This window comes from Simochromis diagramma, unplaced genomic scaffold (genome assembly GCF_900408965.1).
Source record: "Simochromis diagramma unplaced genomic scaffold, fSimDia1.1 OVJJ01000510.1, whole genome shotgun sequence".
NCBI classification, from domain to species: Eukaryota; Metazoa; Chordata; class Actinopteri; order Cichliformes; family Cichlidae; genus Simochromis; species Simochromis diagramma.
In genome coordinates, this window is record NW_024387326.1 from 2,243,775 (window position 1) to 2,365,670 (window position 121,896).

Here is a 121,896-nt window from a genome sequence, read left to right on the forward strand (position 1 = left end):
CGGACTTGCACCGGACCGCTCGGGACCCTGACCCAGTTGTGGGATGCTCACCCAGTCGCGCGACAAAACCCAATGAAGGGACGCTCGGGACACACACCCAGGGCGATTTCAAAACCCAATGAAGGGACGCTTGGGACACACACCCAGGGCGATTTCAAAACCCAATGAAGGGACGCTCGGGACACACACCCAGGGCGATTTCAAAACCCAATGAAGGGACGCTTGGGACACACACCCAATTCCGCGGTTATAAAATCACTCTCCAACTTACTTGGTGTTGCTTATTGCGAGTAGCGTCAGTCCCGAATCCCGTCAATCGTCATCCAACGAGGAGAAAAAACAGACGGCTAATCCACCGGCCCGATGACGAATTCTCACGCCTCGGGACTTTGTTGCAGGACCTCTATAAGTCCTGGCTGACGTCAGTCTTTCGGTGTGTCTCTTTTCCCCTCGGTGAACGTCGACTCTAGGGATCCGGCTCTCGAAGGACCAATTAATGATAGGTTTGTAGCATAAACCTATTCGCTGGAACGTTAAGGACAATCTGCTACGCAGCAAAAAGCAAGACACAAGGCACCAAAGTTCTCTGGTTTACTCATGCATGAGGGAGACCTGGCTGGGGCCGAGTGTCGTTCCACCACTTGACCACCGTCAGACTCTCAGCCAGGTTCCCCATAGCACTCCTTTTATTGTGGTTACATGAATATGCATAGGGTCATTAACATATAACATCTTACATAGGTATACATGTGAACAAAGAATAGTGTGTGTGTGTGTGTGTGTGTGTGTGTGTGTGTGTGTGTGTGTGTGTGTGAGGTCAAGGTGTGACCCTGTGAAGACTCCCCAAAGCTGGTGCCAGGACTTCTGAACAAAAGGCTCTTATACTTAAAGAAATATACGTGTGTTTGCTAAACGATATATCAGCAAGAGAAGATACGACCTCTCCTAGGAGGTGTGATCTACGCCGGAACACTCTGTAGAGGGAGTGAACGCACTCCCCTTTCATGCTACACAGAGCTGTTACAGACCTCCTAGGATGAGACATTCTTTCAATCTACAAATGATTATACACCTCTAAGCATATATGGTTAAATATTTCTAAATACAAATGACAATAACAAAATCTAAACCCATCAGGCTCCTCCTGGGTTCTCACCCTCTCCTATCTGGCTCACATGACTCTCATCTTCTGAAAAATCTATGTTTGAATCTCGCTCAATTATTCTGTTAAGAATTCTCTCTGCCTTCGTTAAAGTGTTGTCTACTAGGAAAAAGTGAAATAAATATAAGTACAAAGTCCCGACGTGCACTAGAGTACACATTAATAAATTAGTCATGTTCTCTGTGAAACTCAATAAGCCTAATTCTTAAAGACCCCTCAAATTATTTACTAGATGTTTATTTTTGAATAAAATAAAAATCTGAGTTTAACAAAACATTTTAAATGTAAATATCATGCTTACCTTTCTTTCTTCCATAAAATGTGCTGGTGGGCACGCCAGCCATTTTGAAAAGGTGGGAATTGGCAAGGCCACACCCCCACACATTTGATATAAGGTTAAAGGTACTGTTGTCCTCTCTAAGAAACATCAGGACTTAGAGGAGTGGCAAGTAGAGGATGAGAGCTATAAGCAGAAACTAAATGTGTACTGCAGTGCACAAAAATGAATTACTGGGTCATCAGGGGGTTATGAGGGACATTTATAAAACTAAAAATTCCCACAAACCTTAAAGTGCACTTGAAAAGCTCACACAAGAAGGCTAACCTAGCTTATCTTGAAGAGCTCATTAGGGGGAGCACACTCCCCCTCCTTGAAGAGCTCCCCCACTCAACCCGCATCCCCAGAAAACAGCTAACCCCAGATAAGGCAGCGTGATGCATCCCGAGACAACAGGACTGGGATATCTAAATAAATGTGTGAAACAATCGCCTTCAAAAGGTCTATCAATTCACTTGAACCAAAATTAGGAACACCTGGTGCAGCAAGAGTTAATAATCTTAATACCCAAGGATAAGCAGAAGAGCATGATTGATATGATGGAACTGGGATTTGGTGACACTTAATTTTTGCAAAACAAAACTAAAACTATAACTGGCACTAAACAAAACTAAACTGAAACTACGGATTTTCAGAAAATAAAAACTAGACTAAACTAGCAAAGAATTGGTAAAACTGATTACAACTGGTAAAAAATTGAAAATCTGGAGGCAAAACTAGAAAAAACATAGAAACTAATGAAAATTGCAAAATGGTTAAAACCTTGGGGCTGAGATTGGCAGATCTGACCAGGGAATGTTATAAAATGGATTGTCAGGACAGTCAGCGTTAAAGCCACTTTCAGTCCATACTAGGATGGCATTGGACATCTTCGGGGCGGAAAAGGGTTGGTGTGACCAAGGTGTGGTTTGGCTTGTTGTATGTATATATTTTGAGATCATATGGCTCTGGATGGACCAGTTACCAGGGCATGGAAGGAGGACAGACTCACTAAATGAGGAGAAGGAATTTCCTGGGATTGGAGATCCTCTGGGTGAGTGGTTGACTGAAAGCATTCATAAAATAAAAGCTATCTGTTGATATTGATTGGTAATAGATTGATAATTGGCCACATTTACAGCTGTATTGACTTGTTGTGGACGTAGTCGACTTCAGGTTTAAGCACTCTAATCAACAGGTTGAAAATAGTGACATTAAAGGAAGAGTATGCAGCGCCACCCTGTCAGACGCCAGTGACGGTGGAGCTCACTGATGAATCAGGTGAGCTGGATTCATGGCTGATTCAAAACTAAGATCCCCCTGCTGTGGTCAGTAAGGGGAGAACAGGGGCAAATAAAATTTAAAAGAGGCAATTATAAACGTTTATGTGCCAAGTGAAACGGGATAAAAGGGGGTGTTTTACTGTTATTTTAATATCAGCATTATTATTGTATGAGAATCATGCATCAAGCATTGCATCGATGATCATTTATTGAAGCTTTTTGACCTTATACTAACATCTGTGTTCCTGTGATTGTTATAACCTCTGATTAATCTTCTATTTACAGGTGTTAGGGTAATGATATAATCTTTCTTTGCAATTGTAACCATGATCATTTTTATACATATTGCAACTTGTTGCTCATTGTAGAGTTGTGCTCAAGTTAATAAGGGTTAAAAGCTACAGTCAGCGCGAATGTCTGACTGATCTATTGAGGGAAAAGGCTTCGAGCATAGAGGTCCGCACGCGCTTACATAACATTGATATCATGTTATTCTTTGTGATTTTTATTCAATTATGTCTTTAAGCTAAGTTCTAAATAGTGGCAGTTGATTAAACAACATTTATTAAAATATTAAATACCTGAGTCAGAACATCACACGCAGATCAACTTATCAATCTGGGAAACCTTGTAGCTGCCTAACCTTTTCTTTTAATGTTCTAGCTCTGTTGATTTGACACATGGGAATGTGTCAAAAAAGGGGGGGAAGTTGAGCTTTAACATCAAACAAGGATTATTTGAACATTTTTATAACTTCATTTGTGTCGTTAATAACTTAGGAATGGTAAAGCTTAAGCTAATAGTGGCCCGAGAAGTTTCCGGACTTTTGTAGAGAATCAGTGAGAAGCATAGATCATTATTTCCATGTTTAAGCATTAATCATTGAAATGAACTGAATTAATTAGACAAAATTAATAAGTTTCAGATACATCTTGCAATTGTGCTTATGATGAGTTGGCACTTGGTCTTTTGAAGGTCATAAGCTTCATTCGGCGTGATGGTCCGGACTGATATATTGCAGGTATTGACTTTGAGTGCAGAGGGCTAAATGCATACACGCTTACACACACATAGGATATGATTAGAATAAGTCCCTGGGACATTCTGAATATTCTAAACCAATTCTGAATCACTAGAAGGTCAGTGGATAACAACATTAGATTATTAGGGTTAGGAGGAGAGGTGTTTTGGTTTTCTGTCTCTTACAGAGATAGGAACAGACACCAGACGAGGTCACAGATATGCGAGGATCCTTGGCAGCAGAGATAGATACGGTGACTGCCGAGACACCAACTGGGTCCAAGGGTGATGGCGTTTGGGCTCCGGGTAGTCACCTCAAAAGGATGGATCCCATAAACACAGCAATAACCATGAAGGGGTTGGCGGAAATCCAGGAACACCAGACCAACGAGGCTCTTGGGCAAAAGGGGGACGCCTTCCTGATCTTTTTCTGGAGGACACACAGGACCCGAGGAAACACAGATCTTTGTTTGAAATCGGGGCAGAATAATCCCCTGATCTGTGCCACGACTGAAGGGTTGTCTAACCCCTGAGGTTGAAGAAAGAAGAGCAGAGGATCACCCAACTGGACGACACTGGTAGCTGCAGCAATAAAATAAAGGCTAAAAGCTCCTTGGACAGAGGTTCTAGTCTGAGTACGTCTGAAGGGTATAAGGTAGCACCAAATAAAGCTGTGGGAGAACTGGGGAGTGTCATCTGTACCTGCTATTGTTGGAATAATAGTTTTTCTTGCATCTGAACTGCGCAAACACAGAGGTCATCTCACATATGGTTCGCCCGTCAGGGGGACAAAGGACGTGAGGAGTGAGAAGAGATGAACCCGGCCACACTGGATTATAGGGTGTTGGTGAGCTCATTATTCTAATGAGCTCATCAGGGGGAATTGTTAGATTATAATATTATTTTATGCCATGTTATACCCCTAACTAAAGATTGTGAATTATTATGTAGTTTTAGTTTGCATTATTCTCTTGAATTAGAAGAAGCTGATAACTATTGCATTCGTTAAACTGATTTGCATTACATTAGACTGCTGATTTATTGTGGATGAATGATATTGTTTTATGATGTTATAAGAAATACTGTTTGCAGAAAGTCATCACCTTATTTGTCTGATTAGAAGAGAACAGAATATACTGGAGTTTTCTGCCCCAACTCAGCAGGAGCAGATAAACGGGGAGCCAAGGTCGTAGCTTAGGCGCCGTGTGAGAGAAAAGCATGTGAATGTTTAGGCTTTTATGATAAGGTGGGAGAACCAGAGGCTATAAGAGTTTGAGCAATGCTCCACCATTTTGAGATCTGAGGCTGTCTGCATACAGTTTCCATCTCCCACGCGTGTGTTCATTAAAATCATCATTTGACTTAACCCGGCCGGACCAGTGTTGTTATTGTGGTTTTTTCTCTTGTCTCCATCCCCAATATTTTGAACCATAACACTTCACATATCTCACGCCAAAACTGCTGAACTGGTGGACAGAACCAAAGAGCGTGGATGTAATTGTCCGGTGTATTTGCTAGACAGTGTGAGCAGTTGTTGGAAGGCGTATAGCCCATCTTGAACATCCTATGACCAGTATAGTGCACTCTATGTAATATTTTGTATTGTATTAATTGCAAACTGGGATTTCTGATCCATTGAAAGGTTTTTAAGCATATCTGAGACCAAAGGTTTTGGCCTAAGCTGATCGATAAATCTGCTTCCCATTTTGCAATAGGAAGGGATATTGATTCATCTATTTTAGAAAGTGTTCTGTATATTTTAGACAATAATTTGGGGGGGTTTAGATGTACCACATGTAAAATGTGCCACACTTGGTGGTGTTTGTAATTCAGCTTCACTGGGATTAGATTTCTTTTTTACTATGGATTTAATTTGTTGATATTCCAAAAATCGTTTCTTGTTGATCCCATATTGTGTAACTAGTCTGTCAAACGAAATAAAGTCTGTTCCTTCCAACATATGTTCCAAGTATTTAATTCCTTTGCAACTCTAATCTGGATCAAGGCTATCTTCAATTGATAAACTGGTACACACCTCCTGGGCTTTGCCGACCAGTTTGCATTGCAATAACAGTGGCCAAAACTCCTTCGGCCAGCTTAATGTGGCCGCTATACGTTCAAAAGTGTTAAAATAGAAGTCCACTTTGGCCTCACGAAATGGGGGGGACCAGTTTAACATGCTTAGTGATGTCAAAACCCATTGAGACAGCGGTGGATGTGCTAGGATAACTAGAGGCAGATGTGGAGACAGAGATGGAGGGCTTTCGCTCCAGCTCCAAAGCTCTGACACGGAGGTGTATTGCTTGCACCTCAAGCTCTTTAGCACGGGTTTCCACCTCCTATTGAACCCAGTTCCTTTATTATTCTACTGGACAGAGAATATGCAGACTCAGAGTGGTCAAAGTATTTATAATCATTTTATTCAATTATCTTCCGGAAGAGAGATCCGCACGGTGGTAATCATTTTGCAGATCTGAAGCATTGAGCCAGAGGTGTATAATATAGTCTGCTCCCTCCTCCTCATGTTATTTTGGTACTTCATTTTACAAGTCATACACAGTTTCAATCAAAACAACTTCTTTACCTCTGGCCTTACTTGAAGTGTGTGTGTGTGTGTTGCCTAGTTCCGCTTTTCTGTCTGCATCTGTTTCCTGTTCTTAATGTACTGCCTCTGCAGATCTGCACAAGACTTCCTGTTCTGCACAGTTCCAGTCTGGCTGAGCAATTGGTTTGCGAGTCAAAGCTGGCCTGTTATTAAAATACATAAACAAAATACAGAAAATAAGCACTAAGAAAATATATATATATTCCTTAACACTCCCTTATACGGAGGGTCAAACGGAGATCTTCCGTGGACCGCCCTGCCGGGGACTCAGCCACTTCACTTTTGTTTGTTTGTTTTTTGGAAAAACAGTCCATCCACCCACTTTTGGCTAGTTAAAAAAATTAAGAAAATTCAAACAATCCAACGAAGTCACATACTTGAGTACACGCAAATATAAATTGCACAGAACACATTTATTTTCATAATTTAGTATAATAATTATAATTTTTGATTATGTCCAACTTTAAACTATAATCTTTTTGCAAATTGCAGAGGATTTAAAAGAAAATTGGATGATTTGAGAAGGACTGAGCCAGGTCTTAAAACAAAAGCTCATAGTTAACAAAATTATTTTCTGACTTATAGTTAGAGTACAATCTAGAAAGCAATAACATACCATAACATCTTGTGCAAATTTGAGCAAAAAGTGCACTAATAACTTGATTATTTGACATGAAATAAAACTGTTATTTTTTTTCTATGATAGCTGCTGTTTTTAGTTAAAACAAGGGGCACTGCAATCATGTATGAGGTGAGTATAAAGTGCATGAATACTAGAATCATACAGGACTTTTCAAATGTTACTGTCATGGCTACTGAACGGACTCACGCGCAGACAGTTCTTTTCAAGGAAACAAAAGGGGATTTATTTACAATAGGGATCACCTTAGTGCAAAATATATGTACAGTGAGTTGGGAGGGGGGTCCAGGGCTCCAGGGAGAGAAAGGAGGGGGGGAATCCACACACACGCTTCCTCTTCCACTCAGTCACCGCCACCGCTCCTCCACACACACACACACTCCTCTTCAGCCGCACTCGCTCCAACACTCCACACACTGCCCCACTTGGACAGGTCCGGTGATTCGGTCCAGAAGAGGGATATTCAGGTGGTTCAATGTTCCAGCGGTGAGCTGCTCTGTGCCACTGCCTTAAATAGCAGCTGGGGAAATCAGCCAGATCAGCCGCAGGTGGACACCATCACACGGGTGCGTGGGCCAAGAGCGAGAGCCCGTAACGAGCTCCACCCAGGCAGAGAGGAGGAGGAGAGACAAAGAAAACCAAAACGAACAATAACAAAACCTGTAGCCAGCGTGGGCCAACCAGAGAGACACGGGGACCATGACAGTTACAAAGCACATTACAAAAGAAAAAACTGAAAGTATTTAATTTTACAGTTTAATAAAGTTCGGAAACTAAAGGTGCAGAAATGTAAAGTACAGTAAAGTAGTATATCAATCGAATGAACACATAAAAAATTGAGGTATAAGAAACAGCATTTTTACATTTTACGCAATGTGTGCCTGCATGCTAAGGCCAGGAACAGCTGGAAACAAAGGAAGCCCACACACATGCACGTGCAGCATTGACTTAAGTGTAAAGCACTACACTTAAGTCAATGCTGACAATACTTACAGTGGGGCAAAAAAGTATTTAGTCAGCCACCGATTGTGCAAGTTCCCCCACTTAAAATGATGACAGAGGTCAGTAATATGCACCAGAGGTACACTTCAACTGTGAGAGACAGAATGTGAAAAAAAAAAATCCATGAATTCACATGGTAGGATTTGTAAAGAATTTATTCGTAAATTAGGGTGGAAAATAAGTATTTGGTCACCACAACCAAGGAACATCTCTGGCTCTCACAGACCTGTAACGTCTTCTGTAAGAAGCTTTTCTGTCCCCCACTCGTTACCTGTATGAATGGCACCTGTTTGAACTCATCATCTGTATAAAAGACACCTGTCCACAGCCTCAAACAGTCAGACTCCAAACTCCGCCATGGCCAAGACCAAAGAGCTTTCGAAGGACACCAGGAAAAGTATTGTAGACCTGCACCAGACTGGGAAGAGTGAATCTACAATAGGCAAGCAGCTTGGTGTGAAAAAATCAACTGTGGGAGCAATCATCAGAAAATGGAAGACATACAAGACCACTGATAATCTCCCTCGATCTGGGGCTCCACGCAAGATCTCATCCCGTGGGGTCAAAATGATCATGAGAACGGTGAGCAAAGATCCCAGAACCACACGGGGGGACCTGGTGAATGACCTGCAGAGAGCTGGGACCAAAGTAACAAAGGTCACCATCAGTAACACACTACAACGGCAGGGAATCAAATCCCGCAGTGCCAGACGTGTTCCGCTGCTGAAGCCAGTGCATGTCCAGGCCCGTCTGAAGTTTGCCAGAGAGCACATGGATGATACAGCAGAGGATTGGGAGAATGTCATGTGGTCAGATGAAACCAAAGTAGAACGTTTTGGTATAAACTCAACTCGTCGTGTTTGGAGGAAGAAGAATACTGAGTTGCATCCCAAGAACACCATACCAACTGTGAAGCATGGGGGTGGAAACATCATGCTATGGGGCCGTTTTTCTGCCAAGGGGACAGGACGACTGATCCGTGTTAAGGACAGAATGAATGGGGCCATGTATCGTGAGACTTTGAGCCAAAACCTCCTTCCATCAGTGAGAACTTTGAAGATGAAACGAGGCTGGGTCTTCCAACATGACAATGATCCAAAACACACCGCCCGGGCAACAACGGAGTGGCTCCGTAAGAAGCATTTGAAAGTCCTGGAGTGGCCTAGCCAGTCTCCAGACCTCAACCCCATAGAAAATCTGTGGCGGGAGTTGAAAGTCCGTGTTGCTCGGCGACAGCCCCAAAACATCACTGCTCTCGAGAAGATCTGTATGGAGGAATGGGCCAAAATACCAGCTACTGTGTGTGCAAACCTGGTAAAGACCTATAGTAAACGTTCGACCTCTGTTATTGCCAACAAAGGTTATGTTACAAAGCATTGAGTTGTATTTTTGTTATTGACCAAATACTTATTTTCCACCCTGATTTACGAATAAATTCTTTACAAATCCTACCATGTGGATTCATGGATTTTTTTTTCACATTCTGTCTCTCACAGTTGAAGTGTACCTCTGGTGCAAATTACTGACCTCTGTCATCATTTTAGGTGGGGGAACTTGCACAATCGGTGGTTGACTAAATACTTTTTTGCCCCACTGTACTGCCACAAATGCAACATGTCTTTTTTGCAAATGTAAAGCATGAGATATGTCCTGATCTTTAAAGCACCAAGACTTTTCATTGTCACCAAAACCATAGTCAGAAGAAGAATAAGAGGAAAGGTCGGGCACCCTGTTGATAGTTTTATATGCCCCTGCAATATCTGCAAAAAAATACTCAACCTCCCAATAATGGCGACCTGTCAGACCTTCTTCACACAAAACCTGATCTTCATGAAATCTTTCCAGGATATGGTTGGTTCTCTGGAACAGCCTCTGCCTTTCCGTTCTCCTCGGTTAAATGAATGCTCACAGATGCTGTGTTTCGGTCAAGTGTCAGGTCACAGGCATCTGTAATCAGTGCAGGAAAAACAGGGAATCATTTGTAACAGTATTATCATGTCAGTGTGGTTTCTGTCTGAGTTTATATTAGCTAAGTTCTGTTCTGTTTCATCATCATTACTGAGTTATTATGAGGCTCATCTCTAAATATTCAGGGTTTTCTGCAGGTCTTCTCTCCTGCAGTATTTCTTTGTCTTGCCATCCCTTCACCTTGCTTGTGGAACACACCTGATGAACCACACAGCACTCCTTTGGTTTTTGATCTTACTTTCCATGCTGCAATTTTATCTCTTAGGTTCAGCAGAAGACTCTCTTTGTCTGTGCTGTACTTAGTTTGTTGACAGAAGGACTGGACAGCTACTCTGTCACCATATGTCCTTATGTATTTTGCCATTTGTCCATCAGTCATGACGGACAGCACTGTCTTATCCACCTGCAGACATAAAACATTAGAGAAATGCTATTAATATACTTTTATTCTAGGAAGCCACACTAGCACACATGGAATACTAACTGTATTAGAAATAGAGTTCTTAATCACTGTTCATGATCATTATCAAAAGTTACTCTGTCAACTTGTGTCTTATTACTTTACTGTTGCTGTGTTAGTATTAGTATAGTAATAGTAGTAGATATTTATATACTATGTTACTAAAAAATATTTTGCTAGTAAGGTATAAGTAAGGTAAGTTCCACCAAGTATTTTGTGCCATGGTGTCCATGTTACCATGGTAATGGCACAGCCGGATAACAACATCCAAATTCATGGGCTGCAACCTCCTGAGGACGCTTTTGTAGACCGATTACGTCACAGTGATGCGCCGAAGGCTATCCAAATTCGTAGACTCCTTTTTTTTTTTTTTTTGCACAGAAATGTACAACAATTATGGCAATCTCTACAAAGATTCTGTTTTAAATTCGTAGACTCCTCCGAATGCAGCGGACAAATGCGTCCTCCTTTTCACCGAATTTTTTTTTTTTTTTAATTATTAAACTTTATTAAGAAACAGTATACAGAACATGTATACAACCAGAACAAAATTAACATATACCAGGGGCTGTAATACAAAGAATTACATACATTCACTTTTCACCGAATTTGAAGGATGGGTCGGGTGTGTCCACCATATCCCAGAATTTATAGCGCGGCCCAGCCAAACTCCAGTTTCCGGTAATGGCGGCCGCTAATAAGTTTTAAAATGACTGTTATTAATCTTTCTGGGTCACAAAATAAACTTTTAACATATTTCAGGTGAGAACGTGGGTGTGTAAACTTGAAATATCTGCTCAGTTTATCAAGATATCGCATATTTGCAAGTGCTTCGACGTTTTCGTTGATGTCTGTTACCCACCAGCTCGATAGCTAGCCGAGAGCTCGACGGTCACTGAAGCCGCCGAGAACGGCACAACTCCCAGCACATCATTTTCAGATCACCGCGGACTTTTGCTACTTAGGCTAAACGTAATATATAAAACACTTAGACAACCTAAAAATGTTAATGTTTGGCTTTTTTCAGTGTTTTATTTGTTCGTGAGTAAACCGGTTTGACTGAGATTAAAGTTATTAGATTAAATTCGATAAAATAAAACTTTATTAATCCCCCGGGTGGGTTCCTCCTTGGTTTTTACACCACTTAATCAACGTCAAACAGAAAACTGATTAAACAGAAGTGTGAGATGGTCGAGAATTTACTCCAGTGTCGTGTTATATTTTAGATAGAAAGAAGCAGACGGCCGAGTTTATTAAACTCCACCGAGACAGCGGTGACACTAATCAGAAGGCTAGACCGTCCAATTTCCCCAGCCATTTACTTCCGGCCTACCCGACCTTCTGAGGACCTTCACGTAGACCACGAAGCCCGAGTCCTCGGGAGGATGCAGCCCATGAATTTGGACACGATTTGAAATTTCAAAACATATGTGCACTTAACGAGTTATGTTTAATGAACCTGAACATATTTGCAAGAGTTAACATTAAAGGCCTGCATATACGACCTCGGTTTTTCAACAAGTTACTCGCCTTTTGAACCGCGGTGTTTCATGCTTTGTTGTTTATACGTACTTTGTCTTGTTGCATGTGCATGATGTCGTCGTGTGGGACCTCTCTTGACTGCAAGAAATGTTCTAAATCCTCCTCCATGTCTGCACCCTTCAACTGAACCGCTATCAAAAAGGAGCGAGATCAAAAAAGTTTTGCGAGATCTCGCAAAAGTTCGTCTTAATTTTTTTTTCTCCCATGTCCCCTGCGGGGCTCCGTAAATATGTGATTAATACATGAGAAAAGAAATCTGCCACCACAGGTATCAAGTCAGTCATGTCTTGTCAACTCTTGTCAGCTTTTAGCAGTCCAGCACATGTTCTTCATCTCAGGAGGGTAAATCATACCAAACTTAATTGGCAGGCTCAACTTTGTAACAAAAGACAAATCATCAGCCAGATTGATATCAAACATTCATCCAATCAGCCACACAACACAACATCACACAACATAACCCTGTTGTCTTATCATATAATGAATTTCTTCTCCTGTAATCAAATGTGTGTCATGTTAAAACTTCTTCACACACCAGAAACTCAACAATCTGCTCACTCAGCTCACTCATTCAAGACCCCTGTTACAACCCATCTAGGGTCAGGCAATAACATGAGTGAGGCACTCGCTTCCCCCCCAAGACCCAAGCAGCCACAGGAAACAAATCCGTTCGTTATAATGTGATTTATTTATTTATTTACGTGGAAAAAAGGAACAACAAAACGGGAGTGTCAACACTTCAGGGTGAGCCAAGGCCAAAACAATAAACAAAAACAAATCTACACAAATCCCGCACCCCTGACCTTACCAAAACAAAGTCAAAAATAAAGACAGAGTCTGAGCCAGCAGCTGCCACAGGAACAGTGCTGGGTCATGAGGAGAAACGCGAGGACCTGTTAGGGTTTCCGAAAGAGACTCAGGCGCAGGCCAGGGTATTCCTTTAAGCGAAGCGAGGGAACAATGCGTTTATTTACAGTGAACACATGCACCAAGTGGCTATATACAATGTGCAGGGGGAAACGGGTCTGGGTCGCCAGGGTCCGTGGGGAAACAGGGTTGGGGAAAGGGTGTTCCACACTCTCTGTACAAAATGTTCCTCTCCAATCACTCCTCTCAGCATCGGGTTCCAAAAAACGATCTACACACAAAAATGACGGGTTAGCGGGATAACTACAAGGGATTCTCAGAATACAGGTTAGCAGGTACACAAGTCAAACTGACACTGATAGCTCAACGATCCAGCGAAGACTAGTGCAGACTCGCCATCTAAGTAGTGCAGTAATCAGCTGGGATCAGCGGCCGGTGTGGTGATGAGCAGGTGTGTGGGCCAGCAGCGGGAGCCCGCAGTGAGCATCGCCGTGGCGAGAGAGAGAGTGAGAGAGAGCGAGAGAGAGAGCAAACAAACCACAAACATATTGCCCAATAGAGGATTGACCAGCGGGGCACAGGGACCATGACAGTACCCCCCCCCTCAACGGGAGCACCCCGGCGACCCACCAGGCTTACCAGGATGAGACTGATGGAAGGCCCACAGCATACGCTTGTCCAGGACAGCGGCCCGCGGAGCCCAGGACCGCTCCTCAATGCCATAGCCCTCCCAGTCCACAAGGTACTGGAAGCCACGCCCGCGGCGGCGAGAGTCCATAATCCGCGTGATGGAATAGGCGGGCAAGCCGTCCACAAGCCGGGCGGGTGGAGGGGGCCTGGAAGGAGGGCACAGAGGGCTATTCCGGACAGGTTTGATTTGGGAGACGTGGAACACATTGTGAATCCTCATGTTGCGCGGCAGCAGGAGTTTCACAGAGACGGGGTTGATCAGTGCCGAAACCTCAAACGGACCAATGAAGTTTGGGTTGAGCTTCTTGGACTCAGTCCTGAGAGGAACAAAGCGTGTGGACAGCCATACCTTTTGTCCCACGCTGTATGCTGGAGCTGGTGTGCGGTGGCGATCTGCGGTCCGTTTGGTTCGGTCCTTGGTGCGCAGCAACGCCGTCCGTGCGGCCCGCCAGGCTCGTCGGCACCTACGTAGATGGGCCTGGACAGACGGTACAGAATGCTCACCCTCGACAGAGGGGAAGAGAGGTGGCTGGAAACCCAGTGAGACCTCGAAGGGAGACAGACCAGTGGCGGAGGAAGTCAGACTGTTATGGGCGTACTCAATCCAGGGTAGTTCATCACTCCACATGGACTGGTTAGAGGACGCTATGCACCGCAACATTGCCTCGAGCTCTTGGTTAGCTCGCTCACACTGACCGTTGCTTTGGGGATGGTAACCGGAGGTCAGACTGAGCTTTGCTCCTAATGAGGAGCAGAATTCCTTCCAGACGCCAGAGGTGAACTGGGGGCCTCTGTCAGAAACTATTTCCTCCGGGATCCCGTGCAGGCGAAACACATGGAGGGTAAGCAGTCGTGCGGTCTCCATGGTCGTGGGAAGCTTGGGTAGAGCTAAGAAGTGGGCAGCTTTAGAAAAACGGTCTACGATGGTAAGTATGACAGTGTTACCTGCTGATGGCGGCAGTCCGGTCACAAAGTCCAAAGCTATGTGGGACCACGGCCTGGACGGAGTCGGCAGGGGATTGAGCTGTCCAGCGGGCGGCTGATGAGACTGTTTATTCCGGGCACAGGTTGCGCAGGCGCTGACGTACTCCCGAGCGTCTTTAGTCAAAGAGGGCCACCAGAAGTAGCGCTGGAGGAAGGTGATAGTGCGGTGGATCCCTGGGTGGCACGTGAAGCGGGCAGTGTGGGCCCATTGAAGTATTTGGGAACGTACAGATTGAGGGACGTAGAGCCGTTGGGCTGGCCCACCGCCCGGATCCGGTTCCGCCACCTGAGCCTCCCGAATGGCTGCTTCGATCCCCCAGGAGATGGCGCCCACGACACAGGTGGCGGGGAGCACGGGAGCAGGCTCAGTGGGGTCCTCCGAGGCTGAGAACTGCCGGGACAGGGCGTCAGGTTTGACATTCCGGGAACTGAGTCTGTAAGAGATGGAGAAGTGGAAACGGGTGAAAAACAGGGCCCACCTGGCCTGTCGGGCGTTGAGCCTCTTAGCTGATTGCAGGTATGCCAGGTTCTTGTGGTCAGTCCAGACGAGGAAAGGCTGAGCCGTGCCCTCCAACCAGTGCCGCCACTCCTCCAGGGCTAGTTTTATCGCCAGCAGCTCCCGATCCCCGACGTCGTAGTTTCTCTCCGCAGGGGTCAGACGGCGGGAGAAGAAGGCACAAGGATGGAGCTTACCGTCCTTCCGTTGCGACAAAACCGCTCCAACCCCTGAGTCGGAGGCGTCAACCTCGACCACAAATGGCTGCGTGAGGTCGGGTTGGATCAGGATGGGGGCTGAGGCGAACCGTTTCTTCAGTTCTTGGAAAGCTGCCTGAGCCTCTTTGTTCAACTGAAAAGGAAGCTTGGGAGAGGTTAGCTGGGTCAACGGCAAGGCAACTCGGCTGAAGTCCCGAATGAACCGCCGGTAGAAGTTTGCAAACCCAAGGAAACGTTGCAGTTGGCGCCGATTAGGAGGTTCCGGCCACTCAACAACGGCTTTTACCTTCACAGGGTCCGGGCGGTGGTTTCCTTGGTCGATTATGTACCCCAGGAATGCAACGGTGGAGACGTGGAACTCACACTTTTCTCCTTTGACGAACAATCGGTTCTCGAGGAGTCATTGCAGGACCTGTCTGACATGGGTCTCGTGCTCGGACTGGTCTCTGGAAAAGATCAGGATGTCGTCTAGATAGACAAAATCAAAACGGTTAATGAAGTCTCTGAGCATGTCATTCACCAGGGCTTGGAACACCGCAGGGGCGTTAGTGAGACCAAAGGGCATGACAAGGTACTCGAAGTGACCGAGGTGGGTGTTGAAGGCGGTCTTCCACTCATCGCCCTCACGGATGTGAACCAAATGGTATGCGTTTCGCAAATCCAGTTTGGTGAAAACAGTAGCCCCTTGGAGGAGTTCGAAGGCCGAAGTGAGGAGAGGCAGAGGGTATTTATTTTTGACTGTGATGTTGTTTAATCCGCGATAGTCGATGCATGGCCGGAGGGTTTTATCCTTCTTTTCGACAAAGAAGAAGCCTGCCGCGACTGGAGAAGTGGAGGCCCGAATGAGGCCGGCAGCCAGGGATTCCGTAATGTACTTCTCCATAGCTTCTCGTTCTGGAAGTGAGATGCTATAGAGCCGACTGGTGGGTAAAGGAGCTCCCGGGAGCAGGTCGATAGCACAGTCATAGGGCCTATGAGGAGGAAGCGACTGGGCGCGAGCCTTTTGAAACACCTCGGCTAGGTCGTGATAAACAGAGGGCACATTAGTTAAATCAGCCGATTTCAATTCCCCAGGAGAGGGCGTTTCAGTGCTTGGAGGCGAGGCAGCTTTAAGGCAGGTCATGTGGCAGTCCTCCCCCCACCCAGTGATACGCCCCTTTAGCCAATCGATGTGAGGGTTGTGCTGTTGTAGCCAAGGGTGGCCGAGAACCAGCGGAGTGCAAGCTGCTCTAAACACCAAAAAACAGATTTCTTCAGAATGGTTGCCAGAGAGGGTGAGCTCGACAGGCTCCGTCACCAGAGTGATGTCTGGAAGGCGTTGGCCTGACAACGCTGTAACCTGTAATGCATGAGGCAGGGGCTCCAATAGTAACCCAAGTTGCCGGGCTAACTGACAGTCAATAAAGTTTTGTTCCGCCCCAGAGTCGATCAACACCGATAGGGAGCGACTCTTTGAGTGAATGGAAAGTGTGGCCGGTAGTGTTAAACGGGGAGGAGCTTCTTCCTGGCTCAGCTCGCCCACCAGTACTCCTACCATCACTGGCGGGCGCTCCCTTTTGCCCGCGAAGGGCAGGTAGCCACAACATGTCCCCTGTGACCACAATAGAGGCACTCACCGAGGCACTCATCGCTTTTACTCTCAACAAGCAGCGGGTGCTGTAACGCAGTCAGTTCTTTTTTTTACTCTTTTACTCTTATGTTGTTTTGTGGATCACAAGGTTTAAAACTACTTATAAACACACACACACACACACACACACACACACACACACACACACACACACACACACACAAAGTAACTCCACCAGAGTGCCTATTTCGGGTCACTTTTGCCGGTCCAAGCCCGGGTAAAGGAGCAGGGTTGGAATTGTGACATTGAAAAAACAAAATTTGCTAAAAGAAATTTAATTTGTAGTTCTAAATAAACTCTAAATGCATTTAGGACGTTTTTTACTCACTTTATGTCTCTTCCACGATGTTATTTCTCTCTCCAACAACATAGGTTACAATTAGATTAGCATGACCAATTATGCAAATTAGGCGATGACGTCATTTAGCGACTTCTAGCAACTTTTACGACAACCAATAGCGATTTTCCTTACTGAGGAGTTGGCAACACTGCTCCCGCCGTAGCACTCCAGCCTCCTTTTAATGGGTGGGTCCTCCAGCTGGAACCAGTCACATCGGGGCGGTGTATCCACGCACCAATCGGAGCAAGGATATATCACCTGCACAAATCAAACACATGAACATGCAAGTTCATAACACCCCACATCAGCATTCTGTTTTCTCCCAGGCTATGATGCAATCATCTCTCCTCTAATATTAGTCCACTAGTCTATGTATCAATTTTCAACCTACTAAGTGACTTGGACAAGTTGACAAACAGAATCACATGTTTAGACGCTGTCTGGTCTTCATGAGTTTCATTGTATGTGTATGCATTTTCTGTTTGTGTGTGTTTTTGTGTACCTTTCTCATTTTGTGGTCAAGACTCCTTCTCAATTTTACCCCCTAAAGCAGTCAGTTTCATTTTTTCTCCAGGATTGCTAACCCAAATTTGATTTCCCACACTAAACAACAGAATTCCTCTGTGTTCTCAAACACATCTCCATCCATCCATGATGATGGATTATTTTTCTCTCTGATGCCGTTTGCACACACTGCTGCTGGACCTCTCTGCTCAGGACTCAGCTGTCTCTTGGCCTGCTGTCAACTATTGATGTTCATGCCTGTGCTTCTGGAACTGCACTCCCTGTCTCCAGGCAGAGGTTAGCTTCCGTGGAGCTTGCTTTCTCAGGGTGAGGAACACATAGGAGTTAAGCTGTAAACACCACTCAGCCAAAAGCTCGGCCTGGGTGTTTCCAATGATGTTAAACCTATAATTTTCTTCCAACTGCTGTATGTGGAAAATTGATCCAGGTCTGCTCTTCACCTGAAGTGACAAACTAAGACATTTTCATTATTCTCATCACTGCTTAAAACAACACACATCTCTCTCTCTGATTTTTGAACTCTCCATCCTTAAAAACAGAAAGTGAGATTGTAGTTGTTTCAGGCTGAGAAAGACCAAACACTCTTCATTTATCTTTTTTTTTTTCATCAACAAAACTATTTTATTTCTTTTGTGTCCATGGGGGCAGAAGGTGACCTGCAGAATCATCTGTGCCCCAGCTGGAGACCTCTTCACACACACACCGTGTCGTCAGACACATTCACACTTACTTTTTCATCTGCTTTGTGTACAAATTCATTTCTTTCTTCAATGATCTACATACTACGTGCTGCCCAGGGAATACTTTGCAATGTATTTCATCCCCTTTCAAGGCAGACTTATTCAGTTTATTCCCCATTACAAAACAACAATCAGCCACACTCACACAGACCACGTCTGGCCAGCAAAAACTCACATGCGCATTCACACACAAAATAGGCACCAACGAGAGCTCTATCCTCCTTACATATTGGTGGAGAAACCAGACACTCAACGCCCTCAGCAGCGGACAAAAAACCTGCTTTTGGTTGAGAAACCTTCTTAACCCTCCTTGAAAACCTCCTTAAAAATTTTTTTTAAAACTGGTGGAGAAACCAGGTAGCTTGCGTCTACACGCACAGCTAGCGCACTCCCGTACCTGCGTTTAACCGCACGGTCACGTAGCCGTGGAGTCCCAGACGTCCTGGCTGCTAGCAGACTTCAGTGTCTCGTCTCCCCCTCCTCGGTGGACGCGATGTGTTTGGATCCGGCTCGACGGACCAAGGACCAAATAAATGTTGTTCAGCTCTTTAATGGCAGATTTAGTGTGGGTGTGGGTATGTGTGTGGTTCTACAAACAGAACACAAATTACAATCAAATTATAGACAACAATAATCACCATATAACATATTACAGCCACATACTTGTCTTATAGGCCCTACTACTAAGCTGGCGACTTTTACTTATAGTCTGAACCACATTTGACAACAAAGAAAATAAACATCTTTCCATCACTTAACTCTTGTGCCCCACTCACTTATGATGCCAACTAAAGAAGGCAAATACACATAACAAATCACCAACTCAAACTGAACTCAGTTTGGCCTAGGCGAACTTAGCTTAGCCCGCTTAGCTTAGCGATAACTTAGCTTATAGAAAATGTACAAACAGAGGATGTCCAGAGCGATAAACCATACAGACTATCCTTCTTACACAAGAAATATCCTGTAACTCACCAGTCTTATGGACGCACACTCTCAATGAACCCACGTAAACTGCTCCCGAGCATAAGTTGTGATTCACACTGCCTCCATGAACACCATTTTTCATCCCAGTCAAAACATTAGTGATGGGTCGGTCGCGAACGAAACAAATCGCGCCGCGACAACCAATCAGGAGCCTGGTGACGTGGCTGTGACCTAGGTCAAAGGGGCAGATCCAGCCAAAGCCCTTCATACTTCAATGGTGGGAAGGCTAATCAATGCCGTAGCAAACAACCCGGAGCTGTACAACACCAGCTGCTTTCTGTACCGAGACAGGAATAAAAAGGACCGAGCTTGGAGGAAGATATGTGAAGAGATCGGGCAACCTGGTAAGTTCATTCATTTCTCTTAAGTTTTCTCTAGAGTTTTCGCTGACCCGGGGAAGCCGCACAAAAGCTAGCAAGCCACCGCTATTTTCCCACTGACGTACAAATACCGTTCTGCTTTTATGCATGTTGTCATTTAGGAATATATTTTATTGTTTATTAATAAACAGCACACAGTGGTCCCGCTCATCCGTCACTGCTTCGCTTTTTCGCTGATTTTCTTTTTCTTTTCTTTTTTTTGCACCGTACAGCATTGCATTCTGCAGCCTGATTGACAAATCTCCTCCGTGTCGTGTCTCCTGCGCTTGCCAAATTTATCACGTTTGGTTTTGATAACCATCACGTCCAATAGAAAAAAAACAGCACAAAAACACCCATAACTATGACCCTCATTCGGAAATAGACACCTGCACCGCGAGGGAAAAAGGCACACGATTAAATTCGGGATAAAATAAATTGCGGCACTAATAGTGGTTTAATGATTTGAGAAATCCTGAACATGATACTTGTCTGTTATGCTGAATACTTTATCGCTTTCATGATTTATAGTTGGTTGTAAATAAGATGTTTGATTTAACAGATTTGTTTTCCAGGATACAGGTTCCAGGTGGAGCTGGGAGTTAGATGAGCTTAACATGTAACTGATGTTTTTACACAAGCTTACAGGTTGGCAGGAGATTGTTTTAGGGAGAATGTGTGACGTTCTTGTACAGATCTCAGTGGGGAGTTGACACATGGCGGAAGCCAGGTGCAAGAGGAGGGTCATTTTAATTTGTAGGTGTCGTGAGGTGCCAGGACGAGAAGTGAGTGAGGAAGGGCGCCTACAGGATGGAAGCGGAGGCCAGGATAGAGGCTTGAGGAGGATCAGTGATCATCTTGAGGAACAGCAGACATAGTACAGAAGTGTTGGAACAGGAGAACCTGAGGGATGAAGGGAGCGTGCCAAGCTCCAGAAGTGACGGCTCGTATCACAACAGCGGCCCAGTTGAAGGGGACAGGCGAGACCTAGTTCCATTGGTCTCAATGTGCAGTAGCAGATGAGGGCTTGGTGGAGACAAGCTCATCTCCAATTAACACGGGTGGCAAAACAGAGGCAGAATAAACCCTCTGACCCGTGCGACGACTAACCAGTAGTCTACCTGGGAAGTTGAAGAAAGAAGAGAAGGATCGCAGAGCATCATTTCACTCAAAGAGGAGGTGGCTGAGTGGCCCGAGGAGTGAGACAATAAGAGGAGTGTTGGCCTTTTTTGAGGCCAAAGAGGAGTGTCGAGATGAAATATTATTTTACTGTCACTATTCATAATCCTTATTATTATTGTTGCATCATTTATGATTTATCATTGTTATCATTTTATTGACACATTTATTGAAACTGGTGAGGTTACAGTAAAGTCTGTATTTCAGGTGTTAGCATAAGCACATAATCTTTCATTGCAGGTGCAACTGTAATCATGTTATACACATATTGCATAATTAAAAGGTTGAAGCTCGGTTAAGTTAATTAATGGTTTGAAGCTACGGGCAGCGCGATGTCTGGCCGATCAATGGAGCAAAGTTCAGCTATTGAAAGGTTGCCTACATGTTTATAGTATAATTTACTACATGTTGCCTGTGTGCATTCAGCAGGCTGGGGGGCGTCATGCACTTAGATTAACGACACAGACACATAGCCTGTCTGGGTAAACTGACTGCAAGTGTTGTTTAAGTCTGGACAAGTAGAATAACAGGATGCATCTGGAGGAACTGAAAGAGGAACTGTTCTGTTTTAGTGACGCGAGGTACTGGTAATCATAAGTATAAATATTACACCCACCTATTGTAAGGGGGAAGATGGAGCTTGATGTTTTGTAGAGCCTATCTTCACCATATATATATGTGTTTTAATAAAATAATTTGTGTTGACCCACTATGGACTTTCAGTCGTATGTCTCTTCCTCAAAATTCGAACCGCGACACCCGGGGAAGCCGCACAAAAGCTAGCAAGCCACCGCTATTTTCCCACTGACGTACAAATACCGTTCTGCTTTTATGCATGTTGTCATTTAGGAATATATTTTATTGTTTATTAATAAACAGCACACAGTGGTCCCGCTCATCCGTCACTGCTTCGCTTTTTCGCTGATTTTCTTTTTCTTTTCTTTTTTTTGCACCGTACAGCATTGCATTCTGCAGCCTGATTGACAAATCTCCTCTGTGTCGTGTCTCCTGCGCTTGCCAAATTTATCACGTTTGGTTTTGATAACCATCACGTCCAATAGAAAAAAAACAGCACAAAAACACCCATAACTATGACCCTCATTCGGAAATAGACACCTGCACCGTGAGGGGAAAAAGGCACACGAAAGTGGCAGGCAGATGAAGACAAAACGCGGCATAATAATACTTTTACGTTTTGCAATCTACAAAGGTTTGCACTTTGAGAATCAATTGTGAGAACTGTGACCAATGTTCATGTGTGTGGGGAAAACAGTGTATAAAGTGCGTGACCAGGGGCTAGTTATTCTGAGAACCCCTGCTGCAATAAATGAGGGACCACTGTCTACTCTGATTATTATATTCAACCTGTTAACATGTAATACTGTATTGATAGAACCAACTGATTCTGCAGCAGAGCATCCCCAGTCCCTGAGCTCCTGCTGCTGCTGCACCCACAGGTATGTACAGCAAGCACTGATACCTTTTTAGTCGGTGGGATTGCCTTGTGATCACCTTTACTAAATATCTACAACCAATCTGATTATATCCTGTTTTTGGGTTGTTGTTTTTTTTCAATGTTGAAATTAAAATCTAGTAGCAGCCTTCTCATTTCTTTGTTTTGTGCTGTTTTACAGGCCCACAGGGGAGGACGGCTCTGAGGCAGATGAGGGACGGGTCCCAGGACAGTCCATCGGCGGTGGAGCTGGCCATCCTGGTATCTATCTTAGAGCCGGATCTTTGACGTGAACGATGCAAGCCGGCTCCTTATCGCGAGCCGTGGTTTTTTTTTTTTTTCTTTCTCTCACCCTCTCTCTCGCACTTTTTTCTCGCTCCACTCAGCATGCGAGCCTTGTGCTTTACGCTGGGAAGAGGGGGGGAGGGGCGGTAGTTACACTCAGTAGCACAGGAACAGAGCAGGAGGGAGAGACAGAGAAAGAGAGCCAGGGCCAACAACATCACATTAGAAAGGTATAGTAATCATCCACAACTATTTTCAGTTGCAGATGATAAAGGATTCAGAAAGTTTATTCATGCAGGTCCATATGACAGAGAATATGCATGTTCTTTTTGTTTTCATATTATAATTTATATTTAATTGTGTTGTGGTTTGCAGTGTTTTGTGTTGTTTCACTTTAAATTTGTAAAAGGAAAAAGCTGAAAATTTAAATAGTTAAAAGTTGTATTTGTATTTGTATTGTATCTTTATTTCAGACATATACAGAAAAAAACAATATATACACAAGTACACATACTTGCATTTACAAATACGAATATATATGTAAATACACACACGTATGTGCTTAGAGAAAACAAAAATAAATAAATAAATAAAATAAAACAGAGTCTAAATGACATGAAATGACAATTATCAGGTCTGAAATGGAGTAGGAAGAAGTATAACATACTTATTAATCCCTACCCCATGCTCAACATTCTATTGAATCCCACTATTCACCTAATTCCCATCATCACTTACCCCACACAATAAACAAGGAGAACATGTATAAACATAGCTACAGTGATAGATATAATTTAGATACAATTTAGCATAGTTATATATACAATGGGTGATCAACTTTATCAGTTTCATATTCTTCCAAAAGCAGTTTTTGAAACATCTTTATAAACTGACTAATGCTTGAACATTGCTGTAGGTCCACAGTAAAACTGTTCCCCATAAATAGTAACACAAAAGGTTTTAACCTTTGTCCGTGCTTTAAGAGTCTTCAGATTTAATTTTCCCCCCCAAGTCATAGTCCCCTTCTCAGTCAAAAAACATCCTCTGTACATTTCCTGGTAACATATTGTATCTGGCTTTGTACATAATTTTTGCAGTTTTATATTTTATAAAAAACATTATAAAAATTGAAATGTGAATAGTTGATTTTTGTATTATATGATTTATTTATCACATTTTATGTGGAGTGAATAAATAAAAGTATATTTACGGTGGCCCCTACAGACAAAGCACGTACAAACTCAAAAACACGTAAAAACTCAAAAACACGTACAAATTCCAAAACACGTACAAACTCCAAAAAAACGTAAAAACTCAGAAGCACATAAAAACTCAAAACACGTACAAAAGACAACAGAAGTGCTCCAGGATGCTAGGGGCAGTGTTGAGCTTTTGTTACCTAGTGGCTACACAAGCCAGCAAGTACCAACGGCCGGATTTGGTGTGTGGTAGTAACAGGTAAATGAACATTTTTTTATTTTTATTTTTTATTTGACTATATATGAATGCTTGTGTAGAAATACACAAACAATACACATATGCTTTCATGCTTTCAATTGTGTAATTTAAGTGATCTAGGTAGCTCTGTTTTGGAAGTTCAGTTCATGCTAGAAATGTGTTTTGGAGTTTGTACGTGCTTTGTCTCTAGGGGCCACCGCATATATTTATATATAAACATATATAAAACCACTTTTTTTTTACATTAGTAATTCCTTTTGTGCATGATTTTATATTATTGATAATAATAAATGAATTAAAGCAACAAAGCAACCTGAAGATCCGGTTCGGAGCCGAAAGAGCCGGCTCTTTTTAGTGAGCCGAACTGAAAGAGCCGGTTCTCTAAAAAGAGCTGGAAATCCCATCACTACAAAACATTACTCACAAAACGGCCGCGCCCTCTAGAATAGAATAGAATAGAATTCAACTTTATTGTCATTGCACATGCACAGGTACAGGGCAACGAAATGCAGTTTACGTCCATCCAGAAGTGCTTTAGTGATATAGATATATTACAATATATATTAACAATAATATAGATATGTAAGTATATTACAGAAATGGGTCTATTATGGTATGTTATAATGTACACGGTATGAAGTATGTTGTGAATATTCTATAACTATAAGTATGTACAGGCTGTAGTGAATACAAGCTATGTACAGGCTATGAACAGGATATAAATATGAAATAAAAAAAACTATACAGAAATCTGAGATATACAGTTATACAGAAATGTGAACTATGCAAGTTATAAACAGTTGTAGGATTAAAAATTATCATATGTACAGAATGATTATTTACACAGAACTATACAGTAGTGCAGTTAAGATAAGTGAGATATGTGGATAATTTCTACAGAGGCTATATAAAGTGCTAGTGGTTGTGAGTGGTGGTTCAGTCCATGTTATTATTGTGTGTTTGAGGGTACGGTTGTCCATTGTGTGTGTGTGTAGGTGGTTGTGGTGTGTGTATGTCCAGTCCATGAGTTTAGTGTGGGTCAGATGTCAGGAGGCAGAGTTCAGGAGTCTGACAGCTGTGGGGAAGAAGCTGTTCCAGTACCTGGTGGTCTTAGTCCGGGGGCTCCTGTAGCGCCTCCCAGAGGGCAGGAGGGTGAAGAGTCCATGTGATGGGTGACTGGGGTCTTTGATGATTTTCCCAGCCCTTTTCAGACACCGCTTCCTGTAGATGTCTTTTATGGCAGGAAGTGGTGCTCCGGCGATGCGCTGGGCAGTTTTCACGACCCTCTGCAACGCCTTCCGGTCCGAGGCAGAGCAGTTCCCGTACCAGACTGTTATACAGTTGGTCAGGATGCTCTCGATGGTGCAGCGATAGAAGGTCACCAGGATGTCTGAGGACAGGTGGTTCTTCCTCAGAGTCCTCAGGAAGAGGAGCCGCTGGTGAGCCTTCTTGACCAGCTTGGAGCAGTTGGTCATCCAGATGAGATCCTCGGAGATGTGGACTCCCAGGAACTTGAAGCTGCTCACACGCTCCATAGCCGTCCCCTTAATGTGGATGGGTGGATGTGGGTCAGCATTCCTTCTGTAGTCCACGATGAGCTCCTTGGTCTTCTCGGTGTTAAACAGCAGGTTGTTTGTGTTGCACCACTCAGCCAGACGATCCACCTCCTCCCTGTAGGTGGCCTCATCGTTGTCACTGATGAGGCCAATCACCGTGGTGTCATCGGCAAACTTAATGATGGTGTTGGAACCATCAGCAGGTCTGCAGTCGTGGGTGAAGAGGGAGTAGAGGAAAGGGCTCATCACACAGCCTTGTGGTACAGTGGGGCAAAAAAGTATTTAGTCAGCCACCGATTGTGCAAGTTCCCCCACTTAAAATGATGACAGAGGTCAGTAATTTGCACCAGAGGTACACTTCAACTGTGAGAGACAGAATGTGAAAAAAAAATCCATGAATCCACATGGTAGGATTTGTAAAGAATTTATTCGTTAATCAGGGTGGAAAATAAGTATTTGGTCAATAACAAAAATACAACTCAATACTTTGTAACATAACCTTTGTTGGCAATAACAGAGGTCAAACGTTTACTATAGGTCTTTTCCAGGTTTGCACACACAGTAGCTGGTATTTTGGCCCATTCCTCCATGCAGATCTTCTCGAGAGCAGTGATGTTTTGGGGCTGTTGCTGAGCAACACGGACTTTCAACTCCCGCCACAGATTTTCTATGGGGTTGAGGTCTGGAGACTGGCTAGGCCACTCCAGGACTTTCAAATGCTTCTTACGGAGCCACTCCTTTGTTGCCCGGGCGGTGTGTTTTGGATCATTGTCATGTTGGAAGACCCAGCCTCGTTTCATCTTCAAAGTTCTCACTGATGGAAGGAGGTTTTGGCTCAAAATCTCACGATACATGGCCCCATTCATTCTGTCCTTAACACGGATCAGTCGTCCTGTCCCCTTGGCAGAAAAACAGCCCCATAGCATGATGTTTCCACCCCCATGCTTCACAGTAGGTATGGTGTTCTTGGGATGCAACTCAGTATTCTTCTTCCTCCAAACACGACGAGTTGAGTTTATACCAAAAAGTTCTACTTTGGTTTCATCTGACCACATGACATCCTCCCAATCCTCTGCTGTATCATCCATGTGCTCTCTGGCAAACTTCAGACGGGCCTGGACATGCACTGGCTTCAGCAGCGGAACACGTCTGGCACTGCGGGATTTGATTCCCTGCCGTTGTAGTGTGTTACTGATGGTGACCTTTGTTACTTTGGTCCCAGCTCTCTGCAGGTCATTCACCAGGTCCCCCCGTGTGGTTCTGGGATCTTTGCTCACCGTTCTCATGATCATTTTGACCCCACGGGATGAGATCTTGCGTGGAGCCCCAGATCGAGGGAGATTATCAGTGGTCTTGTACGTCTTCCATTTTCTGATGATTGCTCCCACAGTTGATTTTTTCACACCAAGCTGCTTGCCTATTGTAGATTCACTCTTCCCAGTCTGGTGCAGGTCTACAATACTTTTCCTGGTGTCCTTCGAAAGCTCTTTGGTCTTGGCCATGGCGGAGTTTGGAGTCTGACTGTTTGAGGCTGTGGACAGGTGTCTTTTATACAGATGATGAGTTCAAACAGGTGCCATTCATACAGGTAACGAGTGGGGGACAGAAAAGCTTCTTACAGAAGACGTTACAGGTCTGTGAGAGCCAGAGATTTTCCTTGTTTGAGGTGACCAAATACTTATTTTCCACCCTAATTTACGAATAAATTCTTTACAAATCCTACCATGTGAATTCATGGATTTTTTTTTCACATTCTGTCTCTCACAATTGAAGTGTACCTCTGGTACAAATTACTGACCTCTGTCATCATTTTAAGTGGGGGAACTTGCACAATCGGTGGCTGACTAAATACTTTTTTGCCCCACTGTATTAGCATTCCTTCTGTTTTCAGAAAAAATAAACCAGGTATTCCACTTGTGGATATTTGACAAGAGAAAAAGAAATAAGGAAACCCTGTAAGACCTGGTGTAATAAATCTTTAAGGGGGACAGCCACCCACTCCAGAGTGGGCCCCTGATTGGAAGACCTTGTGCAATTCTCCCACACTGCGCATGAGCCAGTACTCCCAGCATCTTAATTACGACAAGGTGATAGCTCTAAATATTGTGCCTAAATTTATTTCCCCTTGTGGGACATATTGTGTCTTTCTCTTCACTTGTCATTATATTTTCTATTTTTTCCAGAAATCAGAAGAGTTTACAAAAGGAATAATGAAAATAAATAAATAAATAAAAAAAAAAAATAAGTAAAAAGCAGGCAGTTCAAAAAGGATAGGTTATATTACCTGTAGCTGGTTAATATACCTCGATATCTTGTAATGCTGATGCATTTATTGCGGGTCCCTTCTATACTGTTGCAGTCTTTCTCTGAGTGAAACAGGGCTCATTTGACTCTAGTGTGCATCTCATCGTTTCCTTTCATTGTCCATGTTAGTTTCTTGATCTGTGCCAACGGCGACCCTGGGGGTTTGCAGATAGATACTGGGAGGCCCCTGTCAAACATGTCCTTTGTCACCTCTTCAGCAGTATCGTAGAATGTTGTTCCATTTGGGTAGAATGAAGTTTAGCTGGAAAAGGTGTCTGGAAGCATATCCCTTGTGTTTTAGGAATATCTTAGCTTCTGTGTATGCCTTTCTCTGTTTGAGGACGTCAGATGCGTAGTCATGTTCCATATTAATCTGCTTACCTTTGAGGTGTGACGGATTTGAGAGTGAGGATCGTGCTTTAACCAAGACATCAGAACAATTCAAAGTTTCTGACGAGACTTTTTTAACCCTTTAAAATAATGTTTTACTTTATGTATATGTGTAGCATTAATTTTATTGTTTACTAAAGCCATTTAAATGTTTAGTAATAAATATCAAGTGACAAAAGCCAAAATAAAGTAATGTGATTTTTAGAATCCCCATAGGCTTTCAAACTCATTTAAAGTGGACTGAAGCAATGCAGAAACCTGTCGAGAATTTTTCAAATTCTTTCTGGAAAACGTCCTCTCTGCCTTTATTCTTTTTTTTTGTGAGGTGCTTCATGGACCACACACACGATGACAGCACAATCAGTGCACCTCACCACAATATTGTTTTTTTTCTTAGTCATCAAATGTAAGAATTATTTTTTAAAAAAGACCTCTGTGAACATGCAATATTTATATATTGTGGCTCAGTGGATGTAGTGAGGTAAGGAAATGGTCAGGAAAGTTCATCTGAAAGCTAATCTTCATACCTCTCTGACCTTTTGCGCCTCTATATTCCATCCCATGCGCTCCGATCTCAGGATACTGGCCTTCTAAACATTCCTAATGCCAGAAAAAAGACAATTGGGAGCGTGCTTTTTCTTTTCATGACCCATTTTGTTTGGAACAACCTCCCTCAAGATATTAGGCAGGCATGCTCTGTTCAGGTTTTTAAAGCTAAGTTAAAGAGCCACTTGTTCACCCTATACTACATGTCTTAATTCTGTGCCGATTACTTTTTAAATTCTTATCAGTTTTTAACTTGTATTGGGGTTTTTTCTGTATTGCTTTTATTTATTATAGCTGTTCAGCACTTTGTTTGAAAGTCATGATTATTATGATTATTATTAATTATGGCTCTGGCATTGGCATCTTCCACTTATTGTATTTTTAAATAAAGTGAGAAGTTTCTTGTCATCTGTCCATCTCTATGTGCATGCCAGCATAGACGTGTGGATTCAACAATGAGCACTGTGTGTATGATTTGGTGGTAACAATGGGAATACTTTAGTGTCTTAAACAAAATTTGACAAAATTGTCCCAAGCCCACAGCATCAGTAACTGCATCCCACACTCTGACAAAGTCATCCACTCTTAGATGCACCTACAGGGAGCAGAAATCTTGATGAGCAGAAGACTGCCATGATTCAAAACTCCATTCAGAAAAACCAGACCTGAAGGAAATTCAAACTCATTTATAAAAATCTTTTTTTTTTCTTTTTTTTTTTAATAATTGTGTAAATTTCTCTTTAGACCTAAATGATGGCTCGGAGAAATTTACATTTAAAAAAAAAAGTTGACTTCACGGTGTAAATACATAATAACGATGCAATACCAATACCAAATTTCCCCTTGTGGGACAATTAAAGGATTATTCTATTCTATTCAATAACAAATCAAGGTGCAACAGCATGAACTCTGCACTATATGTGAACTTAATTGGTTACAAGGAAGAGGATTTTGTATCATGCTAGCCTGCTATACAAGGTAGCAGACTAGCATGACACATATATACAGTACATAATGATGATACATGATACATACTCCTGAGGATGCAAACTACTCACAATAATATAGGGTGCATTAAAGTTTGCTTCATTCACAGCTGGCATGTCTTAAAACAGTGGTCTCAAAATTAAATGAGCTGTGGGCCACTGCTGGCACTGTTCTGCTACTTGGAAACTTAATTTTCCAGACGTACCCACCTGAGGGATTAATAAAGTTCTATCTAATCTAATCTAATCTAATCTAATCTATCTAGAACAAAAAAAAAACTAACAAGAAAACACCCACTAATATTTCAGAAAATGTAGAGTTTTTTTTTTTCATTGTATAACAAGAATGTATGATGGTGCAGACATTAATTAATATTAATTAATAATTCAGTATCCTACCTAACAACCCTCAGGTCAGCGGCCCATGTCCATTTAAGCTTTTATACAGCTTAAATGGACCTACAACTAGGAATGTTTGTAGCTAATTATTCTAATGGAAAGTCAAGTTGAATAAGAGAAAACCAAGTAACAATATTAACATTTGTCATATATAAACCTTTTTATTAAAAAATATTTGACTTTCACAAAGTTAGCAGTGATCATGTGATGTGGGGGTTTTGAAATATAACTTCAGAGCAGTGTTTCAAAACAGGAGCACACGGCTGCACATGTTTTCATGGAGTCATGACCAAGATCTACGAAACTGATCGTGTTGCAGCTAACACTGTAATGAGTTTCCTGCTGGCTTTTACAGTTCACATTTAGTAGAAAGGCGTGTTTTGGGGGCGGACTAACTCTTTTTTTTTTTTTTTTTTTAGATCCACCTGCTACATCTAGTTTGCAGAAAGAAGAAGAAGAGCAATATAACTTGATCAAAACAATAACGTGGTAAATTAACATACATGTCATGTGCCACAGGCCTGAGTAACACCGCCGTAGGTCACAAGCTTAAATAGATCCATGGTTTCTGTCCATGGAGGTGCAGTGATGCTTTTGTTGATTATTGCTATATGATATTGTGTGTGTGTGTGTGTGACAGAGAGAGAGAGAGACCTAAACATACAATTTATAAAGTGAAACATTTCCAATGAAGTATTTGTTTTCTGGGTGTGTAAGAGTGAACTGTTTACACACTAGTTCCACCTGTTTTTCCAGATTCAACCTTTCGTTTTCATTCTTGATCGCAGCAGGAGTCTTACCAGGTGAGTGAACAAAACATGGCAATAGTTAAACTAAGTAATTAATATATAAACGGATTTTAATCTCTCATCGATAGATAAGAGATTAAAATATAGCTGTGTGGTATATTACAACCTTATTAACTGAAGGGAAAGTAAAGAAGAATAAATATCACTGATAATCGTCTCCTTCCAGTTAAGTTTTATGTTAGTTACTAGCTGAACTTCAAACGAAGTTTAAATAGTCGATTATTACTCTAATACAATAAGCGTGCTTGATAAATCAAGTCAAAATGTATTTTTTTCTGTATTCGTATTTATTCTTCAGTCCACAAGAAAACAGCTGATTTTATGTATGTTTTGCCTTTACGGAGAGGCCCCGATGATGTAGTAAGTGTTAAATCGTCTTGATGCATGCTCAATCATCCAGGTAAGTAAATCCCAAAAGGCTGATTCTGTTCATCTGGACATTGCGTTTTTAGTTGGTGAATGAACTGACCTCCCAGTCCACTGTTCCTTCACTGGGTTGGTTTCAGTCATTATGCAAATGTTCTGTTTATAAGACTGGGGAAACCTGCAGTCAGCTGAGACTGAAGAAGTCACTTGGATGAGTGAAGAAACGTTTCTCCCACTGAAAACGTTACGCCCAGATGAACTTCTGAGATAAGTGGTAAATCATTAAAACTCACCAGAAGAAAGGTGAAAAACTGCGTCGTCAAACATTTGGGCTGTTTAAAGGCATTTGAAGACATTTCAGCTTCAGTGAGGAGGAGTCACGACTCTCTAATTTCGATATCTCACAGTGCTCCACACAAACTGGACTGGTCATGCAAAACGCAGCACCTGTATAAAAAAGGCCAAAGCAGACTGTACTTCCTCAGGAGGCTGAAGTCTTTTAACATCTGCAGGAAGCTCCAGAGGATGTTTTACCAGTCGGTGGTTGCAGGAGTACTTTTCTATGCTGTGGTGTGCTGGGGGAGCAGCACAGCAAAGAAGGACTCATCCAGGCTAGAAAAACTAATCAGGAAGGCTGGCTCTGTGGTCGGCATGAAGCTGGACACTATGGTGACAGTGGCAGAGAAAAGGACATTAAAGAAACTGCTGGACATTATGGACAATGCTGGGCATCCTCTGCACACTGTCATAAATAATCAGAGGAGCCTATTCAGCGATATATTGTTAGGTAAAGCAGTTTCACCCCGGTTCTTTTTTATTCCTTGGGCATCCAGAGACGGCACCGGACTCAGTAGTCATTTCACAAAACCTTTATTCATCTTCAGTTACGCATGCATCTTCTAGAAGGGGAGATGTGCAAGGCCGGTGTCCCTCTGCAGATCTGCACTTCTTTGTTTGTTTCCACCAGTTTTATAGAAGCGACCCCATCGAAAACCCACATGGTGTGCGCATACATACACAAACGCAGGGTTTGTGTATGTATGCGCGAGCACGTGAGTGCCTGTGTGTGCGCGCGTACCTGTATGTGTATGTGTGTGCACGTGAGTGAGTGTGCGTGTGGGTGTGTGTGCTTTGTAACAGTTAAAGCACTGTGTGTGTGTCTCTGTGTACGTGACTTCCTGTTAGTCATAAAGGTCCGTCTCCCCTGACCCAAGCTACACCAAATTCCTCTACAAAACATAAAAAACACAGTTAACAGATTACAAGCACTGAGACCCCCACTCTGCATCCACCAAGCCATTGGCCTCTTGTTGTCTTACTTTTACAGCTAAGCATGTGGAGAGTCTCCTGCAAACCTACTTCTAAGTAATGACAGTTATGAGCTTATATTACATTCAGGTACAAGCATCAGCATCCCCCAACTGTAGCTTCCTGTCTCCTTTTATGACAGGATGACCCCCAGTGTCCATAAATTCCTCTCCCTCTACACAATTACACACACTCTCAGGCCTATAGCTAAACCAAACTGAAACACACAGACAAATCCTTCCCTATTCCTCTGATCTACTGCTGGATGCTCTCATCTAAGCAAATTTAACACATTATATTCTAATAATTGTTTTCTTGTACTCACAATATATATATATATATATATATATATATATAAAAACACCCAGCACGCCCCTGCGGGCGGTTTATCCTTCAAGCTCGGGTCCTCTACCAGAGGCCTGGGAGCTTGAGGGTCCTGCGCAGTATCTTAGCTGTTCCCAGGACTGCGCTCTTCTGGACAGAGATCTCCGATGTTATTCCCGGGATCTGCTGGAGCCACTCGCCTAGCTTGGGAGTCACCGCACCTAGTGCTCCGATTACCACGGGGACCACCGTTACCTTCACCCTCCACATCCTCTCGAGCTCTTCTCTGAGCCCTTGGTATTTCTCCAGCTTCTCGTGTTCCTTCTTCCTGATATTGCTGTCATTCGGAACCGCTACATCGATCACTACGGCCGTCTTCTTCTGTTTGTCTACCACCACTATGTCCGGTTGGTTAGCCACCACCATTTTGTCCGTCTGTATCTGGAAGTCCCACAGGATCTTAGCTCGGTCATTCTCCACCACCCTTGGGGGCATCTCCCATTTTGACCTCGGGACTTCCAGGTTATACTCGGCACAGATGTTCCTGTACACTATGCCGGCCACTTGGTTATGGCGTTCCATGTATGCCTTGCCTGCTAGCATCTTGCACCCTGCTGTTATGTGCTGGATTGTCTCTGGGGCATCTTTACACAGCCTGCACCTGGGGTCTTGCCTGGTGTGATAGACCCCAGCCTCTATGGATCTTGTGCTCAGAGCTTGTTCTTGTGCTGCCATGATTAGTGCCTCTGTGCTGTCTTTCAGTCCAGCTTTGTCCAGCCACTGGTAGGATTTCTGGATATCAGCCACCTCCTCTATCTGCCGGTGGTACATACCGTGCAGGGGCCTGTCCTTCCATAATGGTTCCTCGTCTCCCTCCTCTTTCTTGGGTTTCTGCTGCCTGAGGTATTCACTGAGCACTCGGTCAGTTGGGGCCATCTTCCCAATGTATTCTTGGATGTTCGTTGTCTCATCCTGGACTGTGGTGCTGACACTCACCAGTCCCCGGCCCCCTTCCTTCCGCTTAGCGTACAGCCTCAGGGTGCTGGACTTGGGGTGAAACCCTCCATGCATGGTGAGGAGCTTTCTTGTCTTTATGTCAGTGGCTTCTATCTCCTCCTTTGGCCAGCCTATTACCCCAGCAGGGTACCTGATCACGGGCAGGGCGTACGTGTTGATGGCCCGGATCTTGTTCTTACCATTCAGCTGACTCCTCAGGACTTGCCTGACCCTCTGCAGGTACTTGGTGGTTGCAGCTTTTCTAGCGGCCTCTTCATGGTTCCCATTCGCCTGCGGGATCCCCAAGTACTTGTAACTGTCCTCTATGTCTGCAATGTTGCCTTCTGGTAGTTCAATCCCCTCAGTTCTGACTACCTTCCCTCTCTTTGTTACCATCCGGCTACACTTCTCCAGTCCGAACGACATTCCAATGTCATTGCTGTATAGCCTGGTAGTGTGGATCAGTGAATCGATGTCTCGTTCACTCTTGGCATACAGCTTGATGTCATCCATGTACAGGAGGTGGCTGACAACTGCTCCGTTCCGTAGTCGGTATCCGTAGCCAGTCTTGTTAATGATCTCACTGAGGGGGTTCAGGCCTATGCAGAACAGCAGTGGGGACAGAGCATCTCCTTGGTAGATCCCGCACTTGATGGTGACTTGTGCTATGGGCTTGGAGTTGGCCTCTAGTGTTGTACGCCACATCCCCATTGAGTTCCTGATGAAGGCTCTTAGGGTCCCATTGATCTTGTACAATTCTAGGCATTCCAGTATCCAGCTGTGGGGCATTGAGTCATAGGCCTTCTTGTAATCAATCCAGGCAGTGCACAGGTTGGTCAGTCTGGTCTTGCAGTCTCGGCTGATTGTTCTGTCTACCAGTAGCTGGTGTTTTGCGCCTCTGGTATTCTTGCCAATTCCTTTCTGTGTCCCGCTCATGTATTGACCCATGTGCCTGTTCATCTTAGCCGATATGATGCCTGACAGGAGCTTCCATGTAGTACTGAGGCAGGTTATTGGTCGGTAGTTGGAGGGGACCGGTCCCTTCTTGGGGTCCTTGGGGATCAGGACCGTCCGGCCTTCAGTTAGCCATTCCGGGTGTCTCTCGTTAACTAGCAGCTGGTTCATTTGTGCTGCCAGACGCTCATGGAGTGCAGTCAGCTTCTTCAGCCAGTAGGCGTGAACCATGTCGGGCCCTGGTGCTGTCCAACTCTTCATACTGGAGACCCTTTCTTGGATATCTGCCACTGTGATGGTTACTGGACCCTGTTCAGGGAGGTCGCTGTGGTCTGCCCTCAGATCCTCTAGCCACTGAGCATTGCCGTTATGGGTTGCATCCTTCTCCCATATGCCCTTCCAGTATTGCTCCGTCTCCAGCCTTGGTGGTGCTGTTCTCTTATTGTTCCCTTGCCACTGAGAGTACACCTTTGCTGGTTCTGTGGAGAACAGCTGGTTTATTCTCCTGCCTTCTATCTCTCTGGTGTACCTCCTCAAGCGGCTGGCCAAGGCTGTGAGTCTTTGCTTGGCAGTTTCCAAGGCCTCAGGTATGGACAGCTTGCTGTATTTCTTAGGCACCTTCTTTGTCGCACCTTTCTGCAACTCCGTTAGTTGGCTAACCTCCCTCCGTGCTACTTTGATCTTGCCCTCTAGCCTCCTTCTCCATGGAGGGTACTGCCCCTTGTCGCTGTTCAACTTGTAGCCAAGCATCTCACTGATCACTGCTGCCGTATTGTAGATCAGCTTGTTAGTGTTGGTAATCGTGGTTGTAGGTATTGCCCGTAGTGCTGCATTGACATCATCTAGCAGACCTTCTGAAGGTACTTCACGCAATCTTGGTAACCGGCTACGGGGGATCCAGGTTTCAAGCTTAGCCATGATCCTATTTTTCAAGTCAGTTCCTCTCGCACTCAACGATCCTTCTCCTATCGCACTTGGGGCTATGTACCCAATCTCGGGTGGGGGTGATGATATCGCCCCCCTGACCTGGCGTCCTGACTCCTCCTTGCCGTAGCATTTGTGTTGTACCTCGTCAATCTCTAGCTGTGAGAGCAGTCCCTTCTTTCGAATGTTGGAACACTGAGCTACTAGTTGTTTCGCCGTCATTGTGGATGTTGGGTATCGAAGAATCCATAGGTCCCTCATCCTATTCATGTAGCCCCTTCCGCCAGGGTTACTTGCGTAGTAGCATTCCAACAACGCCCTGTTTTCATCTCTTGCCCACCGATGCCTTCTTGTTCCAGTAGCCCACTTTTCGTCAGGGTGCCCTGGTTCCTCAACACCTGACGCGGACCTTGTTGATCCGGGCGACGTCCGAGCCGGCATGCCTTCATATTTATCTGTCTCGCTCATGTCTGCGGTAGGCTTGCTTAGCATAGGGGGTCTAGCCTTAGGACCCTTACTGGATACAGACGCCCCAGGCAGGAATTGAACTTGCGATCCCCTGTTCCAAAGGCATAAGTCCCGAACCTGGAAGTCCCGAGGTCAAAATGGGAGATGCCCCCAAGGGTGGTGGAGAATGACTGAGCTAAGATCCTGTGGGACTTCCAGATACAGACGGACAAAATGGTGGTGGCTAACCAACCGGACATAGTGGTGGTAGACAAACAGAAGAAGACGGCCGTAGTGATCGATGTAGCGGTTCCGAATGACAGCAATATCAGGAAGAAGGAACACGAGAAGCTGGAGAAATACCAAGGGCTCAGAGAAGAGCTCGAGAGGATGTGGAGGGTGAAGGTAACGGTGGTCCCCGTGGTAATCGGAGCACTAGGTGCGGTGACTCCCAAGCTAGGCGAGTGGCTCCAGCAGATCCCGGGAATAACATCGGAGATCTCTGTCCAGAAGAGCGCAGTCCTGGGAACAGCTAAGATACTGCGCAGGACCCTCAAGCTCCCAGGCCTCTGGTAGAGGACCCGAGCTTGAAGGATAAACCGCCCGCAGGGGCGTGCTGGGTGTTTTTTATATATATATATGGTGTATTTATGCCCATATCCTTACTCTCATTCGCCTTTATTGTATCTGTAACAACAACTTCTGTCGTGCTGTGCTACTGGAAACTGAGTTTCCCAGAGGAACCCACCCAAGAGATTATTACAGTTTCATCTAATATAATATAATCTTTAAGAAAAGTGCTGCTAGTTGCTCAAAAAATGTTTATTATACTAAAAAAAATATCAGATATCAAAAATATATACATTGGAATTTAGCAAATAAATGGAAAGATATTTTGAATCAGTTTCACTGTGTAAAAGAGTGGCTGGACCTCAGTGTCTCTTACTAATACACAACGTGCTCATATTAGTTATCGAGGAGATCAAAAATAGATATCTGTAACCAATAATAACATCTGGCTTCAATCCTCTGTCTTATATTTAACAAAAAATATTACTTTTAATACAATTACTGTTATATTTAATAATACAAACAAGAAAGTCTAGGCAAAATATGTGTGAAATTAAGACCATTATAAAACTGTTATTTATATTCCGTGATAATCAATTCATGTCTACAATGGTGCTGAAATGTCATTTATGACCAGGATATGTCCTTCAATTCACATGGTACTGAAAAGTGGTTATTTCACTTTTCTATAATTTATTCAAATGTTTTTTATTATAAATGTTATTTTTTACATTTTTATTAATTTCTTTTTCCAAGTTATCATTTTAAGATTACAGAAAAAAATAAATGCCGTGCCATACAGTTTGGTCCATGAAGTCTGCACTTCAGCTACTTGTTTATAGTTTAATTTAAAACAAATGATTTTGGAGCACAAAGGCAAGAACATTAAAACTGTCAAAAAATATATGATTTAAAGTGTATGTAACATGTGAACTGCTTTAACTTTTGTTAATTGTTTAAGAGAGTGAGATAAATCTGAAGTTGTTTTTTGTGCTTTGTAGATGGATGTGCTTATGGACTGAATTCCTTCACAAACACATATTCAGGTATTTGTATGCTTTGTTTTCACTGCTTATGTGTGTTGTTTACTATATGCAGAAATTTGTGCCATCAGAAACTGAATTTGAATAAGTTAAATTTGAATTTGAATTGCTCGGATTGAATCTGAATTGTAACTTGAATAAATGCTTTTAAAAACTGAATTTTTAAAAGCTAAATCAGCGTTTTTAGCTAACAGCTACAATAAGCATAAAAGTTACTATACGGCTATCATTTGTTAACATGACGCTTGTTCTTATACATTTAATACATTTATTACCAACCTGAGAGTTTATCCGCTGGTTATTCGACGTGACGAATGACTTCTGAAGTTCTTAATTCAGCTCAAGATGCTGTAGATTCCCGTCAGTAACACTTTCAGTCTGCTAGTAAAACGTAGTTCTATTAATCTGCGCTCATTACTCTTGAACCGGAACCAGATGTAAGTCCCAAAAAACTGAATATTGGAACTGAAATTGAATTGTAGAACTGAAACTGAATGGTGAGAAGTGAATCTGAAATTATTTGAGAGCTAAATTTTTAAAGGATAAAATACAGTTTCAAAGCAAATGACTTCATTTTCAAAACATAAAATTCAATTTCAATTTAGTGATGATCATTTTCAAACCAATAAATTGAATTTCAAATTAGGCTAATTCATATTCAGTTTGTAAAAGCATTTATTCAAGTTACAATTCAGATTCAATCCTAGCAATTCAAATTCAAATTTAACTTATTCAAATTCAATTTCTGATGGCACAGATTTCTGCCCATAGTTTACCTTCATCAATGGGTAACTGAAATTTTTGGCTTCGAGACTGGATTTGCCTCTCCATTTCTATACAATTTTAGGCCTTTATGAATCGATTCCATATTTTATAAGTAAACATTTTGAAACAAATTTAGATTAACAGAGGTAATAATCTAGTTTATTAAAGTCTAGCACTCTATAGTTGTTAGCAATCTTCCATTGATCTGTATTTTGGAAACCCACTTCTTAACCCAGAATTAATTTTTCTGGATTAGGTATTACTGCTGTTTTTTTTTCCCCAAAAAAAGACATTTTACTATCACTCTCAGAGCATTCTTTGGGGAGGGGGATGTGCTTCAGGGGTATCAAATCTGTTGATTCACTCCATAATACAGCCCATGCCCTGAAAACGACAACGTACTTACAATGCAAGATGGGCAAATATTGTTTGCTTTCCAGAAGATTACCATGAAATTACACATAACTTAAAGTTGTTTATGTTGTACATTATTTATTTACAGTACAATTTTATTTCTTTTTGTGCAGAATACCTGAAGATATGCAATATGTAACAGTGGTGAATCATATCTATCTAATAGACTCCAATTTGTTAAATGGAGAGTCCTCTTCACACACTGGGGTTAATTATGGAGTTCAACAGGGTTCAGTGCTAGGACCAATTCTGTTTACATTATACATGCTTCACTTAGACAGTATCATCAGAAGACATAGTATACATTTTCACTGCTATGCAGATGACACCCAACTTATTACCAAGCATTACCTTGGCCTCCAGTAGCACTGTGAGGAACCTTGGAGTCATTTTTGACCAGGCTATGTCCTTCAATTCACATATTAAACAAATATGTAGGACGCCTTTTTTCTCTTTGTCTTTTTGTATTAGCAATATCACAATTTGAATTAGGAAACAGGCTCTACATTACTTTAACTTTAATTTGTTCTTTTTCCACCTGTTTACCCAAATAATAAAAGTGTGATAAAAAATTAAACAGCTTAAATCATGTTTTTCGTTTTTTCTCTTGCAGTTCCAGAAGACTAATTAATCATGAAACGTAGGAACAGCATTTCCCCACCACCCAACAGTGAGTTTTGAAAAACACTCCAAGATATTTCTTGAAGAAAAAAATACAACTAAGTAGTGCTATATTAATTCAAAAGGAATAAATTAGTTATTGGTTAAAAATACCTGCTCAGAATAGAAGGTACCACAGCAAAGTTGGACACATTAAATTGAATATCCAGCTCTGGGAGTTTGTTGACAGTGACATTTATATTGATACATATTCCATACCTCTGTAGGACATTACAAAAGATTAGAAATTAAACTCTGCAGATGCAATTAAAGTACATACTTTAACCTTTATTTTAATGATGTCAAAAAAAATAGTTCAACACGTTCAAGTTGTTATTCGTCATATACAGGTAACAATGGCATATTACTATTAGCAATGAAATTATTAGGCTCAGATCATCCTCAATATTTTCACACAGAAAGTAAAAATGCACAGACGTAACATAAATAAGACATAAATAAGATACATTATATAAATAAAGAAGACATATATTAATAAAAAATATATGTCACATACGTAATGTGACCAGCTCAGATCCTCACTGATGTTAATCAACAGGAACCTGAAGTATCTGAACCTCTCCACCTCTGTCCCCTTGAGGTAAATAAGGTAAATGGTCCTCCACCATGCAGTCTACTGTAGTCCACGATGAGCTTTGGTCTTACTGACGCTGAGGAGCAGGTTGTCAGGGCTCTCACCTCTGCCCTGTAGGCAGGCTCGTCTCCATTTGAATTGCAGCTGATGATGGTGGTGTTGTCTGCAAATTTAATGATGGTGTTGGATCTGTGTGTGGCCCCACAGTCGTGGGTGAACGGAGTTTACAGCAGGGGCTGACTCACACATCCCTGGGGTACTGATCGTCAGTGTAGATGATGTGACACTGCTGATCCGTACCACCTTTGATGATGATGATTTTGGATGATAGTGTTCCTCTTAAGGCATGAGGGGACTACAGACAAAAACAGTGAGAGGCTAAAGTTGTCTGCCAAGACAGCTGCCAGTTTGTGAGTGCATGCTTTGAGCACATGACATGGGAAGCTATCTGGTCCGGGCCTGATGTTTCAGCTGCTGTAACAGACTTCATGTTTTCCCTGTACCGTCCCTTAGCAATATTATTGCTCATTTGGTTGTTTAGGAAGAGGGGGAAGTTTTAGGAGTGACAGCGAGAGAGAGAGAGAGAGAGAGAGAGTTTTGAGATGTGAGAGATTTGTGACGTTTAGCATGTTTGGAGTGTGTAGTTAAAGTGTTGTCTTGTGTAGTTAGTGTGTAGTGTTGTGGATAGTTTTGTGTTGTGTGTCAGAACAATGAGGCGACTGCTGTCTCCAGGTAAAAAAACAGGAGGAGTGATACACCTGCTGCTGTCAGACCATCTGTGATGTTTATAGTGGACAGAAATTATTTTTTACACTGGCACAAATAACTTATGTGGCAGAACACCTGATTGTTATGTAAATAGTTTGAAATGGTTATAAAAAAGGGTCAAAGGTAAATGGCTGCAAATAACTTGTGTATAGGATTTTAAAATTGACAATTTATATTTGCATTTAAAGTTATGAAATATGATTCATTTAAACATGCGTATAGGAATTTCTTTTACTTATGTATTATTCACATTATTTTATTGTATAATGCTTTGGTGCCACTGGATTTTAACATGTCTCACACTCATACAGTTAGACAGATGGTGGGAGTCTGGTAAGGAAGTTGGGGGAAGCAGACAACTCCACAGGAAAAATCTTTTGTCTCTTCGATGACTCTGGGAGGTAGCAAGGGAGTGTGAACCTTAAGGTGTGATACAGCTGTGTACTGCCTTTTGTTCCTGAAGAAGGTATTTAACTGAGAGCCATGCTAGGCTCAGAGAGAGACTCTGCTGACTGCCTGCCCCCCGATCATGCAGGCTCTCCACCAAGCTTGGTTTTCTGTTCTTTGTTTTGATTAAAGAATGTTAGCTACCGCTCACCGCTTGTCTGCAGGCTTTATTTAATGGAAAACTTCCACAACATATGTTTGTGGTTGTTACAGTAAAAACTATAATTTTTTGTACTTGAATGTTAAGCTTTTTGTCTGATTTTAGATCAATTGTGTTAATACAGTATGTCAAAATGAAAACATAACCGTAAATACAGACACATGAGGTTGTGCTGAAAAGAAACAAGGCAAAGTAAATAGTTTTTAAGGTAAAATGTAGAGGTAGTAGTAGTTAAAAATGGCCAATTATACCCTGGGCACCAGAGGGTTAAACATTTCTTTTTTAAAGTAACGCAATAGTTAATTTTCCTAGTAATTAATTACTTTTAGAATCTTGTAACTCAGTTACTAACTCAGTTACTTTTTTGAAGAAGTAACTAGTAACTATAATCAATTACTTTTTCAAAGGAACTTGCCCAACACTGTTTATTAAATGTGGAACCTGCATTTTATCTGCATCTTAATTTTTTCATTTCTAAATCTGGAAATTGTCATGATGTACTACACAATCTATGATTAAAAATGTTCAGACCCAACTGTATGTCTTCAACATTATTAAAGCTAAAACAGTACATGTGAAAACAAAGATGAAACATGTAAGTCATGGAGTTACATTTTAAATAAAACATTTTATATTATATGAATCTATAGTAATTCAAATGTATTATTTAGAACACATGTTGCATTAAAAGATTACATTTGTGCTAACCTTTAACATTTTTGTTACCATTTCAGTGTCTGAGATGAGGATTGTTCTGCTGGGGAACAGCTGGTCTGAGAGGAGTTCAGTGGGAAACTTCTTACTGGGAGAGAATAAATTTAACACAGTGGAAGAAGTTGACTGTTGTGTGAGCATTCAAAGCAAAGAAATTGTTCTTATCAACACACCAGATCTGCTTCATTCCAGCATCTCTGAAGACAAACTAAGAGGACATGTAGAAAAGTGTGTGAGGCTCTCTGATCCTGGCCCTCATGTGTTCCTACTGGTCATACAGCCTGAGGACTTCACAGAGGAACACAAACTGAGGCTCTGTGAAATCCTGAACATCTTCAGTGATTATTCTTTTGACCATTCACTGGTTCTGAAATCAACGCCCAGAGCAAAGTCTCGCATGTACAGTCAACCTTTAGAGGACTTGATCAGAAAGTGCAGACTTCAATCTCTGAGACGGAAATTCCTTGAAGTTCGTGAGTTGCAGTCAAAAATTAAGGAAATTATAGCGCATAATGATGGAAATCATCTGATTTGTCATCCAAGCACAGCTGGAGCCCCTGTTCGTAAGTCTATAAAAATATTTTGTAATAATGTTAAAAGTTTAAATCAAATTGGTCACAAGTTTTTAATTTTAATGAATTTGCAAGAATTTCAAGCTTTCATGTTGTCCTTATGGAGCATTGTGTGTTGAATTTTGATTATAAAAATGATTTTAACCCATTTTAAACCAAAAGTGTTCAACATCTGCTTCATCAGTTCATCTCTTTCCTGAAGTAAAGTTATGATATTGTCTGGTTTAATTAATGGAACTAAAACTGAAAGAACATTTCACCATTATATGTATACAGTTATAATTTAGTGGAAGTCCACTAAGTAAACCTTTAAAATCTTCTGTCCCAGAACATGTAAAACAAAATAAAAACCTCTTCTAAAACATAATCAGTCTTTGCATTGTACACTGTCCAGTCTGTTCTTGTTTTTCCACCTCATAGATTAGAAAAGCCACATGAAGCAGAGGCTGATTTAATGCTGTAATAGAAAGACATAAAAACATAAAAGAGAGTGAAGCATGAAATTATATACAAACTCTCAGACACACGTTTCATATGGAGTTCTTGTAAAATATATTTGACTGAAGTATTTAGTGCAATCAGTCCACTTTTCTTAACCTTTGAAAGTAATTCTTGTTTTTTTCTTCATAGAAAATGGACTCAGGATTATGCTCTTTGGAATGAGCCACAAAAAGAAAACATCACTCTTTAATTTTATCAGAAATGTTAAAGAATCAGGCTTTCCAAGAATTCTTCGAACCAGTCAAGTTTCCCATCATGGAGAGTGGAGAGGAAAACCATTAATAGTGGTGAAAACTCCCGACATATTCACTCTGCCTGTGGAGAGGGTAAGAGAGGAGATTAGGAGCTGTGTGAGTCTCTGTCCTCCTGGACCAAATGTTCTGCTGCTGTTAGTGAAACCTTCTGATTTCACTGAGGAGAACAGAAAAACTCTGAAGTTCATCCTGAGTTTGTTTGGTGAAGATATCTTTAAACACTCCATGGTCATCATCACACATGAGGAAGAGACAAGTGTGTCTGTGAAATTACTCCTCAGCGATTGTGAAGGTCGGCACTACAACATGTTTGAAAATGATCATAAACAGCTGATGGAGAAGATTGAAGACATTGTACATGAGAACAAAGGAAAATTCCTCAGAGTCACTGAAGAGACCATCAGACCACAGCCTGAATTCCTCAAACCATCTTTAAACCTGGTTCTGTGTGGGAGGAGAGGAGCAGGGAAGACTTCAGCAGCCAAGGCCATTTTAGGTCAGACAGAGCTTCATTCAGTCTCGAACTCATCAGAGTGTGTTAAACATCAGGGAGAGGTGTGTGGACGTTGGGTTTCCCTGGTGGAGCTGCCTGCCTTGTATGGAAAACCTCAGGAGGCAGTGATGGAGGAATCACTCAAGTGTATCTCCCTCTGTGATCCTGAGGGTGTCCATGCCTTCATCCTGGTCCTACCTGTGGCTCCCCTCACTGATGAAGACAAAGGAGAGTTAGAGACCATCCAGAACACATTCAGCTCTCGAGTCAATGACTTCACCATGATTCTGTTCACTGTGGACTCAGATCCTACAGATCCAGTTGTTGTTAACTCTCTAAAGGAAAACAAAGACATGCATGAGCTCTTTGAAAGGTGGGGAGGAAATTCAGTTGTTCTTAATATCAAGGAAACAAAACCAATTGTTGAGCTCATAGATAGAGTGGAAAAGATGAGACCTGAAGGACCCAAGTGCTTCACAACTGAGATGTTATGCAAAGCTCAGATTGAGAGGGTAACAAGACTTGATGCTGAACTGGAGGAAGTTAAACACAAGAGGGAGGCTGGACCTGATAATGGAAGTGATACTAAACAGTCCATCCGGATGGTGCTGATTGGGAAAACTGGCAGCGGGAAAAGTGCAACTGCAAACACCATTTTAAACAAAATAAATTTTTTATCCAAAGCCAGTCAGATTTCTGTGACCAGAGAATGTCAGAAAGCAGCAGGAGAAATTGATGGATGTCCTGTTGTTGTGGTCGACACCCCCGGCTTGTTTGACACGACTCTGTCCCATTATGAAGTTCGACAGGAGCTTCTGAAATGTATCAGCTTGCTGTCTCCTGGACCTCATGTGTTCTTACTGGTGGTGCCGATCGGTCGATTTACAGATGAGGAAAAAGAAGCCGTGAAAAAGATCAAAGAGATTTTTGGAAAGAAGTCAGGAAACTTCATCATTGTTACTTTCACCAGAGGAGATGAGCTTGAAGACACATCCATTGAAAGTTACATAAAAGAAGATTGTGCCGATTTCGTAAAAACTCTGATTAATGACTGTGGAGGCAGATACCACGTCTTCAACAACAAAGATCAAACAAACCGTAGACAAGTGACAGACCTGCTGATCAAAACTGAAGCCATGTTGAAAGAAAATGATGGCAGACACTACACCACTGAGATGTTCCAAGAGGCCGAGGCAGCGATACAGAAGAAAGTAGAGACGCTGCTGAAAGAGAAAGATGAAGACATGAAGAGAGAGAGGGAGGAGCTTAAAAGGAAGCATGAAGAAGAAATGCAAAAAATAAAAAAAGAAATAGAAGAACAGATCTCTAAAATTGAATCTGAGAAAGAGCAGAGTATGATTCAGCTGAAGCAGATGGAGGACTGCATTATCAAGGAGCGAGAGAACAGAGAGATAGAAAAGAAAATCAGAGAAGATGAAGACAGAAAGAAGACAGAACAGGAAGAAACTCAACGACAACAATGGAAACAAAGACTGGAAACTTTGGAGAAGCAAATAGAATCTGAATCAAAGGAAGAGCTCATCAGAGAGCTGGAGCACACCAGAGAAGAAACAAGAAAAGAGAGAGAGGCCTGGGAGATGGAAAGAAATGAATGGTGGGAAAAAAGGTATCAAGAAAATATACAGAGACGAGAAGCAGAAGCTATGAAAATTAAAAATCTCAAAGAAAAATATGACTTGGAAAGAGAAGTATATGAAAGGAAAATAAAAGAACATTGCATTAGATTAGAGGAGGAGGAAAGGAAGAGAAGAGCATTAGAGAAAGACTATAAAACTAAAATGGAGGAAATGAAGCAGAAATATGAAGATGATGCCAGAAATCAAGCTGAACTGTTCAATGATTTCAGAGAGAAATACACCAGGGACTTTGAATCACTGATAGATAAATATAACGAGGAGATAAGGGATCTGAAGGAAACATATGGAATATTAATGCAAAAGCAACAGGAACACAAGAATGAGTTTACTCTTTTGCACAAAGTCGCAGACCACAAAGAAGAAATGCTTAAGAAAGAAAGGGAGGAAATGCAGAAAAAGCACGAAGACAAATTAAAACAATTAAAACAGAAAAGCTGGTGCACCATTGCCTGATGAATTTAAACAACCTAGGACAACACATGAGGAGTGATCCGGATATCCATACCATTGAATAAATTTCAAATAAAAACAAAACACAACAGCTCCAGTTGCTTAAAAAGGACTGTGACTGCAGAAACAGCACTTCCATGATTTCTTGATGAAAAACAGAAATGTAGTCAGTTCTTTTTATATATTAAATATCATGGTTGGCTTTATAAAAAAATAATTTTAAAAAGATGATAAAAGAGGAAGAGACATGTAACGAGTAAGAGACCAACAGAGACTATCGTTGTTTTTTCATTTTGCAAATTAATACAGCTCATTGGCTCTGCAATGACAAATATAGGAGTTTGTTTTTTGTTTTTTTAAATCCTGTTCTGTCTGTCAGCTTTTTTGCAATTATAACTATGATCTGAATGTACTGTTGTGCCAAACATATTTTGATTTTCTAACATCAGCTTTATAGGTTCTCAGTAGCCTCGTCTTTTTCAGGTGTTTCTTTTATCTGTTTAGTTTTTTTTTTTATTTCAATTCGTGTTATTGTGTTATATGCATTTAGATATGTAACCACTCCCTCCATGACCATGTTCTACAGGGGCAAAGGCACATCAAGCCCCAAACCCTGGCCCAGGCATGCACACACACAGAGGCTCACTCACTCACTCAAACATACATAATGACATACAGAGACGCACAAAGAAACACATGTGATTTTTGACCATGTCCTTCAATGCACATATTAAACAAATATGTAAGACTGCTTTCCTCTGTACTGGAAATTTCTTTATTTTATGTATTAATGACATATTTTAATCATATCACATTGGTAATAGTAACATCACTTTCTCACTTTGGTATAGCAAGCTCACTCCTGACACCAATTGTATGCAATTGCATTGTAGACTTGAAGATCTCCAGACATCCTCCTTCTCGGGAGGTGACGGGTGGTCGTAACTTTTTTAGAGTGGGAGAGGGGCAAAGATGAGCTGGATTGAAGGTATAGAGATATATGATGTGCTGTGGAATGTTGTTTGCTTGAAAGTGTTCTGGAAAGGTATAAAATGGTTCAGGGCAGTGTCCTTCCTCAGAAAATTGTTTGATGTTTGATCTGAACATTTTCTTTTTTCTTCATTCTTGTCTTTTTCTGAAGGAAAAATAATATTTCTTCTGCTATTCTGATGAAGTGTGTAAAAGATTTTGGAATGGACATTTCACAGCCATTCTATTAGAGAGGTTCACCTCACCCTGCTCAGGTCAGAGGGGCTGCAGAAGTTTATCTCTTTGAGGTCAGAGAATCAAGTGACATTGGGAAGTCTCTGTCGGAATTAGAGACTAGTGTTACTGAGATTTCCAAAACCAATGTCCTAATGTCTTAAATAAGAAAACAAGATTTTGTCGGTGGAGTGAGGCTGCATATCTGTTGTGATTTTATTAATCTTTTAAATCAGTTAAATCAATGTGTGTGTGTGTGTGTGTGTGTGTGTGTGTGTGTGTGTATTTACTTGTTTTTAAAAATTGAGTGTATTGATTTGTTTTACTTCAATAAAAACATGTTTTGAAATTTTAACAAGAGTTTGTTTTCTTGAATAAACCATTGGTTTGATTATGATTTGACGACAATTAAGCTTAACTTTGAGGATCACGCATGGCCGAGTATAACTTTGATTGCAAAAAGCTTATTATGACCGTTGGCATCCAGGTAGTTTTTTAGGGGTGGAAAAAGTGCTTAAAGGTGTACAAGATGACATCAGCAGTAAGATTAACTTGCAAACTGTCACGGTCCTGGGTCTGTGACCCAGTGTTTTGCGTATGATTATTATTATTATTGTTATTATTATTATTATTATTGTAATTTGTTATTTCTGGTGTTTAATATAGGTTTGGTTGGGTGCTGCTGAGTTTTGTCTATGGATTTCCTGTTTTACTTTGAAGGTCTGTGTCGTACCACCGTTCCTGCCTGTGTGTTTCGTCCATATGCAATTTTGAGTTTTGTACTTTGGAAGCTGTGGTTCTTTTGAGTTCACTTCTGCCTCCGCGAGTCCTGCACTTGGGTCTTTTTCCCTGCCTGCCTACACACAGACCATGACAGAACGACGTGAACACTCTGCTCTGTAGAAAGATTTTGGCCGCATTACACAGCTAATTAAATAGACAATTCATGCTTCGGATACCCGGTGTTCTGACAAACCATCCTACTTTGGCAAAACGTCCTACTGTAAGTAGTTTATGCACATTTCTGCTGTCACAGAGTAATTCCAGCACAAATTTCAGTAGGTATGATTGTTTGCCACTTAACTTTGCCCATCAGAGTATGCTTGTAGCTCATATTCATAAAGCCAGGACAGTTTGCCACTTAATTTTACCCGTTAAAGTATGCTTGTAGGTAACATTGGCACTTAATTTTACCCGTCAGAGTATCTTTCTAGCTCATATTCACAAAGGTAGGACGATTCCCCACTGATATTTTAGCTGTTAAAGTATGCTTCTAGCTCAGATAAACAAAGGTAGGACGATTTGCCACTTTATTTCAGCTGTTAAAGTATGCTTGTAGGTCACATTCACAAAGGTAGGATGGTTTGGCACTTAATTTTACCCGCCCGAGTCTTTTTCTAGGTAATATTCACAAAGGTAGGACAGTTTGCCACTTGATTTTGTGCTGTGTGCATGCGCAGAAACAATGGGTAGGATGGTTTGTCACGCTGGTTCTTACACAGCTTGCCGCAGTTACATGTCTTACTCGTAGTCCTTTCCATTGCGTTGGTCGTTAACCTTGAGTCCGTCCGATTGGAGACCTCATCCTCCCCCCCTCTCGGGATCTCCTGGGGGTATCTTTCTTTAGGGCTTTCCGTAGCTTTTTGGGGTGCTTTCTCACGAAAACTGCAGACCGGGATGCTAGCCCACCCTGCCCCTGGAGCCGTCTTTCCGAGCTGTCATCTGTCTCTCCAATAGTCACCAAACTTTCTTGGTTGTCACCTAGTCTCTTCCTAGGCGTCACTGGCTCAGCCAGAGTTTAACTATAAAGACACATCTCCTGGATGCACTGGTACGGATCTTCAGTGATGTATCCTAGGGTCATCAGGTGTTTCGGGTCTCACAACATCATACACCCTCGCCCAGGCGACCCAGCCGGGGGTGATCAGGCCCCGACTTGCGTACCATTAGCTACCCGCGGATCAGCCCTCTTGATCCACAGCCACCTTGTGGCTTTCTCTGCCGCTTCACTCACAGCCTGGATGGCCCTCTTCTTGGGTGCCCCCGCCACGCCCAGCCGGCCTAGGACTTTGCAGAGTGATCGTCCTGCAAAGCCCCTACAACCCACTTCTATGGGCTCATAGCCAGCCCCTTCCCCTGCACTCCTGCACTAGTTCCTGGTACTTTCCTCGTTTCCTTTCATTGGCCTCCTCAATCCGGTCTTCCCAGGGCACTGTAAGTTCCAGCATGATCAGCTGTTTTGAGGCCTCGGAAATAATTATCATGTCTGGCCAGAGTGATGTTTTTGCAATGTTCTGAGGGAACTTTAGTTGTTTACCCAGGTCAGCCTGTAGCTGCCAATCAGAGGCTGTGTTGAGGAGGCCAGTTGTCAAATGTGGGCGCACCTGGGGTTTCTCTCCAGCCTTAATAAAAGAGATTGCCTTCCTCGGAACCTGAAGATGCTTGCTGGTGCTGATTGCTGAGGCAATCTTTTCAGCAACTACTCTGAGCACCTGGTCGTGCCGCCAACGATACCGACCATCGGCCAGGGCCCTTGGGCAGCTGCTAAGGAGGTGTTCTAGGGTCCCTCTTCCAGAGCACAGGGGACAGGCAGGTGTCTCGCTCTTTCCCCACAATGGAGGTTTGCTGGGCTTGGCAGAGTGTCGTATACTGCCTGCACTAGGAATCGGATCCGGTGGAAGTCTGCCTGCATTAAGTTTGCCCAGGTGACCTTGCGCTGCAAGGTGCTCTCCCACCTTGTCCATGCTCCCTGCCGCTTAAGGCCTACAGCTCTACTTACTCGCTCCTCCTCCACACCTGCTCGGACCTCTTCCTGGAGTAGCTGTTGTCTCTCCTTTCCCTGTGCCCTGCTGACCTGGGCCTTTGGGAAGTACCCCAAGCCTGCTCCCCCTGTTGCTAAGACCCCCATCAGTGTTTTCTGCCTTAGGCGTGACTCCGCCACCTCAACTGCCTTCTCAGCCTTCCACTTTCTTCCTGTCCTTACCTCAATACCTGCTGATGCCACCTTGCAGTCTTTAGAATCTCTGTATTGTAGGGCTTCTCGTGTGCGAGCCACCTTGAACTCTTCTGTGAGACCACTGAAGGGTAACTGCACGCTGTTGCTTGCCCCATACAAGGCAGCGCTGGTGAGTCTGCGGGGAAGTCCCAGCCACTGTGATATTATTCTGTTATCATATGTTACCTTATATATGTAATCAAAGTAGTTGAATTAGAATACTGCTGTAGATCATATTATACCCTTTAATATAGAGTGTGTGATCTGTATGTAGTTTAGTTCTCATTATACTTTTGAGTTAACAGAACATATTCACATATTAGTTCATTAGATAAATGTGCATCACTCTGTATCCTTGATCTGCTGGGAATGTGTTACACTGTTTTCTTGACATGTTCTATTGTTGAATCATAAAGAGAAGGTTGTAAGCAGGAGACTCTGTGTCTAAGACAGGGGAGATAGACAGACCACATTCCACACCCCCACCTTACAGAAAGCAGAGAAACAACTGCCGAGGTCATAACTTAGGCGCCGTAAGAGAGAAAGAATGTTAATGTTTGGTCTTTTACGACTAGGTGGGGGCCGCTAGGAGCTATAAAAGGCTGTGTAACCCGTCACCATTTTGAGACTGCTGTGACCCTCTTCAGGCATGTCTCCCCATCATGATGGTCCTTATGCTCTTAAGTGTTGAATTGTATGGAAATAAATGATTGTTGATTGAGCATTTATACACCGAGTATTGTCCTTCCTTCAGCCCAAAGATTCAAAGAATTGGGAGATTTCAACACCACTTACGAAGAAAGCCACTGATCTTTCTTTCAAGGGATTCCACAGTAGTTATTGGAACTGTATAGACAAGCAAGGGCCACAGGATTCGGGGCAGGATGGAATGCTGGTAGATCCAGGCTTTAAATCTTCCAGGCAGGCCGGACTTATCCACCTTAATGAGCCACGCTCCCAGCTCCTCATTTGCCTTCTGAATAGTAGTAGAGTCTTTCAGGCTGGAGTCAAAGAGTTTCCCCAAGCTCTTAACTGGTTGTTCCGTTATGGATGGAATAATGGTTCCTGAAATTGAGAACCGGAACTTGTCCGTCACCTTGCCCTTCTTCAGTACCATCGATCCATAATTATTATAATGGATATAATTAAAGAATACTTACACTATAATGTTAATTAGAAGTGTAATGCAAACAAATGGATTTTTACGCTTCACTCAAATACAAATACAAATACTTTTCCCCCCTGAACAAATACAGATACAAATACTGGCTGCTTTGCACATCTCTAACATGTATGTGTATATATATAAAACACCCAGAACGCCCCTGCGGGCGGTTTATCCTTCAAGCTCGGGTCCTCTACCAGAGGCCTGGGAGCTTGAGGGTCCTGCGCAGTATCTTAGCTGTTCCCAGGACTGCGCTCTTCTGGACAGAGATCTCCGATGTTGTTCCCGGGATCTGCTGGAGCCACTCGCCTAGCTTGGGAGTCACCGCACCTAGTGCTTCGATTACCATGGGGACCACCATTACCTCTACCCTCCACATCCTCTCGAGCTCTTCTCTGAGCCCTTGGTATTTCTCCAGCTTCTCGTGTTCCTTCTTCCTGATATTGCTGTCATTCGGGACCGCTACATCGATCACTACGGCCGTCTTCTTCTGTTTGTCTACCACCACTATGTCTGGTTGGTTAGCCACCACCATTTTGTCCGTCTGTATCTGGAAGTCCCACAGGGTCTTGGCTCGGTCATTCTCCACCACCCTTGGGGGCATCTCCCATTTTGACCTCGGGACTTCCAGGTTATACTCGGCACAGATGTTTCTGTATACTATGCCAGGCCACTTGGTTATGGCGTTCCATGTATGCCCTGCCTGCTAGCATCTTGCACCCTGCTGTTATGTGCTGGACTGTTTCTGGAGCATCTTTACACAGCCTGCACCTGGGGTCTTGCCTGGTGTGATAGACCCCAGCCTCAATTGATCTTGTGCTCAGTGCTTGTTCCTGTGCTGCCATGATTAGTGCTTCCGTGCTGTCTTTCAGTCCAGCTTTGTCCAGCCACTGGTAGGATTTCTGGATATCAGCCACCTCCTCTATCTGCCGGTGGTACATACCGTGCAGGGGCCTGTCCTTCCATGATGGTTCCTCGCCTTCCTCCCTTAATAGACAATTGTGAACTCATTAAACCCCTTTTCCATCTGCACCCTGACACTGTGCAATATTACGGGATTTCCATGGGGGAGAGGATTTAGTTTTCCCTAATTGAACGTTAAAAAAAAATATCAATTAGATTTTTCAATTTCATTTTACTTATATAGAGCCAGTTCACAAACACATGCCAAATCAAAATAAGCATTAGGTGTTTAAAATATTCCCTTTGTGGCACACAAAATGGTAAAGGCACTGATGTTACACTAACTGTAACATCTCCTGCAGCATGAACAGAACAATTTTTTTAAACAGCTGATTCATGTCAAAATGGCAGATAAATCAGTTAACATGAATGAATGGATTAAAAGGTGCGGTCCTAGGTAAAATTACATGGGAAAAGGTATTCAAGAACTGAGCGTGAAAGTCACATAGTTGGTATCTGGTTCTGTTCAATAACAATAATTGTAAAAAACAAAACAACAACATAAAATTATAGATAAAGTGCTGTAAACTGCTTCTTGTATAAAGAACCAACTCACCTTGCTTTTTTGCAGTTTCTCTCAGCTGGAAGAAGTCTAAAGATACATTTTCCTGATGGTCTGTATTTCTTGAGATTGAATTCATCCAGAGGTGTGTTTGACATCAGAATCAGGTCAACCAGAGCTGAACACTCAACAAGAGAGAGTGGGAATTCAGGAAAAAAATTTGGTTTCAGATACTTTCGTACTGAATCATGTAGGGAACTGTCTTTCAACTCAGTCAGGCGTGGACAAGGTTTAGACATCTTTCAGCTGAGCAATCCAATAAATCTATATCTAATAGACTTGACCAAATTTCCTCAATATTTGTTGAATGTTCTTCACTCTGTTTAATCAGACCTTGAAGCAGGTCTTGTGTTGATTGCAGAGACAAGCCAATAAGGAACCTGAGGAACATGTCCAGTTCTCCGGTCGTCCTCAGAGTTGAATTAGCTATTGCAATTTCAATCAGTTCGTTCAAAGGTAGATCCACTGGAACTGTTTCCAAGATAGACTTAATCTCTTCATCAGACCCTTAAATTATAAAATCCTTGAGACTTTCAGAATCGATTTTTTTGTTTACAAAGCTGTGATATACAAAGAGAGCAGCAAAATACTCTTGAACTGTCAGATGCACAAAGCAGTAAAGTTTCTTTGTTAGGAACACACTCTCTTCTTTGAATATTGCTGTACACAACCCACAGTAAACTCCAGCTTTCGTTATATCTATGTCATACTTCTTCAGGTCTTCAGTAGTGAATATGATCCGGCCTTTTTCCAGTTGTTCAAAAGCCAGCCTGCCTAATTTCAAAATGAACTCTTCATTTGACTTAAAAAGCTCTGCTGTATCAGGCTCTTCCTGGTCTTTCTGGTCGCCATATTTTTCATTAGCTATCGTCATCTGAATAAGAAGGAAGTGTGTGTACATCCCAGTAAGAGTTGTGGGTATTTTTTGGTTTTCATCTTTTGTGTTTCCCATTTTACGCATCAAATACTCAAAAACATCTACAGCAATCCAACAGAAGGACTGTACATTATGTGACACATAATGTACAGGCTCCGTGACATTGTCATGTGTTCAATTATTTTTTCAGCAACTGCTTTGTCCTCAACTCTCTTTCTGAAGTACTCTATTTTTTGTGGATCATCAAATCCTCTGACCTCGGTCCACTGGTCGACATACTTAATAGGGATGCGTCGAACTGCTCCTGGCCTTGAGGTAATCCAAACAAGTGCAGAGGGAAGAAGATGTTTCCTGATAAGGTTGGTCACCGGAGTGTCCACTGAGGACACCTTCGTAGCATCATCCAGTATTGTGGTCGTTTTGAATTTCAGCTGAAGTTGACTTTCATCGAGACCATCAAAGATGAACAAAACTTCACGATCAGCCAAAGCTTTCGCAACTGCTATGGTTTTAAGTTCTGGATGGAATGTTTTCACAAGGTTCTCAAAGCTAATCTGATCATCTTGGACCAAATTTAGCTCCCTAAATGGAAACATAAGGATGAAGTCCAAGTCCTGATTGGCTTTTCCATTTGCCCAGTCAAGGATAAACTTCTTCACAGAGACAGTTTTTCCAATGCCAGCGATTCCCTTTGTCATCTGTTACGAAATCAGTTTTACCCCGGTTCTTTTATTCCTCGAGCATCCAGAGACGGCACCGGAACTCAGTAGTCATTTCACAAAACCTTTATTCATCTTTATTCATCTTCATTTAAGCATGCACTTCTAGAAGGGAAGACGAGGCCGGTGTCCCTCTGCAAAAAATCTTCACCCCTTTGTTCGTTATAGCCAGCTTTATAGAGGCTGTCCCCATCATAAAACCCCCCACGGTGTGCTGCAAACTCTATCTGTGTTTATGTGCACGAGCACATGAATGCCTGCATGTGCGCGTTCCCACGTGTCTATGTGAGTGCTCGTGTGTGACTGTGTACGCATACCTGTGTGTATGTGTGAGTGCACATGAGTGAGTGTGCGTGTGGATGTGTGTGCGTGACAGTTAAAACACTGTGGGTGTAGGTGACTCCCTAGGTCATAAAACCCATCTCCCTTCCAGACCACAGTTATCCAGTTACAAATGTTGAGACCCCCACCCAAACATTCTCTGGGAAATTTCCACTCAGCATTAACTCCTCTCTGTTTTACTTTCACAGTTCAAGTGGGAGAGGGGTCTCCTACAATCTACTCCTAAGTTCACGACACAGTGAGACCTTTATTATATTAAGGGCAGTGTCTCTACAATAGTTCTACATTCTATGTCAACACATTTCTAAACTCTAAAATAAGCTAAACACTCCTACAAATCCCCCTTTTTATCTGCCCTATGGCAGATAAAACTAAACTAAATATCTCACCATAATGTTTTCATACTGTGACTCCCCATTTCCCAAAAGTGGCATCATGGTGTCTGCCTTTGTATCGGATTCTCCCACAGCACGATTGATGAGTCTTACAAGCAAAGCTCTGATACAAGGCACACAACAACACCCACATGTCACTAATACTGCAATAAAAACAGACAAAGAAACCATAAATGACATAATGAAACCTTTCCATTGCCCAAAGACAGAGGTCATCCACGCTTCCAGCGGGTCATCTAATCCCGAATGCTCATACATTGTGGTGGACAACGTCTTTAGGCCTTCCAGAACTCGGGTCACAGAGCCGTCGGGAACTGTGTTATTTGGAATGAAAGTACAATACATATCCCCAAACATCGCGCAAACGCCCCCTTTTTCTCCCAACAACATATCTAACGCCATCCGATTTTGTACTGCCATTAAAGATGTTGGACTCAACTGTTCAGCAAGCACTTGCATTTAATGACAGCACAAAGATCAAATGTATACGAAATTGTGGACCCTTTAACGTAGTCCAACTCTATACCGCCATAATAATCAAAACACTCAACTGATTTACCTGTTTCACTACGTTTGGTTCGCTTCACCGTGGCCTGTGATGGTGGAGTCGCTGGAATGGATTCAAGTCTGTCTCTGGGCAATTCACTTATAAAAAAATCACAGTTACAATAACCACAGTCACACCTAACACTACGGTTTCTCTCCAATTCCCCCTCAACCAGCCTAGAGAAGTTGACATAAGTTAAATGTAGATAGAAGGCTCGTCTGTTTACATCTCTCCCTCACAGAAGGCTTCTCTGCAGAGCATCAAATCTGCATGGCAAAGTGACACACTTTAGGTGATCTTCCTCCTTGGGAAAAGTGGTGTCAACTATTTCCCAGTCTCCTAGTATTTGTGCCTCACACAGAATCACAATTCCATCGCTGGACTTCCTCTGCGCTGTCACTTTTGGAGCTTGGCACGCTCTCTCCATCCCTCAGGTTCTCATGTTCCAACGCTGCTGAAGATTTAAGGCAGAGCACGTCGTACACCTTAGTTGTCTTCCTCAGCGTCAACATTGAATCTCTCATTTTATTTAAGATTTTGCTGTGGGAAGTCTCCTCTTGATCTCCTGGAAGCTCAGTAGCACAGCTCTCTGTGTGATGTCTGCTGTGCTGAAGATGATCTCTGATCCTCCTGAAGCCTCTCTCCTGGCCTCAGCTCCCATCTTGTGGACGATCCTCTCAGCCACTCCTTCTCGTCATGGCGCCTCACGACATCTACAGATTAAAAAATAACACTCCCCTTGCCACATGGCTTTCACCATGTGTCAACTCCCCAATGAGACATGCACAAGAATGTTGCACATTCTCTCTAAAACAATCTCCAGGGTTTCCCACTTGGAGCAGCCATACTCCAACCTGTAACCCTGTGTAAAAACATTAATCAGCAGTCACATGTTAAGCTTGTTTAACTCCCAGCTCCACCTGGAGCCTGTAACCTGGAAGACAAATCTGTTAAATCAAACTTCACATTTGCAACCAACTATAGATCATGAGAGTGATAAAGTACTCAGCATAACAGACAAGTATCATGTGCAGGTTTTCTCCAATCATTAAATCACTATTATTACCATAATTTGTCCCAAATCATGAATCATCCCAATTTATTCCACAATTTAATCTGTGACTTTCCTTAAACAATGTCACTCCACCCGTTTTATCACCATGAGCTCAATAGCCCATCTTCAACTATTCCATAAACACTGCATCCCTTATTTGTTTTTCTCATGTCACTTGTCCACTTCTGCTGAATCCTCCACATGCACTCTTAAAGAAAACAAACATTAGCAACACACATGGATCGTGTGGTGGGCAGGCGTCGGCCATCCACATTCCAGAGGTGCCATAAAAGGCCATAAAATTAAGCCTGCTGTAAAAAGAATGACACTGGTTTCAACACAGGAAATTTCTCACGTTATTCACTTCGTCAAAGTAGCCTTCAACATTTTCCCAACAACACAGTGTAACAGCATCACCAACTCATAACCTGTAGTAGAGAAACAAACATCCACCAATTGTTCTGTTAGAAATCACATCATCAAATCACATGAAGAACTGTAATGCTGTAGAAAAGAGAATGCAAATGTTAGCGCTGCGCAGGTGTGTACACACTTTCTCACAGTAACTTCTGTGAGCAACACAAGCCCATGAATAACATACCCCTGGTAGATTCACAAACACAGAAAATGGCATTTAAAAGGTTAAACCATCACGCAACCTCGAATGTTGCTGTCATCTTTCTGCTCCTGTAAAAGGAAACACATAAATTCCTCCACCCTTTTGTCCTGTCTAGGTGGAGGTTAACCTTGAGTCGTGGTCAAGTCTTGTCAGCTTTTGTCAGCTTTTATCAATCAGTTTTTTCTCTTTCACTCATTCATTCATTCATCCATTCTTTCTTTCTTTGCTGATAGTGGAACCCATCGTCGCATTTAGTTTCCACTCTCAGCAAAATGACGTCATTTCAAAAAGAAAAAGAAGAACTTTAGATCGGATTACCTCACTGAATCCTTTTTAGGCAGGGACTCTCATTTTCTAATTGTCCCAAATAAGCGGCTTTCTCCAGAGCCCATTTTAATGTGGAGAAACTCACTTGCAACAATTTTCTTGACGACGTGTAGCACTTTTAATTCCCGACGTGCAGATCTGCTTAAAGAAAAGAAATTCACAAACAGAAATCAGTGCACTGTTCAAAAAATAAAAATAAAATAAAAAATGACAAATAAAACTGAAAAACAAAAGAAAAAGAAAAAATACAGAAGCCCAGTCTTAGGACTTGTCACAGAATATTCTTTCTCTTATAGGTGAGAAAACACCCATACTTCACAAAAAAATCAAAAAAACCAAAACAAAACAAAACAAAAATCTGCTAGTTTCACTCATTTAAACTCTGGCTGCAGGATTCTGTTCACCCCTGCTATCATGTTCCCCAAAATAATACTAATTCAGTCGTCTATGTATCAGTTCTCAACCCACTCAATAAACCAGACAGGATGATGGTAACAGTATTACCTACTTAAAATTGTGTTTGATCTTCATTACGTGTGTGTGTGTGTGTGTGTGTGTGTGTGTGTGTGTGTGTGTGTGTGTGTGTGTGTGTGTTAGTCGGGTTAATACATTTTCTGTTTTTATGTATCCTTTCATGTACCTTCCCCCTTTTTTCTGAAACAAAACTCCGTTCACTCCAAATTTTGTTTCAGAAACATCTAAATGAAAAACTCTGTCATAGTCAGGCACAGCTAAACCCCAAATGCTTGCAGGTTACCATCGGCAACCACACTGTGTGTTGTTAACCCCTTCTACAAATACTCTCTTTTAATGTGTAACACTTTGTGTATGATTTTTGTTATCTCTGGTGCATATTATCTGCATGTGTGGTGTCATCTTTCCATTTTTCTAACAGTACACTTGCATACCTCAGTGCTTGTCTTCCTCCCCCTTTTGTGGTGGTCTGGACACTGTGTCAATCCTCCACTTCAAAGCAGTCGCTTGTCTCCCCGGATGCTTTAACCTAATTTGATTCCCCACACTAAAACAGCCGCCTCAGTCCTCTTCTGCTCCTTTTCTTCTCTCCCACTTTTCAGTCCAATGGCAGTCAGTGTTCTTCAGCTTTGTCCCGTGTCTCTTTCATTGCCATCTCACTCCAAACATGGCAAATGTCAAACTCAGACAGTCTTCTCAAAAGTCCTTCACACACAGTGAGGTTGCAGCTTGCTGGAAACGCATCTCCATCCATCCAATCTAGATGGTGGATCTTCTCTTTCTGATGCCGTTTGCCCACAGCGCTGCTGGACCTCTCTGCTCAGAACTCTGGTATTGTCTCTTGGACTTCTGTCCACTGTTGATGTTCATGCTCGTGCTTCTGAAACTGCACTCTGTGTCTTCAGGGAGAGATCAGCTTCCTTGGAGCTTGCTTGTTCAGGATGAGAACGGGAAGCTGCAAAACAATTCAGCCAAAAATTCTGGCTTGGTGTTTCAATTTTTTTCTAATGATTTTAACCTATAATTTTCTTCCGACTGCTGCCCGTGGAGAATTGATCCAGGTCCGTTCCCCACCTGTAATCGACAGACTGAGAGACTTTCATTAGTCACTGTGACTGCATATGTTTTCATCACTCCTAAAGCAGCACATCTCTACTTATTTTGTTTTGAACTCTACTGACTTTAAACCCCAAAAATGAAATTTTTATTTGGTCTTAACCGCAAATACAAAAATCTGCTTGATGTTGTTGTTAATTATTTTCATCCACCACACTCCAAATTATGTTTTCTTTTGTGTCCAGCAGCGGAAGAAGGTGACCTGTAGCGTCACTGCTTCCCCCAGTTGGAGACAATTTCCCACTCACACTTCCACACTTTTTATTTTCTTTGTTTTCATGATTTTCTTTTCTCTTTTTTTTTATTACCCCATTGTTTTACACCCACACATTAACCTGTTAACTCACTCCTCCAACCTCATTTTCCTTTCACCCCAACAGCTCTCATACAGTCAGCAATCAAATTCTCCATTCATCCTTGAGTACTTGATCACCTTTAAATGTCACTGTTAATTTTATCAATTTATCTATCATTAGTTTAACACTAATCCACTGTTTATTTTTTATTTACTTTAGTTCATTTTCTCCTATTTAATCACTACAATTTCTTGACTATTTATTATTTCACAGAAAATCAACTAATCTACTTTGTCTCCCTATTTGTCATCAAGGAATTCACACACACACTCACAGGCTGATCACTCGCCCCCACCTTTTCTTTCTCTCTCACACACACGCACATTTTACTCTTTGTTCATTCCACCTGTGAACCCGCAGTCCCATTCAAACTTTCTGCGAGACACTTCTGCTGATTCAGGACAACGCCTTAATCAGAACAAAGAGCGGGTGCCGTCCGCTCTTATACACCTCAACCTAACTAGGACAATTAGGCTCACGATCTTCAGATCGCGCCACATTTGCCTCACGAACTATTCAAACTGCGCCACGGACTGGATACCGCAGTTTCTCTTCCCCATAAAAAATAAAACCAAATTAAACCCCCCAATTGACTTCACAGCTTGCAATAATTCGCGATACGGCCTTCTGCCGCAATTTCTGCACACCACAAACACACACTTTTAGACACAAATTATTTCTGTTACTTTAATTGACTCCCGTACTTCAGACGAGACACCGACTCTAACGACGCTTTCACACACACTACACCGCCCTCCTTCTGCATCAGGCACTGGTTCAACTCAGCTCGGAATCTAACCGGCGAAAGCAACCGATCCTGCTTTTATGCATACTTCAGACTGTGACAGGGACCTCTCCCCGACTTAGTTATTTAAGGAGCCACGAATCCCCAGGTCACCACCCTGGATCTCCTGCCTTCAGGTCCTAGCCCCGCATCCGAGACTAGGTGGGGTAACCAAACCCGTGACACACACAGCCCTCAGCTGGCAACGAGGCCTCTCAGCCCCGCTTTCTAACTAATAGTAACACAAGTTCCCTGCTTTAACACACGGGGACGGATCACACACCGCCACTTTTTTCCTAATAACTAAAGACGGATCACACACCGCCATGGATGAAACACCGATTCTATTAATTACTAACTAAGACGGATCACACACCGTTTCTTTAACATACTGAGTGAGTTTACACTGAGATACGCTCAACTTAGCGAACAGATAATTTAGGCTTTAAATAATATGCACGGTTCGAAAATAAACAGGTCGTGCTTACCTTTTAATCATGTGAGCTAGCTCTCTGTTCGCCTCGTTTCACGATCTCAGCTCTGCCAATTCCTCTCTGGGCCTCGAGCGAATCCCGGGTTCCACGGCACCAAAACTGTTACGAAATCAGTTTTACCCCGGTTCTTTTATTCCTTGAGCATCCAGAGACGGCACCGGAACTCAGTAGTCATTTCACAAAACCTTTATTCATCTTTATTCATCTTCATTTAAGCATGCACTTCTAGAAGGGAAGACAAGGCCGGTGTCCCTCTGCAAAAAATCTTCACCCCTTTGTTCGTTACAGCCAGCTTTATAGAGGCTGTCCCCATCATAAAACCCCCCACGGTGTGCTGCAAACTCTATCTGTGTTTATGTGCACGAGCACATGAATGCCTGCATGTGCGCGTTCCCACGTGTCTATGTGAGTGCTCGTGTGTGACTGTGTACGCATACCTGTGTGTATGTGTGAGTGCACATGAGTGAGTGTGCGTGTGGATGTGTGTGCGTGACAGTTAAAACACTGTGGGTGTAGGTGACTCCCTAGGTCATAAAACCCATCTCCCTTCCAGACCACAGTTATCCAGTTACAAATGTTGAGACCCCCACCCAAACATTCTCTGGGAAATTTCCACTCAGCATTAACTCCTCTCTGTTTTACTTTCACAGTTCAAGTGGGAGAGGGGTCTCCTACAATCTACTCCTAAGTTCACGACACAGTGAGACCTTTATTATATTAAGGGCAGTGTCTCTACAATAGTTCTACATTCTATGTTAACACATTTCTAAACTCTAAAATAAGCTAAACACTCCTACACATCACAGTCATAATTGCTGTCATATCTTTGTCGTCTTGCACATGTTTAAAGATGTCATTAGAGTTGAATTTTGTACCCTCACCAGTTTGATTCCTCTCTTTATCTTCAATCTCCCAAATCTCGTGTTGTTCATTGACATGTTCACTCTCTCCTTGTATAATGTGAAGCTCTGTGTAAAATTTATCCAATGATTTTTCATCCATACGAGACCTTTCAGTGCATTCCAACTCCCACTGACACTTTTGCCTCAGATATTCTTTGTTCTTTTTGATGACCTCCTTGATGACATCTTCTGCTGTAGGTAAAGAGGAAAACCACCAATTTCAACCAAAACATATAATTTTAACGTTAACTTGGTCATTTTGACCTTGGTAAAGGATAAAAAGCCCTCAGAACGGCTGCGATAAGTATGTTAAATAAAACCTCAAATCCAAACCCGTATTTTATTCACAATAGAGCATATAAAAAATCATCATCAAATGTTTAAACTGTTGTCTGATACATCATTAAATGTTTCATTTAATGATTTATCAAATGTTTCAGTTGTTGTAAGGTCTTGATTGCAGGCAACAAAACTCTTCTATTATGAAGCCATGCCACAATGCCCTTATAGACGAGGAAACTGCCAATTCCTTAGGCAATAATACAGTTGGTCCCTCTCCTTAATTGATCAAGAGGATATGGTGTCCGTGTTTTCAAAGAATGAATTTAAGGCTACGTCCACACGTACCCGGATATTTTTGAAAACGCAGATTTTTCTATGCGTTTGCACCTTTCGTCCACATGTAAACAGCGTTTTCAGTCACTGAAAACTGAGATTTTTAAAAACTCCAGCCAGGGTGGATATTTTTGAAAACTCCGTTTTTGCATTTACGTGTGGACGAGAAAAACGGAGAAAATGCAGCGTCAAAGGTGTGCGCCTTTTTTGACGTCACACTGTGCGCCACATTATTGTTTCTGTGAAATGAATTTCTACAATACTCTTACTGTTAATTGTACTCTCTGAAGTGTTTAAATGCTTACATATACACACACAGTTACTGTCGCTCCACACATACGACTCGGTTCTGCTTCTATGCCCCATCCTTGTTTACTATTTCCCACCGATGCTTCTAGACTTCTGATTGGCCAACATTTCTACACGGTTAGGAATATATCGCCACCTGTTGCTTTGGCATGTTCCTAGCAGCATTTTCCTTCATTTCTGCTTTTACGTGTGGACGGGATTATTTTTTAAAACGAAAACGGAATATCTCCGTTTTCAAAAATACCCGTGTACGCGTGGACGTAGCGTAAATTTCATTTCATCTGACCCCAGTTTTCTACTTTACCTCACTCCGCTTTAAATGAATTTTGACCCAGAAGATGACAAAGTTGTTAGAACATGTTTGCATATGGCTCCGTCTTTGTACAACAGATTTTAACCTGAATTTGAGGATGGAATAGTGAACTATATACATGGACACAAATTCTTTTGGAAGTGTTCTTGATAGCTTACAGCGATTTCCAGTGGGCCCGAACATCACAGATATTCAATATAAATTCTTGCTTTTCTGGTGAAAAGCAAGCTGTTCTATTATGAATAAAGTATGGGTTTGTAAAAATTTGAAAATCATTGTATTTTGTTTTTAAGTTGTGTATACTTCCTTTCTATCATTTTCAGAATTGAAGGGGTTGTATATATGGTTACCAAGCAACTGAAATACATACTTTCAATAAAGGTGTCACATACTTTCACATGCCTGTGGCTCAATTTTTGAAGGATTCTGTAGAAGGCGGATTTGGATTTTGTAGTAGTCAGTGCATTGTAGAGCTCCCTCATCTGATCCTGGCTGGTCCTGGCAGCTTGGATTTTGTTGTAGCCTCTGGATGGATCAAACCCTGCTGTCTCAATTCATCTGCTATAGGCATCACCAAAGTGATTGTTTGAATGAGTTTAGACCTTTTCTTGTCCAGGTCTGCTGAATATTTCTCAGCTGTAAGCAATATTGTTTGGAACTTTAGAAGCAGAAGAATTAAAGATGTTTTTATGGACATTTCATTATGAGTTAATTGTAAAATTATAATGATTAACTCACCTTCCTCTTCTATATCAGACAGGCAAAGACTACCAAAATGCAAAGACAACTGTAAGTATTTTATCTTTTATCTTTATTATATATTTATTTATTTGTCTATGTACAATTAACTTTTTTTATTGTCAATCACAAAATAACAATTGTCTCACCCCTGGGCATTAATTTGTAATTTGTCATTTTTTTCTAGAGGTTTCTTCTGCATGTCTGCATGAAGTTGCCTCCCCTGTTTCCTTCACTGTGTCCCCCTCCCCCTGCAGAGGCCGTCTTAAGAGGAAGGGAGGGTTTTCTTCACTCTTCTCAGTTCTGTTAACACCCTCTTTGTCACATTTCTTGTTCATCTTTTTACACCATCTACGTGCCGAACACTGGTTCCCCATGATGTTATTACTTCACTGTCAGCTCAGTCACTTGGTGAATTGGTGTGACGGTGGACCCAAATGTAGACTTTTAAGGCTGAGTTACTATACAAAAACAAACCTTTATTTTAACATAGAACACGTCCAATGAAACGTTAAACATTTTCCACAAAGCTAAACAGGGAAACCCCAAAGACAGTGGCAAAGAAAACATAAAAGAAAGTCTGATAATGCAAGAATGTCTAACACTGACACCTAACAGACACGGGGAATATAAGAGGGAAACAACATTATCTGTAATTAAGAATGGAGGACACAAATAACAAAAAGAAAACAGAGTTTAAACACTAAATTGCATTGGAATATTAACTCCTTACCACAAGGAAAATAATAAAACAACAAGCCACCAAAGACTGAACAGAAAATATTAAATAAAACTTAAAAAGCATGACCAACTCTGCCATTTGTAAAGCGTTTAAATGTGAGCATTATTGCACATATATTGAGTTTAGGAGTCAGACCCAGGCCACAGCATTTAGTCCTGTGGCAAATGGTTGCCTGCTCTATCTGTGAGTTACACCAGCAGTCCTTTATGAAATATGTTTGAATCTATATATATCTATAGATATAGATATATATAGATATATATATAATCTTTTTTCTTACTTTTGTGTCATGTAAATGCTGCAATGAAACAGCCATGATGCATTCTGAAGCTGTGGCTGGATTTAAAAAAAAAAAAAAGCAAGACAGGAAGTGAACAGTTGTCAGGCTGAGCGGATACATCAGAATTTTATATATATGTAGCTCACTTCTGCTCTGTGAGTGACTCGTGTGAGGTGGAAAAAAAGTGTGTGCATTTTGTATAATTTTCATAAGCTTTATTATTTGTTTGAAGTGAACTAAATAATAAATTGAAATTGTACATAAGAACATTCATGGTAAGGTGTAATATGATGTGATGAACAACAGATTACTTCCACTTTCACTAGTATGTAATAAAGTTATATACAATTAAATATCCTGTGCACTGAAGTCAGGGTTGAGCATTTTTTTGGTTTTTGTCAAAGCCCCAGGGTTCATCTGTCATGGTGGCCTAGAAATATCGATTCACAAAGTACTACTGGTGACACTGCTGATGACTTGTGACTCTTCTTATGCATCCACTTATTATTTTACCACTGTGCTTTTCTTTCAGTCTTTTCCTCTTGTGACACTGCTGGGTGGTATAAGGCACATCTGTCAGTGAAGCTCCTGGAAGTCAATGAGAAACCACAGGATGTTTTTTTTTTTACTCTGCAAATTTAATTTGTTAGTGTCTAGTGTATTTTACTAATAGATATGGAAGTGGTGGATAAAATTTTTTATCATGTAGTTTTGTAACTTTTTTTCTGCTAAAGCATGTTGCTGTGTCTTTGTACTCTGCACCTGTATCCTGAACTCTCATTTAACAATACAAACTAAAGTCTATTGAAGTCTGTTTACTTCTTTTCATGTAAATGAACTTTGTCACAAATGAAATTTCTCAGTTTGTGATATTGATTCTCATTAATGTGTTAATTTGACAGACTTACAGTGTCATGACCAGAGCTTTGGTAAAAAGATGGACTGACTGAATTTGAGGGGTATGGCATTCTATAATGAAAATGACTGGTCAAATCCTGAAAGACATAACAAAGGGTGATTGGTTTTTATAATTCATGGTGGTGGACGACCATATAATTGTGGTTGAATTTTGGTCGTAATAAGGAAAGTTATCGGCTCTAATGTGGATTTACTTCTTTTGCTGTCACCCACGGGCATGCTCACTGTTGTACAGGAAATCGGATGTGTACAAAATAACCAGGAATGGAGATAAGACCGTCCCCTTTGGTCCCCCAGTGTTACTAAACACCACATCACATCACTCTTAATGTGCCAGTAGGTTGAAGTAAACCTAACAGTCTTCATTTTTGGTGAAACTGCATTCACCACTGTTTGGAGAGATTAATATTACATTTCTGCAAGAACTTTTAAACCAAATTTCAATATGTTTACAAATATGCCATCCCATTTTTTTCTGAATCTCTTTTGAAAACAGTATATCAGAATATGAAAAATTTTGTACTAGTCATGTTCTGCAGGTGTGTGGCTTTTGAATGAGAAGAGATTAAGGGCTTTGGAAAATGAGATCATTGGATGTATTTTACGTGAAAACAATCAAACAAGATCTCCACATTGGTCCATACAGATGTCTGGTTTGCTCAATGTGTAAAAAAATTTCATGTTGGTTGCAATATATTGTTGTTGCAGTCAGGGGGAAAAAGACAGAGACAGATAAACACGCAGTGTCTTTCACTCGTGGTTTCTCTTATCATTAAAAGTAAATAACAAGGTAGACTAGTAATCCAAATCAAAAATTGCCACAATATTTTTCTGTTATCTGACCTATCAGGTTGATAAAATTCATGCAAAAGCAAATGCAGCCTGTACAAGCTGTGTGCAGCCACTATTGGGGTCATCCTAGGAAGAAGCTAAGAATTACAATAAATATGTGACTTTTTAATTTGCAAATTTTGTTCCCTACAAATTATTATTGTTGTTGTTGTTGTTGTTGTTAGGTGTATAAATATAAAATGGAAAAGATACATGAGTACAAATCAGTAAATATACAATTTTAAAGAAAGATAATACATTTATTTATACAGCACCTTTCAAAAAATGTTACAACACAGCACAACAGAAACATTAAAAATGAATGTATAATAAAAGTCATGTTTAACATTTTACAAAATGTACAGTCAACACAGTTGTGATAAACATATACTGCCTTTGATAGGTCGTTAGAGTCCCACACATTTGGTCTGGCAAATTTCTGAAGTCTGCTAAAAAGTGAGCCCACATTTTTAGTGTTGTTGAAGGCATGCAGGACATGAAACCATGTCTTTATTATATGCAGCTGAGCACGACATAATATAAAGAGATATCATAAACCTTCCAATCCAGTTTTTTTTCCTGAATAATCTTTCTTTCCTTTCATCTAAAATTTTCTTCTTTTCTTTGTTTACAAAGGTAAATTGATCCCAACTGATCCAGAGAGAAACCAGGATGGAGTGGTTCAGTGAAAGCTGTGTGTATGGTGTAGAGATGAGTAACTGTGTCAGCAGAGACTTTAAAGAAGGACAAAATACCTGCCGGCCAGTCCAGATACATTCCTATGGTACACCTCAGTGGTGTACTTTTCAAAAATGTTAAGTTATTGTTATGACTAAAAACACCACCATTCATCCAGCACCAAGACTTTTCATTTTTTCCAAAAGAAAATTCAGAGGAAGAGTCTCCCACCCGGTCAATGCTTTTATATGCCACTCCAACATCAGCCCGTAAACACTCAACCTCCCAGTAATGGCGACTTGTCAGACCTTCTTCACAGAGAACCTGATCAAGATCAAATCTGTCTGGATGATCAGGATATGGTTGCTTCTCTTGAAAACATTCTGCCATTTTTTTCTCCTTGGTTAAAATAATATTCACACCTGCTGTGTTGGGATCAAGTGTTAGGTCACAGGCATCTGCAATCAAAACAGTAGGAAAACGTTAACTGTTTGTGCCATTCTTGATCTCAGATAATGTTGCTATGAAGCTTAAACCAAAAGTGGTTTAGTTATTATTTACAGGTGCCACCAAATAACTGCATGTACATTGTGTCTGTAAACAACAGACACACAACACACTTTGATTTAAGATTAAATGTTGCTCCGTTGCTCAGTTAATGTGGACTCCATCTTAGTGTATTGTGCATCAGCATTTCTAATTTGTTTATGACTTTAAACCAACTAATCATTTATCTTTTGAGGTATAAAATAAAATTTAAAGCCAGCAAATTCAGTGTTTTTGTCTGCTATTTATGTTCTCTATCAGGAAACCTTGTTGATAATTCTCATTGAGTAGTAAACACTAATAAATCCAACTGATTTTTCTTCTTTTTCAAACCCCCCGCCCCCCGATTTAAAACAAATTTTTATATTTCAAAATATAGATTACAACCTATCACATGCAGTGTTTCTTGAACATATTTTTCTTACACTGTCTCAGTAGCTTCAGATCGACCCAACATTCTTCATTGTGGTCCACACTAATGGGAAAAATAAACAAAAGCACTGTTGTTTACGAAGAACAATAATAGATCTTGCAATATTAAAATGACTGAAAAACTGATAATAAATTAAGCATAAAGCATTCTTTTTAAGACAGGATTTTTTTCCATACTTGACATTTTCCAGACTGCAGCATGTATCTCTCTTTTTTTCATTTAGCAGCTTGACTATTTCTTGATTGAGGTTATTAAAGCTGAGGTCCAGATCTTTGAGGCTGCAGTAGTTCGAGTCAAGAGCTGAGACCAACGAGGAGCCTCCACGTTGTGTCACTTTACAAAATGACAGCCTACAGAAATCAAACAGTGGGTGTGGTAGATGATCTTATCAAGACCAGTTTTAATGTGTGCATTTATACCTCACAAACTAAATTCATACGTAATCATATGATTATTTCAGAGATTAAAACAAAAAAAATCATCCATTGAAAGTAACAAAGGGACTTGGTGGTGGTTATATATAAATATCTCAAGCATATTAAATGTACAAATTATTGCAAGGCATTGTAACTGCACGATAACAGACCATCTCTTAAACTGTCTGAAAAACGTTGAATTCCTGTAAGACTTTTGTTATACTGCAAGAGGCTCCATGTACACTGGAGAAAATAATTATTTGATACCTTGCTGAATTGATGTTTTGTCAAGTTTTGAAGTTTTTACAAAGAAATTAACAGTCTCCAATTTTATGGTAGTTTCATTTTAATGGAATTAGTTTTATTTTCTGTAGGATTAAAGCTACTCTGTGATATTAATGTGATTATTATTTTCTTCTTTAGCCACTCTTGTTTCCATGGCAGTATGTTTTGGGTCATTGTTCCGCTGGACGACTGATTCGCGAACCATATTCAGTGTTCTAGCTGAGAGACGGAGGTTCTTGTCCAAGCTTGGAATGGAATAAACTGAATCTGTGGATAGGTGCGCTTTATACAGATAATAAGTTGAGGTCAGGAGTATCTGTAATTGGCTGATTGATTGACTGTAATCTGCTAATTTGTGGAAGCCAGAATTCTGGTTAGGCAGTAGTGGATCAAAAAGTTATTTTATTCCATGACATGCAAATCAATTTATAACTTTTATGAAACAGCTTTTCTTCTGGATTTTTGATTGATATTCTGTCTCTTTCAGTAAAAATGGGACTACCATAAAATCTGGAGACTGTTCATTTGTTTGTAAATGAGCAAACTTACGAATTGAGCAGGAGATCGATTATTTACGTCCCTTATGGGAGATTTATTGTGATAACATCATGTGAACTGACCTTAGTGTTTTTAATCCACACTGTGGGTTTGTCAGTGCATTACACAGTGCTATCACCCCTGAATCCAGCAGGTCATTATAACTCATGTCCAGGTGTTTCAGGTGGGAAGCTCTGAAGCTGAGCAAAGAAGCCAGTGTCTCACAGCCTTTCTCGGTGAGTTTGTTGTGACTGAGACTGAATGAAAAAATGCAGGAAAATTTTTTTTTAGCTTAATAATATAGGAAATTGCACATTTGAAAAATATTAAAAACTAATTATTTTATAACATATATAAGCAATATACCATATAAAATGCAAAAGCCCAAAACAAAAATTAATATCCGTTTCTTTTCATCTAGCAAAAATAATAAAAGTTTTGTGCAAGATGAAATAAAATAGTATAATAGAATTAACCAAGTGCAAGGTCTTTGTTTGAAACCATGTTTGAAGATGGCCAGTTAGAATACCATAATAGCTGTCAAATGTGTGCTTACATCAAGATGGCGCTGGAGTGACGGCAGCCTTTCCAAGTAGCTCTACAACACCGCACCTTTTTCTTAACTTTAACTTTTTTTTAGACTAGGTTTTCAAACTTTATTTCACCTTCCTCTAGTTACTCTACTTATACCTCTTAGATATAGCGATACAAGATGGATAATGCACTTTTTTAAACTTCTGGAACCAGCTCCTTCATCTATTCGAGAGCGGAGCTGCTGGCACTAAGAACAAAGGGACAGACCGGCATGCGACACAACATCCCGGCTGAGATAAAGAGGAGCTACAGAGGCTGCAAAGCTGGAGCGAGGAGAGCGGATCACCGGAGGCGATTCAAACCATCAATCCCGACAGTGATAATGGGCAACGTGAACTCGTTACAGAATAAGATTGATGAACTGTGCGCTCTGAACAACCACAGACTATACCGTGAGTGCAGCTTGTTTATCTTCACGGAGACGTGGCTAACCGAGCTAACGCCACAGGCTAACGTAGACCTATGCGGTTTCACATCCATGAGAGCCGATAGGGACACGCAGGCCAGCGGAAAAAGCAGAGGTGGGGGACTCATTGTCTACGTTAACAACAGATACTGTAACCCTGGACACGTCTCTGTTAAAGTTTCGGTATGCCGTCCGGACCTGGAGCTGCTAGCTGTTAGCTTGCGGCCATATTATCTACCTCGGGAGTTCAGTCATGTGATCTGTGTGTGTGTTTACATCCCTCCGAGGGCTGACTCAACAGCTGCCTGTGAGAAAATACACACAGTCACAGCAAGACTTCAGACACAAAACCCCGAGGCTTTCATTATTATATCTGGAGACTTTAATCATGCCACACTGGATTCTACTCTGGCTGCTTTTCACCAGTTTGTGAATTGTCCCACAAGGAGCAACAGGACAATTGACCTACTGTATGCTAATGTGAGAGATGCATACAGAGCCACCCCCCTCCCCCCACTAGGGAAGTCAGACCACAACCTGGTTTACCTACAGCCACAATACACACCCCTCGTCCAAAGGCAGCCTGTCACAACGCGCTCCATCCGGAGATGGACCCCAGAAAAGGAGGATGCTCTGAGAGACTGCTATGACACCACAGACTGGGATGTGCTCCTGAGCCCACATGGTGAGGACATAGAGGGGGCGACACACTGTCTTACAGACTACCTCAACTTTTGTGTGGACACAGTCGCCCCTGCTAAGACGGTAAGGTGTTATCCTAATAACAAACCGTGGGTAACACAGGAAGTCAAAGCTGTCCTCAACATGAAGAAGGCGGCTTTCAGGAGCAAAGTGAAGGAGGAGATGAAAGCAGCACAGCAGGAGGTGAAACGCTGCCTGAGGGAAGCAAAGGACACCTACAGGAGGAAGGTGGAGCAGAAGTTGGAGAGGAACAATATGAGGGAGGTCTGGAATGGTGTGAAAACCATCACAGGCCACAACACCAAGAAAAGCACAGTGGGGGGGACTGTGGAGAAGGCAAACGAACTCAACAACTTCTTCAACAGGTTTGACCAGCCCACAACCCCCCCACCCTCACCCTCACCTTTACTACAGAGTCCTCTCCCCACTCTCCTACCTCCCTCGCTTCCCCCCCTTCCTGACACTATGACACCCCCCTCCTCCAATCCCTCTCTCAGCAGCAAGACATCCCCCCCCCCCTCCTCCCAAACATCTCCCAGTGTCACAGTGGATCAGGTCAGGAGGCAACTGAGGAAGCTTCGCCCCAGAAAGGCAGCAGGCCCAGACAAGGTGTGTCCTAGGATGCTAAAGGCATGTGCTGCTGAACTTGGGGAGCCGCTACAACGAGTCTTCAACCTCAGCCTGCGACTGGGGAGAGTGCCCGCCCTCTGGAAGACATCCTGCATCATCCCAGTCCCCAAAAGGAACCGGCCCAATGAGCTGAATGACTTCCGACCGGTGGCACTGACGTCACATCTTATGAAGACTCTAGAGCGGCTCTTCCTCAACCTCCTCCGACCACAGGTACAACATGCCCAGGACCCACTACAGTTTGCATACAAGGCGGATGTCGGCGTGGAGGATGCCATCCTGTACCTCCTGCATAGAGCCCACTCACACCTGGATGGGGGAAAAGGCACGGTCAGGATCCTGTTTCTTGACTTTTCCAGTGCCTTTAATACCATCCAGCCCTGTATGCTTCAGGAAAAACTGAACAGGATGGAGGTGGACCCCTGCCTGGTGGCTTGGATCTCCGACTACCTCACAGACAGACCGCAGTACATCAGGCTGAAGGACATCACGTCTGACACTGTGGTCAGCAGCACAGGAGCACCACAGGGAACTGTGCTGTCCCCTCTTCTCTTCACCCTGTACACCTCTGACTTCTGCTACAACTCTGAATTATGCCACATTCAGAAGTTTGCAGATGACACAGCCATCATGGGGTGTATCTGGGATGATCAGGGAGAGGAGTACAGAAGTCTGGTGAGGAACTTTGTCGCATGGAGTCACACAAACCACCTGCAACTCAACACCTCAAAGACTAAGGAACTGGTTGTGGACTTCGGGAGGTCCAGAGAAGGTCCACTGCCGGTTCAGATAGAGGGGGAGGAGGTGGAGGTGGTCAACAAGTACAAGTACCTCGGGCTGTGGGTGGACAATAAACTGGACTGGTCATGCAACACAGAGCACCTGTATAAAAAAGCCCAAAGCCGACTGTACTTCCTCAGGAGGCTGAGGTCTTTTAACATCTGCAGGAAGCTCCTGAGGATGTTTTACCAGTCAGTGGTTGCTGGAGTACTTTTCTATGCTGTGGTGTGCTGGGGGAGCAGCACAGCAAAGAAGGACTCATCCAGGCTGGAGAAACTGATCAGGAAGGCTAGCTCTGTGGTCGGCATGAAGCTGGACACTCTGGTGACAGTGGCAGAGAAAAGGACACTAAAGAAACTGCTGGACATTATGGACAATGCTGGGCATCCTCTGCACACGGCCATTAACAACCAGAAGAGTCTGTTGAGTGACAGGTTGCTTCTCCCCAAGACAAGAACTAACAGACTTAAAAACTCTTATATCCCACACGCCATCAAACTGTTTAACTCCTCTCTGGAGGGGAGAGGGAGGGGAGACAGGAGGACAAAGGAGGGGGGACCAACTAAGCTGTAGTGCCTCTTCACTTCACTGTGCAATACCTTTTGTGCAATACTTTTGTTAATAGTCAATGGTGCAATAGACCTCAATACTTTAAATGTGCAATTCACTTGTATTTTTATTTTTATTCCTATTTATTCTATTTATCCCCTTCGTATATTTCATTTATATATGTCTCTGTATTTATATATATGTGTGTGTGTGTGTGTGTGTGTGTATATAATATTCTGTAACTCTGTAACTTCTGTCAGTGCTGTGCTTTTGGAAACCGAATTTCCCAGAGGAACCCACCCGAGGGATTAATAAAGTTTTATCTTATCTTATCTTATCTCTTAAAAGAAATCAAATAGCACTCTCTCCCTGCTGACTGCTAAAATAAACTTGAGGTGGGAGGTTTCTCTTCTCTGTAAAGCTCTAAAATGTAACAGAAATTTTTTAGTTTGTACTTAAAAGTTGTTGTTGTTGTTTTAATGCAGTGTTGTACCTTAATGCCTCCAATCTACAGTTTGTGTTCTTCAGCCCATCAGAGAGGCTCTCCATTTCTGAGTCTTTTAAATCAGTGTAGCTTAGTTCCAGTTCTTTCAGGTAACTGGTGCTGGATGTGAATGCCGTTACTAACTTCTCACAGATTTCTGCAATCCTACAATTTCGGTTCAACCTTTTGATACAGAGGATAAAACAGCATTAGATTAGATAGATATCCATAGATACAGTAAATCACCCACTTTTACAAAAATTGGCTGTTACTCTTATGCAATGAGACCAATGAAGGCCGTTAGTTGAAGCAGAAAAAAGTCTTGGAAGAAATGGGTAGTCTATTCAAGACAATTTTACACTGTAGAGAAGAATTTGACTCAACTGTTAATATGGTTTAAAAAAAGCCCATGTACAGCCCAAAATGCCTGTTACTGCTGCTGTTCCACCTCAGACACTTCACACCTCCTCTATTCACCCTGCTCACTCCCCCCCACCCCCAACTGCAGCATCCAATACACACTCAACACAAGGCTCCAGCCTGTCTCTCTCAACCACCCAGGTTAGGAGGGAACTGAGGAGGATTAATGGCAAGAAGGCAGCGGGTCCAGATGGCATCAGCTCGAGGGTCGTCAGGTCCTGCGCGGACCAACTGTGTGGGGTGATGGAGCACCTCTTCAACCTGAGCCTGAGGTTGGGAAGAGTCCCACAGCCCTGGAAAACCTCCTGTGTTGTACCAGTGCCAAAGACTTCACGCCCCAAGGACCTCAACAGCTACAGGCCGGTGGCTCTGACATCCCACCTGATGAAGACCCTGGAGCGGTTGGTCCTGGCTCAGCTTCGGCGCCTAATAAGCTCATCACTGGACCCACTTCAGTTTGCCTACCAGCCTGGCATTGGAGCGGATGATGCCGTCATTCACCTCCTACATCGTTCCCTCGCTCACCTGGAGACCGCTGGGAGCACTGTGAGAATCATGTTCTTTGATTTCTCCAGTGCCTTCAACACCATTCTTCCCTCGGTTCTAAAGGACAAGCTGGTGAACTCTGGAGTGGACCATCACCTCACTACCTGGATCCTGGACTACCTCACCGACCGACCACAGTATGTGAGGACTCAGGGCTGTGTGTCGGACAGGGTCGTCTGCAGTACGGGGGCCCCACAGGGAACGGTTCTGGCTCCGTTCCTCTTCACCATCTACACTGCAGACTTCTCCCACAATTCCACCCAGTGCTTCCTGCAGAAGTTCTCTGATGACTCTGCAATAGTCGGCCTCATCACTGATGGGGACGACAAGGAGTACAGAGGTCTGACCCAAGACTTTGTGGACTGGTGCCAGCTGAACTACCTCCAGATCAACGCCAGTAAAACCAAGGAACTGGTGGTAGACTTCCGCAGGCACAAGCATTCTCCACTGCAACCACTGAACATCCAAGGTATGGACATTGAGGCTGTGGACAGCTACAGGTACCTTGGTGTTCATCTGAACAATAGACTGGACTGGACTCATAACTCAGATGCCCTCTACAGGAAAGGGCAGAGCAGGCTGTACCTGCTGCGGAGACTCAGGTCGTTTGGAGTGGAGGGCCCACTCCTGAAGACCTTCTATGACTCTGTTGTGGCTTCTGCTATCTTTTATGGCGTGGTCTGCTGGGGCGGCAGCATCTCTGCTGGGGACAGGAAGAGACTGAACAGGGTGATCCGAAGGGCCAGCTCTGTTCTAGGATGCCCTCTGGACCCAGTGGAGGTGGTGAGTGACAGGAGAACGGCGGCTAAGCTGTCATCCCTGTTGGACAACATCTCCCACCCCATGCAGCAGACTGTGACAGCACTGAGCAGCTCCTTCAGTGGGAGACTGCGGCACCCACGGTGTGGGACGGAGAGATTTCGCAGGTCTTTCCTCCCCACTGCTGTCAGACTCCATAATAAAGACTTTAACTGATCAAGCACACACATCCATACATATGCAATAATACTAAGTGCAATAATCCTTTCTGTCATCGTTGTATTTTTACTCAGTTGTATATAGTATTTGTATTTGTATTCTATTTTTATCTTATTGTATATTTATTTTATTTTATTCTACTGTATATAGTATTTTATTCTATTCTGTACAGTTGTGTACTGTATTTATTCTTATTGTATTCTAATTTTTGCCTCATAACTTTTGCACTGTCCACTTCCTGCTGTGACAAAACAAATTTCCCACGTGTGGGACTAATAAAGGTTATCTTATCTTATCTTATAATTCATTGTCCCTGCCAGTAACATAATAAGGTCATCTGTGCTGTGTAACTGTTGATTGACCCACATCTCTACAAGTCCTGTGTTGTTTTACATCATAGACTGCATGCTCTAACAAGTGATTCATTCAGTTAATTACAGTCAAGGCAGACTTTTTGACACAGAAGTCTGGCTGCTCCTATGTACTTGCCATTAGCCGCAAAGCCAACAAGTAACAACCGTAGTATTTCTTTTTAAGTCCACTCTGTGTTAAAGTGTTGTAGCAGGATGTCACAGGATGATGAATACAGTTACACAAGTTAAAATAAGTTGTGGTTTATTTTTGGTCAGCTCACTCAGTACAATACATGAGTGTGTTCTTACAGGACCAAGCTGATGTAAACACTACAAAGAAGAACAATGAAATCTGGGCATGCATGACAGGCTCAACCTCTCCCAAAGTGTATCTGGCAAATTGTTTCCTCGCAAAGTGGGAGCATCCCCTTTGCTCTCCTTATCATTCATGTTGTTTTTGGACCTAGACAATATGGAGCAAGTAGAGCTAGCTAACATTAATCCTATGGATGAAACATTGACTTTTCAGCTACAAACCCGATGTGCTCAGTAAGCAATTCTAGTTGGCACGTCTGGAGGACCACCAATTTTTTCCCCTGGATGTCTATTCCAGCGGTAAAACCCGCAGAAAATTCATGGCCAAAATAGTAGTAGTAGTAGAGTCACCTGTGGTTCTTCAAAGTCACTAAAATCAGCTTTGTGTAGATTAGTTCCACCATATCTACATGTCTAAATGCACTAAGTTGCCGGGTGATTGGCTGATTAGATATGAAGCCAAACAAAGGTCAAAGGTTTCTTGTTTTCCACTCTTTAAATCATTTCAGGTTGTCATTTGGCTGTAATAGGATAGGCTCTTACTCATTCATGAAATCTTTGGTGCAAAAACCACCGCACAAAAGAATATAGTGTAAAACAATGGTTATTCAGTGAGTCCTACATCAGTTTTGCCAGTGCAAAATCATATGCATTCTTTGTATTGACCAAACATGGAAAGGGCACTTTTTTGTTGTTGTTAGTGGGCTTACCCACATACAGTCATGAAAGGTTATTGCCTAGACATCCAAGCAGGACTGAAAGCCAGTAATGGTATAAATAACTTCTGATCAAAGCCGTGTCATCTCAGGCTATAATGCTAAGTCCCAGATAAGGAATAACATCTAAATAACATCTAACACTGACCTGAGGTTCTCCAGGTTAGTGCAGCCCAGTCCGGTGGAGAGCACAGAGAGTAATGAGTCTCTCAGTATGTTGTCACTCAACTCCAGTTCTTTTAAATTTGAGATGATTGATTTGATGGCTGAAGCTAGATTTTCGCTCTGTGTTTCTGAAAGCCCGTGACCAGAAAAACTGCAAATATAAAGGATAATAGGTGAAAAGTGACTGATGAACACAGTCATGGGAAAAAAGTTTTCACACAGTCCTATAAAAACAAAATACTCAATAGCTTTTAGAACTACATTAAACAGCAATAATTCAAAGTAATTTTTTTGTAATGTTAAGTAATGAGTTCATCAAATCATTGTGGAGGAATTTTGGCCCACTCTTCTTTACATTATTACTTTTGTACATTTGTACATTAAGCACAAGGCTCCACACACGAGCCTTGTGCTTTGCGCTGGGAAGAGGGGGGAGGGGCGGTAGTTACACTCGCAGTAGCACAGGAACAGAGCAGGAGGGAGAGACAGAGAAAGAGAGCCAGGGACAACAACATCACATTAGAAAGGTATAGTGATCATCCACAACTATTTTCAGTTGCAGATGATAAAGGATTCAGAAAGTTTATTCATGCAGGCCGAAATGACAGAGAATATGCATGTTCTTTTTGTTTTCATATTTTAATTTATATTTAATTGTGCTGTGGTCCTTTTTGTTGCTTCACTTTAAATTTATTTAAAAAGGAAAAAGCTGAAAATTTAAATAGTTAAAAGTTGAAATGTGAATAGTTGGTTTTTGTATTATATGATTTATTTATTACATTTTATGTGGAGTGAATAAATAAAAGTATATTTACCGTGGCCCCTAGAGACAAAGCACGCACGAACTCCAAAACACGTGCAAACTCCGAAGCACATACAAACTCCAAAACACATACAAACTCCAAAACACGTAAAAACTCCAAAACACATAAAAACTCCAAAAAACGTACAAACTCCGAAGCACGTACAAAACCCCAGAAGTGCTCCAGGATGCTAGGCGCAGTGTTGAGGTTTTGTTACCTAGTGGCTACACAAGCCAGGAAGTACCAACGACTGGATTTAGTGTGTGGTAGTAACAGGTAAATGAACATTTTTTTTAATTATTTGAATATATATGCGTGCTTGTGTATTAATACACAAACCATACACATATGCTTTCAATTGTGTAATTCAAGTGATCTAGATAGCTCAGTTAACGCTAGAAATGTGTTTTGGAATTTGTACGTGCTTTTTGGAGTTTGTACGTGTTTTGTCTCTAGGGGCCAGCGCATATATTTATATATAAATATATATAAATAAAACCACTTTTTTTTACATTAGTAATTCCTTTTGTGCATAATTTTATATTATTGTTAATAATAAATAAATTAAAGCAACAAAACAACCTGAACAGCCAGTTCAGAGCCGAAAGAGCCGGCTCTTTTTAGTGAGCCGAGCTGAAAGAGCCGGTTCTCTAAAAAGAGCCGGAAATCCCATCACTACTGTTCATGTGCTACTGTGAGTGTAACTACCGCCCCTCCCCCCTCTGCTCAGCGCAAGCACAAGGCTGGCATGCGGAGTGAAGCAAAAAAAAGTGCGAGAGAGAGGGTGAGAGAGAGAAAACAAAAACCACGGCTCGCAACGTTCACTTCAAAGAGCCGTTTCTTTCGCGACCGACACATCACTACTGCTCATCAGTTCCACTTGCACAGAATAGATAAGAGAATCGATAAAAAATTGAATCGGTAAGTGATGTCGATAATGAAATTGGAACTTCTTAATTCTTATCTATTCCCATCCCTATATGCAATGCCTGCAAAAAAAAAAATCACAAAATTATTATGAAATCAGTTTCATTCAAATAAATGATAACAAAACATAACGAAAAATAATACTCTTACTAACCTAAGAGTTTTCAGTTTACACTGGCAATTCCTCAGTCCATCAATCAATATCTCTGCACCTTCGTCATCTCTGCTGTAAAATGTATTATTGACCAGGTGCAGTTCAGTCAGCACAGAACGTGGCATACGAAGAGCTGAAACGATAGTTTTATATTCCCAAACAGAAAGATCCAAGCCTGAAATTCTGAAGAGATGGAAAAAAAAGATGGTTCTTCAGTATCTGATAACGTTTTAGAAGCATGCAAATGATTTACTTGACTGAAATCACTGCAATAGGAGTAATAGCACCCATAACACTTCACAGCATGACCTGAATAGGTTGGGTTTTTTCATTCTTTTTTTCTTTTCTTAGGTGTTTAATGTCACAGTGTGAGATTAATCAGTTAACAGGCAGAGTGCATGGATTCAAAGGTCTGGTCTGGCAGATATGACACACTTGAGAGGTACATTAGGTTTAGTCCTACAGGCTGTATTTATTTCTTTCATGTCCTCATATAGCTCTGATTGGTAGGTCAGTACTTTAACTTGGTCTGCTCATGCCTTGTACTAGGTTTTCTTCAGCTCCCAGAGCTCTAGCATCAGGTATTACGTCAGCTGGAGCCAGTGGCTCACACTGATAGGGCTTCTGTACTTGTGGAGCTTATACTGGAGTCTGTACTGTGGTGGGAGTCAGTCATTTGTTTACATTAGCAAGCTTCATTCCTTTGCTAGCTAGTGTTGCAAAACATTGCTGCTGTGAAGCCTCAAACACTCTATAGTAAAATGGGATGGTAATCTTGCGATGGAAAAACTCAATTGTTACTGAGCGACTGCACTGAATTCTTTGGGGTTTGCAAACTATTACAAGTAGCTGGAGCAACCAACTTGTTATCCAGTAAATTCAACCTCCCAGCAATGTGTTTCCAAACAATCACAGTCTGACTTTGACCAACTGCAGTCATTTTTAGACAGACAAGCTAAAGTTTGTAAATGTAAGAAGATGCATCAAGAAAGTTAGCGTGCACCAATGAGTGCAACTCTTCTGCTTCACTATTATCTCTCGAAGTGAAGATTTTAACTCCTACGAAGGTGAATTACTGAGATTTGAGGTGAGCAATTTCCTGTAAATTGTGCTGAATTTAAGATGAAATGTGTGTCTTGTGTTTTTTGGAATGAGAGGGTGAAATGTTATCAGTACAATTGCGTAACTGGATGGCTCAAAGCTGTGAGCACAGTGCTAAAACTCAGGATGTGTTCTGTAACTCTTTATCTGAGTGCTTAGAGCCCGTGCCCACATATTCCTACAGTACAATAGTACTGGTGTTTTATTGAAACAAAGCCAAACTCAATATGGAGGATAAGAGGAAAGGAAGGAGAGATTCATGTCACAAGACATGTACAAGGTACCCATTTCTGCGTGTCTTTTCTCAGCAGTGCGTACACACAGTGGTTTCCATGTTTCTTTATAACACATTGATGTTGTTAATGATACCACAGGTCTGTCAAAAAGCAGCTCTTGATGGGGCTGTGTTAGTGTGCTAGACTAATGTGTTTAATGTTATAGTGTGCAATATTGACTTCAAGTATTTATGGTTGTACACAGGCACATTTACACATATGGAACAGTAGCAGCATCTTCATTAACACACATCTGTTGTTGTAACACACGTGTTCTTGTAAAAGTCTGTTGCTACTCACAGACTTCAAGTTCGTGTAATAAAATGGATTTTAACAAAACATATCTCTTCTGAATAAATCCTGCGCTCCACCTGAGTCTCAGTCCTCAGAACCATACAGCAGCAATTTCAGGAGAAGAATTTACCCTTACATCGAAACATTATAATTCTTCTTCAGTCTCCTTTCATTTATTTTATTATATTTATTTTAAATTTACTGCTTTATTGTATTATAGTTGTTAGGACGTTACTTAGTCCCGTACATTAAAGCTTACTGATAAGCTTGCTTATCAAGTTGACTGTTCATAGGAGCACAAGAGGAGGAACAAAGCACTGCCCAAATATTGCAGTGCTCTCAAGTTGCTGAACTGAATAACATTCTTGTATAAAGCACCAACTCACCTTGCTTTTCTGCAGTTTCTCACAGCTGGAAGAAGTCTAAAGATACCTTTTCCTGATGGTCTGTATTTCTTGAGATTGAATTCATCCAGAGGTGTGTTTGACATCAGAATCAAGTCAGCCAGAGCTGAACACTCAACAGGAGAGAGCGGTGATTCAGGAAAACAATTTGGTTTCAGATACTTTCGTACTGAATCATGTAGGGAATTGTCTTTCAACTCAGTCAGGCAGTGGACAAGGTTTAGACATCTTTCAGCTGAGCAATCCAATAAATCTATATCTAAAAGACTTGACCGAATTTGCTCAATATTCGTTGAGTGTTCTTCAGTCTGTTGAATCAGACCTTGAAGCAGGTCTTGTGTTGATTGTAGAGACAAGCCAATAAGGAACCTGAGGAACATGTCCAGTTCTCCGGTCGTTCTAGGAGCCGAATTAGCTATTGTAATTTCAATCAGTTCATTCAAAGGTAGATCCACTGGAACTGTTTCCAAGATAGACTTGAGCTCTTCATCAGACCCTTTTAGCATGAAATCCTTGAGACTTTCAGAATCAATTTTTTTATTTACAAAACTGTGATATACAAAGAGAGCAGCAAAATACTCTTGAACTGTCAGATGCACAAAGCAGTAAAGTTTCTTTGTTAGGAACACACTCTCTTCTTTGAATATTGCTGTACACAACCCGCAGTAAACTCCAGCTTTCGTTATATCTATGTCATACTTCTTCAGATCTCCAGCAGTGAATATGATCCGGCCTTTTTCCAGTTGCTCAAAAGCCAACCTGCCTAATTTCAAAATGAACTCTTCATTTGACTTAAAAAGCTCTGCTGTATCAGGGTCTTCCTGGTCGCCATATTTTTCATTAGCTATCATCATCTGAATAAGAAGGAAGTGTGTGTACATCCCAGTAAGAGTTGTGGGTATTTTTTGGTTTTCATCTTTGGTGTTTCCCATTTTACGCATCAAGTACTCAAAAACATCTACAGCAATCCAACAGAAGATAGGTATGTGACACATAATGTACAGGCTCCGTGACATTGTTATGTGTTCAATTATTTTTTCAGCGACTGCTTTGTCCTCAACTCTCTTTCTGAAGTACTCTATTTTTTGTGGATCATCAAATCCTCTGACCTCGGTCCACTGGTCGACATAATTAATAGGGATGCGTCGAACTGCTCCTGGTCTTGAGGTAATCCAAACAAGTGCAGAGGGAAGAAGATGTTTCCTGATAAGGTTGGTCACCAGAGTGTCCACTGAGGACACCTTCGTAGCATCATCCAGTATTGTGGTCGTTTTGAATTTCAGCTGAAGTTGACTCTCATCGAGACCATCAAAGATGAACAAAACTTCACGATCAGCCAAAGCTTTCGCAACTGCTATGGTTTTAAGTTCTGGATGGAATGTTTTCACAAGGTTCTCAAAGCTAATCTGATCATCTTGGACCAAATTTAGCTCCCTAAATGGAAACATAAGGATGAAGTCCAAGTCCTGATTGGCTTTTCCATCTGCCCAGTCAAGGATGAACTTCTTCACAGAGACAGTTTTTCCAATGCCAGCGACCCCCTTTGTCATCACAGTCCTAATTGCTTTCACTTCTTTGTCATCTTTCTCATGTTTAAAGATGTCATTAGAGTTGATTTTTGTACACTCAACAGTTTGATTTCTCGCTTTATCTTCAATCTCCCAGATCTCATGTTGTTTATTGACATGTTCACTCTCTCCTTGTATAATGTGAAGCTCTGTGTAAATTTTATCCAATGATTTTTCATCCTTACGAGACTTCCCAGTGCCTTCCAACTCCCATTGACACTTCTGCCTCAGATATTCTTTGTTCTTTTTGATGACCTCCTTGATGACATCTTCTGCTGTAGGTAAAGAGGAAAACCACCAATTTCAAAATAAAGCATGTGTTTTCTATTGTCTTCTATTGTCTAAATAAAATGTGGATATGAGATTTAAAAACCATTGCATTTTGTATTTATTTGCAGTTTACGCAAATTTGTAACATTATATTAATTGTATTTAATAATTGTACAGTGCACCCGAAAAGTATTCACAGCAGTTCACGTGTTCCACATTTCGTCCTATTCCAAAATAGATAATTTTTTTTACTTTAAAAAAATTCTACACAGAGAAGGATACATAAAGTGAAAACTGTTTGGTTCACATTCACATGAATGTATTAGAAATTTGGGAAAAAAATTATTGTTTTTTAAGGTGAAAAATGACTTTAATCCATTTTGGATTAAGACTGTAACATGACAAAATGTCAAATGCTGTAAATGCTTTCCCTATGCACTGTATACATAGTTACCAAACAACTGAAACATACTTTCACATGTCTGTGGCTCAATTTCTTTGAGGATTTTGTAGAAGGCAAATTTGACTTCTCTAGTAGTCAGTGAATTGTAGAGCTCCCTCATCTGATCCTGGCTAGTCCCAGCAGCTTTGATTTTGTTGTATATCTCCGGATGGATCATACCCCGCTGTCTCAATTCATCAGCTATAGCCATCACCAAAGTGACGCTTTGAATGAGCTTAGTGCGGTTCTTGTCCACCAAGGCTGCATCTATGAAAAGGTTAAAAAAAAATGTAAGACATGTTGTTTAGGACTTTAGAAGACAAAGAATGAAAGCATGTGCATTTTATGATCAGAGTTAATCATAAAATTATAATTATTAACTTACCTTTCATTTCTGTTACTGCTGAAGCAGACAGACAAGGACTAGAAAAAGGCAAAACTGCTTTAGCGATACATGGTTTATAAATCTACCCTAATAATTTATTTCATCTTTTACCTTAGAAATACTGATTGTATATTTACTTATAAGAAGATAATAAAGGTCTCACCTGAGGGCACTGAGTTCAGCAGTATCATTGCTGTTCTCACTGCAGTCATTTTCCCCAGAAGTTTCTTGTGCATGTGTGCATGCAGGCTCCTCCCTTCTTTCCTTCACTGTGTTTCCCCCCCTCTGCTGTCCAACAGGGAGGAGTGAACTTTCTTCACTCTTCTCAGCAGTGGAAATGTTGTCTTGCTCACAACTGTTTTCTTTCGTTTTTGCACAGCAATGTGCAGACCATAGGCTCCCCATGATGTTATTTCTTCACAGTCAGCTCAGTGACTCTGTCATTTGCATCTAAATATGAGTATTATTACATAGAAGTTCTGTTGTATTGCTACTGTCTTGAGAACAGCCAGACTTTCTTTTCCCTTTTCACCTAATGCAGAATTTATTATAGATATTTCAGTTCAACTAGAAACATTTATTTTGCTATATTCTTAATCGTCACTATGTAAAATATCTGACCGAACTACTCGCTGTTCAAAATATGTTTATTTTTTCTTACCTTTGTGTCTGATTTCCAGTAGCTGCTGCAGTAAAACAAAGATGTATGCTGCTGGATCTAAACGATAGCAAGACAGGAAGTGAACCGTTGGCAGGATGGGCGGAAACGCCTGAATTCTCTCTCTCTCTCTCTCTCTCTCTCTCACTGTTTGTGAATACTGCAAAAAAAAAAAAAAAAAGTACTGAAAACGCTTTTTGATGGTTAGTGCTTTATGCTATTACACCATTACACTACAGATGCTCTGAAAATGATTTTTTATTAATCAACTGATATATTTCAAAATGCTTAACTTTGTACAGACATGACAAGAATAACACCAAGGCTGTTCTCTTTAGGAGGTTAGACTGTTAATTAGTAACTTGTTACGGTAAAGTGAAAGTATTCAGGACAGACTAGCGCCTGCTCTTTTTTTAGATAAATTTTATCAAAACTCTTTAACTTTTATACACAGAGAGGAAATGTGCAGCTAAATAAATAAGCATTTAAACCATTTTCGCAGCTGCTTATCTAAGGTTTGCACAATATCAGTGTAGCTGTACCTCTTGCAAATCTTCTGTACATATACAAAAAAAACAAACTCATTCACAAAGTTTTTGCAACTTCCTAATGCAAAGTGCCAAATACTTACTTTGTATAAGTGTAGTCTCTCATTTTCAGCTGTTCAAAAAGAATCTTAGTCAGTTTAGCAATAAAACCAAATGTTATCCAAGGCAGACTACTTTATAGACTGCAATAAACGTTTATTATGACTTAGCTTTTTGTTAAAGAGAAGCAGTTTGTAGTGGGCGGGTAAATAATTGCATAACATGTGCTGTGGTGTGACTACTTTTAAATGGGGTGTAACTCTCTAATCCTGAAACCTGGGAGAAATGAATAATGTTTCCATTACTTTAAACAATGCTTTAACATGAGTGCTGCACACAGATCTCAAGCCCACCCAGCACCATAGATGATTTAAACATTCTGCACAGTTTCAAGGGCAGACATCTCAAGGCACATAATTCCTCTTACTACTCTAACAAACGTTTGTGAAAGAATAGGTTGTTCTGAAACAGTCACTGAACTTTTCACAGACAACTCAGTTTGTAATATTTCTTCCCTCCTAGATATTCCACAATCAACTGTAAGCAGCGGAAGCATTTAGGAACCACAGCAACTTGGATAGCAAGCACAGACTACATAAAGTTACAGAGCAGGATTCCCAAGTGTTGAGACACATAATGTGTAAAAGACACAGATGATCTGCTGACTTGGTAACTGCAAAGCGCCAAAGCTCCTCTGGCATTAAAATCAGCACAAAAACCATCCACCTGGAGCATCCATGGCCGAGCAGCTCCTGAAGGTGTCCCAGTGCTTTTGTCCCTCAAGTGTGGGTATTCGGGGACAGTCTGCAAATGCAACACAGAAGAGAGAGACTACACAAATATTTGAAAACCTTGGTAACCAACATCCCTTGAGTTTGCTTTTGCTGTAGCAGAACTAGAGGAAAAATTCAATTGTCCAAGCTTCACACTCATGCAGAGGTCTCATTTTGTTGATACTATAAGTTTTCGGTTGCGCAAAAAGAAAAAGAGCCTTACGTTTTTTGGTTTGTTTGTTTGTTTTTTCGAGCGATGTTTTTAATCGGGAAAGAAACATTGAATTCTTTCACGCTTAGTCTGCCATCACAGAAATCACTTCACACAAACCTGTGTATATTTGCATTTATTGAAAGTTTTCCTGAAACTCACTTCTTGAACACACCTTCTTTGTGATGTGTGCGGCTTTAGAGTAATCTAAATCCAAAGTATTCATGAAAGAAACCAAAGTACTAGTCATTGTCAAGAGATGTATTCTAAGACACTTCTTCAGCTGAGAATCAGAGAGGAGAAGGACGCAGTTTTACTTGTATACAAGGGCAGCACAGAGTACTCGAACTGAGACTGAGGGCTCTGATACTCGCCCTGAGAGACTACCCTGGTCTTTATTTATAGATCAGTGGGCGTTTGTTCCTTACATTGGAATGTGGAAGTGTATATGTGTGTGTGTGTCAGAGTGTGACCCCATAAACAACTTCCCTTAACCTGCTGGTCTGGAAAATCCAACAGTTCATCTATATGTAAAAAAGGCACTTAGACTAAAACGGACATAGCTACCTTAATCCTACCGTTAAACAATAAGACAAGGTACGACCTTTCCCATGCTCCTAGGATGTGGGGGTGAACGCCAGAACACCCTGGACTGTACACCAAGTTGTTACAGACCTCCTAGGATGAGACATTCTTTCAATATGCCACCAACTATATACGTCTAAACGCAAATGATTACATGCAGTATTCTACCATCTGCAAACTTATATCATTAAAAGATTATACTGACTACTAAGTACAATTTTCCATTGACAGTCATAAAGAATAAAACCCCACAAAGAGCACAATAAAGTTTTATTAACAACAATAATAATAACAATAATAATAATGCAACAATTGAATCATGGTGACCTTAACAGTGATATGCAACACTGTCCTTAACAATCTGAAGGCAGACAAAGAAAGAAGAGCTTGAAACAAAAGTTCACCGTTTTCCATCTGAACCGAAAATACTGATGAAAGGCACAAGTTACAAAGTGCAGCTTCTTTAGCTTTATGTGACCATTAAGGTTTATGGTACTTAAAAACTATGTGAACAAAACACTGGCCCCGAAACAACATCAGCACAAGGACTGTCCATGCTGTCCAGCACAAACTCAAGAGTGAGCAGCTGGAAATTTAAATAGGCGGCTTCATGTCCTCTTCCCAACTACTCGGGTATGACTGAAGTAGCGACTGCACTATAAGGTCCATACCGGCCAAATACATCTTTGCCCACCACAGCCGCACACACCCTGTGACCAGGCTTATACTTTCTGACCAGCACACACATGGGCAAATTCAAGGCCTTCACCTCACCGAGGATATTCCAGTCTGGGAAAGCGCCACTGCCCTTAACCTTTTCCATAGTTAGGAAGATCCTGCAACAGGGACAAAGAACAGAAAAAAAACAATATCATCAGTGAGTAACTTAAAGTCAAGATTACTAGTAAAGCCTAAGAACTCACTGACTGCTTCCATCAGGTGGTTACAAAAACTGGCAGCAGTGTCACAGTGAGATCCTCATGAGGACCTTTTGTTTTTCATATTGGTCGTAGGGCTGAGAAACTACACACTCGACACACAGTGATGAGTTCAACAATGCTTCTTACGTGTAACTGTCCATGGGTGGAGCAGATGGGTCTTCCTCCACCACTTTCCAGAGGATAGAGAGGCCGCTGGGGTTTCTGATGAGGGCCAGATTTACTTCAAGTTTCTGAGGGATGCTATACGAGGCCGCTTCCATGTTCAGGACGGAGGGGAAGGGTCTAGAAGGAAGAGGAGGTAACGAGAGTCCGTTCTGAGGAAGGAAGGAAACTTAAGTGAGTGGGTGTGATGTACCTCAAAGAGTGGAATGAACCAAATGTATTTTCAGCATGGGTGCATTACCTGCTCCGAGTCAGTGTGACTGGGACTCCTCGTGGCGACAGAAGAGACACATTCTGTTTTCACCTTTCGACGCTTCGGCTCTTCAAACTCTTCTTCACTGTTTTCTTTTTCTTGCTTAGCTGTGTACTCATGCTGGTTTTACACATGCCAAAATGGAAGATGTCAGTAATGATAAAAAAAAATGAAAAGACATTTAAAAGAACTATTTTTTTGCTTGCTCAAATAGCCTCCACACATTCATTTGTGGCAAAATAAATAAAATAAAAGAGAGCGCATAGTAAAGCATCCCACCTTAAGCTGAAAAGGCCGTTGAGGAGTCAGAACTGGAGGCAGCCGCTCCTCATTTGAATCAGTCGTGGCAGCTGTCATAATTTAATACAGATTATTTAAAATGAGAAGGAGGAGAAGGGAAGAAACAGGAGGAAGTAGGAAAAGGGGGATTTTTGTTATAAAAATTAAAAATGGTTGACTTTTCTTCATTACCTTCATGCGTCCTCTTTACTCCTCTTCTCGTGGTTTCCTGGGCAGAAAGAAAGTCACTAAATTAGAGGTGAAATTATTACGACAATAATAATAATAAATAATAATAATTATAATAACGAGTAAGTAAAGCTTATTTATATAGCATGTTACAAAAATCAAAGTGCTTTAAAATATAAAGTATTAATATTGACCTCAAATTAAAATTATGCAAAATTTAATTTATGTATTGTTATTATTATTATCGTTATTATTATCATCATCATCATTATTATTGTTATACACTACCAGTCAAAAGTTTGGACACACCTTCTCATTGTACAGCTTTTATTTTTACTACTTTCTACATTGTAGATACAAACTAAAGACATTAAAATATATATAGCAAGATATCTGGAATTATGTAGCAAAGAAAAATGGATAAATAATAAGTTTTATATTTTAGATTCCTTTGATTTGTTGTCAGCGCTGCAAACCCTTGGCCTTATCTCAATGAGCTTCCTGATGCAGTCACCTAAAATGGTTTTCACTTCACAGGTGTGTCAGGGTTCATTTGTGGAATTTCTTGCCTTCTTAATGGGGTTGTGCAGAAGTCAGGTTGGTACACAGCTGACTATTTCACAACTGTTAAAATCTATATTAGGGCAAGAACCAATGGGCTAAGAAACAAGAAATGAGAGTTTAGGATCTGAAGCGGAGTTTGCACCCAGATTACTACGGTAGACTTACTGCTCCGACAATCCATCAAGTGGTGCAGCTTACCAAAGTTATACTAAAACATTTTTTGACCAATTTTTGAGCGCTGTGTACCACATAAAATCAGTTCGAGGTCAATAAGCATAACCGGGAATTCATAAATAGGCACACTGTCGATGTTTGAGAAAATTATAGGATTTTAAGTGCGCCTTATAATGCCGAAAATACCGTATATATTAAACACCTCTCAAAGGTCAGAAAGATAAAACCCCAACTATCTGACTGAAGAGCTCTCTTTAGAAAAAAAAAAAGACCTCCAACAGATTCAGGATAAGGGAGGAGGCGGGTATCTGCTATCACCAGTTGGGAGGGAAGGCAAGGCAAGGCAAGGCAAGTTTATTTGTATAGCACAATTCAACAACAAGGTGATTCAAAGTGCTTTACAGAGACATTAGAAACAAGAACAAATAAAAAGCATGATTTAAAATTGATTAAAACAAGCAAATAAACTAACTAACTAATTAACAAACAAACAAACAAACAAACAAACAGTATATAAAATCAGAACAGTAGATAAAATCAGTAGTTAAATGTAAGTTTTGAAATTTAAGCTTAAAGTGTGGATTTGGTGCTTTATTCAAATGCAGCTGAGAACAGGTGAGTCTTCAACCTGGATTTAAATAAACTGAGTGTTTCAGCTGATCTGAGGCTTTCTGGGAGTTTGTTCCAGATATAAGGAGCATAAAAGCTGAATGCAGCTTCTCCGTGTCTGGTTCTGACTCTGGGAACTGATAAAAGACCGGATCCAGATGACCTGAGGGATCTGGATGGTTCATACTGGGTCAGGAGGTCATTGATGTATTTTGGTCCTAAACCATTCAGAGCTTTATAGGCCAGCATCAGAACTTTAAAGTCTATCCTCTGACGGACAGGCAGCCAGTGTAAGGACCTCAGAGCTGGACTGATGTGGTCCACTTTTTTGGTCTTAGTGAGGACTCGAGCAGCAGAGTTCTGAATGAGCTGTAGTTGTCTGACTGATTTTTTTTTTAGGTAGACCTGTAAAGATGCTGTTACAGTAATCAAGCCTACTAAAGATGAATGCATGGACTAGTTTTTCCAGGTCCTGTTGAGACATCAGATCTTTTATCCTTGATATATTCTTGAGGTGATAGTAAGCTGACTTTGTTATTGTCTTAATGTGTTTTTCTAAGTTTAGGTCTGCATCCATCACTACACCCAAATTTCTCGCCTGGTTTGTGGTTTTTAGATGTATAGATTGAAGTTCTCTGGTGACCTGTAATCGTTTTTCTTTGGCGCCAAAGACTATTACCTCAGTTTTGTTTTTGTTTAGCTGGAGAAAATTGTGGCACAACCAGTCATTGATTTCCTCAATGCATTTACCAAGAGCCTGTACAGGGCCTCGGTCTCCTGGTGACATTGTGATATATATTTGTGTGTCATCTGCATAGCTGTGATAGTTTATTTTGTTGTTGTTTATAATCTGTGCCAGTGGGAGCATGTAGATGTTAAACAGAAGGGGTCCCAAGATGGAACCTTGGGGAACTCCACATGTGATACTTGTCTGCTCAGATGTGAAGTTACCTATTGATACAAAGTATTTCCTGTTTTCTAAGTATGTTTTGAACCAGTTTAGTACAGTTCCTGAAAGACCTGTCCAGTTCTCCAGTCGTTTGAGTAATATGTTGTGGTCAACTGTATCAAATGCTGCACTGAGATCCAGTAAAACTAGGACTGACATTTTTCCACTGTCTGTATTCAGACATATGTCATTAAACACTTTGGTCAGAGCGGTTTCAGTGCTGTGGTTCTGTCTAAAACCTGACTGGAAGGCATCGTAGCAATTATTCTGTTTTAAGAAGTAATTGAGCTGTTGAGAAACTGCTTTTTCAATGATCTTACTTAAAAACGGGAGATTTGAGATCGGCCTGTAGTTGTTCATTTGTGTCTTGTCAAGATTGTCCTTTTTCAGTATAGGTTTGATTACAGCAGTTTTTAGTGATTCTGGAAACACACCTGATAATAAAGAAAAGTTGACGATCTGTAACAGGTCTGACTCTAAAGTCTTTGAGACCTTTTTGAAAAAACTTGTTGGCAGGACATCTAAACAGCAGGAGGAGGAGTTCAGTTGACCTAAGATGTCCTCCAGGTCTTTGCTGTTAATCGGGTGAAACTGTTTCATGGTGTTTAAACAGTTTTTTGGTGGACACAGTACATATCCTGGATCTGCTGTTGATGTACCAATTGCTTGTCTAATTTTTTGGATTTTTTCAGTGAAGAATTTGGCAAAGTCATTGCAGGCCATGGTCGAATGAAGTTCAGCTGCCACTGACACAGGAGGGTTTGTTAGCCTGTCAACTGTAGAAAATAAGACCCGAGCATTATGGCTGTTTTTAGTGATGATGTCAGAGAAGTAGGACCTTCTTGCACTCCTCAGTTGTAAATTATAATTGTAAAGTTTCTCTTTATAGATGTCATAGTGAACCTGGAGGTTTGTTTTTCTCCATCTGCGCTCAGCTTTCCTACACTCTCTTTTTTCATTTTTCACCAGTGTGGAGTTTCTCCATGGAGACTTTTTCCTTCCAGAGATAACCTTCACCTTAATGGGAGCAATAGTGTCCATTACATTTAACATGTTAGCATTGAAGCTATTGACGAGCTCATTGACTGACCCTCTGGGCAGGTCAGGTGTTAATGGGAAGACCTGGTTAAAAATTGCACTACTGTGTTCAGTTATACACCGTTTTGTGATCACTGTTGTTGATACATTTGTGTGGGCTGAGATTTTACTTTCAAAGAAAACACAGTAATGATCAGACAGGCCCACATCAGACACAGTAACCTTTGAAATGCTCAGGCCTTTGGAGATCAGTAGGTCAAGAGTGTGTCCTCTATTATGTGTGGCCTCTGTTACATGCTGAGTCAGCCCAAAGTTGCCCAGAGTGTTACTCAGGTCTTTAGTCCCTTTGTCCTGAGGGTTGTCCACATGAATGTTAAAATCCCCAGCAATAATTACACAGTCAAAATCAACACAGATCACAGACAGCAGTTCACTGAGGTCATTAAAAAAAGTCTGTGCAGTATTTGGGAGGCCTGTAAACATTAAGAAACACAACTTTGGATGGGGCCTTCAGCTGTAAAGCCACATATTCAAAAGACTGAAAACTTCCAGGAGATAGCTGCTTACATTGAAATGATTCATTAAATAAGACAGCAACCCCTCCTCCTCTCCTGCTCGCCCTGACCTCACTGATAAAACTGTAGTTAGGAGGGGTCGTCTCGATGAGAGCAGCTCCACTGTTACTTTGGTCCAACCAAGTTTCAGTTAAAAACATAAAATCAAGGCTGTGCTCAGTGATTAAATCATTAATTAAAAATGTTTTCCCAGCTAGAGATCTAATGTTTAATAAAGCCAACTTAAGTGTTTTAGAGGTATTACTTGTCCCCTCGTGTTTGGGAGCAGTCTGTGGCACACAAGGTATGTTTACTATGTTTAAAGATCTTTTAGAGTGCAGCTCTCTGTGTTTTGACCAGGCCACATGTCTCCTTCTGTCACCTGAAAGTACAGAAATTTTAAAACCTTCTAGTAAACAGGGTCCCAGCTTCTCCTGGGAAAAGTCGTCACTGCCATAATCCTCACAGCCCGGACCCTTCACACATCACGCATCAGACTGCGGAGACAGGGCATGAAGAGGAACTAAGGGGGGCGAGGCTGGGCAATGTGACTTCGATTGCTCTGTTGAGGGTGGGGCTCGATGGCGAACCTTTGGCCGCTCTGGTGGGGGGTTTATGGGGGACAAAAGGGGATTGGGACGGGGGGTAGATCTGAGCCCAGCATTGACCCGCTCCATCATCTCCTCAGTGAATTTCAGGTGTGGGGAGGAGGGAGAAAGGGAGGGGGAGGAGGGTGATGGCCTGTCAGGGGTTTGGGGGACTGGGGAAGGTCGTGGTCCCTTGTCCTGGTCGTTGGTGTTGTTGAGAGAGTTGGAGGCAAATAGGGACCCCTCTTCTTGCCTTAGATGTCTCTCCTTTCTGAGGCTCTTCCTCAGATACCATGGGTGTCTCTCCTTTCTGAGGCTCTTCCCGGGTGGGGGCAAATGGAGCTCCTCCTCAAGGTTTCTGCTGGGCTTTGTCTGTTCTTGGAGTACTGTTTGTTCCTCTTTATGAGATAACTCCTCGTTTATCTCAGCCTTGGCACCAAGCACGGATGGATGACGTATGGAATAAAACAAGTTGGAGGTGAACAGTTTCACCCCTGACTTGTTAAAATTAAATCCATTTGCTTTGAACAGATGCCTGCGTTCCCAAAAAATATTAAAGTTGTCGATAAAGTGCACTGAGTGGTCAGCACATGCTGATATAAGCCATTTATTCAGTGTAAACAACCTGCTGAATCTCTCGTCTCCTCCTCTGACCGGCGGTACAGGTCCACTGATGAATACAGCTGCATTCAGAGAGTTTACAGTATTTAATAATCCAGTAAAGTCCCGTTTCAGAACCTCCGACTGTTGTTTGGACACATCGTTTGACCCTGTATGCAGAACAATGTTTGTCACAGTTGGATATTCATCTGCAATTTGAAGAATTCTCTCCTTCAGGTTGTTGACCATATCATTAGGAAAGCAGAGGACTTTAGTGTTCTTACCGCACATCCTTTGTACATCCTTTACGGCAGAGTCACCCACAATCAGAGTTTCAGGCCTAGCCTTTAGCTTTCCCTGTGGCCTTTCACTTTTCAACAGATTTTCAGACCTTATTTCGCTGCTTTTAGATGGATGGTTGTCCGATATAGATCCAGGGTCCTTTGATAGTGGAGCAAATCTGTTCTGCAGTTTCACATTCAGTTGTTTTGGAGGTTTGTTGTTAACCTTCCTATTCACGGTTGTCCAGTCCTGTTTCCTCCCGTATACAGGGGTAGAAGAGCTTCTCTGTCTCGTAGGAAGTGAAGGCCAGTCGGTTTCAGAGATTTCAGCTCGCTGTGCCCTGCCTGTGATACGTCCTCCCCCTTCCACGAGACATGATTTATGTCTTGGTTTTGCACAAAGACAGTCTAAGGGGGGATTATCACTTGAGGATTTATAATAATGCACAGAGTCTACTTTCTTGGTCATGTTATCTGTGCTCCTTAGCTGTGTACTAGCTTGCTCATCGCCATTGTTTTGAATCAAAGGCAAGGTTGTTTCATTTCCACACAGTCCATTTACCTCCACGTTTACTTCTAAGCGATGAATTTTTGTCTCCAGTACTGCAATCTTCTGCAGGAGGCTGTGGTAGTCATCTGTGGAGAGGGAAGGCATCTTGTTGCTAGTTAGCCTAGCGGTTAGCACCTTTCCAGGCTATTGAGGCTGCTCGGTGCCCAGACGCTGTAATCAGGCTTCAGCTGTGTCTAGGCCACAGACACACGGAGCGCTGAGGACAAGGTAACCATAAAATGTTGCTGTTTCTGTTAAGAACACTCTAGTCCTAATGATCTACAAGTGTCCAGAAGTTATCGCAGGTAAGCTCACACGGAAAAAAAGGGAAAAAATCAGCATAAAAATAAATAAAATCAATAAAAATCAATATAAGAAGCAAAGTATTCAAGAGCAAAGAGATGAAGCGTCCACACTCATAAAGGGGAGGAGCAAGAAAAAGGGAAGGGAGGGAAAGAGATATATGCTGACAAAGATGCCAACATGCAGTCTACTTGAATTACATGCTCTGTGTCTCTATCAGTGTCTCTCGTCTTGTCATGAAAGATACCGTCTACTTTCACTCTTTGACCCTTTGGATTCTCAAACTGCATCAACTCCTCAACTCAGAGACCAAAAACAAAGATGGACAAATGAACTCAAGACAGAAAACAGACAAAGATTCAGCTGGTAGGTGATTTATTATCTTATGGAACCAGCATTACTTTTGTGTGCTTCTGTAGTTCTCATAACTGGCATATACAATCACTGGCTACTTCATTAGACAACTGAGTAATCAGCCAAACCCATAGCAGCAACTTATTCCATTTACACATGGTCAAGACAAACTGCTGATGTTCAAACTTGGCGAAAGGGATGCCAATAACCACTTCTTCCAACAAAAGGTATGCAGAAGAGCATCTCTAAATGCACAACAAGTTAAACCTTATAGCAGATGGGTTATAACATCAAAAGACCACAGGGGCTGCCACTCATATCAGCTAAGAACAGGAAAGTGAGGTTAAACCAATACTGGAAAATACAAAAATGGGAAAAATGTTGTTTGCTCTGTATCGTGGCTTCTGCTCCAACATTCAGACAGCAGGTTCAAAATTTGACGTAAACAACGTGAAAACATGAACCCATGGATCCTACCTTCTATCAATAGTTTGGGCTGGTGGTGACGTACTAGTGTGGGACACACACTGGACCACTTAGCACCCAGTGAGCATTGTTTAAATGACACAGCCTCTCTTACTATTCGTTCTTTGTTCATCCCTTTATAACCCCAGTATAACAATCTTCTGATGGCGGCTTCAGCAAGATAACTCACCATGTCACCAACCTCAAACTAGTTTCTTAAACATCAGATCTCAATCCAGTAGAGCACCTTTGGGATGTGGTGGAACTGGAGATAGACGTGCAACTGACTAATCTGCAGCAACTGTGTGACTTATCATGTCAATATGGACCAAAATCTCGGAGCAATCTTTCCAGCACCTTGTCATGAAGAATGAAGCCAAAGCGAGACCAATCCAGTACTAACAAGGTTTACCTAGTAAAGGGTCATATGAGTATGTGCAGTTATGTAATATTGCTTATTTTTAAAGGCTCCTACCTCATACTCCAATGGGCTGTTAGGAGTTGGAGGACGCCGCTCCTCATTTAAATCTGCCATGGCAGCCATCAAAGCTTATGTGGATTATGTAAAATAACAAGTGACAGAAGGGATGGGAAATAGCAGGAAAAGGGATGTGGTTTATTCATATTATTACATTTCAAGGTATTATAACAGCTTATTGTATCTGCAGAGAAAGAACGTTAGCACAAGCAAAATAAGATACGCATTTTAGATTTGAGGTACACAAACATTTACATGTATGAAACCAAAATACTCTTGTTTTACAAAGTAAAGACATTTTATAAATGGGACATGACAATCTAAGAACTTCTTAGTAAAAATCATCTTAAAGGATCTGCATCATCGCCATGATAACAAAGACGCTAGCTGCCCAACTTGTGCCCAACTTATTAATCTATTTAAATATTTCCCTGAGACAGACTTGACTGGTTATTCTATCATTGGTGAAATAGAAGTATATCCCTTTCTTCTTTTGGGGTTCAAAATAAAAGCTTCTAACTGGTAGCATTACCAGAATACATACAGAAATGAGTAAATCTCAATTTTCACATGTGCACATATACTACACAGGTCATGCCCATCCATACAAATGCAAAACTATACACCTTAACACATAAAAACTCCTGCATGTGAATAAACTTACCTTTACTGTCAGCACGCATCTTCTTAAGTGTCTGTCTTGTGATTTCCTGGATAGAAAGAACCAATAAGCTTTGAATATGAACCCCAATGCAAATGTTTTACTGTGAAATTTTACCCTGAGACCTTTCAAGAAGCTGCTGACCCCAACAAAATTTTAAATCAATAAGTGATTTTAAACTATTTTTAAAAAACTGACTAAATAAACAATGGCATATTTACCATCATCTGAAAGAGCCCTCCGTTCTTGGTTGCATCTATTGAGAAATAAAATGGCATTGAATAAATATTAATTTCAGCAAGAAATACTCAGTGATATTAATGTGCTTGGTAGGTTCTTACTCTGTGAAACAGCTTCCATGTCTCTTTCTTCTGAATTTGTTCTGTGGATTAAATGAAATTGTAACAAAACTGATAAAATAAATCACAACCATAATGTCACATCAGGGTCTTCATTTTTAAAGATTAATATATTAGAGCTGGTTCTACATACCTGACCAGAGTGGGCGCTGCATTCTGAAAGTTAAAATGGTAAAATTGATCATGTTGCGTTAGGATTTTTAAATTAGTGCATGTACACAGTGAATAGTGTTTCAATATTAAATTCCATAAAATTACTACTTGGGCATTTATCATTACACTATAAACAATAAAGTGTATATAATGTGATTAATTGTACTGTGCATTTTGTCTTTGTTACCTTTTTTTGCATCTTTGTCACATAGTCAATAGCAGCTTCTGCTCTTTTAGACAATATTTTAACTCGTGCCTGTGGAAAAAAAAAAAGTGTATTAGGGTTTGTTTGGATTTTTTTGTTTGTTTTTTCTTTTTTTATTTAAACACTACTTCGTCTTAGGCCCCAGTCACACAGGCCTAGAGACTGCCTGGAAACCACTGATTGCTATGAATTTAGAAAGAAAAAAAAAAAAAAAAAAAAAAAAAGTGGAATCCCCAGCCTCAGTCATGCAGACCAGTTAGTAAAACTGGCATCACATTGTGGGAGGTTACTTGCTGTTGCTAGGTGAAACTAATTGCAAAGAGGTATATGGTTCGGCACCAAAAACCTCCGTGATTGCTTCGATGGCTTAGTTTGGATGCAAGTCACTGACTTATTTACAGCGCCAACTACTCGCTAAGCAGTACCGAAACTGTAAGGAGTACTACAGCAACAGGAACTTAAGACAGCTTATCTTCAAAAGTTAGACTTTTTGAAAAGCATTGGTTTCAGAGATATTCAAAAATACAACTTTTACTTTAATAGCAGTGTTCACGCTTCTTCAAGTTTCACTCCTGCTCATTTTTTAGTTAGCAAGTGTTAGGAGACAGGCCGTCGTCTCACATTCAAACTACAGGCAACCATGGCAATCTGGTAGAGACCAGAGAAGGTTCTGTGGCACAGCAAACTCTTTACAACCATTTTTACCAATTAACAACAAGCAACCTGCCACAAACACTTGCTCAGTGATCGGGGAATAAACAATATTTTCCCCAGGTAACTGGAGTTGCAGACTCTCTAGACCTGCAAAAAAAAAAAAAAAAAAAAAAAAAAGGTGCACACACAAATTCAGCTCGATTCCCTCTAATCAAGAAATAAACTAAGAAACAATATAAGAAAGCAGAGCTTAAGTATAGATGCCCAAAAGTTTTACCGCTTGCTCTAAAATTTAGGAACAAATGCACACAAAAAAGAACATGACAGACCTAGAGACTGATTTTAAGATAGCTTGGTGACATTAAAACAGGGAAGCATGGAGAGAGACAAGAAGAAAGACTGGAAAAAAGAAAACAACAATGGGCGGCGATGAATATGTCCACACGTGAGATGGCATTAATTAAAAACTGGACAGATATGTAAACATATGCAGTACTGACCTCAAGTTTTTCAATTGACCTTTCAAAGTTCACTCCATGTTCAAGCTTTTGAATACTTTCTATTAAACCCTGGAGTTTAGTTTCAGTTGCACTGGGAACCTCCTGCTCCATCAGCTTTTGCACCTGTACGCAAAAACACATTTATACTGCTGTGTTCATTTTTCAAGTGAAAAAATATATATTTTGTAGCCGTCTTGCACACACAGCATATTTATGATCTACAGATTTTCAAGGCTCCTTCAGGAAGGGGCTGTGAAGGTAATCTAAGAGCTATCGCCTGAATGTCTTGGGGTAATTTACAAAAAGTCTTGTTTACATCATTGTTCAGGAGTAGGACATTTTCCCCTTAAGCGTTCCCATAATAGGGTGCCCAAATTTTTAGACATACCATAATTAACAGGAATCCACACAGGATCAATTAAAAATGATTGTCTGTTAATGAACAAAAAATAAAGTGTTTTGACTGTTTGTTTTTTATTTTTTTTAATTGTGTGCACACAACTGTATACAGATGTTTATCTAACAGAAACAAAGGGCAGAACTACATGCAGTAGACTCAGATGTTAGTGCTATCCAGCAGATAAAATGCCATGTACAACCATGCACAAAAAAGCAACAGTCTGTTGGAGTGATTTTGTTAAAAGTTGTCATTGTTGTGCTTTAAAGTTGTAAACCTTGTCTTGAACTGCATGTTTAGATATTTTTCTGTTAAGCCTTAAGTGTAGGAATTTGGGGCAAGCTTTTTAGCTATAGTTTCCAACTGCAGGCACACTTGCATATAAGGTTCTGGTTTCCTTATCTGGTAAGGAATGTTCACTTCCTGCCCTTTGTGGGCTCACCTATGCTTGTATATGGTGGACCATTAAAGGGGTTAAGTCAGATATGGGGTGAGGGGAGATGACCCTTTTATGACTTGAGATGTTGTTAAACGGTTGTAAACAGGAAGTCACGTATACAAACACACATACACACACACTCACATGCTCGCACATGCATGCACACACACAGTGCCTTAGCTTTTATGACACACCATATGGGTTTTACAATGGGGTGTTTGTGCTTTCACTGAAAAAAAAAGGCTGTAAGGGAAGGCTGGAGTTTGAAGTTGGCTGGGATCAGGTGAAAAACTTGGAGCTCCAAGATCCTGATCAGGCTTCCCTTGCGCAAGTAAAAACCGATCGAGCTCTAATTGTCTTGCTGTTGTTCACGGTGATAAGTCTCTGAGCTAGCAAGGCCTGCAGGTGCAGAACTAACACAGTCACACAAACTCCAACGTTGTTTCTTACCTCTGACTGGGAGAAGTCCATCTTCATGTTATCGGCTCCAGCAGAAGCTAGAGTCAGGGGTCGCCGCTTCATTCTTCATCCAGACGCACAAACAGAACATTAGTTAGTGATGTGTGTAACTCTGCATCAAGTAGCAAGAGTGTAACTCATAGGTTGTGCCTTGCAGAGAAAGATTGAAAGGTACTTGCATTAAAACAGTTTAAAATGTTGCCCATACCTTGCAACATTTAACATATTACATGTATATTACCCATTAGCCGTTTCCAATCATGATTATCATACAATGAAAACAAGGTAAGACATTAAGTTCAAGAATGAAAAGTATCTGAATATTGCCCTCTGCTCCTAAAATCCCTTTACTGCCTGAAGAAAAGGTTCATAGCGGAGGTGTCAAACATACAGCCTGTGGGCCAAAAGCAGCCCACCAAATCACTGGATAGCTTTGGAAAATGTTCACATTTGAAAGAAGGAGGGGTGTTTAACTGTATTTTGATTAATTTTAAAGTTTTCTTACTCCTTTGTTAGTATTAGCCTCTTATTTCTTTATTTTTTACAGTGTAAGCTTAAAGAGCCCTGATGCAGGTTTCTTCTGTTCATTAGTGCTGCAACGATTTGTTGACATAATCAATGATGTTGACTATAAAACGTTTTTTGACATATAATTTTATTGTCAGCACGTCGTAATACTAATACATCGTAAAAGTGTTTTTGTAAGTGCAGTATACTACAGGAAGCTATTGGGACAGTATCATTGACATCGTCTGCAAAGACTACACTTAATGCTAACGAAAAAGAACGCTGCACAAACGGCGAAATGGCAGAAAATGGAAACTAAGAATTGTTAAAAATCTGAAAGCATTTCACAGAAAACAAAAACAAAGAAAAAACAAAGTTAAATGCAGACTGCTTTCCATCTTTGACAGCAACACTGCAGTGCACGAGCATTTGATATGCCGGCACCCTGGAGCTGTGACATCAACTCTGATTGGGTCAGTTTTCAGGGGTTACGGTTTTTTATCTAATGAGTGAAATGAGACAGTAAAACATTAAACAGGAGTAGCTACACTGTCTCCTAGGTCGTTTTCTCACATTAATATTATCGTCTATTGTGAATAGTAAACCTCTTTCACCTAATGTTAGGTTGTTAATCTGTGAGTTGGGCCATATCAGTAATTAATCATAAATGTAATCAGTTAAACAGTGTAATTGGCATTGAACACTACACTATCTGAGAAACTATCATAGACAACCAAATTTGTAAGTAGTAGCAGTCTTTTCTTATTCTGTTTTACTAGTATTAAGCACAGGCGTATAGATGAGTTTGTCCTGTACAGAGGCTCTTGCACCTGTCAAATGGCTGAAGACTAGGGATGGGTACCGGTATCGGTTCTGACATAAACGGTAGTGACCAGACCGAAAAGCAGCGCACATTTCGGTGCTTTATTTCGGTGCTTTTTTTTCCCCCTGAGATGTCACACACTTTGAATTCTAGCCAATCATTTTACCTTTGCAAGCGTAGTAGGCGGGCCCAGGTACGTACGTTCTTTTAGAGCAGAGCTACAGATTAAAAATGCCCAAAGCGAAGCGGTCAAAAGTCTGGCTGTACTTCACAGCAAAAGATGCAAACTCAGCAGCCTCCAACAACTGATTTAAGGATGTGAGTGAAGTTGGCTCCCCCACCTTCTTCAAATCCAACAAAAGTGGTATCAAACGTTTGTGCTACGTTTGTGCTGCAAAAATTTTCATTTGTGCTGCCTCTGTTTTAAAGATATTAATGAAAAGGTCAAGGTCAAAAGGTCAACCAGCCCCCCCACATTACCCAAATCCAACAAAATTGATGTTAAATGTTTGTGCTACGTTTGTGCTGCAGAAATTTTTGTTTGTGCCGCTATTATTTTAAAGATATTAACAAAAATTTCTAGAGGTCAACCAGCCCCCCCCATATTAGTGGAATCAAACAAAATTGATGTCAAACGTTTGTGCTGGTTTGTGCTGCAAAAATGTTTGTTTGTGCTGCTAACATTTTAAAATTTTTAATAAAATAACGTCTTGATGCGTGCTTGATCATCCAGGTAAGTAAATCCCAAAAGGTTGATTCTGTTCATCTGGACATTTTCAGTTGGAGAAACGTTTCGTCACTCATCCAAGTGACTTCTTCAGTCTCAGCTGACTGCAGGTTTCCCCAACCTTATAAACACATGTGAGTGAAGTTGCCCCCCCTACCTTCTTCAAATCGAACAAAATTGATGTCCAACATTTGTCCTGCAAATTATTTTGTTTGTGCAGGTTATGTTTCCCTAATTTTGTAAACAGTACATGTACAGTGAGAGAGAGATGTTACATCTGTCTTCACTTGCATCCCAGTCATAGAAGCGTTGGAGGTCGTTCATAAGAGATTACAGGATCATCCCAACCTCAGCAACAGGACCACTCTCAGCACTGATCAGTTGTGTTTGCTTTTGGAACTGTGTCTTAATTCCACCTATTTTGCATAAGGGTCAGTACAGGCGGAAACCTAGGTGTGCCATGGGTTCCCCCAGGCCCCTGCTCAAAGTCACCAAACCAGTTCGTAAGCAGGTACAGGTGTGGCCAGAAGGGTCCTCAGAGGCACTGCTTTTCCACCACAGGCTGCCACACACGACAACACCACAGACTTTCAGGAATATACAGAAACTGTCACTGCCTACATCCCAAAATGCATCGATGATGTCACAGAGACCAGGACTATCACTGTCCGGGCCAATCAGAAACCATGGCTCACAGGTCAGGTTTAAATGCTCCTAAGGTTGAAAAATGCAAGCCTTCAGAGCCGGGAATTAGGTGAGTCTAAGAACAGCAAGGGCAAACCTGTCACGTGGCATCAGCTATAGCAAAGCTTCAGCGACAGCAGAAATACTGTCGCAGTGGCAAGGTAGGTGGAATTAAGACAGTTCCAAAAGCAAACACAACTGATCAGTGCTGAGAGTGGTCCTGTTGCTGAGGTTGGGATGATCCTGTAATCTCTTATGAACGACCTCCAACGCTTCTATGACTGGGATGCAAGTGAAGACAGATGTAACATCTCTCTCTCACTGTACATGTACTGTTTACAAAATTAGGGAAACATAACCTGCACAAACAAAATAATTTGCAGGACAAATGTTGGACATCAATTTTGTTCGATTTGAAGAAGGTAGGGGGGCCAATTTCACTCACATGTGTTTATAAGGTTGGGGAAACCTGCAGTCAGCTGAGACTGAAGAAGTCACTTGGATGAGTGACGAAACGTTTCTCCAACTGAAAATGTCCAGATGAACAGAATCAACCTTTTGGGATTTACTTACCTGGATGATTAAGCACGCATCAAGACGTTATTTTATTAAAAATTTTAAAATGTTAGCAGCACAAACAAACATTTTTGCAGCACAAACCAGCACAAACGTTTGACACCAATTTTGTTTGATTCCATTAATATGGGGGGGCTGGTTGACCTCTAGAAATTTTTGTTAATATCTTTAAAATAATAGCGGCACAAACAAAAATTTCTGCAGCACAAAACAGCACAAACGTAGCACAAACATTTAACATCAATTTTGTTGGATTTGGGTAATGTGGGGGGCTGGTTGACCTTTTGACCTTTACCTTTTCATTAATATCTTTAAAACAGAGGCAGCACAAACGAAAATTTTAGCAGCACAAACCAGCACAAACGTAGCACAGTTGATTGACACCAATTTTGTTTGATTTGGGTAATGTGGGGGGGCTGGTTGACCTCTGATGACCTCTAGAAATTTTTATTAATATCTTTAAAATGATAGCAGCACAAACGAAAATTTTTGCAGCACAAACCAGCACAAACGTAGCACAGTTGATTGACACCAATTTTGTTTGATTTAATTAATGTGGGGGGGCTGGTTGACCTCTGATGACCTCTAGAAATTTTTATTAATATCTTTAAAATGATAGCAGCACAAACGAAAATTTTTGCAGCACAAACGTAGCACAAACGTTTGATACCACTTTTGTTGGATTTGAATAAGGTGGGGGGCCCAACTTCACTCACATGATTTAAGGTGATACGGTGCAAAGGAGGTAACTCCTCGAATCTGACGAAACACCTGGCGACGCATAGCGGGGGGGGGGGGGGGTTTAAGCCGAGAAACGCAGCGTATTTTGCTGCAAGAGCTCACACCGAGCACATCGACTGCGGGTGTGGTGCCTGTTATCGGTCCCAGAGTTAGCAACATGAACCCAAAGAGGAGAGTCCTGGCCCCCAGCCCTGCCAGTGTAGCAGAAATGATGAGGATGATGATGGCAGCAGCAGCCGTTCTTCTCTGCGTGAGTAGCTTAATGTTGTTCGTGTGTAATTTACGTTGAGTACACTAACCACGTTATTACATTAATGCATGTAAGGTGAACTAGCAAACACCGTCGTAGTTACATGCGGCTGTCTTCTTGTTTGATGGCAGATACTCCCTTCACCCTGGCCAAAAAGGCCAAAATGACCAAAGAAAAAGAGGGAAACAGCTAAACATGAGAGGTTTTTGGATAAAGTTTGTGTTTTTTTTCCATTGTTTAAGCACTGCTTCCAGCCAAGAGTGATACCATATATGCCCTATAGCTGCAGAAAAGGCTAACATTGTTATCTTTTTACAAAAAAAACAGCTAAACATGAGAGGTTTTTGGACAAAGTGTGTGTTCTCCATTCTTTAAGCACCGGCCCCGTTTCAAAAGTACCGGTTTGGTACTGCTATCGGATAAAACCTAAACGATACCCATCCCTACTGAAGACATGACAGAGAGCATCATCTCAAAGATTAGAGCAAGCGTCACTCCAGAGCACTTTTTTTTAAATTAAATACTAGTAGCACTTTAATATGTATTACCTGACATTTGATATTGAGTAATCCTTTAATATTTTTTGGGAACGCAGGCATCTGTTTAAAGCAAATGGATTTAATTTTAACAAGTCAGGGGTGAAACTGTTCACCTCCAACTTGTTTTATTCCATACGTCATCCATCTGTGCTTGGTGCCAAGGCTGAGATAAACGAGGAGTTATCTCATAAGGAGGAACAAACAGTACTCCAAGAACAGACAAAGCCCAGCAGAAACCTTGAGGAGGAGCTCCATCTGCCCCCACCCGGGAAGAGCCTCAGAAAGGAGAGACATCTGAGGCAAGAAGAGGGGTCCCTATTTGCCTCCAACTCTCTCAACAACACCAACGACCAGGACCAGGGACCACGATCTTCCCCAGTCCCCCAAACCCCTGACAGGCCATCACCCCCATCACCCTCCCTTTCTCCCTCCTCCCCACACCTGAAATTCACTGAGGAGATGATGGAGCGGGTCAATGCTGGGCTCAGATCTACCCCCCGGCCCAATCCCTTTTTGTCCCCCATAAACCCCCCACCAGAGCAGCCAAAGGTTCGCCATCGAGCCCCACCCTCAACAGAGCAATCGAAGTCACATTGCCCAGCCTCGCCCCCCTTAGTTCCTCCTTACCACCTTCATGCCCTGTCTCCGCAGTCTGATGTGTGATGTGTGAAGGGTCCGGGCTGCGAGGATTATGGCAGTGGTGACTTTTCCCAGGAGAAGCTGGGACCCTGTTTACTAGAAGGTTTTAAAATCTCTGTACTTTCAGGTGACAGAAGGAGACATGTGGCCTGGTCAAAACACAGAGAGCTGCACTCTAAAAGATCTTTAAATATAGTAAACATACCTTGTGTGCCACAGACTGCTCCCAAACACGAGGGGACAAGTAATGCCTCTAAAACACTTAAGTTGGCTTTATTAAACGTTAGATCTTTAGCTGGGAAAACATTTTTAATTAATGATTTAATCACTGAGCACAGCCTTGATTTTATGTTTTTAACTGAAACTTGGTTGGACCAAAGTAACAGTGGAGCTGTTCTCATCAAGACGACCCCTCCTAACTACAGTTTTATCAGTGAGGCCAGGGTGAGCAGGAGAGGAGGGGGGGTTGCTGTCTTATTTAATGAATCATTTCAATGTAAGCAGGTATCTCCTGGAAGTTTTCAGTCTTTTGAATATGTGGCTTTACAGCTGAAGGCCCCATCCAAAATTGTGTTTCTTAATGTTTACAGGCCTCCCAAATACTGCGCAGACTTTTTTAATGACCTCAGTGAACTGCTGTCTGTGATCTGTGTTGATTTCGACTGTGTAATTATTGTTGGGGATTTTAACATCCATGTGGACAACCCTCAGGACAAAGGGACTAAAGACCTGAGTAACACTCTGGGCAACTTTGGGCTGACTCAGCATGTAACAGAGGCCACACATGATAGAGGACACACTCTTGACCTACTGATCTCCAAGGGCCTGAGCATTTCAAACATTACTGTGTCTGATGTGGGCCTGTCTGATCATTACTGTGTTTTCTTTGAAAGTAAAATCTCAGCCCACACAAATATATCAACAGCAGTGATCACAAAACGGTGTATAACTGAAGACAGTAGTGAGATATTTAACCAGGTCTTCCCATTAACACCTGACCTGTCCAGAGGTTCAGTCAATGAGCTCACCAATAGCTTCAATTTAAAAATGTTAAATGTAATGGATACAATTGCTCCCATTAAGGTGAAGGTTATCTCTGGAAGGAAAAAGTCTCCATGGAGAAACTCCACACTAGTGAAAAATGAAAAAAAGAGTGTAGGAAAGCTGAGCGCAGATGGAGAAAAACAAACCTCCAGGTTCACTATGACATCTATAAAGAGAAACTTCACAATTATAATTTACAACTGAGGAGTGCAAGAAGGTCCTACTTCTCTGACATCATCACTAAAAACAGCCATAATGCTCGGGTCTTATTTTCTACAGTTGACAGGCTAACAAACCCTCCTGTGCCAGTGGCAGCTGAACTTCATTCAACCATGGCCTGCAATGACTTTGCCAAATTCTTCACAGACAAAATCCAAAAGATTAGACAAGCAATTGGTACATCAACAGCAGATCCAGGATATGTACTGTGTCCACCGAAAAACTGTTTAAACACCATCAAACAGTTTCAACCTATTAACAGCAAAGACCTGGAGGACATCTTAGGTCAACTGAACTCCTCCTCTTGCTGTTTAGATGTCCTGCCAACAAGTTTTTTCAAAAAGGTCTCAAAGACTTTAGAGTCAGACCTGTTACAGATCGTCAACTTTTCTTTAATATCAGGTGTGTTTCCGGAACCACTAAAAACTGCTGTAATAAAACCTATACTGAAAAAGGACAATCTTGACAAGACACAAATGAACAACTACAGGCCGATCTCAAATCTCCCATTTTTAAGTAAGATCATTGAAAAAGCAGTTTCTCAACAGCTCAATTACTTCTTAACACAGAATAACTGCTATGATGCCTTCCAGTCAGGTTTTAGACAGAACCACAGCACTGAAACCGCTCTGACCAAAGTGTTTAATGACATATGTCTGAACACAGACAGTGGAAAAATGTCAGTCTTAATTTTACTGGATCTCAGTGCAGCATTTGATACAGTTGACCACAACATATTACTCAAACGACTGGAGAACTGGGCAGGTCTTTCAGGAACTGTACTGAACTGGTTCAAAACATACGTAGAAAACAGGAAATACTTTGTATCAATAGGTAACTTCACATCTGAGCAGACAAGCATCACATGTGGAGTTCCCCAAGGTTCCATCTTGGGACCCCTTCTGTTTAACATTTACATGTTCCCACTGGCACAGATTATAAAGAACAACAAAATAAACTACCACAGCTATGCAGATGACACACAAATATATACCACAATGTCACCAGGAGACCGAGGCCCTGTACAGGCTCTTGGTAAATGCATTGAGGAAATTAATGACTGGTTGTGCCACAATTTTCTCCAGCTACACAAAAACAAAACTGAGGTAATAGTCTTTGGCGCCAAATAAAAACGATTACAGGTCACCAGAGAACTTCAATCTATACACCTAAAAACCACAAACCAGGCGAGAAATTTGGGTGTAGTGATGGATGCAGACCTAAACTTAGAAAAACACATTAAGACAATAACAAAATCAGCTTACTATCACCTCAAGAATATTTCAAGGATAAAAGATCTGATGTCTCAACAGGACCTGGAAAAACTAGTCCATGCATTCATCTTTAGGCTTGATTACTGTAACAGCATCTTTACAGGTCTACCTAAAAAATCAGTCAGACAACTACAGCTCATTCAGAACTCTGCTGCTCGAGTCCTCACTAAGACCAAAAAAGTGGACCACATCAGTCCAGCTCTGAGGTCTTTACACTGGCTGCCTGTCCGTCAGAGGATAGACTTTAAAGTTCTGATGCTGGCCTATAAAGCTCTGAATGGTTTAGGACCAAAATACATCAGTGACCTCCTGACCCAGTATGAACCTTCCAGATCCCTCAGGTCATCTGGATCTGGTCTTTTATCAGTTCCCAGAGTCAGAACCAGACACGGAGAAGCTGCATTCAGCTTTTATGCTCCTTATATCTGGAACAAACTCCCAGAAAGCCTCAGATCAGCTGAAACACTCAGTTTATTTACATCCAGGTTGAAGACTCACCTGTTCTCAGCTGCATTTGAATAAAGCACCAAATCCACACTTTTAAGCTTAAATTTCAAAACTAACATTTTAACTACTGATTTTATCTATTGTTCTGATTTTATCTGTTTTGTTTGTTTGTTTGTTAATTAGTTAGTTTGTTTGTTTGCTTGTTTTAATCAATTTTAAATCATGCTTTTTATTTGTTTTTGTTTCTAATGTCTCTGTAAAGCACTTTGAATCACCCTGTTGTTGAATTGTGCTATACAAATAAACTCGCCTTGCCTTGCCTATAGATTCATTTGATTATTTTTCAATTCATATGTTTCCTAGATCATTATTTTTGCTCTGGGATGCTCTGGGATGAGACGGAGTGATAATCACAAGAGGGCAGACTTGAGCACGTGAGGTATGGAGGCTAGAACACATTAGATAAGAGTTACTGAAATAATCGTTGACTAATCAAAGAGAAATTGGCAGATTAGTTGACTACCAAAGTAATATTTAGTTGCAGCCCTACTATTTATTACACCAACATTTGTTTAATGTGACAGACCTACACTCCTGTAAATTAAAAGGTCTTAAAAGGGTTAAATGTGCAGCTTCTCTACACTCACAGAAAGGGGAATTATGAGGAGGTGTGCATTTTGCCAGGTTCACTACTAGCAAGCTTGGGCTAAATGTTTGACATCTATGATTAACAGGAAGGCAGTCCACCAATCAAAGCGCATTCAGGGATCTGAATCTTTTTGCATCAATACACTGGTGGCAAAACAAGCGGCAGGACAAGCAGTAGCTACACAAACAAGCCACAATTATTCCCAAAGCCATACTACTGCTGCTGAAGTTAACTCACTCATCAAGAAGCCACAGGAGCGCTTTTCAAATGCCAATCCAGCGTTCACTCAAGCACACTTCCTTGTCGTGCCTGTCGCCTATCGACTTGTGCAAAAAAAAAAAAAAAAAAAAAAAAAAAAAAAAAAAAAAGCTTGCATTTCTTTAGTCTGGTGGAAGTTTGATCCTGTGGTGCTGACATGTTTTACTAAACCTACAGTGTCAAGAACGATTAGACAGCTATAATCAGTGTTGCCAACTTAGCGACTTTGTCGCTATATTTAGCGACAAATCTGGCGACTTTTTCTGGTGTGACTGGAGACTTATTTATGACGACTTTTTGACGAGAAAGCGGGTATCGCTTTTACTCTTAACAAGCAGCGGTGCTGCCGTGGGCACCTCACCCGTGCCAAAGCGTTCACGGGCGGAGGATAGTCCTCCCCCAGCTGCTATCAGGGCAGGAGACGTTCACACCTGTGCGTCCAAACTGCAAATGAATCGCGCATGAGCGAAGCCGCTGCTCCTGCACTGACTGTAACGCAGTCAGTTCTTCCTTTACTGATATGCTGTTTTGTGGATCACAAGGTTTAAAACTACTTATAAACACACACACAAATTAATTCCACCAGAGTGCCAATCTCGGGTCACTTTTGCCAGTCCAGGCCCGGATAAAGGAGCAGGGTTGGAATTGAATCTAGCGACTTTTAGGACAATAAAAGACAATAGCGATTTTCCTTAATGAGGAGTTGGCAACACTGGCTATAATGTGCCAGTAACAACCGCCAATGCAGCTTTTGGGGGGGTCACTCCTATTATGCTGCAAAATGTATTTAGAGTATTGGTTCTAGTTTCCCCAGTAAACCCGCTGAGTATGCAGTAATACAGCGCTGAGCTCGGTTAGAGCTGCCTGTGCTTATCTCATTATCTCATGATACAGGAAGCTGCTCGTGTCTGTGAGGGCTCCGTTATTACTACTACTAATAATAATTACGAGCCATAATGTCATTTTCTTTGCACACAATGCTAACCTTTTTCACTCTTACGTAATGTTGGATAATTTAATGATGCTTTAAAAAGCAAACAAAAAAACACAGAACAATGAAACTGTTAAAAATGGATTAAACCCCTCGCTAACTTTTAGCTATTTGAAACCACTGGAAACCAGTCTACTGGTTAACCATTAAAAAGCAACAGACTCGCTGTTTATAGACAGAAAGGGCCGCTATCATATCATGCCGTAGTTTCAAAACAGAGAGTTAAAAATTAAATGAGCGTTTATAGCTGCAGTACCTGAAATTGTGCTTGATTTCTTCTTAGCGTTCTTCGTCTTCTTCGTGTTCCTCTTATTGGTGGTTTGGAAAAACCGATTAGTGCCACCCACAGGATTAAACAGTACTGCAAATCAAGTGTAAACAAGCAATGAGTCTAGAAAATTATTCTTATCAACGTGTATGGATACAATAACAGGTCTCTAAATAGAAACATGATGTTAAACTTAAGTAAATTAATTGCAAATTGCAGTAATACATATGGTTCTACCCAGGTAATAACTGGAGGCGATTTTAACCTGGCACCTAACTCATGGCTTGACAGGCAACCACAGAGAGGGAAAGAACCAGAACACGATAGCATTATTTGTGATTTTTGTACAACAACTAATATGATGGATTATTGGAGGATGACAAACCCAAATACGAAGAAATACACTTGGTTTAGTCCAACAAATAAGAACGTATGTTCAAGACTAGATTATTGGCTTGTCTCCCAAACAGTATCATCATATGTTACTAAATGTGAAACCCAAACAACCCCACTTACTGATCATTGTCTGATAAGTCTCTCATCATCTCTACGTAAATAACAAAGATCTGCGAACTTATGGAAATTTAACAATAGTTTATTACAAAACAAAGATTTCTGTACACAAGTTAAAAAAATTCAATTAGAAATTAACAATTTGATGATGACTAATGTCAGTAAATGGGAATGGTTTAAATATAGTGTCAAACAACTAGCTATAGAAACGGGAAAGAAAGTGTCTGCCACACGCATATGTGAACAGAAAAATCTAATCGAACAAATACATTTATTATGTGGTAAGCCTTGTATGACTGCAGAAGAGTCAGAATGCTTACAATCTTTACAAAGTCAACTAGATGAGGTGTACTTGATTAAGGCTAAAGGAGCACATGTAAGGTCTAAAGCCAAGTGGATTGAACATGGGGAAAAAAAATCATCTTATTTCTATAGTCTCGAGAAGCGCAGACAAACAAAGAAAAAAATAACTAAATTGAGTGAGGATGGCACTATGATAGAGGAACCAAACTAAATTAGTGAGGAAATTAACATATTCTATAGTAATCTGTATAAACCAAGAACCGAAAAAGAGAATGCAGACATCTTTTTTTGATATGATTAAAGACCAGGTAAAAAAAATTGGAAGAGGAAGATAAAATATGGTTAGAAGAAGATTTGAATATATCTGAATTAGAAACAGCTCTAAAACAAATGAAAAATGGAAAATCGCCTGAAATTGACGGCCTAACGATTGAATTCTATAAAACCTTTTGGCAAGACATTAAAGATTTGTTATTTAATGCCTTTTTGGATTGTTTAAAAAATGAAGAACTATCCCCAACAATGAAAACAGGATTAATAACCTTATTGCCCAAACCAAACAAAAATTTACAAGTGCTAGACAATTGGAGACCCATAACACTTTTATGTAATGATTACAAATTATTAGCCTTAGCATATGCAAATAGGATTAAGGGCGTCTTAACCAAATTAATCGATGAGTGTCATAATAACATAAGTTTAATATTAGATATGATTGACTACCGATCCTTTATCAATTCAGAAAGTTTAATATTATTTATTGACTTTTTTAAAGCTTTTGATTCAATAGACCATAATTTTCTATTTAGATCTTTAGAACTTTTTGGATTTGGAAACAAATTTTGCAAAGTGATCAAACTGTTCTACAAGCAGATTTACAGTTATGTTTCGCTCAATCCAGGCATAACACCTAGGATAGACGTATTCCGTGGAATTCGACAGGGTTGCCCAATTTCTCCAAAATTATTTATTCTTTGCACTCAATTAATGGCCTACCTCACTGTGAACCATTCAGACATCGAAGGAATAAAAAATTTTGGTACTGAACTGAAAATGAGTCAGTTAGCATCATAGTAATATTTTTAAAGGATAAATTAATACTTTAAAGACAATTGATTTTCAATCAATGGTTGGAGTATTTAAAATTAACTGGATAAAAGCCTTCCTCTTGAAACCTGACTCCATATGGTTCCATATCCCTAAAAATATTTTCAAAAAGGTGGGAGGGTTGGATTTTCTCCTGAAATGTGATTTTGATATATTGAAGTTGCCTGTGAAACTGTCAGAATATCATAAGCAGGTCTTGTCTTATTGGAAGATGGTTTTTGCCCATAACTTCACGCCACATTGCGCCACCTTGTGGATTAACAGGACCATTACAATTAATAGGAAGTCATTGTTCATTAAAGAGTGGTATGGAAAAAAAACATCATCTTTATAACAGATTTACTTGATGAAAAGGGGCAGTTTCTCCCACTGGGTGTTTTCACTGCAAAGTTTAACATTCAGTGTTCCCTTAGAGAATATAACAAGGTCTGTAAGGCGATCCCCTTACCTCTGTTAAGTTTGATACAAGGCTATTTATATTACTCTAAGGGACAAATTAGTTTACCTTCTTTACAGCTAAATCAGATTCCTTTAACTAATAAAAAGTGTAATAATAAAATCATAAACAATATATTTAAAAATGAATTATTTCACGATTTTAACAGTAACACAAAATTAAAAGGGAGTAACGTTAAAATAACGAACAAATATACACACTTTTTAAAATGGCCTACCCCCCCCCCCCCCCCCCCCCCCCAAAGTCAAAGAGATGCAATTTAAAATAATTAATGGATATTACCCAGCAGCTGAAATGCTTAAAAAAAGGTTTAGGTTTGAGGTGGAGCCATGTGGATTTTGTTTGCAAAATGAAGAAAGTATTGATTTGTTTTTTTCCTGCTCAGTAACGACTGACTTCTGGCAGGATTTGGTAGACTGGTTGAGTGTAAGAATAGATGGGATGACCCCACTGACTCTAACACAGGTTTTATACAATAATGGCGATCCGTCTAAGGAACTTGCCATGCTCCACAATATGGTAATAATTATGGGCAAATACCACATTCATAAGTGTAAATGGCAAAACAAAAGACCTTCCCTTAATGCATTGAAGATTGAATTAAAGTCTTTTTTGTCATCTAATTACTGAAGGATTCATGTAAAGATGCTGCTTTGATATGTGAAAATGGGACCCAGTTTCTATCCTTTTAATGAATATGTTTCGTTTGGTGTACCAAGTAAGCCGCATGTATGTTAAAGTGTTCACGGAAAGGATATTGTTAAATGTCATAAGAATGGCCTTCACACATATTTATATTGTTTTTTGTTTTTCTGTTAGTCTTCTCCTATTTCTTTTGTTTTCTTACTCAAAGAGAAAAGCATGAATTTGTTTGTAAATGGATTATCCATTGTTTAAATGTCCCGGTAGTCGAAAAGGAGGCAGAGTTGCTGAGAAATGCTAGGAGCTAACTTGGCGCTAACCGTATAATTCAAATATATTGAATGTCGAAAGAGAAACATTCGGGGTTTGAAGGAAATTGTTAAGAGAAAGGCACTTTTTTATTTTGCAAGGGGCAAAAATGTCACTGTCTGTTTTTACAAGAAACTCACTCTGTGGATGCCGATGTTACCTTTTGGGCTAATCAGTGGGGAGACACGATTCTTTTCAGTCATGGATCTAACAGATCTGGAGGTGTGGCAATTTGTTTTAATAAGTTCCCAGGGGAGATTATAACATATAAAGCTGATAGAGAGGGTCATTGGTTAACTGCAGTTTTGAAGAGCGAAGGTATATTTCTAATTGTCACAAATCTTTATGGACATAATAATGATAATGAGGATCAAAATAAAAGTCTATTGGAAAATCTAACAAATGTTATTTCAGAGTTTAAAGTTATGTACCCCACAGATTACATCCTAGTAGGAGGAGACTGGAACATGACACCAGACGAGTGGATGGACAGATGGCCTCCTCGCTTAGGAAGGAGGCAACAGAATAACATCATTGAGAACTTTTCTAGTGATAATAATTTTACAGACATTTGGAGAAGTTTGAATCCTGGAGTTAAGAATTATTCATGGTTTAAACCTAATGGAGAAAGCAGGTCAAGAATTGATTATTGGTTAGTGAGCGATGACATTTTGAGGTGTACTTCACAATCTAAAATCGCCAAAGCACCCCTATCTGATCACTGTTTCATTGATCTTGTCTTAGAACCAACAAGGATGAAACGTAGTAGCAGGAAATATTGGAAATTTAATGCCAGCCTTTTAAATAAGGACAAGTATTATGATAAAATTAGACATATAATTACAGATATAAAAAATAATGACTCAGTAGTGGGTAATATACAGAAATGGGAATTTGTTAAATTCAAAATCAGAGAATTCACTATAAAATTCTGCAAAGAACTGAACAGGGAAAAACGGGAATATGAAAGTAATTTACTTCGTGAAATAACTCAGTGCTGTAGTAAAGAAAAACTAAACGTGCAAGAGAAGAATAAATTGATGGAGTTACAAACTAAATTAGACGATCTTTACCTAGAGAAAGCCCAGGGTGCCTTCATAAGATCGAGAGCCAAATGGATTGAGGCAGGTGAAAAGAACTCATCATATTTTAGTAAGCTGGAAAAGTGTAGACAGCAGAGAAATTTAATCACAAGCTTGTTGATAAATGGGACTGAATGTAAAGATTTCAGAGAGATTGAAAAGGAAGTCTTCACTTTTTATTCCAAATTGTACTCCTCAGGATATTCAGCAGCTGATTCTGATAGTTTCTTTAATAAGATTCATAATCTCATCCCATGTATTGACAAGCCTTTCAAAGATCTGTGTGATTCAGAGCTTAAAATTGAGGAACTGGATTTGGTGGTCATGAAAATGGCATTAAACAAGTCCCCAGGGACAGATGGACTCACTACTAGTTTTTATCAATTCTGCTGGAAGGACCTAAGAACTTTATTGTTTGATGCATTAAAGCATAGGTGTCAAACTCTGGCCCGCGAAGCCATACCAAATTACTATTAGAGCTGGCCTACTGGTATTATACAGCTAATATATATATTGTTTAGTATTAAGCTTTGCTTGTTCCATATTCAGTTTTTCAGCAAAAGGAAGATTTTTTTTTCAATAAATATTAACGTTAGCCCGCAACTTTGTTCCAGTTTTGAATTTTGGCCCACTGTGTATTTGAGTTTGACACCCCTGCATTAAAGGAATCGATAGAGAAAAAAAAAACTGATGCCAAGCATGAAACAAGGGTTGATAACCCTGATCCCTAAATCGGGTAAGAATAAAAGAATTTTAGACAATTTAAGACCCATCACCTTACTAAACACTGACTATAAGATCCTGTCTGGAGCTGTAGCTGAGAGGCTAAAAAAAGGCATCTCAAACATTATCAGTGAAACACAATCAGGTTTTTTGAAAGGAAGACTAATTCATAACAATATTAGGCTGGTTTTGGACCTCCTTGAGTACAGTGAAATAATCCAAGAGAGGGGATGCATCCTGTTCTTGGATTTTTACAAAGCATTTGACTCAGTTGAACATACGTTCATATTAAAAACTCTGCAGTCTTTTGGTTTTGGAGAGGAATTTATCAATGTTATAGAGATGCTATATAATGACATTAACAGCTCTTAGAACATGCTAGAACATGGTACATGTTCAAGGTTTGAGGTTAATAGAGGGATAAGGCAGGGATGTAGCAGCTCACCACTTCTGTTCATCATGGTTGCTGAGCTGTTGTCTATTTTGATTAAAAACAGTCACATTGAGGGGTTAACTGTGATGGGTGAACAGATAATAATCAGTCAGCTCGCAGATGATACCACCCTGTTTTTAAAAATGAGGACCAGATTCCTTTAGCCTTACAGGCGATCAACCACTTCTCCAAAGCTTCTGGCCTACAGCTGAATATTAATAAATGCGAAATTCTAGCTCTGCATGAGTGTCCCCTGCAAGCAATAAATAATATACAGATAAAAAAAAGAGGTGAAGTATCTGGGCATTGTAATTTGCAAGGATAAGACATCAACAGAAAATAAGAATATCTGTGCCAATATAGAAAAGTGTAAGTCAATTTTAAACAGGTGACTGCAAAGGGACATAACTCTGTTTGGGAGAATCTTGCTAACCAAAATGTACAGTCTGTCCAGCCTAATCTATCCAGCCTTTTCTCTGCCCATATCTCCAAAAGGAATTAAATCTATAAATAATCTTAATTTTAGGTTCATATGGAGGAACAAATGTCATTATATAAAGAAAAATTATATGATTAAGAATTATGAAGAGGGTGGGGCTAATGCCATTGACTTTGATGTTATGAATGGTGTACTAAAATTGAAATGGTTAAGATCTTTCATTAGGAGCAAAAATTCCTTTTGGAACATTATTCCCAATGTGATTTTTGGCAAAATGGGTGGAATAGACTTTTTGTTACATTGTGACTTGGATTGCAGTTCGTTACCTGTTAAACTCTCAGCTTTCCATCAGCAGGTCCTTCTCTACTGGAAATTAATCTATAAACATAACTTTACTCCTCACAATACCCCTATATGGAACAACAGGTATATCCGTTCGTGTCGGAAATCTGTGTACATGGATGAATGGCGATCTAAAGGGATTTGGGCTGTAGCTCATTTTATGGATGAGAATGTCTTATTAAAACATGAGACGTTTTGTGAGAAATTTGATGTAAGATGTACTGCTAAGAGATATAAATCCCTAATAAAAGCCATCCCAGTCCCTTTGAGATCAATGATAAAAGAAGATATTGTGCACTCTAAAATTTCTCCTGGCCTGAGGCAGCTCTGCATACCTGGAGTTGAATTTGGTGACAGCAGGTTTACAAACAAGGTGATCAGGAATATTTTGATAAGTGAAATTTGCCCTAATCTGGTTAAAAGAAATTATATCCTTAAAGAATTTGAGACCTTAATGACATTAATGATGCTGCTTTGTATGTTATACTGTTGTTTGTAAATAAAGTTCTTTAAAAAAAATGTTGGCAAAGAGAGGAAGTGACGTAAGATTTGCGCATGCGGGTAGTGACTGTCACTACCCGATCCGTACCGGAAACCCAATCGGTACCCCGCATGCGCAAATCTTACGTCACTTCCTCTCTTTGCCAACATTGCAACATTCAATATATTTGAATGACACGGTTAGCGCCCAGTTAGCTCTTAGCATTTCTCAACAGCTCTGCCTCCTTTTCGACTACCAGGACATTTAAACAATGGATAATCCGTATCCGCAACAAATTTTTGCTTTTCTCCTCAACAGAGAGCGTCCCCCGATTGAACAACAGCGCCGTAAAATAAGAAGAATGGTGCCTAATGACAGAGTTAATAATACAGACTTTGTAATATGTCACATGAAGATTCAGCAGCCAGATGAAGTGTTTACTGGCAACTGACAGTGATAGCGGACAGCATCATCACTATTCCAACAACCCTCTCCACACAGACAAGCATAAACACACTCGATTATCACTAAATCAAATTTAACACATGTTTGTAATGACGCTAATTCATGTCTGTGAAGGTACTCAGTCATCCAGGTCATCGTAGTCAAAGGAGCTTGCAAAGTTTATAAATGAGGGTCCACGCATGATGTGTAAGACTTGCGCGAAAGGTGTCTACTTCCGGTCAAAGCATTTTACGATAGTTACAGGTCAGAGTATCTGTTACGATGTTAAGAATAACAAGTATCTCTTAAAATGTTTCCGATAATGAAACATTTAATATAATGTAGACAAAAACAAAAAAATAAAAAGATAGTGTGTTGTGCCATGCGCTTGTGAAGTGGCTGTTTGGTCTCTCCAATGTAGAGGTCTGAGCATTCCTCGCTGCACTGTACAGCATACACCACATTGTTAAGTCTGTGTTTTGGAGTTTTGTCTTTCGGGTGAACCAGTTTTTGTCTGAGCGTGTTGCTGGGTCTGAAATGCACCGGGATGTCATGCTTGGAGAAAACTCTCCTGAGTTTTTCTGATACACCGGCTACATAGGGGATGACAATGTTGTTGCGTCTGTCCTTCTTATCCTCCCTCGGGTGAGGGAGGGGGCTGACACCAGCGAAGGAGTCACCACCTCCACAGGACAAGACTCAGCTGTCCATCTGCATCTTAAGGATAAAGGACACTCTTTCGAGGATGCCAATGTTCACATTTTGGACAGAGAGGACAGATGGTTTGAAAGAGGAGTGAAAGAAGCCATCTATGTCCACTGTGAGCGACCATCTTTGAACAGAGGCGGTGGTTTACGACACCAACTCTCTGCCATCTATAATCCAGTTTTGAGTTCCCTCCCCAGACGCCTTAACGCCCACTCACATCCTGGGCCATCTGACCTCAGGAATTCGCATGATAAGGTGGGGCCAGGTTTCACAATGAACTCACCCGAAACCCTGGCTGATTGGGACCCACACCCAGTTTCACACCTTGGCTCAGGCGATTAGTGGATCATCAGGGGGTCCTTTTGTCCCTCTGTGGGGGGATACTCCCACTAGGTTTATATCTTGGACTCTCCACCATTTGACCTTAGAACTGAAGAAGCTTCTCGGATGAGAGGTGAAACGTCTTCAAGCAACTTAAATATGGAATCAGAACGATGCCACCTTGAAACGAAACCGAAAAAAATATTGAAACCGAAAAAAAAATATTGTAACTGAAATAAATGTACTGAAAAATCTTGTATTGAAACCGAAAAAAAATTGATAGTGAAAAACAATTAATTGAAACTGTAATTTTTTTGTTTTCGCTTATAATTTTTTTTTTTCAGTTTCAATCCAGTTTTTCAGTTTCAATCCATTTTTTCCCGGTTTCAAACCATTTTTCAGTTTCACTCTGCTGGCACTGTTTTGGCGTCCGGGGGCGGGGATTCCGACCCGCATGTATTTGCATATATTATAATGCTGACCAATGACTGGAGAAAACATTGACGACGCGGCTGCAGTCACGGACAAACTCGCACGTGTCTGTTCGGGAATGGCAGATGCTGAGAGGTCCAGCGTTTACATTACCGACTATTTCAAAGTGACAGCCTGAGGTGTTCCTCAGTAAATTGGACTACCGGACAGGAGGACCTGAGGCCCCACCGCATTATTTTTGGTAAGTTAAATGTGTTTGTAAACTAATCCGTAATTTAGGTCCTTGGCTAGCTACCTAGCTAGCTAAGGACCTAAAGCATCAACAACTCAAAGGTAAACATGATATTAGAAAATGTGTTAGTATATAAGGCCTTTAAAACAACTAAAAAATAAACAGCTGTTGGCAGAACTGTAGGACTGAACAACTTCAGATCCCGAGTGTGTGAGGACAGAGAAGGATCAGCTCTATTTCAGATTTGAGATAAACTTTATATTTCAGTTTGTGATGGTTCTGTTTGTGATTACAGGAGCCGTCCTCAGATTCAGACCTCAGCACCACCCAGTGACAGCAGACAGATCATCCTATATCTTCAATCTTTGTAGTAACTCCAAAATTAACTGAAGAAAACAGTACAAAGGTTAAAGTACCACATGTGCTGTCAGTGAAAGCTGCAGCTGTTTTATTGATAAATTTAAAGACAAAAAGTCAAAAGGATTAATCACCTGTGTCACTATACATCAGCATTAACAGTACCTCAGTTTGGTGTTTCAGAAAACTGCTGATCTCAGACCTGCACAACTTCTGTTTTAAACACTGAATGTACTCAGCTACATGAAGAGCACATGATGTTTTCTCTGACACAATTAAATAAAACCTGATTAAAGTCAAAGGTTGTTACTTGTATTTGAACTAAAAACTTGTGATCTGGAATTCTTTCACTGTTTTTTGACAATAGTGTGTTATTTATCATAAAGTAATTCAGAGTCATTCATACCAGAGTAACCAGAGAGCACAACATATTTAACTTTCTACAGGACTTAAAGATATTCCTCTGAGGATTATCTGAGTACTTCTAACATTACACAAAGCAAAGGTCTCCATCAGTGTTCATGAAATGCTGGGTTTATCCTTCTTGTGAGGGAGCTGCTGGTGAAGATCACGAGCCCTGCTTGATCCCGGTGATGAGTTTCAGTCTTCCTGGTGTTTATGAAATGATGCACTGTGGGTCAACAGAACATCTGGCACAGGACAGCTGTAATGAAAGAAATTGAAGTTTTGAGAAAAAAAAAAATCTTGGAAATGCCCTAAATGTGAGAAGCAGATTTTGTATTTACTTTTCTTTTGCCAATCAAGATAACAAAGTATAATTTTCACCATACAATTACTAACCTTGTCATCTCCTGCACTGTCTGTTTTGGGCTCTGGGCTTGTCCTTCCCAGCACTCATGAGACTGCTTTGCTGCACTGTGGTATGAGGTGCTAACCTGTTGACAGTGTTGGGAAGGTTAATTTTAAAATGTATTCCACCAAAGATTATAGAAGTAATGTATTCTGAATACTTTACAACTACATGAATGTGCTATTGCTGTGTGATTTATTACTATTACTGAAGGCTACTCGCCATACCAATACCAACTAGATGTTAAAATCTTAATATAAATGAGTAACAGTAGGTGGACATTAGGTAAGGCTGCACTTTTTGCTGTGATCTCGTATAGAAAACTATCCCACGCGTATATAAAACAGGTCCGCGGCTCCGAACCGTAGTAAAGGGACCTCTGGCTAATACGTCGGGTTCGTGTCGGGCTCGTAGCTGAAAACTAGCTTTACTTTGTTGTCTGGGTCAACTCTGCTTGCCAGAGACAGAGAGAGGCGTTGAAAGGCTGCTCCAACGGGACTTATTGTTTCAGAGGAAAACACGAACACAGTGTACAGTCGAGACTTAATAGCTTACTTACAGATGGGCTTGTCAGGCACTCCTTTTGGCTGCAGTGGTTATTATTATATTTACATGCTTCCAGCTCCCGTTTCTGCCCCGTGACAGCTCGTACTTTTCCTTTCTCTCCCTCCCTCGCTTGCTCACAGACACATAACGGGTATGGCAGTCCATTCTCCCTGCAGCACGGACTACACTGCCCATGAGGCTACATTGTTTAGGGCGATGCCTGTAACAC

The 121,896-nt window shown here is 41.1% G+C and overlaps 3 protein-coding genes and 2 long non-coding RNA genes across 9 annotated transcripts; 3 read left to right on the forward strand and 2 right to left on the reverse strand.

Annotated features, from left to right (window-relative positions):
- Positions 1-9,683: 9,683 nt before the first annotated feature.
- Positions 9,684-87,326, reverse strand: LOC120717724 (NLR family CARD domain-containing protein 3-like). 5 transcript variants are annotated; one of them, XM_040005937.1, is made up of 13 exons: positions 85,668-87,326; positions 85,040-85,196; positions 84,542-84,910; positions 84,379-84,416; positions 84,024-84,260; positions 81,696-83,556; positions 79,640-79,822; positions 77,739-77,906; positions 74,272-74,445; positions 70,201-70,374; positions 69,056-69,229; positions 68,872-68,921; positions 9,684-9,975 (listed from the first exon to the last, which is right to left on the reverse strand). In XM_040005937.1, exons 3-13 carry the CDS (start codon positions 84,781-84,783, stop codon positions 9,857-9,859), a joined length of 3,420 nt encoding a protein of 1,139 aa, XP_039861871.1. In that variant the 5' UTR covers positions 84,784-84,910; positions 85,040-85,196; positions 85,668-87,326; the 3' UTR covers positions 9,684-9,856. The 5 variants fall into 5 exon arrangements, with proteins under 5 accessions (XP_039861871.1, XP_039861869.1, XP_039861868.1 ...); XM_040005935.1 differs by lacking the exon at positions 9,684-9,975 and adding an exon at positions 67,498-68,358 and having other exon boundaries at positions 84,542-84,815; XM_040005934.1 differs by lacking the exon at positions 9,684-9,975 and adding an exon at positions 67,498-68,358 and having other exon boundaries at positions 84,542-84,828.
- On the forward strand, positions 31,522-48,050 carry LOC120717727 (GTPase IMAP family member 8-like). The gene is made up of 5 exons (XM_040005943.1): positions 31,522-31,599; positions 38,090-38,134; positions 39,924-39,980; positions 42,675-43,217; positions 43,857-48,050. The coding sequence occupies exons 3-5, from the start codon at positions 39,944-39,946 to the stop codon at positions 46,583-46,585; spliced, it is 3,309 nt and encodes a 1,102-aa protein (XP_039861877.1). The 5' UTR covers positions 31,522-31,599; positions 38,090-38,134; positions 39,924-39,943; the 3' UTR covers positions 46,586-48,050.
- A 119-nt stretch (positions 87,327-87,445) lies between the features above and the next one.
- atf7ip2 (activating transcription factor 7 interacting protein 2) lies at positions 87,446-111,079 on the reverse strand. Its single transcript, XM_040005948.1, has 14 exons — positions 110,974-111,079; positions 100,341-100,413; positions 99,055-99,177; positions 97,883-97,951; positions 97,676-97,698; positions 97,525-97,565; positions 97,405-97,439; positions 97,187-97,232; positions 96,520-96,593; positions 89,020-89,056; positions 88,828-88,898; positions 88,537-88,668; positions 88,260-88,447; positions 87,446-88,028 (listed from the first exon to the last, which is right to left on the reverse strand). The coding sequence occupies exons 2-14, from the start codon at positions 100,410-100,412 to the stop codon at positions 87,818-87,820; spliced, it is 1,122 nt and encodes a 373-aa protein (XP_039861882.1). The 5' UTR covers position 100,413; positions 110,974-111,079; the 3' UTR covers positions 87,446-87,817.
- Positions 102,524-108,456, forward strand: LOC120717734. Its single transcript, XR_005692272.1, has 3 exons — positions 102,524-103,269; positions 106,761-106,762; positions 108,412-108,456. It is a non-coding gene; the product is annotated as an uncharacterized LOC120717734 (long non-coding RNA).
- Positions 111,080-120,010: 8,931 nt separating the features above from the next.
- LOC120717948 lies at positions 120,011-120,638 on the forward strand. Its single transcript, XR_005692307.1, has 2 exons — positions 120,011-120,054; positions 120,249-120,638. It is a non-coding gene; the product is annotated as an uncharacterized LOC120717948 (long non-coding RNA).
- Positions 120,639-121,896: the final 1,258 nt, after the last annotated feature.

What these genes read in the sequence shown, in the direction of transcription:
- atf7ip2 (XM_040005948.1), bottom strand. Translation starts at nt 100,412, where the DNA reads ATGAAGCGGCGACCCCTGACTCTAGCTTCTGCTGGAGCCGATAACATG. An exon ending in GAGGGCTCTTTCAGATGATG is followed by an intron (nt 97,233 to 97,404) that starts GTAAATATGCCA and finishes CTTTCTATCCAG; the next exon opens with GAAATCACAAGACAGACACT. An exon ending in AACGGCCTTTTCAGCTTAAG is followed by an intron (nt 88,669 to 88,827) that starts GTGGGATGCTTT and finishes GTGTAAAACCAG; the next exon opens with CATGAGTACACAGCTAAGCA.
- LOC120717724 (XM_040005935.1), bottom strand. Translation starts at nt 84,783, where the DNA reads ATGGGGAGCCTATGGTCTGCACATTGCTGTGCAAAAACGAAAGAAAAC. An exon ending in ACTAACCTGGAGAACCTCAG is followed by an intron (nt 74,446 to 77,738) that starts GTCAGTGTTAGA and finishes CTGTATCAAAAG; the next exon opens with GTTGAACCGAAATTGTAGGA. An exon ending in TGCAGTCTGGAAAATGTCAA is followed by an intron (nt 68,922 to 69,055) that starts GTATGGAAAAAA and finishes TTTTCCCATTAG; the next exon opens with TGTGGACCACAATGAAGAAT.
- LOC120717727 (XM_040005943.1), top strand. Translation starts at nt 39,944, where the DNA reads ATGAAACGTAGGAACAGCATTTCCCCACCACCCAACA. An exon ending in CATTTCCCCACCACCCAACA is followed by an intron (nt 39,981 to 42,674) that starts GTGAGTTTTGAA and finishes TTACCATTTCAG; the next exon opens with TGTCTGAGATGAGGATTGTT. An exon ending in CACAGCTGGAGCCCCTGTTC is followed by an intron (nt 43,218 to 43,856) that starts GTAAGTCTATAA and finishes TTTTCTTCATAG; the next exon opens with AAAATGGACTCAGGATTATG.